This window comes from Agelaius tricolor, unplaced genomic scaffold (genome assembly GCF_023055355.1).
Source record: "Agelaius tricolor isolate 1412-34295 unplaced genomic scaffold, bAgeTri1.0.p SCAF_16, whole genome shotgun sequence".
NCBI classification, from domain to species: Eukaryota; Metazoa; Chordata; class Aves; order Passeriformes; family Icteridae; genus Agelaius; species Agelaius tricolor.
In genome coordinates this window covers 17,423,775-17,538,036 of record NW_027269276.1, presented here as the reverse complement: position 1 = coordinate 17,538,036, position 114,262 = coordinate 17,423,775, and the positions used below count along the sequence as shown (strand labels likewise).

At 48.1% G+C, this 114,262-nt stretch overlaps 2 protein-coding genes across 3 annotated transcripts; one reads left to right on the top strand and one right to left on the bottom strand.

Moving 5' to 3' along the window:
- Positions 1-30,610: 30,610 nt before the first annotated feature.
- On the top strand, positions 30,611-47,858 carry REC114 (REC114 meiotic recombination protein). The gene is made up of 6 exons (XM_071441900.1): positions 30,611-30,781; positions 31,259-31,348; positions 42,567-42,650; positions 45,542-45,706; positions 46,372-46,440; positions 47,651-47,858. The coding sequence occupies exons 1-6, from the start codon at positions 30,611-30,613 to the stop codon at positions 47,810-47,812; spliced, it is 741 nt and encodes a 246-aa protein (XP_071298001.1). The 3' UTR covers positions 47,813-47,858.
- An 18-nt stretch (positions 47,859-47,876) lies between these two features.
- On the bottom strand, positions 47,877-92,968 carry NPTN (neuroplastin). 2 transcript variants are annotated; one of them, XM_071441896.1, is made up of 9 exons: positions 92,504-92,968; positions 72,878-73,225; positions 67,855-68,023; positions 65,352-65,446; positions 58,543-58,676; positions 57,418-57,691; positions 49,691-49,712; positions 49,295-49,368; positions 47,877-48,952 (listed from the first exon to the last, which is right to left on the bottom strand). In XM_071441896.1, exons 1-8 carry the CDS (start codon positions 92,589-92,591, stop codon positions 49,308-49,310), a joined length of 1,191 nt encoding a protein of 396 aa, XP_071297997.1. In that variant the 5' UTR covers positions 92,592-92,968; the 3' UTR covers positions 47,877-48,952; positions 49,295-49,307. The 2 variants fall into 2 exon arrangements, with proteins under 2 accessions (XP_071297997.1, XP_071297996.1); XM_071441895.1 differs by having other exon boundaries at positions 49,691-49,700; positions 92,504-92,738.
- Positions 92,969-114,262: the final 21,294 nt, after the last annotated feature.

Sequence of the window (114,262 nt, the reverse complement as noted above, 5' to 3'; positions counted from 1 at the left end):
GATTGACACGATGGAGTTCTCGTAGATTCTCTGTCACAGGAAATTTTAAGCAGAAGATTAGATTTTTTTTTATAAAAGGTCTGCCTTAGCTCAATCCCAGATGCTAGATTGGAAGCTGCAATCAATTTGGGTTCGTCCCAACTCATGTCACAAAGGAAGCCAGAGTAAATGTTAATAATGTTCTTTTCTATATTAAATCCTGGAAAACAGAGAGGCAAATGAACAGGAATAGTGACTAGAATGCTCACACCCTCTTCTGAGTCACTTGGGAATATGCTCTACTGTTTACATGCAGCACCAATCCCTAAGGATCCCTCTGGCACTACTGTGGGGCTCCATCCCTTTCTTTGTCTCCCCATCTTAGGGCCTTCCCTTGCCCTCTCTGGCTGCTCAGTTTCCTCAAGAAATGGATTTGCCAAAGCCTTTTGAAACTTCCAATGGACAGTATAAATAAGATATTGCTATTTCATTTCTTGATGACTCTTCAAAGATGCCTAAGAGGTTTGGAAACTCTCAGGACTCCTTGTGACCCTTCCCAAGTGGAACCAAGTAGATCCTTTTTATCCAAGCTCCTGTCCTGTGGAGCTCTGTGTGCTCAGAATTCAGGATTCTGGGTTTGGTTGCAGTGATCTATTTGAGCACTCTTTGAGTCTGCTTCAAAGGAAGATTCCCAATGAATTCTTGGGGATTGTGCCTTTGCTTTTTGCAAGAATCTTGCTGGGAGCATGGCAGTCTGATGGGATGGTGAATCCAAACTGAAACCCACAAATAGTAAATTCTCTTGGTTCAAAATGTTTGTTTTCCTGGAGAAATTGAAAGCAAAATAATGAGATTTCCCAGCCTGGGTAATTATATTGCATGAATTTCCAAGTGCAGTGAAGTCAGCTTCAGCCTTCATGTTTTATTAATGCCTCGTAGCTCAGTAAAATGAGTAATAAACTGGCACTTTGGAGAACTGATGGAGCCATTCCCAAGGCTGGATGACAAGTAACCATTCATTTACTGAGTTCCCTCCAGCAGTTTTGCAGGATACACACAAAGAACATCAAGGAGCCACAGAAATAACTACTCTGCACCAAAGGTGCTGCTTCGAGTAGGAGCACAAACTCACTTCAGCACCTTGTGAGGTTTCTGTGTAGGGAAACTGAGGCAGAATGGTTACCTTGGCCAGATGACCACAATGAAATCAATGCTGGACTCAGGATTAAAAACCTGCAACAGTCTTGCTGTCACTTTCAAATCATTCCTCACCATTCTGTAGCAAAAATCCCAATTAATTGGAGGGGGTCTTTCCTCATAAATCTACTCTTTTATTCTAATTCCCCTTTATAAAGGGATCAAGGAGAGAGGATCTGAAATAGGAGAAAACAGACAAAAGTGCTCTTAGATCTGTGTTTTCCTCCAGTGAGAACAGGAAATTCTCAGATATTATCGCTCCCATGTGTACTCCTGGGACAATTTTCCTCTCTACTAAAAATTAAACCAGGGAAACCATATGCCCTGCTTAAATTTTCTGAGCAAGGCTCATTTGTAGTGTGTCAAGCTTCCAGCCTTTGTGACTGTTCACTGAAGCAAGTTTTATTGCTACAGGAGGTGAAATAAGGAAGATGCTCACTAGAGAGAATCTAAAAGATTTCACCAAGGCCTCTTAGCAAAGCAGTGCTAGGAACTATAATGCAGGATTTCCTAATTCCTTGTGCCACAATCAGCCCACTGGAACAAACCATTCCCCTCCACTTGTGCTTGTTCAATGCTGCCTCTTAAACCCAGAATCCAGCTGTTGCCACTGAGCTGAAAGCAGCTTTTGTGAAGCATTTCCCTAAATGCATTCCAAGGCAGGTTTGGTTGCACTAAAGCTGATGAGCCAGCTGCCACTGGAAGAGTCACTTCAATCCCCACAGGTGACAGCCACGTCCTGAGGAGGTGGCCCTGGGCAGCAGGGAAAGCCCAGGCTGCAGTTTCATCACCTGACAGTCTGTTTTTCTGGGCTGGGTAAGGAAAGGGCAAGCTCCATTTCCTACTGAAAGCAAGATGAGTAGAGTACTGAGTTCTTTTAGGCATTTAAGGTCTGCAAAACCTTCTGATGAGCTGCCCCTTGTTCTCCAAGGAGCTCTGCTCTCCTCCATGGTCCCTCTCATGTGAGCTGGCAGCAGGTTATCATCTCCTCTCACAGGCACCATTTGCTAGGCTAAGGGAGTCTGTCCTTCCTCCTCTTTTCTTGTAAAGCTGTCATTTCCCCCCACCCCACAGTGCCCTCCCAGCCCCTTGCTGCACCACTTGTACCTGAAGAGCTGAGCCTGGTCCTGCAGGGGAGCTCCCACTGCATTATTCAGAGGAGCTCCTGCACCTTCCACTCCTGTGCTGCCCATTCCATGCCCTGGCCAGCAGGTCTTCAGGAACTGGGAGTCTTCTTAAGGCAAATGCAGCAAGTGGGAGTAACAAAAAAAAGAGACAAGGTTTGTAGTCAGAAAAGGAGAAGGCCCTGCTGTTCCAAGGTTGTTGTGCATTTCAGATCAGGCAGAGTCAGCCAAGGGCTCTGAGCCTCCAGCAGAGCTCTGTGCCCCATCCACCAGTGTGCCCCAAGAGCCTGAGGTGAGGAGATGGGGATCCTCAGGAGAACTGACCCACACTGCAGTCCATGGGAACTGTTATGTTAGACAGTCCCTATCCTCCTGCCCTTGGCAGAGGTCACTCTGGAATGCTGGAGGTGAGAGTGTGCTTCCCAGAAGGAGTGGCAGCACATGCATGCCATGGATTTATGCTTGCAATTCAATAGGTCTGCCTGCTTGAATCCAACCCTAATTGTAGTGTGTCTCACTGATGATTTAGAGCATTTGATTTACTGATCTGATTTTACTCTTCCTGCAATTTCACCTCTTTGAGCAGATCTTGCCAGCAGGTTTTCATTACCAAATAGGTGGGTTTTTAAAATAGCACAATTGCAAGTCATAATCATAAATATCAATCTTCATAACTCATCTAAGCACTCCATGTTCTTGTAATGTCGTGTGTCAGGATTCTGCTGCAGAGATAAAGCCCCATCCATGCAGCTGCCAGCCTCTCATTCCTTTATTGATTCTGCCCTAGTTGCTGTAATTGAGTTTTTATACTTGCCTTGCTCTTCAGTGTATAAATGCCCATCAGAGACAGGAAAAGAGCCAGCCCAGGGAGTTCCAGGGCTCAGCTCCTCTCAGCAGAAGAGGGTGCTGTGCAGTTCTGATTCAAATGGATACTTCAGCAGCTGAGGCAGTTAAGCTGAGGATTGCCTGTCCAGGTATCAAACCATGTTACTCACACGTCAGCAGATGAGTAGGAAAAAGTTTATATCCCTTATTTTCCACTGGATGGGATGAATGAGAGAATAATCTGCAATTTTCCAGCACTGACTCATCTGTTCTGAGTTGTCTGTGTTAAAGCAAGCCTTAAAGGGAACTTTTTGTTTAGTTTATAATCCAGGACACTGTTCTGAAATGTTTGCATGTTTAAAATCCAGATCCACCACTCAACCCTTATTTATAGGTGTGTTTGCAGGTGTGAGTTTAAGGACTGTGTCCTCAGCAGCCAGGCAGCCAAGGAGCCTCTCTGCTACTGCCACTTTTACTGCATGGAACAGTGAGCTAAAGGCAGAGCTGGGCAAGGACTTTACTCTTCTTTAAAGTCTCAAGAGTGCAGCACAACGATTGCTCTGACACTCTTAGGAAGCACTATGCACACAGATATGGACTGCACTGAACTATCCAGCTTGGAACTGGAAACCATTTCTGGGGCTGAGCAGCAACAACGAGGTGTGAAATGTGAGATGCCCGGGAAGAAGCCGAACATTTTTGGCCTTTTTGTGCTTCCACCACTAGAGAGCAGGAGAAGGTTCTCCAGGGTGAACATGGAGCATGAGAGAACAGCCTGCATCCAGAGTGACAGGTGGGAGTTCTCACAGCAGTACACCACCCTGTGCTCCACTGGGACAAGCGAATTCTTGATTTTTTCTAGCCTAGATGCCACCCAAGGAGCAGAATATTCACCATTAGGGGCTGCACTCTGCCAAAATGTACCTAGAATGAAGGACACTGCATTCATGTGCTTTGTGGTCTGTGATAATTGTCCTGTAGGCATTTTTGCAACCTGAGGAGAGACATCTCTCTGAACCATGAAAATTAGTTCTGTGTTTTCAGCTTTTCAGTTTTTTCCTGATGTTTTAGAAAATACAGGGTGAAACTACAGCTGAAACTACAACTTTACCAGCTGGCAGATGCTGAAATTGCTCTTCACTCCCCAGTTCTGCTCTCCCTTCCCTTTTCTTTGCACTCAGGAAACTTTCACTAACATTTCTATTTCCCAGTCCAGAAATGGAAGAGTTTTTTGTTTTGCTTCCTTAGCTGCCTGCCAGCTTAGAAAACTCCCTCAGTTTTTAAAGCCCTGCTGAGAGGCAGAGGCAGTAAAAGCAGCAGAGTGTGGGAGGTGGCTGGGGAAATGCAGCTCCCCTCTTTGTGCCACACAGAATAGCAAGGTGAGGTGGAGATGCCAGGAAGGGGCTCCTTGCCAGGAAAGCTGTTGGGATGTTTAGAGAAAGAAGGGCTTGGAGCCCTGCAGAGCACTGTGTCTTGGGCTCTGCCTGGGCACTATCACATGGTGCCTTCAGGGGAGGCTCAGGACTCTGCTTTCAGCTGGGACTGCTGGAAAGCAGCACAGAGCATCTGCCTTCATCTCATCACAGGACAAAGGACAAGCAGTGAAGACACAATGAAGGCAGATCCCAAATGGATGCAGAGTGCATTTCCCAATCCACATCCTGTGCAGGGTCTGTGGAAGCTTGTTCTGCCTGCCTGCAAAGCCTCCTGGAAGGGGATGCTGCCAAGCTGGCTCTTAAAGGAAGTGCTGCCTGGGCCTGGAGGCCATGATTGGATGTTTGCATCCAGCAGCCCTGTCAAAGCCACTGGCACAGGAGTGACACTCATCCATTCAGGCAGAATTCCTGGCATTTTACACTCCAAGGAGCTTGTTCTGCTCAGTGTTTTTAGAGCACATGCACAGGAAGGACAGGGGGACAAAGGCAGGCAGGTACCAAGTGGAGTTTCTCAGCTACTCTAAAGTCCATTCCAATTCCCTTCTGCTTTGTTCCTTCACAAAAGTAGCTTTTTCCACTGAAGTCATTTTCCCCACAGGATGGATCAGCAGCTCGTGCTGAAACCCAAGCCGGCACTTTTCTCCAGGGTGATAACCAGCTAAGGTTCCACTTTCCATATTGCCTGACCTAGTTAGGACACAGGCACAGCCTGCAGAGCTGCAGAACCCGAGGTGGCAGGCAGGGGAGCACAGCCTCCCTTCCTGCTGTGGGGAACAAGGAGCATTTGCTTGCACACTTCAGCTGCAAACCTCCTTAAGTGGACTGCTGCAATCAAGGAACAAATTATCTCCATTATGGTAATGTGGTTCAGACAAAAATCCTCTTACAAGTCCTCACTAAGCAGCCACAGTTTCTCAGGTTTAGAATGGACAGGCAAAACCCTCTGATCTGACCTCAGCTTGGTTTACAAATTTGTTTTAGATTCTTTTTCAGGTTAACTAAAGGAAATGCTTGGTATGAATTAAATATAGAAAATTACAAAGGAAATGAAGATCTGAGATGGCTTTGAGAAAGGGACATGTGGAGGAGGAATCTGTCTCTAAACCTCATTAGTTGCCCATGTTTTAGAGTTAAAAGGGTTCAGAGCTAGTACAAAAGGTTATGTCATCTGTCTCCAACTTCCTTGGGGGAAACTCTTCCAGAACATACCTGGCTTGATGCTTAGAAAGTTCTTCTCCAACTTTTCAGCCTAAATTTACTTGTGGTGCACTCATGGCCATGTACTCCTGCCCCAGTGTGTGTTAACTCACACACAGACCCATGGAATGCTTTGGGTTGGGAGGGACTTTAAAGCCACCTCCTGTCATGGGCAGGGACACCTTCCACTGTCCCAGGCTGCTCCAAGCCCTGTCCAGCCTGGCCTTGGGCATTCCCAGGGATGCAGGGGCAGCCAGGGCTGCTCTGGGCACCCTGTGCCAGGGCCCCAGGCTCACCACACCACAAGCTCAGTGTCTTGGCAAACCTGCTGGGGGTTTTCACAGGATGCCAGTGTCCCTGTCACTGACAAAGATGTTCAACAGCACCAGCCCCAGTCTGAGCCCTGAGGACACCACTGGTCCCCTGGACACTGAGCCACTGCCCACAGCCCCTGGGGTGTGACCATCCAGCCAATTCCTTACCCAGCCTGAGGCCCACCCATGACATCCATGTCTCCCAGCTCAGACACTGGGATCATGCAGGCCAGTGTCTGATGCTTTGCACAAGCCCAGGCAGATGATTCAGCTGTCCTTCCCTCACCCCTCAACACCATAATCCTGTCACAGAAGGTCACCACATTTGTCAGGCAGGATTTGCCCCTAGTGAAGCCATGCTGGCTGTCACCAATCACCTCCTTACTTTGCATCTGCTGTAGTGCAGATCTGCTCCATCTTGCTGCCTCCTGAGGTGAGACTGCCTGGCCTGTGGCTCCCCTTATTTCCCTGTTTAAAAATACATGTATTACATTACTGCAATTCCCTTGCTGCCAGCCTTGTCTTTAGCAGATTGAGTGGGATTTAGTCCTGCTGCAATTCTAATAACTTAGTGAGGGGTTACCACTCTGTTCTGCTTTTGTTTGTTCTGTTGTGATGGGCTTCATTAGAGTGATTGAGAGAATCTAAACCCAGCTAAACCCAGCCCCTGCAGCTTAGGCACTGCATAAAAACAGTCTCCAAGCTGCTGTTTGAGAGGGCTGATGTTCTAGATGAAGGGTCAGGGAGCAAAGAGAGGCCAAGGCTGGGAAGGTGCTTCAGTCCTGCTCCCACAGTCAGTCAGTGGTGGAGGCAGGTGCAGGGCAGGGTGCCCTGAGCACCAAGGCAGCTCAATGTACCCGCACTGAGGCTCGGCTGTGACACTCACGTTCCATTTCCACAGCTTCCCCTGTCACTGCCTCTGTGAGAGATCACACCTAGAGCAGCTCCACTCTGAACAGATCAGGTCCCAGAGCGCAGCCTGGAGCGGGTGTGGCTGCATTTGAGAAGAACCCTGCTGTGCCCAGCTCGGGTGTGCCTGCACACACACAGGGTGCAAGTGCTGCTGCTCAGGTTGCCAGGGCAGCTCAGAGCACGCACTCCACACAGGGGCCTGGGTGTGAGGGCAAAGGTTGCTGCAGAAAACAGCAACCAGAGCTCCTGTCTTGTGTTCTCAGCTCTGGCTGTGACTCATTACCTGAACTCTGTTTAACTGCTGTGCCCCAGGGGACCCCTACCTGCACCTCTCTCCACTCTGACAAATAAGCCCACCATTCTTCTGGTGCTCTGAATTTAAGGGCAATCGCTTCCCCACATCCTATGTACTATATGTAACCCTGGGCAACACCTGGAGCCTGAGGAGAAACTGGCACTAAGTATTCACTTAAATATATCAGTAAAAGGGAAGAGAAAGCTAAGGAATTCTGAGGGAGAATCTGCAGTGACACTGCATTAAGGAAGAAGGAAACAGTAAAATTTCTTCTTTGCCACTGTGCTGAAATTGCATCTATAAAATGGTGTTCTGTCATGGGCTCCTTATTGACTGAGTTTGTAGGCAGTTCAGAAAAAAATGACACAAGTGATGAAGGAGCTGAAAAGACTGACTTGTGAAGAAATGTTAAACTAACACAATTCAATATGTAGAGCTTGGCTCAGCAGTGACTGGGGGTCCTGAAAACCACCTGCAAATAGCTGAAGGGTTTGAATACAGGAAGGGCAATCCAGTTTGTTACAGAGTGCTGTCATGAGAAGGGAAAGGAAAGGGAGCAAAGGCAGCAAGGCTAAAGGCAGGAGTCTCCTGGCAGTGATGTATTGATGCTCCATCAACCGTGCAACTGAGCAGAGAGACATGGCCAAGGCTTGTGGAAATAAAAATCCACAAATGCTGGAACAGCTCTGATACCCAGAACTGCAACACTGGAAGGGAAAATGCCCTGAAGCCAGTGTAGAAGTCAAGCTCCTGGAGAAGTGTTTTGAGCCCTGAGTTGTGAAGAGGCACCAAGGGAAAGGAAGCAGCAGCCCCTGTGAACCCAGGCAGTGTCACCTAACAGAGGTGTTGGCATCAGCAGAGGCCTGTGCACACCTGGAGGGACAGCAGCCCTGGGGACAGAGCTCGTGGGGACACTGAGGACAAGGATCTCCTCAGAGGACACTTGAATGGCTCCCACTGTGCTGAGTTTCCATGAGCCTGGCCCTGAATGCAGCTGAGGGGCAGAGTCAAAACAGAGGGAGGCAACTTCTCTACAAGTGCAGCTTTCAGCCTCACCCCTCAGTTTTCTTTTGCACACATGTGTTCAGTCTCAGAGCAAACTGAAACTGGTCCAACACTTGCTAATTGCCTGGTATCCCACAGAGCTCTCACAAAAGCAGGGACTAATCAGAGACCCAAGCAGGGGAGGGTGTGTGTGAAGCACGGCTACACCTGTTCAGTTCCTGCAGGCAGCCTTCCTCACTCTGCTAGAAAGCACAGTGTTGCCATAATGCAGGAGAGAATTTCACCTTGTACCTGTAAAATAGGAAGCATTACAAACCCTGACTTCCTCACAATATTATGAATTTGATAACCTATTTGCAAAAGAACCCAGGACTCCCTGGATGAAAGAGCAAAGGGCTGATGCTTGTTCAGGTTCCCTGGACATTAGCAGCTCTGCAGACAATCAGCATTATGTTATGGACAAAGGGTAAAAAACTTCCCCTTTCTGCACATTATCCTGTGCCATTAAGTGAAACCTCCCAAACCAAGAACCATCAGCCCAGTTATTCCCAAATCCAGCGATTTATTCTTAGGTAGTAAAGGTCTATATCCAGTCATGCTGTCCAACCTGTAGACACCCCAGAAGGAACAATGGCCCAAGGGTCAGGGACAACTTTTTCCCCAGAATCTCCTCAGACAGTTCTTTCCATCTGATTTGCAAGCTGCTGGAAGATCAGCTCAGAGTATCTTTGGAAATTACCAAGTATTGAGTGCACACCTTGGAGAAAAAACAACACAGATAAAATCAGGATATCACTTTCAGCTAAAACGTTGGGATTGTGCTTGAAAGAAATCAAATGCTTTCAAATTACCGAGCTTATCTCTCTGCCTTGTGTTTTTCCTGTGCCTTGAAGGCGTCGGTGCTCAAAGCTTCTCCCTTTCCCCGGACAATGGGGGCTGCAAAGGAGCCTTTTCAGTGTGTCAGGTCAATAGTCCAAAGACTGAGAAGGATTTGTGCTATAGATAGTAACAGCATCAAAGAGGCCATTACATCTTCGGCACCAGTAATCCCCATTTAAAAAACTCCATTATCTGACTGGTTCTTCATTTGCTTGTCACGTAATCCTTGCTGTTGTGGTAACTCAGGAACAGAGTGCTGGGAGCTTAACAGAGACAATGATGGAATTGCCTGTCCCTGGATTTAGTCAGGATGGTTATGGGCAAGACAGAAAGAAATCAGGGACTAATGGAGAGTTCAAAGATGATAACTGAGCCAGGAATACAGTCTGGGAAGGTGCTGCTGCAATTCTGAAATACTTATCAGACTTTCTTGGGAACTGACCTTTTTTCTGATTTCCATGAATCATTCAAGATCAAATCCCTGACTATTTTTTAGAAAACCATTCAGTGTAAGTCATAAATAGTGAACAGGTCTGTTCTCTGAATTGCTGAATTGAGATTGCTGAATTTCTACAAAAATCAATGCCTGCTCCTGGGATGATGGAAAATGGGTTCTTTTATTAACCAGAACAGCAATTATTTGTTAATATTTATATCCTCTTCTAGAAAATTAGATGTCTTGGGAGAACAAAAAGATGCAGCACCTCTCTGCTCCTGGGCTGCCAGCTGTAGTTCAGTTCAAACTGGTACAAAACTCAATGTCCTGACCTCCACAGGAGTGTTTGGCTTCTTCTGGAGGACATGGGCTGCAACTCAGGCAGCTGCCTTCTCTCTGATCACTGAACTGAAGGCAGAAGTGGGACTCATTTCCCATCAAAACCAAAAAGGAAGCCCAATAGGTTTGTAAAGCCATGATGGCTTAGCTGAGGTAGAATCCCTTGCTTTCCAAGACACTTCTGAGTAACCAAACATGAGTCACAAAGAAGAGGCTGGGAATCAGAGTGATCATCCCTCTGATCTGGAGGAGTCCATCAGGTGTAAGAAAGACCAAACTGCCAAGTGCATCCAGATCCCAAATGCAACCTCTCCTCAGCAGAGCCCTCAGCAGCCCAGGAAAAACCAGGTTTCTGCAGGATTAGGGAGAGATTATCACAAAGCCATCTTCCTAAGAACCTGCTAAAATAGGGAGCACAAAGAAGAACAGTAATGGCACTAAACACTGCCAGATCATCTTTAACTCTCAGAAATCTGCTGCAAAGTGTGTTTTAAAACAGCTTTTGTAGAGACAATCCCTCAGGCAGCCCCAAGGCACAGGACCCATGACTAAACAGTACCAAATGAGAAAATGTGGCTGCTCCCTTAACAAGCAACCTCTGTGGTGCTTCTCCTGTGTGGGACTGAAAGGGCTCAGCACTCAGCTGCAGCACCCCATGGAAATTTGGGGGAACAGCCTAATTAATATTTAGCCTTGAACTGCAGCAAAGTATCCTGTGGAGCAGAAGCCAAGCTCCCATGTCTAAAGGGATAGCTCAGGAGCTGTCCATGGAAGAGCTGGTGAATTATGAAGATGCTAAAAGTGGTAAGGAAATAAGGCAGCTATTGGGCTGACTCGAAATTAAAGAGTTAGGAATTAAGGAAGAAAAGATATCCCCACATCAAGCTGCTGTATGTGTGAAGGAGGGTAGGAAAAATGGTTCCTTTAGAAAAGGCTCCCAATCTTTGGTCAGTAAATCAGATGTGCTGGGGATGGATGCAAATTCTCCAGTGCTGTTTAATGAATGGCAGCTGGCACACATCAAGGGCTGAAGAGATATGATAATGATAGCTGGAATCTCCTGCCTGGAGCTGAGGGAGGGGGCAGCCCCGTCCTTCACTGCCTCCACTGTCACCACAGCAAAGGTGTGACATCTCTTTCTGCCTGCAGTGTTTGGGCACAGAGCAGCCTCAACAAGGGTGATTTATTGCTGTGTGCTCTTCATTTACACAGTGCTGGGAATTTGCAGGAAACAGCAGTTAAAGAAATAGGAATATAAACCTGGATTTCAAATTGGCTTGGTGTGACACTTCAGCAAACAAGAGAAGTGCTTTCCCATAAATTGCTTGTGATGGTCAGGCTGTGACTGGCTTTAGGAGATTCATGGCACTGCAATGAAGGGAGAGCAGCCCAGCACTGCCAGTGCCAGGCAGGCTGCAGGAGGAGACAGGGAAGGGAGCCCTCATCTTTGAATACCAGATCTCTCTTCAAGCTCTGGAGTGGGGATCCTGGCTCCTGCAGCCAGTTCTGCCTGAGCTCTGCTGTCTCCATGTTTGCTCCTGAGTTCTCTCACTTTGCTGGACTGCAGTGGTCACCAGCCCTGTCCTGCTTTCCCAGCTGAACTGCTGTGCCCCACTGGGGAGGATGCTGCCCCTGCCTGTGCCTGGGCTCCCTCAGCTGCTGCCCTGCCCTTCCCTGTGTTACAGCCCTGCTCCTTCAGCAATTCCACCTCTTCCTGAGGACAAGGGGTGTGTGCCTGACAGGAGTGGGGTGGAAGAAGCAATTCTTGCATGATCACCTTCTCTTCTGTAGTTCTCTCCTTTTGCATACATTCCCCATGGAATTCACTGTCAGTAACAAAATGAAACTGTGGGCTCAGGACTAACTGGGCTGGGGGATACCTAAGAAGTGTTTCATGAATTTGGGACAGGGTTCTAAAAAGCCACTGGAGAATGGCAATGGCAACCAGAGCCTCAAGAACAAAGCCAGCTCACACTGCTGCACCTGCAGAGAGCCAGAACCAATGCCTGCACCTGATGACTGCCCTGAGAGCACGAAATGACTCCAGGTCTGCTCCCAGAATTAAACTGCCTTGCCTATTGAGAACTGAATGAGCCACGGAAAGCAAACTTTCCCCCCTTTTTAGAGCAGCATATGCAAGGATAGGACAAGGTTTTCTGCTTGAATCATTTGATAAATATGCAAAATTCTGGAATTCTTCAGGGCTGTTAAATATTTATCATTATGAAAACCATCCATTTTCAGTGGGAGCGTAATTTGAAAAGAAGGCACAAGCTTTTAGGTAGGTGAGTAATCTGAAGGATGCATGCCTCAGTTTCCCAGATTAAGCTTTTCACAACATAAGCACAAACTACTTCCAATGGGATGTGCCCCTGTCTAAAGATATTAAAGCATGAGTGCATGCACTGAAGTATGCTTCAATTCCATAGATGGATTTGCCTTCATGTCCTATTCAATTTAAAGTAATGAAATTATAAAATCTCAGTACAACAGAATGAAGAAAATGCTGCTCATGCTGCAGAGCTCACAGCAAATTGTACTCATGTCTCACTCAAGCATGTGAATTGCAATGATGCTCATTTCCCAGCAGTCTGCCTCCTAGGGAACTTAATAGACTTCTTGCCCTTCTTCAAGAAGAGGATTTTAATATCCCAAACTTGCAAATAGGGTTATATGCAATTCCATGACTCCCCCAAGGTTACACCATGTCGGTTCCCAATCCAAGCACAGACAGTTCCCAAGCAAAGTAAATTTCAAGTGTAGGGAAGATGTCCAGGAACAGCCCTGCCTTAAAGCCAGAGCAGATCTGTCTGTGAGGATGATTTGTCACACACTCAGGGCCCCTTTGCTTGCCTTGCTCCTAAGTTCATCCAGAGGAAGCGAAGGTCTGTGGATTCAGGATTCCTGCACTGAACTCTGGGCACTTCCAGCTTCTAGAACTGTTGGACAACAGAGCCTGGATCAAACTGGTTCAAACAGCCTCACACCCCATGGAAACACAGAAACACAGAGCCCCCTAGAGCAGGACACTGCCTGCAGCTCTGGAGCAGGGATCACACCCATGGGACTGTGGCCCTTGGAGCACTCAGCTCATCAGAGCAGTTAGGAATAATCGACATTCCTGGCAGTTCATTAACTCAGAGCATCTCTGCTCCTCAGCACTGCTGTGCCTCCCTGCCAGCCCGGGATCCTTGTGTCCCCTCCCGCAGGAACCGGGCCAGGGGCTGACACGAAGGAGCCTCTCAGCTCACTCAGCCAACAGCCATTAAACACAGCTGGCCAAGGCTTGTGCCTGCATTGCTACAGGGTTTGAGAGGTAGATGGATGGATGAGACCAGTGAATAAGTGGGACAGTGGGAATGCTTCAAAAATAGCATCTCCTCCCACTAATAGATGCTGTGCTCTGTACCTGAAGGGGAAACAGCCTGTTTGCTGAGCCTTTCTTCTTCCTGTTGTTGTTGCTACTACACAGAGCTCTGAAAATAGATCAGTAAACAGCTCTGGGGGAAAAGGTATAATTGATGATGTCTTGGACAGAGGACCCTGTTGATCATCAGACTGGGATAAAAAGGCATTTTCTACACCATGTGTTTTCACTTCTTTTCCCTCCACCGAAGTGACACTTTGGAGGTTCTTTTGAGTTTGTCTGAGGTATATATTAGCCATAAAGTATGTGAGATAGTACCACCCAGCCCTGACAATATTCTGCATGCCTCCCTGGCCTGAGTCTGATATACATTTCTTCTTGTGCTCCTTTACTAGCAAATTCTGATTTCTCTAACTTGGTCTTTTAGCTCAAGCTGAACTTAGCATTGGTGGTCCAGTGTTTTATCTTGTCAAAACCAAGATGGGGATATGGAAGCAGAACTCTCAAAGAGTCTAAAGTGTGATGTTCATTAAACAGCAAACACATGAAAGACACAAAACCTTTTAAATAATGTCTGCCTAACAATTCACTCAATGTTTTTCCACATCTACAAAGTTGTCTTTCACCAAACAAAATAACAACACGAATCTGTGATGTTTACCTTGTACTCTCAATTTGGAAGGTGCTGCATTCAAGAAGGACCAAATGCTTTCCAAATAAAAAGAAAGAAAAAGTTGGGATTTAACTGTGTTGTTGGAGGAACTGTGTTTAAACTGCCACAGCTGACAAGCTCAGCCAGAGAGGCAAACTCAAAATACATCAGATTTCTCCAAGTGTGCTGCTGCTTACATGGGAGAAATGATCCAGGCGTCCTCTCCAGATGGCCCCAGGCAATTGGAATTCCTTATGCCACCACAGCATGTGGATCAATGAATTCTTCAAAATCTGATTTAATGCAAGATATTTTGGAGTATCTGCAGTGATGGGATGGATCCCTGGCTGTTTGCTCAGTGAGAGCAGAGCTAAGCCCATGAAGGCGAAGCTGAGCACGCTTTGGAAAAGAAGCTTCACACAAATGGCCCTCACCACTGCTGAAAAAAGGACCCCATCCAATTCCAGATTCCACAATGACATTAATACAGCAAAAGCACTGATTAATTAAGCTGTAAAGCTTCCACCTCCAGACCTCAGAGGCAGAAGGAATGATATAACCAATTAATATACAAAAGCAGAAATAAATAGAACAGGCAGCTGCCCGGAATCCCATTAAATTCTAAAATAAGCACAGCACTGAAAATAACATTTAATTTTATGAACTTCTTACTTGGAAAAAAACTTACTTGATCAGTTAAGATCTATGCAAGTAAAAGGATGATTCTAGGATTTCACACTAACAACAACAAAAATAATAACATAATTTAGTTGATTTATGCATTTACAGGGTTTAATTAGTGGCTACTGAATAATTAGTGACCTGGAGGTTATATCCAGCACTTATGTATTTGAAATTTTAAGAAGTACTTGAAATTCAAAACCCTTCCAGCCTAATTCTTGACTACTGGAGGACAGGAAACTTTCTGAACTAGTTCCTTTCCAATGGCTCTATACCCTGAGTTTTTTAATGGGCATTAACAGTTAATCATTTTTAATTCTTAATCTTAGTCTCATTCTTCTGCTAACAATGAGACTTCTACTAGCACCCAGTATCCTAATGGATATTCTCCTAAGGTGCTTGATGCTCCTAGAAAGCTGCAGCAGGGACTCAGGGTGCTGATCAATAAATTCCCTACCACATACCTGAAACTTCTTATGGAGAGAAAATGTACAGGATCTCTTGATCCTTCACAGAATCCTCTTTATGTTCTGGTGAGGTGTCCAATCTGTGCATGAGATGGCACAAATAATCCATTTGTTTTTCTTGCTTGAGACTTGTGCTCTGTCAAGCACCTTTTGGATCATGACCATGAGAAGCTGCTTCCAAGGGAATGACATGGAGATTCCAAGGGAATAAAGCAGGCAGCAGAAGGGTCCTGCAGTAACACAATCCTGCTGTAGGGCCCTGTGCTGCTGTCCCTGCTTCTCCCATGGCACCAGGACAGTGTCCCATGGCATCCCTGCTGTCCCTGCCTTCCCCAAGGACACCCTGCTCCCTCCACCACAATGGCCCTGCCAGAACAAAAAGAGAGAAGCCTTTGTGAGTCATGGGCAGAGCTTTCCAACAGCTGCTGCAGGGGCATTTCAGAACTTCACAGACAGGTAACAATTCCTCTGCCTGGTTTTTAATTGCTGCAAATCTTTCCACTGCCTGCAGTGAGCTGAATGCAGCAGCAGCAAGGTGAGTGCTGCCGAGGGGAGCTGTGTCAGTGCAGCATTAACGCACACTTAAATCTTCGGGAATTCACTGGGAATGCTACATCCATTACCTTGCACCAAAATACCTTTCAGAGTGCTGGGAGCACCGTGAGTAATACCTGTCACTGGTTCTTCCATCCTCTCAGCAGGGGAAAGCATGTGCAGGTCAGCTGGAGCCAGCTCCACCTCCCAGCCTTGGTGTCAGATGTCAGGATGTTGAGCACCTCGCTCTGAGGCAGGAGGAGCCCAGACCTGTCAAGGTCCTTGGCTCCTTTCCAGAGGGTAACAGAGATGAATGCGTTGCTCATCAGTGATTTGTCTGAGCAGGGCCGGGTGCCTGCAGTCAGGTCTAAGTCATTGACTCATCTCTCTCCACAGTCAATGCAGGCACAGCTGCACTGCTACTGAGAACACAGAGACTGAGGAGACTCGGGGAGGCTGCAGAGTTTCTATTTTCCTTCAATAAATAACTCTTCCGATTGTTTTTACTATGAAATGAACAAGTTTGCAGATGCTTCTCTGCAGCTTTTAATTACCAACACCTGAGCTGGTTTAGTGCAGCCTTGGGCTGGGTGTTCAGAACACAATGGGAGAGTGTTTGACATCTCTGTAATGGTTTTTTCTGGGAATGGATGTGCCACTCACAAGGAAATCCTATTCAATAACCTTCTTGTGTCAGCACAGTCAGAATTAATCACGTCCTCCATTACACACGGGAGAAGTTGCCATATCCCACAGGAATATGCTGCAGCCTGGGTAGAAATCCTCTCCCTGAGTTACTGATTGTTTTGACAAGTAGGGTCAAAGTGTGTCCCTCAATTACCCCGGGTTCTGAGCAGCTGCAGTGCTGGGGAGCTGAGGTGTGTGTGTATATTTATATATCAGCAGGTCTGTACTTCAGCAGCACTGAGGTGCCTCACAGTCCTTGTTTCTGCACATCTGGAGCACACACAGCAGCTCCACAAAAAGCCTGAGACCAAACACACCAGCATTCTGCTGACTTCCTCACCTTGCTACTGCTGCAGAGGAGTATTACAGGAAAAAACTCCTCCAGTCAGTTCCAATTGCTGGCTAATGCACTGGTCTGACAGCCTTCCCAACAGAAAGCTAAGTGGAAATCATTTTAAACTCAATGAATGCATGTTTTCAGAGGCAGGGTATGGACTACTGAGATCCTGACAGCGCTTCAAAGCAAGGAAAGGATGTTGCAAATTGACTGAGTGGAATCAAAGTAGCCCCTTGCCTACAGTTTAATAAAAACCAGCACTTAAACTGCAAACATTTGTACAAGAAATACATGAGCTCAACACCTGCAGGTGCTTGTGCTTTCCTGGGAATGCACAGGATACTGTTCAGCAAAGCTTCAGCACTGGCTTCTTGTAGAACTGGAATATGGGGCAGAAATGACACTTCCCTGTTCTCAAAATACAGCAAGAGCAGGAAATCAGATTTCCAAGCAAATCTGTCATGGTGGAGTTGTCAAAACTGATCGGAGGAAAAGGAACCAAAATTCCCTGGATCCAGCATTTAATAATGGTAAGAAAGCAAACTGAAATGTCCACTGCACCCACAGAGAAACACACAGACAAAGTAATTCAAATTAACTTCCTGAGGATCCACAGATAGGAAAGCTTTGCCAGTTCCTTGTGGGAATGAAACAAAGGTTTGCAAAGTCATAAATAACAATTTATCTGTCAGCACAATAGGGTGTGATTTAATACAGCAATATTCAAAGTCAAACATCCAGAAAGAAAATACAGAAATATCTGAAGATTAGGGCATTGTACCCTGACAGTGGCCTTGGAAAGAACTGCCTGTGTGAGGTTGTGGGGCTTCTGTGACCATGGACTACAAGCAGCTGGGGAGTGAGGAATAAGTGTGAAGATCTGGGGAAAAGATGTCTTAATTAAGAAAAAAGAAAAACCTCTGTAAAATGTTAGCAAAAACCTCATTCCTTCCACGTAGAGCTCAGGCTTCAGCAGTGTACTCCAGGCCACAGCACCTGGGTGTGCTCACACTGCAACTGGTGCCTGCCAGGCTGGACTCCGCCCACGCAGGTCAAAGGTGCCCTTCACTGTACTCCCCTCTCTGAGCTCAGAACTGACCTGTTCAGGCTGCTGAGAGCCAGCTCTGCCCTAGTTAAACCTAGCTGCTTGCTTTCCTTGCTTTCCCACTTGGAAAAAGCAAAGTGCCTCTTGCCAAGCCCCTGTTCCCAGTGCTGCTAACAACCAGTGGACATATCCCTGCCTGGTGTGCCACGCTTGTGGCTAACAATGTGTCAGTTCAAGTTACAAGTGCTCCCAGGAAAGAGCCTAAAAATAGAGGCCTTCCAGGTGGCTCAGCAGACGGGTCATTGCTAGGCATGGCACAACAAGTTAGCGTTTTCAGACTGTGCTTTTCCAGTAAAAATACCCCAGCACAGCCTGGCAGGAGTCAGTGCCAGCCTCACACAAGAGGGCCTGGCTCAGGTGCCTGGCTGCAAGCAAGCACTGGGGCCCTTCTCTGTGGAAGGGGCTAACAGCGGGCCTGTTAGCTAAAGGAGCAAGAAGAAGCTGAGAAGTAAGAAGAAACTGATAAGGAGCTCTTTCTAAAGCTGTAACTAAGGAGACTGAGAAAAGATAGATGAAACATTTTTAGAAAGTTAATTAAATTACTATAATTTCTCACTAATAGTATTATGTTGGTTTATTGTAGCCAATAGTAAAAATAGAAGAAAAATAAACAATTAGAAAGTGTATAAAAATCAACCATATTCAATAATAAAGTGTTGCCAACTGAGACTGCTTGTAGTCTCTGCTTTGTGTCGTGACCGCCTCGACAGCGACACTTCCCTTTCCTGCATGTCCTCCAGGAGGCTCCAGTGGGTTTGGCACGTGTGTACTGGAGAGAGGAGTGGCTCTGCCATGACCTGTCCCTCCCCTCAGCTCACTGCTGGGAGGCTGTTAGATCTCCTAGCACCTTGGCTAGGTAACAGCAATGTCCACCACACAACATGGACAAGGATTCCATCACCCTTCTCCAGCAGCCAGCAGCAAGAACCATTGCTACCAGAGCTAACTCACAGCAGCTTTGAGGCACTGCAGTTTCTCCCTTGAATTCCTGTTACACTCACATCTTTCTGCTTCAAGCCCAGCAGCTGCCACCTGCATGAAAGCTGCAGGAGCAGCTGTCCTGGACACCCTGAGGAGGGGGCAGTGGCCACTCCTGGGAGTCTTTGGCAGGAAAATCCTATGAAAACATTTCCCTGCTAAAGCCTCAAACCTTCAGCAGCCTTTGGCTCCAGGGCTCTCTGGTTCCAAGGGGTATCCTCTCCACCTGCAATGGCCCCTCACAGCTTCCTTCCCTGGCATTTCTCCAATTACTTTTCAGATCCACATAAACATTTGGCATCCACAACACCCAATGGCAGAGACCAGCGGATGAATTGTTTGTTTCTGTAGAGTCAGGTGTGTGCTCTGTATTTTTATGCATTTTTCTTATAAATAATAAAACCTTTTAAAGCACAGAATACATTTTTGTTTTACAAGAAATTCTCAATGCCTGACAGAGAAACTGCTCCATTTATCCTGCTCTGCAGGCCATCAGCCAGGGCCTCCCTGGATCCATGACTTCATTCAAGAACTTTGACATCACCTCCAAATCAGGCTGCATGTTCCCAACAGAGTCCTGAATCCTCAGGAACCTGCATCCTGAGCTGTGCTCTTCCTTAGTGCAGCCCTTTTTTCCTGTTGTATGAATAAAAGCACTGATCAACAACAGCATCTTAGTACAGAGAGAAGACTTCCAACTAAACTGCTCCTCTGAGGGCATCCACGAAATATCTCAATACAATTGTAAAAATGAATTGTGCCCTGTCACTGTGCAAAAGGAAGAAAAATGAATATTGAACAGCCACAGATCCAAGCAGACATAGCTCCTGTCTGTCTCCCAGCCAAATTTATAATTACTTTTGCTATTTTATCAACTTTCAAGCAATGCACTTCAATGGAGGAAGGTAACAAGAACAATTTTGAAGTTAACATGAGTGTAATGGAATTTGTAAACCCTCATATAAGAAAAGTCATCAGCTGGAACCTGAGCACCCTGGCTTGTTCCCTTTAATCAGCAATGACTTGCCAGTGTCTTCTGGATCTTCACAGCTTTAGGGAGTGGTTTGAAGTGCTTAGAGCAGCATTTTATCTTCTTTCTATTTAACCCATTTTTGGACATTTCTTTCTGGAATGTTCTTCTCACCCTTGCAATAATGTATCCATACACTTCATTAACAGTAAGAATCATGACCACTATGGCACAAGACCCAGATTAAATTCTGAAGCTATAACATTTGCTGAGGTCTTCAGTTTTTAGTGTCACATCATTGACAGATATTCTCTCCCTTGTTGTAAATAAAAGTTGCATTTCTAGCCCTCAGACTCACAAAGTGGAGTTTGGAAAATGTTATGCACACACCAGGAGTGTCTAAGCTTGTGCCATCCAAAGAGGGGATGAAGTAACTCATGCACTAATGCTGATATGAAAATTGTCCATCAGTGCATGTGAAATGCAAGGTGCTCTTAGGGGAGCAAGGGAGCTGCCTCCTGGTGCCCATTCCAGAGGAACTTGGGGAAGGCTGGGGCTTTGCATCATCTCAGTGCCACTTCACAACTCCCAGTTATCCTGCAGTGCTCCTGAAGGGAAGAGCACAGGACTCTGCTCAGGGATCAGCAGCTGCAGAGGTCATGGCAATAGGCTGAACCCTTTAACACTCACCTGTCAGTTCTCCATTAGTATTTCCTTCAGAGACCTTGGTCAGGAGGAAATATGATTCATTTCCATGTCTATGAGCATATGACCACACTCAGATACTGACATGCAAACATTGCTTTGCATGTGTTTCAATGAGAGAAAGCTCACATCATCTGTTACACACTTTTCCCAAGCATTGTTTCTGACCCTCTGATTCTGAAGGTCATTTCCACAAATTTACAACCATTTAAAGACAAAATTCCGAGTTCAAAACATGTGACAAAGTGACCCTGCTGGTTGTCCCCTGGCATATTTCAGGTAGCTGAGGATTTACCCAGTTTTATCTGCTTTCATTCTGCCAACAGGGAGCAATTTGGAAATCCTTCTTCACGGAAATAATAACTAAGTTCAGAACGGAGTATTTGAAAATTGAGTGGCACTTCATGGTATACATTAAATACTGACGAGTGGTGCTTGAGCTTAAGCGGTTTGGCAAATCTAGAAAAGGTCACTGAGCAATTAAATAACCCTCAGAAGTTGTTTCAGGACATGTGTTCTTGCTTCTGGAAGGCTCATTATGAAAGCAGGTAGGAGACAGAGGATCAAGGTGTGCACGCTGCTGGAATGGATAATGTGTGTGCTGTGTGCAGAATTCACTTCCCCAGCTGCTGGGTATGATATGCTGAGAGTTGCTTTTAGTTTGAGTTGTCTGGATATTTTATAAGAATGAAGAAAGGGATTTTATTCATTCCTTTAAAAAGCATGAATAAAATAGCTTCCCTCCCTCCCCCCCAACTGTAGTATTAATAAAGATGGTGCCTGGGTTTTGTGCCTGATTTGATTTCCTGCATATTATAAATGGCTAATACAACATACATTTCTCTATGGTTTCTATCACTCAAAGAAGCAACTAGAAAAATGGGATTTTGACTAAGAAAATGTTAATGAAGTTGATGAACAGCCATAGAGGTGCAGAGTAAAGATTTGTTTAGAGTCCAGCACATTCCTGATGCTCCTCACATGGACTCCTGAGTCCTGTTTCCTCTGGGCAGGAGGGAGAGCACCACACCCCGTGGGTGTGCCAGGCTGCATTCTGCCAGCCCTGCTTTTATCTCCCCAGTTCTCATTTAAATTCACCCCAGAGCTGCACTAACCCTTTCCTGCCAGCCAAGCTTGCTCTCCATAGCACCAGGAAGTGCCTGGGAAACCTCTCTCAGAATCCCCCACCTCCCTGGACACCCTGAGGAGGGGGCAGTGGCCACTCCTGGGAGTCTTTGGCAGGAAAATCCTATGAAAACACTTCCCTGCTAAAGCCTCAAACCTTCAGCAGCCTTTGGCTCCAGGGCTCTCTGGTTCCAAGGGGTATCCTCTCCACCTGTAATGGCCCCTCACAGCTTCCTTCCCTGGCATTTCTCCAATTACTTTTCAGATCCACATAAACATTTGGCATCCACAACACCCAATGGCAAAGAGACCAGCGGATGAATTGTTTGTTTCTGTAGAGTCAGGTGTGTGCTCTGTATTTTTATGCATTTTTCTTAAAAATAATAAAACCTTTTAAAGCACAGAATACATTTTTGTTTTACAAGAAATTCTCAGATTAATGCATCCTACTTTACTTTATAAAACTTTAAGAAACCTTGCATAACTTACTGGAGGAGAACAGCCACAGATGGCTTTGAATGGAATGGGAATTTAAAAAATGGGATTTAAAAGTTCATTGCTTCTTAATAAGAACAGTGCTGGACTTCACTTACAAACATGAGTCTGCTGTGCACAGTCCAACAATACCTTTAAAACTTTCCAAGTGCCTCTGTTACTATCTCTGTTACTCTGCTGTGGTATAATGGCTACACTAGTGAGATGTCTACAAAAGACAGCACTCACCCTGATAAAGGCAGGGACACCTCACTCAGCACCTTCCTCGTGGCACTGAAGTGTCCTTGAGACACTTTGGGCTTTGATGGCAGAAGCACAAATCCTGGAGACAACTGGTTCCCAGACAAACAGGCAATTGCAGCATTCCAGCAAACTGCTTTCTGCCTTGAAGGGAATTTAATCCAGCAGCCTGGGTGATCCCTTATTTCTACAGGGAGCATGAAATCCCTGCTGAGGGATGGGCAGGATCACACCAAAGTCATCTCTTGGGGGAAGAACTAAATGCCAGCATGGTAGGCAGTTTAGGTGATCTGCAGGTTCTCTGCAGCAGTGGCTGTCAATGCCAGAGTCACACCACCCAGCACAGGAGGCAGACTGGGGCACTGGGAATGGTGGCACAGGAAATATAAAACCATTCCCTTCCAGTCCTTTACCCTCAACTCAAAATCTTCTCCATCAGCCTCTTAAAGCACTAATAATTACTTGACATCAGCACTGCTGGGATTAAGACATTTTTACATCTACCTTTCTAATTAATGCAGTGAAGCCATGAAAATGCTTTTTTTTTTGGAAAGGGGCTGTGTTTTGAAAACAGTTTTGCAGCATGGCAAGAAAAAGCAGCTTGAGAATGATCTCCAACCTTGCACTGCAACCCCAAGCCTCATTTCTGTTCAGGTAGCAGAAATGCCTCTCAGAACTTATATTTTTCTTGATTAATGTGAGAGCTTATGTCAAATGGCATCTGAGTTTCCCACTGACATCAGGCTGTTGTTAAACGTTAGCAAACACTCTATCTCTGGAAAGCTGAGATAGGAAAACAAAATCTCTTCCATCACAAATGACATTCCAGCTATCACACTTGATATTTTGCTGAGAATAACAACTAAGATTGGATTTATTTGCATCCTTGTCCATCCAGGTTTTGTGTAACAACCACAAATAAGACTCACAACAGTGAGGCTCTCACTCTTCCTTCTCTCAAACAGTATCAGAAGGAATCAGCTGAAACTGGCAAAATTAGGCTGTGAAGTTGCTGGATGATGAGAATCATGCCCAGGTTCTGCACAGAATGACAAGAGACATCTCTCAATTTTCATGCAGAAAAGAAATTAGACTGAACTGAGCAGCTGCCTTCTGTCTCAAAATTAACAAAAACATGGAGCACAGAGAAGCTATTCCATGCTTATGAAATGCTGGTATTATCTTGGCTCTATAAAAGGACAGGAAAACAAAGCCAGCTCACGTCCAAGAGGTACAAAAGCAGTCTCAGAGATAAACTGGGTTACAAAACTGTATCCTGGAGACATGTCCAAAGTTTAATCATGCTTGCCCATTTGGCAAATGTCCCCTGTGAAGTCAGGGACAATGGAGGAGAGCAGGAGGATGGGATATTCATAGCTGAAGTTGTTCCAACTTCACAGATTAATTTCTTATGATGTACAGGAAGAGAGCACCCCAAACCAGGGAGATGCCCTGTGCCTGTGCTGACTGAGAGAGGATAAAGTCGAGGCACATCCCCTTGCCTTGGGTGTCTGTGAGTCAGACAAACATTGCAGGGCTGCTGAGGGCAGTCACCAGTGAGACTCCATCAGGGTGGGCTGAAGGGAACCTGACCCCCAGTGCTGACAGGAAAAATGATCAATCTCTCTCATTTTAATTAACAAAAGCAGACCAGTGTACATTACAGCACAGCATCATTTCTACACTGCACCATATGCAATCCAATAGCAAGGCAGGAGCCTTTGAGTGACAGAGGAAAATCAGGCCTTTACTTGTGTTTTAGGCTATGAAAGCAAACAAGGAAAATCCATGTTTGGATCAATACTGTTCTCCACATTCCCTCTGTATAGCAGAGGTGTCTTTGAGTCCTGGCAAAATAGAAATATTGTACTTGAATATCTGTACAGAGGCTTTGCCCCAGAGGTCCTGGTTGTCCTTGATGGGCTGCAGCTGCCATGGCCTTCATTGGGCTGCAGCTGCCATGGCCTTCATTGGGCTGCAGCTGCCATGGCCTTCACTGGGCTGCAGCTGTGGCCAGTGGAGATAACTGGGATAAAAGGGGGTGGGCTGGCCAGGCAGGAAGAGCCTTGGAGGAGCCCTGAACTAAGAGAGAACAATGTGCAGAAGAAGGAGTCTGTGCTGTGAAGATCTGCAGCTGTAAGGATACACCGAGGAGGTATGGACTTTAGAAATCTGATAACAACAGAATGGGACTCTAGAAACAGAACAACAACACCTCTGTGTGAGACAGGAACATCTCCAGGATCTCATATTCCAGGATTTGGGAAGCTGCTCAGAGGTGAGATCCATTCCCTGGCACACAGCAGAACTTCCACACAAGGCACTGCTCCTGCTGCAGGAGATGAAGCCCCTGTTTGGTGTGTGGTAAATCCAAGTAACCACATTAACCTTAAGCTGAAGGAGAACATTTTGTTATATAAGCACATCCCTGCTCCTGTAATGCTATTCATATTAATACAAAACACAGGGGAGATTAAGCAAGTAAATTAAATTTATTAGCATTCTGCTGCTTGCTTCCTAACCAGTGTGGGGTTCAGGGGACTAAAGGCTCCTTCTCATGTGGCATAGACTCCAAGGCAGGTTTCAGTGTCACACTTCTTACTGGAAAGCACAGCAGCTGCTCAGGTGCATGTCAAAAGCTCATGTCACTAACATTAGACATTTTTTTCTCTATTTTAAAAGGCTGTATATAAGGAACAGAAGCTGAAAGATAATATTCTGTTTCATTTTATTCTATTCAGGCACAAAGAAGCACAGATGTATTACACTAGCTAGACATATTTAGAGTCCTCTCTTCACCTGCTCCACTAAATCCTTGGTTGAACACATGGTAATCCAGTAGTCTAGAAAGAGAATTCAGAATTAGGGTGGTGAGGAGGGAATATCCTTCTTTGAGAATGCACAGAAGTTCAAGACATTTTCTTCCTCTTTATGCACACATAACTCTCCCTGACATCAGCTCTGGGACTGAGGCTTAAAGAAAGAATCAAAGATGTATTTTCTTCTACAAGCTCACTGCAAGAACTGCTAAAATCAGTATAACACAACCTAAAGGGAAAAAAATTTGATTTTTTTTAGGAAAGAAACAAACTTTGACAGAGTTGTCCAAATCAGAATTCCCTTTACTGCTGTGTTTATATAGCAGTATGTAAAGGTTTACTTTAGGAAATGTTCAGAGTTAATCAGTGCAAGAGTTAAAAGCAGAGTTAATTCCAGCTCCTCTTCATATCCAAGACTGTCAGGAATTCAGTTTACAACAATCCCTTTAAGCTCAGACTCTCCCCCTGCTAGGGTCACTCTTCATCCAGTGCTTAAATGAAAAACAGAGTTGATTGTGATGGGAAGTGCTGGCAATGGCTTGGACTCTTTCTCCTGTAATCCTCATCAAATAAGGGGCACACAACAAATTGCTTATCTCCAATCTGCAATTCTCCCCTCCACCCAGCTGTAAATCTGAATTAATTAATAAACGCCCTCATGTTTTCAAGGTCATGGAAAATGAAAAGCACTCAGCAAAATGGATGCACTGACAGTGAAGGGTGTTTGTGGGTGGGGTTTTTATGTAAATGAAAAATCTGTGAGGCAGCAGCTCCTTCATCTGTGCCCCAAGTGCTAAAGTTAGACAACTTACAAGAAAATAAAGGAAATGCAAATCAATTATGTTTTGAACAAATGTGACCTTCCCTGGGAAAAGTGCAGGGCTTTATGGAGCAGAGTCTCCAATCACACAAGGAGGTGACAGACCCCATGGAGTCAGGGTGACACGCTGGCTTTGCTGTGTCCCTGCTGACTGAGGGACCGAGGCCAGATCTGCTCTCTGTCCCCAGCACCTGCTCACCAAAGGCTGGCACAGGGCTGGTCCCTGCCTGCCACACAGGCCTCAGGAGATGAAAGCTTTTGTGGCACCTCTGGCCCCGAGCTGTTCCCAGCCTGTGGCTCTGTTTGAAAGAGCCCAGCACAGCCCATGGCTGTGAGAACCACGATGCACAGACCCACAGGGCTCCTGTGTCCGTGTGCCCCCCACAGGCACTGCTCTGGGAATGCCACAGCTGCCCAAAGCTCAAACACCTTCACAGCTTATGTCATTTGGGGAGTAAGGTCAAAGAAGCACAGAATGGTTTGGGCTGAAGGGATCTTAAAGATGATCCAGTGAAGGTGTCACTGAGGAATGTGATATTTGACAAGTTAGGAATGCCACCCCTCAGATAAACAGCACCAAGATGGGAACTGATGGGATCAATCTTTGGAGACACACAACTGAGTAACTTCTGAAAATAGAAAGGATAATGGAAGACACAGCTCATGGTGCTTGAAGGGTGGATTCTCAAGCCAATCTTAATCCTGATATGGCCACAGGAAAGAGTCTGTGAAGTGTAACTGCAAATTAGTGGGGACCAGCACATCAGGCTGAAGCTGCTGGAGCCAGTCCAGAGGAGGCCACAGAGATGTTCCAAGGGCTGGAGCCCCTCTGCTCTGGAGCCAGCCTGGGAGAGCTGGGGGTGCTCACCTGGACAGGAGAAGGCTCAGGGAGACCTCAGAGCCCTGCCAGGGCCTGAAGGAGGCTTTAAAAATAGAGCAGGACTTTTTGCACAGGCAGGTAGTGCCAGGACAGGAGGCAATGGTTTGCAACTGCCAGAGGCAGGCTTAGATGGGAAAGGAGGAATGAATTTTTTTCCAGAGCGGCTGCGGCTGCCTCTGGATCCCCTGAAGTGCCCAAGGCCACGTTGGACACTGGGGCTTGGGGCACCCTGGGATGGTGGCAGGTGTCCCTGCCCATGGCAGGGGTGGCACTGGATGGGCTTGAAGGACCCTTCCAACCCAACCCATTCTGAGATTCTGTGGGTGCCAAACACAATCCATCAGACTTTACTTCTCCCTTGCACTGATACTTGCAGTACACAACATCAGAAACACATGGATGTGGTCTCAGATTTTCACTTGAAAATGTAAAGCTTATTGCAAAGGGGTAGATTTTATCAAGGAAAAAAATGGAACAGCATAAAAGTGATGAGTAAAATTCAGTGTCTGCAGTTCCCACAGGTGAGTGTGTGAACACCTGACAGTCCCCAGGTCAGCAGAGGCCGTGGTACCACAGCCCAGAACAACACCTTCCAATTTCTGAGAAGGAACCTCAGAGCTCCTCTGCCCCCAGGCTGAATCAGGCTGACAGGACTGCAGGAGGTGTTCTGGGGAGAGCAGGGCACAGAAGTGCTGTGCAGTAAACAGAGATGCTGGGATTTCATCAGCACTGAGAGACCTGGGCAGGGAGGCTGCTGCCCACAGACCACATTCCAAGGAAAGGAGGAACTGTGTGAAACATTAATTAATGCAATGAACCTGGGGAAATACCACAGCTACTAACAAAGCAACTAAAGCACAAGAGAACACGAATTATTACAGCAATCAAAGCAATAAATCAAATACTCTGAACAGAACCTTTTCACTGGCCTTTGATTTATGCCACTGTGAGGAATCCCATTCCTGCCTTGAACACGGCTGGGCAGAAGCAGATGGGAAGTGGTCAGTACCACAGGGAAACTGCAGGATTGCTAAAAAGCACCTTTTGTTGCTCATTTCCATCCATTCCATGCACCTGGCACCCTCGATGGTGTTGATACATGATTTGTCCAATCTGTGGGAGCTCCTCCAGTGCATCCCCAGCACCTGTGGCAAATCTGTGCTCACACTTGACAATAAAGTCACAGTGATGTGATTTTATTGCTGCTGTTATCACCACCATTATTATTAAAAATCAATAATGTAGATTGTTCAGCCAAACACCCAGGAGCAGAATCGACTGCTGTACATCTAACAATTATCAGCACATTATCAAATCCATATGGTGCAAGGAGGGATCTGTGTCCCTGCACTGAGCTCTGCTTTTGGCAGTTTCTCTAATTTATTAACAGGAGCAGATACTTCTGCAGTGAGAAAATGAACTTGCACCACTGCAGCCTGTGAAGGCTGAGGCAAACCTGAAGCACACAACAGTGACAAACCCTTGGCATCCAGATGGGATTTGCCATCTCATCTCTTATAAAACACCTTTTAACCTGTCAGTCTCCTGACAGCTTTTACTTGTCTCTTTCTTCTACATTTTATTCCATAATTTTTTAAAAACTGGCAGCTTCTGTAGCCTCTTACCAAAAAAAAAAAAAAAAAAAGAAAGAAAACCACATTTTAACCATTTTCCTCTGTGTCTACTCTCTGATTCCAGAGCTAATCATGCAGTTCCCCAAGGAAATTAGAATCTGCAAAGGCTTGTGTATTGGTCTCAACACAATGCTCATTTGACTTTATATATATATATATATATATATTTATATGTAAAATCACACATTCATGTCCAAAAATGTCCTAGCAGAGGCTAATAAAGCAAAAATCTATGAGGAGATTGAAGTATCTGATGCTCTTGGTTTCCATCTGCCTCTCTCACACTCACACTTTGACATTTTTGCTTTACTAAAGTATTAAGTTTTTGTTTTGTTCATGCAGAAGCCAAAAATCACTCTTGGAAAATAAGACACTGGAAATTGTTTTCCACAGAAAATAAATGCTGCAAACAGTTTCCTGCTGAAATAGGGGAAAATATTTTACCTACATGTACTCATCATATTTTTCTCTGACAAAAATGTTCAGCTTCTCTAGATTCCAAAAAAGTCCCAAGTCTACTGGCAAATTCTGAACGTTTGACAAGCACAATTTGAGAAAGCCTCGTGGGGAAGCAGTGATTAGAGAAGGCAACTGGCAGCTGGGAAGCCCACGCTGTATTCCCTGTTTCATTACCCATGCCTCTGGATGACCTTGTCAAGTCATTTAATGCCTTTCTGCCTGCCTTTCCCTATCTGCAAAATGCTTAGATAAACACCTCCCTTTTGGAAAGTCTGTAAAATTGTTTGTTTTGGAAATAGTTCCTTGGATGCTAAACTGGCTCTCGGGTGCAGCAGCAGATGAAAAACACAAGGGGCCACAGGACATAAATGTCAATCTAATATTTTCTAATTAAACCATCTAGATTAAACCATGCAGATTAAACCATCACAGTTTAATAGGTTAACCTCATCCCTGAAGGTTGTATTTCAGATGAGACAGTAGTTATTTAATTTTATTTATATCAGCCAACACAACATCATCAATGCAAAGCATACCACTAAAGAAAAGCAGAAAAAAAATACCATAAACTTATTTTTTTCTGCTTAATTTGATTATTTACCCAAGTTTCATCTTGGTCAGGTGTATTGTGTTGCAGTGGGCAATGCACAGAACAGGTTTGGTACTGGGATGGCACCCTCAGGGCAGGGGATGGTTTAACTCATGGTGATGGGCATCCACCAGCCCATCTGGGCCAGTCCTGAATGGTGCCAGGCTCCTCTGGGTCCCCTCAATGACCTCGACCAGCTCATGCACATTTTTAATGCTAATGGGCCAAGGTATGTACTATAAATGGAATATCAAAGTGCAGTCATGTCACCATCACTCCTCGACCAAGGGAAGTGTAGCATTACATCATTGCAGAAGCATCTAATAGCTGAAAAGGGGAGGAGAGTGCAATTTTGATTTATTAATCCAGCTGTTTACTCAGACTGGCTAAAACCATCACACACACTGAAAACAGCTTTTTTGACAGACCTCAGTTCAGGTACCACAAAAAACCCTGCGGCAACTTTAGGAAGTGAACACCACCAAGAAACGGAAAGGGAATTGAGTGTAGGACAGTGTTTTTACAGGGACTTATCACTTTCTACCTGAGGAAGGATGCATGCTGACATCTTGGCCAGGTTCCACGGGCATGTCACAGGGGCAGGGACAGCCAGCGAGAGCTTCACATCCTCCTTCTCCTCCTTGCTGCGCAGCTCCGACCGCGCTCCCTCACGGCACAAAATGGCGGCCACGGCCTCCGACCTCCTCTCTCCCCTCAGCGCCGACGGCCGGACCCGCCACATCGGCACGGCCGGGGGCTGCTTGGGAGCAGGGAGAGGCTGTAGCCACGCTGCCCATGGAGGGGGAGAGGAAGAAGAGGAAAAGGAAGGAGAAGAAGAAGAAGAAGGAGAAGAGAGAGCCAGGAGCTGTGCGGGGTAACGCTGAGGCGAAAGAAGCGACCGCCCCTCACAAGGCCGGGTCGCCACAGAAGGTGCGGCGCGAGCCCCCGCGTGCCTCGCGCTGATTGGCGAACAATTCCCGCCGCTCGCCCTCTCCGTCTTCCTATTGGCTGCTGCTTCCCGCCCAGCTCCCGCGCACTGCCCGCCGCCGCCCCCCCTCAGAACCCTCAGAGCCCTCAGACCCCGGATCCCCTCAGCGCCCTCAGAGCCCTCAGCGCCCTCAGCGCGGGATGGCGGCAGCTGGCGGCCCTCGTGGCTCCCAGCCTGGGCTGGCATCGGCGCCGGGCACCGCCGGTGACAGCTCTCTCCTCGGTAGCGCCACAGTGTGGCCCTTGAAGCGCTACGGTCGCTTCCTCCCCCCGAAGGACGGTGACGATGAGGGACAGAACACCTCCTGGAAGGTGCCGGCGGCGCGGGGAGGGCGGTGGGACGGTGTGGGGTAACTGACTCTACTCGGAGGCAAACACGAATAAATGAGGTCTTTCAGGTGTCTTTTTGCGAGTCTAGAGCTAAAGCAGGAATCGGGAGAGATTTTATTTCATGAATTATTAATGACACATCAGAGTGTTAGTGGCCCACTTTTTTTTTTATTCCTTCATTCAGCAGTAACCTGTGATAATAAAATCTAGAGGTGAAGGTGGAAGAATCCAGAGGGTTGTCCCAAGTAGTTAAATCTGTATATGGAAGTAGAATTAGTGAAAAAATCATTTAATGTGCCTCCTGTCTGTGGGAGTGAAGGGCAAGTTGCATTAGTGAGATATGAATTAGACACCTGGCTTCTAACAGCAACCTTTGAGACCTTTTATTTGGCACTAGAAATGGGAATTGTAGATCCTGTGCTTGCAGAGCCAGATTTCCCTTTGTCTGTCTTTTTAAAGGTGTTTGAATCAAATGAAGAATCAGACCGTCTTGTCCTTACCATTGTGGAGTCTGGCCATTTCTTTATTTCCCAAGGGCGAACAGTGCTGGTAAGTTTGTCATGTATAAAGAACATTTCTCCTTCATGTTACCATCAGTATTAACTTGGTTTCTTTTCTCAGCTTCATCTTCTCTCCCACTGAGTAGGAACTGTCAGTTTAGTTTTGCTCATGGTAATTCTCATGTGCTACTTTCCCTTCACATTTATCAGAATAATACTAAATGCAGTATTTCCTGCTGAGGATCCACGTTTCTTCTGCTGTTCTAAAAATCTAAATTAAGAGGTAATGCTAAGTGTTGCTGATGTTGAAAGATATTTGGGGTTTTTTTCATGATTCTTCTGACTAAGAAAACAGGAAATTTTCTAAACACTGTTTAGAAATAGGTAAACCTATAATTTGCTAGATGGTCCAGCTGACTGCTTGCCAATGACCTGCTAGTATTTTGGTTTGACAGTCTGGTTTATCAAAGGGTTTGGTATTTTCTATGCTGGATGATGAGATTTAACATACAACCTAAGATCCTTGGAGACAAAATCCAAACTTGAGTCAACTGGTTTTCCTGTAACCTGCACTTGCTTAAGCATAACCAGCTACTAAACTAAAGATTTCACAATGACACCAAAAGGAAAATGCTGGCTAGAAAAGTGGGTTTGGTGCTCTGACACAAGAAGACCTTGCTGGAAGGTGGAATTAAGTGAGTTCAGTGCACATCACCAGTACTCAGTGGTGATAACGAGGAGGAGCTGGCTGATAAATGTGCTAGAAAGGTATTACAGACCACTGGAAGATGCTGCAGTGTAAAGATAGCAAAGCTTTTTTAACAGAATGTATAAGAGACTGTTGCAGCTTTAAATATGTATAAGCTTATAAATTAGGTTTTACTGTGCCTCTTAAAGGGTCATAAACTTAGAGAAATTTAAGTCAAGGGGAGAACCATGGATAGCCTTGAATTTTTTGGCCTGTGTGTTGGGAACATTGAATAGTTAATGCATGAGCTAACAGAGAGCTGCTGCTGGGGATGGCCCTCAGCTCATTTAGTGAGGACAAGGTAAAAAGGGACTGTGCAAAGTATTTTAGCAGTTGTGTTGAATAAGAAAAAAGAAAGAGGTTTTGAAAATGTGGATGGAAATGAGAGTGGCTGCCATCCCTTAGCACATTCTGCTTGGAATGGCTCTGTGCAGGATGCTCCTGTTCCTGTCAGTGACCAGTAGCTGACATTCCTCTGGAAGTCCTTGAGATAACCATATAAAAGCTAACAGAACTTCTGATACTAACCCAAGTGCAGAAAAGGCACAACCCAGAGCTGCAGCCCTTCAAAGACTTGGCTGGCAAAGGCTGAGTCTGGCAAGTAACAGGGCAGATAAAAGTGTGCTGTGGGGAAGGATGAGGGATCAGAAAAGCTGCTAAAAACTTGGCTGAGAAAAGCACTTTTCTTGCAGCTCTTGTGTTCAATGGCCACTGAAGCTTTCAGGCAGCTGCTTTGCTTGAAATGCCAGATGAGGAATTTCTGGGGTGTATCAGGACTGTTCCAGCTTCTGTGAGACACTGAGATACTGTGGGAGCTATCACATAGTGCAGGAGAGCTGGAACAGACATGCTTGGTAGATGTAACCAAAATATAGTACTGAGAGTTCAAAAGGAAAGAAAAAGAAGTTGGTTTGGTTTATTTCAAACATTAATTTTGGCAACCTCAAAGTTGACAGACTAACATTTAGAATTTGTTAAAGAGAAGTTACATAAAGTTGGTTTTACAGCCTGGGGATTGCTTTGGGTGCAGCTCTTTGAGCAGGAGCATTTGGGCTGGTGGCACAGGTGTGTTCTGTGCCTGCAGGACTGAACTGGTGGCACTGGTCCATACTGGGACTGCTGTGGGTTTCTGAGATTGGAGCAGCTGCAGTCCTCCCACTGGTCCTGTTGAACCTACCTGAGGGGCTGAAACCCCACAAATCCCCCCTGTGCTGGTTGTCACAGGATCCCAGCCTGGTGGGGACCTTACAGCCATCCAGTGCCACGGGCAGGGACACTGCACTGTCCCCAGAGCCTGTTCTTGAGCACTCCCAGGGAGGGGCCCTTCTGCAAACTCCTTCCTGAATGCCACATCACACCAAACCACCTTGCAGTGCTGCTCAGGCTGTATTTTTCTGCAGAAATCATCAGAAATGCTTAATCCCAGTGGCTGCACCTCCCTCCAGTGCAGCTGTCAGTGCTGTCACAAACCTGTCACAATATTTAAGCAGGCTTTGCACCACCAAGTACAGCCCGTGCCTGGAAGCTGTCACACTCCAGATGCACTCACTGGGGGTCCCAGGGGATCATGCCCAGCTCCTGCTCCCCAGGGAATGCAGCAGCTTTGCTGGAATGCTGCAGCTGCTGGCAGGATTTCACTCGGGCTCTCACTTCCTCTTGCTGGCCTGGGCTGTGGCCCTTGGATTGCCAAGGTGTCCTCCCACACCCGTGTGCTGCCTTCCATTGAAATTCCCTCTGACAGAACTGCACCCTTGAACTGTTGCTGCCTTGGCTTTTGATCCATCTCCTCATCCCTGCTTTGCAGCCCTTTGGATGTGCTCCAGGCTCCTGGTTTGAGGGAACTGGGTGACAATTATTGTAGCTTTGTACCTCTGCACAGGAACAACATCTGGGTCACAGGGACACCTTTCCTTCTCAACGTGCACAACTTTCCATTTTTGTAACATTTTCATTGATGAATAATAAAAGGATTTTTTTTTTCTGTTTCTCACCTATGAACAACATTTGCACAAAACTGAGAGTTGTGAAGAATTTCTGTTTTGCTGATAGCTGGATCAGTATCCATAGTAGGAACAATATTCAAGTGTTTCTGACTGCTATCAAAATATTCTGTCTGTGATGGGTGTACTTACATATTCTCTTAGTCCTTTTCATTTTATTGAAGTAGGGAAGTTAAGAAACCTTTTCCTTAGGGCCCACTGGCTCTTTCATGATCCGTTTCTAAGAACAATATTTATAAAATAGCAATAAAATACTCACATATCCTAACAACTGTTGGTTTTAATAAATACAGAAACAACTGTTTTCCTTTTGAAATACCATCTATTCCTTGTGCAATGGAATGAAGAGGAGGTAAATGGAACTTCAGAGCATGGAACATAAAAATCTCTGATGTGTAATGCAAATTAAAGAGTGTTTTGATTTGTTTTGTTTTGTTTTATTCTTTTTTAAACCAAATTCTTCATTTGGAATTAAATTTCAGAATGTATTTTTAGGAGCTGTTTTTGCTGCAGTGTTGTCTAACAGAATGCATATTTGATGGTAGAAAAACCTCATTCTTGTCTACTGTAGTCAATGGAATTTTACAGGAATATCTCAGCAGCATCTCTGGTAATTTCTGGCCATGCTCAAGATACATCATGTTCCATTTACCACAACTCTTATTTTCTTTCCCCTCTTTATCAACACATCATGGAAATTACATTTTGGTGTTTTATTCAGTGCAATTATTTCTGGTGCTAGAATTCATAACATCCTACAAATGAAACAAATTGAAATTGTGAAGAGGACTTACTTAATAGGATAAAATTAATCCAGAATAATTGATTTGTGACCTGATCTTTTGAAGTGTAGACTGAATGTCCTTAGTGCCCTCCTGGTCCCCTCATGACTTCCAATAAGCTACCAGTGCTGAGGGTACAGTACAATTCTAACTCATTAATTAGGCAGGCATTCAGCAGCATCCTCATGTTCCTGATGCTCTCTTTGCAGGGCCTGAAACTCAGGCACCAAATTTTGCAGATGAGATTCACAGCAGTTCCCTGGGCAGAGCTGGTCCCTGTGCAGTAAATGAGGGCTCCTGGCAGGGAGCTGGGCACTGAACAGGTTGCTGATGTTGCTCTGTGGTAGAGCCCTGCAAAGCCACAGAAGATTGTTCTTTTATTAAAGTTTTGTTGGATTATTTAGTACCAATATTGCAGCTCAAAAATCTCAATTTCAGGTTATTTCAACGTGTGCTGTTGATGTGATTGTTTTGGACAAGCTGAGAGTATCCTTCTGCATCAGCTTTCCCATTTCTTCTCCATGTCAAGGGCTCCTGCTCTTTCCTTTTCTCTTGCCCCAATTCTCCTAAACCTAAGCTCTTAGAATTTTTAGTTTTTGAGATGAGTGATGTCTATTCATGAACCATATTCACCCTAGAGTTTAATGTGTGCTATCAGTCTGGGAAGTACATATTTTCCACTAATAATGAAAGAATACATCACTGGGACACCCTGAAGAGCTTCAGCCAGCTCATCCCTGAGCATCCAGGTCCCCTCTCTGTGTCACTGGGAAAAAACCCCCAGAACAGCTCAGGGTGTCCCTGAGGCAGCAGGGTTTGTGCTGGGTGAGGGCTGTGCCCATGGAGCCCTGCTCCTGCAGGCAGTGTTGGCACTTGGCCAGAGCCACTCTGTGCCTTGTCCCCTCAGGGGTGGCTCTGTGTGTCCTGCATTCCCTCCCTCTGCAGCCTCCCTGCCCCGGGGCACTCTTATTGTTAGCTTGGAGGTAATATATATATTTTTTTTTAATTTATTTATATTTATATATAAATATATAATTATGTATTTATATATTTATATTTATCTATATATATGATTAGGGTTTAAGAAGAAAAAAGGGGTTTTTTGTATGGTTTTTAGCTTATATACTTTTAATAAAGCGTGATCTTAAGTTATTAATTATATTACAAGAATTTATTATATTATATATATTATATTATATTATATTATATTACATTATATTATATTACATTCCATTATATTATATATATTATATTATAGTATACTATATTATATTATATATTACTATATAATTTATAATATATAATATATTAATATTTATATTATATAATATATTGATATAATAATATATATTATTATATTATTATATATTATGTATATTATAATATATTATTATATTATATTATATATTGCTATATAATTTATTATATATATTAATATTAATATATTATAATATATTAATATTATAATATATATTATATTATATTATTATTAATATTATATAAATTAGAATATATTATATTTATTGGTGCAAAGCAATTAGCATTAATATAACTAAATTTTTAAATGAAATTTTAATAAAAATGTATATACATTTATTTATATACGTAATTTAACTTACAAAAATTTTCATGTGTTTTTAAATCTATTTTTATGCTGACAGTTCTGGTTTTTTCTTTGCTCTAAATACACATAAAAATCATTAATTATTATTTCTTCTATTAACTTAGCTTTGCTTACAAACTAGCTGCACAGTGCACATAGAGCACTCTGCTTCATGACTTCAGCCTTTTGTGTTCTCTGGCCCAGCCAGGCAGGCCTCAGAGCAAGAGGGGAGGCTCTAGGAGATGGAGGCTCCACAAAGGATCATGCAAAGCTTAACATCCTTTTATTCCTCTCTCCTGTCTCTCTGCCTTGCTTGGGAGGCTTGGAAACGTTTGCAGGGCCAACTTTGTGCTTCCCTCACTCTATGGGTTGTCTTGTTTGGGGATTTTTTAGGGCTTTTTTGGTTCATGTTGGCTCTTCTGATCTGAATTTTCAAGACAGCTCATGCTGCAGAAATGAAGCCTGATGTGTTTGGCCTTACTTAGATATTGGAAATAGATACAAAAATCTTTATTTCCAGGTGTGTTACCATTTCTACTTCCAGGCGTTCAGTAATGAAGACTGGAGTGAAATTATGTTAGAAGTTTAATTGTCACAACTTTATCCTACAGTCATTAATGAAGAATTTTTAAAAAGAAAACTTTCTAATTTTTAAATAGAAAACTGCTTATTCTAGTAACATGACTGATGTATCAAGCTTGCTATATTTGGCCTTACTTAGATATTGGAAATAGATACAAAAATTTCTACTTCCAGGCCTTCAGTAATGAAGACTGGAGTGAAATTATGTTAGAAGTTTAATTGTCACAACTTTATTCTACGGTCATTAATGAAGAATTTTTAATTTTTAAATAGAAAATTGCTCATTCTAGGAAAAAAAACTGTAAAATGGCTGATGTATCAAGGTTGATATATTTGGCCATACTGAGATATTGGAAATAGATACAAAAATTTCCATTTCCAGCTGTGTTACAGTAATGAAGTAATGAAGACTGGAGTGAAATTATGTTAGAAGTTTAATTTTCACAACTTTATTCTACAGTCATTCATGAAGAATTTTTAAATAGAAAACTTTCTAATTTTTTAAATAGAAAACTTCTTATTCTAGGATAAAACTGTAAAATGGCTGATGTATCAATCCTGATATATTTGGCCTTACTTAGATATTGGAAACAGCTACAAAAATTTCCATTTCCAGGTGTGTTACAAGGGAGTAATGAAGACTGGAGTGAAAATATATTAGAAGTTTAATTGTCACAACTTTATCCTACAGTCATTAATGAAGAATTTTTAATTTTTAAATAGAAAATTGCTCATTCTAGGAAAAAACTGTAAAATGGCTGATGTATCAATCCTGATATATTTGGCCTTACTGAGATATTGGAAATAAATACAAAAATTTCTACCTCCAGGTGTTTAGTAATGAAGACTGGAGTGAAATTATGTTAGGACTTTAATTTTCTCAACTTTATCCTACAGTCATTAATGAAGAATTTTTAATTTTAAAATATAGAAAACTGCTTATTTTAGGATAAAACTGTAAAATGGCTGATGTATCAATCCTGATATATTTGGCCTTACTTAGATATTGGAAATAAATACAAAAATTTCCATTTCCAGCTGTGTTACAAGGGAGTAATGAAGACTGGAGTGAAATTATGTTAGAAGTTTAATTGTCACAACTTTATTCTACAGTCATTAATGAAGAATTTTTAAATAGAAAACTTTCTAATTTTTTAAATAGAAAACTTCTTATTCTAGGATAAAACTGTAAAATGGCTGATGTATCAATCCTGATATATTTGGCCTTACTTAGATATTGGAAATAGATACAAAAATTTCTACTTCCAGATGTTTAGGAATGAAGACTGGAGTGCAATTATGTTAGAAGTTTAATTGTCACAACTTTATTCTACGGTCATTAATGAAGAATTTTTAATTTTTAAATAGAAAATTGCTCATTCTAGGAAAAAAAACTGTAAAATGGCTGATGTATCAAGGTTGATATATTTGGCCATACTGAGATATTGGAAATAGATACAAAAATTTCCATTTCCAGGTGTTTAGTAATGAAGACTGGAGTGAAATTATGTTAGGAGTTTAATTTTCCCAACTTTATTCTGCAGTCATTAATGAAGAATTTTTAATTTTTAAATAGAAAAATGCTCATTCTAGGAAAAAGCTGTAAAATGGCTGATGTATCCATCCTGATATATTTGGCCTTACTTAGATATTGGAAACAGCTACAAAAATTTCCATTTCCAGGTGTGTTACAAGGGAGTAATGAAGACTGGAGTGAAAATATATTAGAAGTTTAATTGTCACAACTTTATTCTACAGTCATTAATGAAGAATTTTTAATTTTTAAATAGAAAATTGCTCATTCTAGGAAAAAACTGTAAAATGGCTGATGTATCAATCCTGATATATTTGGCCTTACTGAGATATTGGAAATAAATACAAAAATTTCTACCTCCAGGTGTTTAGTAATGAAGACTGGAGTGAAATTATGTTAGGACTTTAATTTTCTCAACTTTATTCTACAGTCATTAATGAAGAATTTTTAATTTTAAAATATAGAAAACTGCTTATTTTAGGATAAAACTGTAAAATGGCTGATGTATCCATCCTGATATATTTGGCCTTACTTAGATATTGGAAATAGATACCAAAATTTCCATTTCCAGCTGTTTTACAAGGGAGTAATGAAGACTGGAGTGAAATTATGTTAGGAGTTTAATTTTCTCAACTTTATCCTACAGTCATTAATGAAGAATTTTTAATTTTTAAATAGAAGACTGCTTATTTTAGGAAAAAATTATTCAAAATACATAACCATTTTATACCTAATTAAAACAAAATACTATAACATAAACTAATAAACATCTAAACGTAAACAAAAATACCATTTTACAATTTAATCCCAACTTTAACCAAAAAAAACCCCAAACCCCATGAAGCAGCAATCCTGTGTGAAGAACACCTATCAGTGTTGAGACCTCCCTAAAGAAACAGAGATAACCAACAACAAAAAACTAGAAAAAAATCCCTCAAAAATCCCTGGAGACAAGTAAAATAGTTAAATCAAAACTAAAAAGTGAATTAGAGAACAGGGAAGCAATGGGGTCAGCAGCTGCAAGTGCCCATTCCCAGCTGAGTCCGGGATCCACAGCACAGGGGTACAACCCCTGCATTCTTTGAGCTGGGAAACTGGAGAACAAACTGGTGCATTTGCATTTCATGGGCCTGCCCACCCTGCAGAACGTGTCTCTCTAGACCATTCTGGGGTTTAGTTTGGATTTTTTAAATACTGGTTGTGGTTTAAGGGCAGACTAGATCATGTTTGTGAGTCAGAGAAAGCTTTTCCTCCTAAGCTGTTGTTTACAGAGAGGTTTGCTTGGGAACATCTGGCTCGTGCATGAGTGTGTCCAAAGAAGTGATGCAAGCCAGCATAGCTGAACTGCTACACAAATAACATTTCTTAGCTACAGAGTCATTTTCTGTTCAGATAGGGTTGCAGTCTAACAAAACTTAGATAATCTATTCCTGTGTTGTTTAGCACCACAGGGTTTCTAAATGCTACAATAAAAAATATTCAGAAATCACACACAATACCTTCCAGCACAGCTCACAGCCCTCATTACACAGCAGGTTTCTGAATGCTGCAGTGTGAAGTCAGAACAAAAGTATTTCCCAGTCAGTGCAGGACTCCATGGCTGTGAGGCTGGATCAGCATTTCTGGCTCTTGCCTCGTGGCAGCTGTGGTCACATCGTGCCTGCTTCCAAACCATTTAGGAAACATCTTGCTTTGTTTTCCCCTTCAGCTTAATTCCACTCAGTCCTCCCTCTGAGAAACTTGGATTTTGGTCACAGATGTAGGGAAGAATTTTCCTTTGCCCCACTTTTGTCACAAATACACACAAATACATACAAAAGGGGATGTGCCTGACTGAACACTGATGACCAAACTGAATGAAGTGCTGCCGTTTCCCTCTTCACATGGTGAGCATTTGGGCTCTCGTGTCCCTGGCCCGTTCCAGGCTGCGTTTTGGGGATATTCTGGTTAATCTGACACTGCCCTCTGGCTTTGCCCTGCCTGGCTGGCTCAAGGGAACCGGCACCGGCCGCTCCGTTCCCTGCTCTGGCAGCCTGGTGGCAGCACCAATGCAGAACGAGCGCTGCTGCTTTCTGTGCCATCGCCCACACCCGGAGCGTGTCGAGGGTCAGTCCATCCCCTGTGGGAAGGCTCAGTGGGCTGCAAGCCCCAATTTCTGCCTTGCAGCTCCCAGGCCCTGCCCCACGCACAGACCCTCCTGCCTTGGAGAGGCGAGGGGCACATTCCTTGTGTTCTTCTTCCCTTTTGTTGCTCTGATTCATTCACCTGACTCCACGTGCAGTGCCTGGAGTGCCCCAGGCCAGGCTCGGAGCAGCCTGGGACAGTGGAACGTGTCCCTGCCCGTGGCAGGGGGTGCCACTGGATGGGCTTTAAGGGGCTTCTCAACCCAAACCAGGCTGTGATTCTGGGAACACAGGGACAATGATTTTAAAAAGAAAGTGGTTAAACTGAAATTTCAGTTAAATCAAATTTGGGTAATCAGGAGTACATAAATAAAAATTCCAAATGCTGGTTTTTCCCACTTGTTTTACCTCATAAAAGAACCTGGGAAACGTCAATAAAATAGTTGGTAGGGAAATTAAACAGTGACTGCCTTCTATAATTTCTTTGAAAACAGTTATTATTTTAAGGAGACAACATTTGTTCAACCTTCATCACCAGTGAGAGGAAAAACACTGTAAAACCAGACTGAATATGGGAATAGCTATATTTAAATAAACAGTTGGTGTGTCTCCAAAACAGAAACTACTTGAAATGAACAGAACAAGCACAAGTGGCCACAAGTTAAAGTGGCCTAGTGAGGGAATGGTTTGGCATTGCTTCAGTGACAGCATCTGGGGCTTGGTTCAGCCTCTCCCCATTGCTCAGCAGGTGATCTCTCCCTGTTGTTGTGACCTTTGGGCCTTTCCTGCTTAGCACACCCTGCCTTAGGGCACTCTGAGTGTGTTCAGTGCAGACACCCCACAAGGGACTGGCCCTGTTTGCAGCACACAGGGCAGTGCTGCTCTCCCTGTGAGCCCAGCTCTTCTGGGAATGGTGCTTCCCTGCTGGCTGCCATTCTGGAGTCTGTCACAGCAGCTTCTGCCATCCAGTCTGCCTTTGCTGCAACTCTTCACAGTTTTTGAGAGATTCCTCTGGGAAGTGCAGCTAGAGATCTGCATGCAGCTGCTGCATGAGACTCTAGAGCCAGTGGCAGCCCAGGAAAGCAGCAGTCACTGAGGTGATTCCTGTTCCAAAATAGAAAGGCAGATGGTTTTGCAGCCTGGACCCACCTACCATGGATGATGACTGTGGCAAACACCCCTGGCCCTTCAGGATGGACCTGACTTGTGGGGCTTGGCCCTTAGGACCCCTGAAAGCAGCCTGGGCTCGAGCCCTTGGTCATTGAAAGTATTGTGAGTTTGGATAGAATGGGTGCCTGATTTCCTAACACTGATTAATTGGTTGGGGTTTTCCCCAGTGATGGCTCAGAGTGCCCTGGGGGACACAGTCAGTTGCCTTGTTTTTCACTTTCCTGAGGTGTTTGTACAGGAGCTGAGCAGCCTGTCGAGTTTGAAGAGACTGCCAGTGATGCAAGTGGAGTATAAAACATCTTTATCCAATTAAGGAAGCTGCTGCTGGGTTCCCTGAGTGCCCCCTGGAGCCGAGGCCTCGCCGGGGCTGGGATACAGCGGGGCTGTGCCATTCCCCGGCCTCGCCTGCCCTCTGCTGCCCTCCCGGGCAACTTCAGCGCTCAGAGCTGCACTCGCAGCTGCTTTAGTCTGCTTTTCAGGGGCTTCCATAGCACGCACAAATGTAAATGTACACAGGGATGGGAATCACAACAGACTTCGACAGCGTTGTTACTGGATTTAATCCCTGGAGTGGTGAAACTTCACACTGCAGCTGTTTGACAGCTCCAGAAACTGCATAGCTGCAGTGACTGATCTTCATTAGGGCTTTAATTACATCACACAACTTAAACATGTGCTCCTGAGTGCTGCTGTTTGCTGGGCCACTGCTTTGTGCTTTATTTCAGGAAGGCTTTTCCCTGATCGATTCCCACAAGTGGCTGAAGATAGTGAGGAGAGCAGAGTGCCTGCTGCTCCAGGCACAGGCCAAGGTGAGCTGAGCTGCTTGCAACATTCCTAGCATGTAACACACATATGAAGAAAATCTCTCCCTTTTAGCTAAATTAAACTAGGAGGTGTAAATTATCTATGCAAATTAGAATTTTTTTTTTACTCTAGATACTAAACAAGAATGGATTAAATATTGGTATCTTTTGTAACTGCTAATACTCAGTTTTTAGACTGAGCTCTTAGACAGTTTTTATACTGAGTTTTTAGACTGCTCTCTGAGAGTTAGCTGCTAAAACAGCCAGACTGGTTTCATTTCCCACTCTATCTGCCACAGCTAACAAAAAGATAAAGCAAATCTCTTCCAAGATTCCTCTGAGTCAGGCTGCACTTCAGCAAACAAACTCTATCCAAGCAAGAACTGAGCCATTTTGTGGCTCCTGGCACAGCAGCAGGGTGGTGGTGAAGGTATTTGGTACTCAAGGAAACAAAATGGACGTGGGTTTCTGGTCAGCCACTCAGCTCTCCTGATGAAAAGTGGTTGATTTGCTTTTAAGTAATCAAATAGCACTTTCTTCTTACCAATTTAAGTAAAAATCTCAGTGTTTTTAGATCTTAGATGAACTCTGATACTCTGTAAGTATCTTAGTGTTTTAAATTCATGGGTTATGCCTGAAAGCAAAACACCTCTGCACTCTGCTTTCTATCAGCTTGTTAGAAAACCTGGCAAAGCTGAAGGCAGCTGGGGCAGGAATCAGTTGTGATGAACCTGCAGGCTGTTCCTTCCCAGTTACCAGAGCAGTGCCCCAGTGCAGCATCAAGGGATTCTGCTGCTCCTCACCAGCAAGACAAAACCAACATCCCACTCAGTGCCAGCTCCAGCAGAGCTCTGAGGGGCACTTCAGGAAAGGAGAATTTTAACAGCCTGAAATTAATTTGGTGCATCTCAGTGTTTATTTACCATAAATTCACACCACTACAACTGCAGTGGTTTTACCACACAGTTTCTCTACTTTATATCCTAACAGTGGATGCAGCTTCTGGGGTCATCTTTATGATAAATTTCTGGTTTATCTTGTACTCCTTGTTTTTTTTAAGTCATTAATATTGCATTTACAGTGGAACTTGCTCATCATTTCAAATATGGCTTCAGTAGGACACTGTGGCTCTTAGTCAGCACAAAGAGTTTCAAAACTATGAACAGGAACAAGATTAATCTTCTTAATAATTTTGCAAGAAATCATTTCCCTTCCTATTGTTCTCCTTGAGCTCAGCCCCCCAGCCCAGCATGGAAGAGGTACAAATGTAATGATTCCATGGCATCAGGGGTCTTTAATACTTGAGCCTTTGTGTGGTTCACGTGTGACTGCCCAGTGCTCAGTTTATGCTCTAAACCTTGTCATATCACAGATCCCTTTCCACTAAGGAACAGTGTTTAATTTTCCAAGTCCACTGTTGTTTATGAACTGCAAACTAAAGTATTTAACAGTCCTGGTGAGAAACCCAAGGGAGTCCAAATAGCTCAGCCCCAAAATTAATTTGGGGACCTAAACAAGCAGGTGCTCTTTGAAAGTGTCCTAAGGAAACTCCAGCCAAGTTCCTTTTGTGAAATCACTGAAATCAGAACTCACCTGTGTGGCACTGCACAGCTCAGTGCCTGGCTCTGGGAGGCTGCCCCAGTTCCTTAATTAATGAGGGCAAATCCAGCTGGGCACTGGCAAGGAGTGCCACACTTCACATTAGTTGGACATTTTTCCCTTTAGAAAACACTGAGCCAGGCTTCTGTGCTTACCCTGCCCTAAAAATCTTTTTCTGGGATTCAAACATCTTCAAGCAGCAGGCATGTAAACACAGGGGCTGTCAGCAAGAGCTGGCTCATCTCTGAGACAGGAGCTTTAAAGTGAGAGGTGTCCTCGTGCTCCAGCAGTGTGGGATTTAAATGGGCATTGAAAACGGGGCTGACACTGGAACCTCAGGAAGATGAAGACCTAAATAAGCCAGGCTGGGCCAAGGAGAATTTGCTGCTTTTCTAGTGCTTAAGTTTTTTTTTAAATTGAAATTTCAATATCAAACAGAAAGTTCTATTAATTCACTCTCTAAACACTGAATATGCACCTCCCTTACATCAGCTCCAGGTGCTTAGGCCAAGCTTATCACACACCATAGATTCCATCCCCATTTCAGGGCACTTTGCTGAACCTGGGACGCTTATTTAAAATACCAATTATGGTACAGCCCAACAACCTACTCTGGGGGGTCAGAGCTCTCTGGGAGTTTTCAGTAATTTTTAGTATCATTTCCCTCTTTGAAGTGATGCATTTTAATTTCCTGCACTCCTATTCAACGTGCTGGTTTCTGTTCAAGGAACATTTAGGTGAGAGCCAAAGTGAATGTGTTGGTTTAGCTCCACACAGGAGCAGGCAGACCAGGGAGGGTTGACTGTGCTGCATCAGGAACCATCAATCCTAACTGGTCTATGCCATTCCCAGAATGTCTAGTCCAGATCCAGAGTTAACTTCTGCTTACTCTTGTGTCAGTTTTTTGTCACAAGCAACTGTGCAGAGCTGGCACACCCTTACAGGACAGGACACTACCTGCAGCAACAATAACACTCAATTTTACTGCCATGTGTAAAAGCTGAGTCCTGCCAATGCTTGTCCACTTGGCTAAACCTTGAATTAGGGACAGGTGGCCTTGCATCACTTACCCTTTCCTTGCATATTTTCATCTGATTTTCAAATCAGCAATCACAGTCTTCTGGTTAAGCTGCTGGGAAAAACTGAAAATACAGCAGGAAACCATGTTTGTTTGGTTTTAAATTGGCACAGTTACCCACAAATCTGTTGCCTCCTTGTCGTCTCCAGCAAGCACGGATTTAATGGGAGCCGTTGGAGGCGGTTCCAGGCTGATTTGCTCTCCCTGTGGTTGTGAGCAGAGCGAGTGCCGCATGTTCCGCGTGCAGTTCGGGGGCAGCTGCAGGGAGGAGGCGCGGGAGCGCTGCTGCAGCTGCGTGCACAAACTCAGCCAGTTCCTCCCGGTGCAGGGGGCTGAGGAGCAGAGCCCCAGCCAGGACAGCCAGGACATGGACACTGAGCACGCAGTAAGTGAGCACACACACACCCTGAGCACTCACCTCTGCCTGGCAGAGCTGGGTGTGGGCAGTTTCTCACAGCTGGGAGACACTGGCTGCATCGAATGGGAGTTGGGAAACTGGACAGGGCAAAAAATCATCAGAGCCACAAAGTGACCCTGGCTCCTGGCTCCTTTCTGTGTGCTCCTGCTCTGCAGTGGTAGTAGCTGCTACAACTGCTTCTTTACAATATGATCCTAATCTCAGGAGGAACAGAATGTTTCCCCTCTCCAAGATAAACTCCTGAGGTAACTGGAAAAGGCAGAGACAGACAGCATTTCCAGGGTGATTATTCCAAAATCTCTGCTCTCTTGGGTATTTGGATCCATGGAAAAGAAGCGATGTGCTCTTGTGAGCATCCATCCAAAACATTCTTTGAAGTTACTCCTAGGAAGTTGTTTGTGACTTCAGTTTAGCCATGAGCTAACAGGCCTGTAGTTAAACTGTCATGTCTTTCATTTTTAAAGAGTGGAGCAGATGTGCATGCAGGTTCCATAAAAAGATGTCTTTTTACTGCAGAAGGTAGCCGAGCACATTCCCTTCCCATCAGTGCTAAAAATGGAACTGCTTCCCCCCCTGCACATACCCACACTCTGCTTGGTAACAAGCCCTTATTTGCATTTGGTATTTTCTAGCCAGATGAGCCTCTCCCAGACTCCTGCACAAGCCTTGGAGAAAGAAGATCTGTAGCACAGCTTGCACAGGTAAAAAACAAACATCTCCTGTTTAGAGTCTGTAACTGAGCCTGAGAATGAGCTGTCTCAGATTCCATCTGGGAAATGCCTTCCCTGAGCATTGGGATGCCATCATCTACACCAGCAAAACGCTGGATCTGTGTAACGATCCAGAGCCAGGGAACCAGCAGCAAAACAAGGTGTTGGGTGGTGTAATCACCCCATCTGAATAGCAACAAATGACACACTGAGAACAAAGAAATACCCAGAGGCAACATCCAAATGAATGGCTCTGGCACTGGTTTGACTCTGCAGAAATGATTCGTGCAGATCAGAGCTGAAGCCTGAAAATATCAATCAAGGAATCACAGAATATCCCATCTAACCCTGCTCTCTGGCAATGGGAACCCACTCTCCTTTGTCCCAAGTCCCTCTCCAGCTCTCTGGGAGCCCCTTTAGGCACTGACAGGGGATCTGAGGTTCCCCTGGACCCTTCTCAACCCTGGCCCACATGAAAGCATCCCCATATTCCATGGACAGCTGCACTGAGCAGTTCTGGGTAAACACCTGCAAGTCAACTGTTGCTCACTTACTGGAATTCAGGCCAGTGCAGAAGCAAGTGAGCAGAAAACTCTCCTCTTTTCTGGGTTTGTGCAGTTCCTTCTCTGTGTCTTCCTCACCCTTCTTTCGTAGTCACTGGCTGAGCACAGAATTCCAGAGTGGGATGGACTGGAAGGGACCTCAGAGGTCACCTCATTCCAACCCCAGTGCCACGATGCCCAGAGTTCTCCCACCCCCACGGGGAAAAGCTGGGAGAGGGGATTAAACAGGGATGAAAAGGAAGTTTTAAAATAAAAGCTCCATACTCTACTTCTAAAAAACATTTGGCTAAATGAAAAGCTTGCAAGTGCACACTTGGTTATCCCCACACATCCATGTGGCAGCACGTACAGCTCATGTACACTGATTACAGAATGGATACCCAGCAGGAAGCCACAGGAGCCAGGAGATTGGCATTTCCAGGGTCCATTTCCACTGAAGTAATTGCAGTGTAAAAGCCACACTGCAATCACACCCGGACATCAGGGAAAAGCTCACACACACAAATCCCAGCTGACTGAGAGCACTCCAAGGGCACCAAACGCAGGCAGCTCCATGTTCCTGCAGCACCCAGGAGGGCTGGGCTGGGCTGTGTCCTCGTGCCCCAGCTCAGGGCCCCCTCCCCACCTTCCATTGGCAGTGGGTGCTGCAGCAGAGGCCGGAGCTGCCCCCGGCGCTGCGGCAGCCGGCCTGGAGCGCCCGGGAGCTGGGAACCTTCATCCGCCTCTGCCTCATGGACCAGCACTTCCCTGCCTTCGTGGAGGACGTGGAGAAGGAGCTGCACAGGCTGGCCAAGGAATGAGGCACGCCTGGACCCCAGGGTGCACGCAGCTCTGCTGATTAAAGGTTGAAAAACAAGGCCCACAGCGGTTTTTGTCGGTGTTTTATTTTTAAAAACAGGTGAATCCACTTTTTATACATCATTGCACTTCAACAAATACACAGAACACGAGTTCATGCAGCTACAGTTACGCACATCATGAGAACCCTGGTAGGTCTATTTCTACAATCTTTAAATCATGAGAAATTACAGTGTCAAACTAAAGAGGAATAACTAGTTGCATAGAATATCACCATGCTGTAACATTTCATCATTTAAACAAAAAAAAAAAAAAAAAAAAGAAAATTATAAAAGTTTGCCTGAATTGAATGTACAAGAATATGTCGAACACATCAGTGCAAAAGGATTTGAGAATTTACATGAGTTAACAAAAAAAAAAAAAAAAAAATCACTTAAAAAGCAATCATATATATATATTTATAAACTGAAGGTTTGTTTTTGTTTCCAACTGCATCCCACCACCACCAGCAGCCCCTGGCACCACCCAGCCCCGACGCCCAACAGGACACCCCGTGCTCCATGGTTAAAGCCCTTAAGGAAATTCCAATGTCCCTGCTGCAAGCACCGGCCCGGCATCACTCCCTCCTTCCAGCCATACAGTAAGGAATGAATATCAGCAGCTTCAAAATGAACCACAACGACTTCTGGTTTCCCCTCCCCCAAATATAAATATATACTGTATATATCTTTAAGTTTTGCTGTACTTTACAAAAGAAGTCTCACTAGATGGCAGCGGTGCGGTTTGAGCGGTGCCGAATTTAACAGCTACAGGAAGTAAAAAACAGCGCATGCGTGAACCCGCCTGGCTACTGCTCGTGTAAAGAGAGGAAAGGAGGAAAAAAAAGCAACATTCACAGCACATCAAGCCCAAAAGAGTTTACACCTTCTACACGGAAGCATTATTAAAATTCATCTGGCTAGGTCATCCTTGCAGGAGAGGCTAAATAAGGCATGCGTTAGACAGTCATATTGTTGCTCACTTGGAAAGGAAAGAAAAAAAAAAAAAAAGAAATCAGACAGAACTGGAGTTCTAGAACCAAGAGTTCCAACCCTTAAATTTAGCAGGTCATATTGCCATCAGTCTCTCAGAAACTTAAAGCTCTAAAAAAGAAACGAGAAAGAGGTGCTAGTCAATGGTGAACAGCGCGAGCCGCCGCAGCCTGCAACCCCCGCGCTCCCACCGGGGCTCCCGACAGCCCCAGCTCCGCCTTTTAGGGAGGAATCAATCAGGAGGGCTCGGCAGCTCTGCCCAGATTTTAGCAAGCAGGTCCTTAAACCCCCCGCCTGCCTGAGGAAATCAATGTTTGGTCCCCCCCCGTGGTCCCTGAGGCGCAGCAGGAATGTTTCATGGTTAATGCAGGGAACGCTTTGCTGCTGCCCCCCAGCACTCCAGGCAGGAGGGCTGGGCCTGCCCGCTCCCAGCCGGGTGCAGGCAATACTTACATGATGAGCGTTTTTAATTTGTGTTTCTCTGACGTAAGTTTTTGTCTTTGTGATTGTTTGTAGAATTGGTTTTCCTGCAGAAAGGGATGGGAGAGAAATGCATCAAAAATCAGTCACAGGTACAGGGAAAATGGACGTTTTTTGTACTTCATTAGGCAGCGTTTCAGTCTTCTTCCCTTCAACTGGCTGAAGACAACACAGTTTTAGCCTTTGTATTTTAGCCTAGTATTTGTTTTCTAGCAAGATGTTGCTTTTCTTTCCTCTGGTGCTAAGAAACGCACCAGACGGTCCAACACCATCTGTAATGTCACATGCAATATCAACCCTATGATTTATCACCTCCCACAACCCCCCAGATTATCCCAAAGAGTATTTTTTTCCCAAAAACACACTTACATTGGCCCAGCTGGTTCATCATCTGCAGCAAGCATCCCGAGGCAGCCAGGGAGAGACAAGGGAAGGAAAGAAAAACAGAGTCAGTGTTTGTAGGGGGTCACAAGGAGCAGCAAACTGATCTATCTACAGCATCAAAGGCCATTCCAGTCGGGAGTGCAAGGATCATGGAGTTACTGCTCTGGATTCGGGTTTAATGGCAGGTATGTTGCTTCAATGGGTTTAGTTAACACTTGGAATGCTGGTCATGAAGGACTGCAACTGTAGCGGACAGATTGGTGCAACATGATCAAGGCTCATCTTGTCCCCAAGTTCCAGTGGTTCAATCTCATAAAAAATAGATGGAGACAAACCAACGGTTCAGTTGTAAAATCCTGCTGGATGTTTGCTTGCATTGACTTTTTTTTAATATGTATTTTAATTTTTAAGCCATTTTTCCACTGCTGATGGGTAACTCCTGGTATATACCCCAGAGGGTACATACCCCACACTCATTTTCCCCCATGGATGAAACAACCTCTACATTCCCCATTTTTCTCCAAGTTTAATTAGAAGGGACCAGGTTAGGAACGCTCAATTCCAGCCCCAGCCATGGTCCTTGGGCAGCAGCATCCAGTGTCCCCAGGAGGAGTCAGGGTGCTGGGACACCTCTGGACACACTTCAGCTGCAGAGCACTGACAGCATCGTCCTGCCCACGGCCCTTGGCAAAACTCATTTAGGAGCTGGCGGGGGATAGGGAATCTGCCAATGAGGAATGTTTCATATTAACTCTCAGGACCAATTGGGCTTTGTTTTGGAATTCTCAAACACCATTTTCACCCACACTGTAGTACAGAAGAAAAAAATGCATTTACACAACAGTACAAGAGTCAATCCAGGAGCCTAATGCTCCCACAGATGGATTTTGGGGGGACCAATTCAGGCCCTGCTGGTTTTGGCACTTGACAGTTGCCATTCCCAGCTCGTGCCGGAGGGATTTTTCAGGGAAGTCTTTGAGAAACTCTCAGCAGGATTCCACAAGGGTGCTTAGTGCACATGAAGCAGTTATGGAAATTACAGTCTTACAGTGTAGGCATCCGCATGAGCACACGCCAGGAGTAATGTCAGGGAGAGGGGACATTACTCCACCTGGGCCCTCGAGGCAACGGAGAGGCAAAGCCACCGCTAGCACAGACAGTGACCAGAACAGAAAATACTTCAAAAATAAAGAACTAACCACAAACCAAGAGCTTTACAGCCAAAGTAACAGACTAGCGACACACTGGTGTCCACAGAATTCCAGTACCAGCAACAGTAACTATCGGACACGGTACAGAGAACTGGGACTAGGAAGGACAGCCAGACATCAATGTGCTGTTGTATATACAGTGAGATATACAGAGACACATCAGGTACTCAAACACAAAGCACAGCAGAGGAATCTATGGCTTCCTTCCACAAACATCTCTGGGAACCGAGGATCCGAGAGCAGCCGAGCTCCGCGCTCCGGGCGGGACAGGGAGCCCTGGCCCCGAGGCCAGCGCTGCCTCCGAGACCCAGCTGGGCTCCAACAAGCACCATCCACTGCTTTGGGAGTTTGTTTGGCTGGACTTCAGCAATAGCAAACTGCACCCTGGACACTCGCTACAAAATAACCATTTTCCCTTCTCTGCTCAAAGATTTAAATGCCTGTTTCAGATCAGCAAGTTTGTGTTGTCAAAAATAAAAAAAATAAATTAAAAAAAAAATTTTAAAAAGCAGCTTCAAATTGATAAAGGCTGCCATCAGTGATTCCTCAGGAAGATCCCACAAAAAAGCCTACTGGGAATACTCTATTTGGTGGATCCCCACGACTCCTCCCTGTCCCATCTCTAAGCTAAACCACAGCTAAAAAGACCAAGGGAAATTCCCAGTCAGTTGTTAAGTGCTGGCAAAGCATCCCCAGTACAGTACAGACACAGACCGAACCCTCAGCGAAACCAGGGGCAACAGAACAACAGAAAAACCAGTACAAAATCAGACTAAAGAAAAGGTTCAAAACAGCAAACTGAAATCCAAATTAGTTGTGAACGTGAATGAGGAAGTTTTCAAGAGTGTTAACGTTATGACTTGTGCGTTGTATAGACTGAAGCGGAGGTTAAACAAACTCCAAAGCATGCAGAGCTCTCACTTACCACCATTTTTTAAGGGTATGATGCAATTGAAGGGGGGAAAAAAAAAAAAGAAGTCATAGTAACCGACAAGATCAATTATCACCCAAAGCTTTAATGCCACAGCCCTGCTCTAGGACAGGCAGCAGCACCTATGGCACAGAAAGGGCCCCCAGCACTGGGAGCAGCCACTGAGCCCCTCCTGCAGCACCTGCCCTGCACTGGGCACCTCCAAAACCCCCCTGCTCAGAGCACAGCCATAACCCCACAGCCAGGCCTTTCCTCAGGGCATGGAATGACCTGCTTCATGGGCTCCCAAAACTGCACATTCTGAGCCAAAATGGGAGAAGTGCTGCTTGCCTTTAACACAGGTAATCAATCCCTGCAGGCAAAAATATCTGGGAATTAAAATTGGAAGATGATGACAAGTAGATCTCCCTTAGCTCCTCCACTTGGATGGGAATGTGTTTTGTGCCCCCCCTCCCATTTTCAGCCTTAATTTACAGGCATTTTGTATGTCACTCAGTTTCTTTCACCGCCTTTGGAAAGCTACAGGGTTTATTTTTAGTATCAAATTAATCCTGGGTAGCATCTTGTGACTGGTGGAAGTTAAAAATGAAACACTAGCGGGTTCTTCCAGCACTAAGATTCCAATTTTTGCTTCTGAAGGGATTCTACATCTCAGCTCATGCTTTAAAACCTGGAAAGAATCAATCCCAGCCTGGTTTGGGTTGGAAGGGACCTTAAAGCCACCCCCTGCCATGGGCAGGGACACCTTCCACTGTCCCTGGGAGCTCCAAGCCCTGTCCAGCCTGGCCTTGGGCACTGCCAGGGATGCAGGGGCAGCTCAATGCTCTGAAGGAGCAGCCAGAGCCTGTGACAGCAGCTCAGGGTCCTGTGTCCATTCCCACTGGGATACAGCAATGCTGCTGGGAACAGCTGCTGGCTATGGCCTCACTGTGTACCTGCCTCATCCTGACAGATTTAAAGTGTGGGAGAGAAAGATGTGCATAAAAGGGAAAAAAAAAACCACCAAAAGCACTGGTTACAAAAGGTAAATGGTTGCAGTTAAACAGTTTGTTTCTTTCAATTACTTACAGTAATAGCAGGAACAGGGAAAGTCAAGAAAAAAGCAAAAGAGGGTTAGAAAGAATGTGGGGATTTGGATGGAGCTTCTGCAGAGCCAGGAGAGGAAACACATTAATGGGAAGTCTTTGGATTAGGCTGAGGAATGAGAGGGGAGAAGGAAAAGGGACATGTTATAACCCAGTCACCCCAGGGCTATGGATTTCCAAGTACAAACCACTCCCATTCCTATGGGGAATGGAGCCAAGGGGTTTTTACCTTCTACTTACCCCAGCAAACACCCTTTAACCAGGGGCTGTGCTGATTTTAGACTACTGGGTGCAACAACAGCAGCCAGCCCCCTGCTTTAGGAACCTCTGCTAGGCTACACTCAGGTGGTGCTGGCTGAGCCATGGAACCAAGCAGCTCAGGCTGTACTACAGAGAACAGAGCCATTCCCTGCTCTCCCTGCCCAGGGCAGCACCCTGGCATTCCCTGCTGGCACCTCCTCCCCTGGGCATGCAGCCACGTGCCAGGGCATGCCAGCTCATGCAGCTCTCACCCCAAAGCCACAGGAGCTGCCTGTGGCCAGCCCCCTCTGGGTGTGCCAGCCCCTCTGGGTGTGCCAGCCCCCCCAGGTGTGCCAGCCCCTCTGGGTGTGCCAGCCCCCCCAGGTGTGCCAGCCCCCTCTGGGTGTGCCAGCCCCTCTGGGTGTGCCAGCCCCCCTGGGTGTGCCAGCCCCTCTGGGTGTGCCAGCCCCTGCCTGCTCTCTGGGAATGGGGAGCGAGCTGGACGCTGCCTTGCCAGGTGTAAGGCAGGTCAGAACTCAGGTTCTGAGAGGATGCAGGAATTCAATCTGAGAGGATGCAGGAACTGAAGCGCCATCTACCCTCCCTTCCTCCTTCCAGCACGGGATTTGGGTGTGCTGGGAGAACATCCACAGGCTCTGCAGCAAACCCTGCTCCAGGCACCCCCTGATGCCACTGTTTTGGTGGGAACAGGCATTTCGTGGGTGCTATATTCCTTTTCCTGCTCTCCAACAGCAGGAAAAAGAATCAACTCCCAAATCAGAGTCCTGAGAAGGAGGAAACATCAGCAAAGGAGCTCCTGAGCAGCCCTGGCCCGAGGCACACCAAGCAGCTCACGGACACACAAAGCCAGGTCCATGCAAAACTGAGGCCTGCAGTCAGGAAATGCCAAAGTTAAAGGAGTGTCCCAGCACCTCCAACAGAGGGAACATCTTTACACTGAACTGCTCCAAGTGTAGCCAGGAGCCCATCACCCTCCCCAGCCTCCCATGGGCACGCTGAGCCAGGGCATTTGAAGCCTGTAGAACATGGAGATCTGAGGGAAACATTCAATTGTTTCTTTGGGCTGGCCAGGCAGAATTTCCAGGTGCTGGGGGAAAAGTTCCAGAGGCCTGAGGATCCTCTCACCCAGAGAACGTTTCTGTCCCACCAGTCACGTGCCCCAGGAGTAACTGGGCACTTGTGCCCAGCACCAGACTGGTCTCACCTGAGCAGCTGACCCAGCACACCCCAAACATTGTCATTTGTGCAGGTTTAACTGAGCCAGCCCTGAAGTATCACCTGGGCACAGCACAAGGTGAGAGCTCATGGTGGGCACCTGCAGCTCCCAGCAGAATGCAAAACCAGCAGCTCATCCTGCACTGCCCCAGTCAGGAGCCAAGGTGTGCTCCAGCAGTTCATTAACAGCTCCTTCTGCTCCAAAAGCCTTTGGTTTTCCTCAACACAGGAAGTGGCCTCCTTTAGCAGCACTGGTTTTCTCCAAATTTTAAAAACAATCCTTAGAAGTGGTCTGAGTAAGCCACGTTTCCAGTTCTCTGTGCACTCCTCTCAGCAGACCAGACAGTGGCCAGGACATCAGAGGATTCCTGAGGGACAGGGGCAGACACCCTGAGGTGGATGTGTGGTACCTGCAGAGTGGGGACACCACAGGTGCAACACCTGCACCCAGCCCTCAGGATCTTTACAGGGATCTGCAGCCAGAGCCACCCCCCAGCACGATGTGCAACAGATCCACAGGGGCCACCCATCCTCACCCCTGCTGTGGGACACAGGCTGACACACACCTGGGGGCTCCAGAAGGGCATTCCAGAGTTATTCCACCCTGGGAAGAGGGGGTGATGGTGCTGATGATGAAGCAATCCCAGTGTGTAAATTTGGAGAGGCCCAAGGAGAACATTCCCATCCCAGCAGGAGGGGCAGCAGCAGCACCGCACGTGGAGCCCTGCCATGAGCACATCCCTGAAGCTGAGCACGACACCAGGGCTGGAGAAGCCAGCAGAGACCCTGGCTGGTGCCAGCTGCTGTGGGTAAGGAGTGCTGTGTGTTTGGCCTCAGCCTGCTGGCTCAGCCACAGCTCCCTGCCCTTCCCTCCCCAGCTCCCTGCAGCAGCGGAGGCGGAGCTGTGATTTTGGAAGGGGGAGCTGAAATCCCAAACTCCGAGCGCGCCGCTGCATTCCAGCATTAACTTTGGCATTTCGTAACCATGTCTTGAAAAGAAGAAAATTCAGGATAACCCCAGTCAAACACCCCCACGTGGCAATCAGGAGGCTCCTGACGATTTCCCACGTGTGCATTTAGACGTGCCCTGCTCCCAGGGCGTTCCCCACCACAGCAGCACAGAAAGCTTCGGTGCCAGTATGGAAAATGCACAACTATCCAAGGAATGTGGGACTCAGGGTGGCATGGTGCCAGTTGTGTCCATCAGCCAGGCAAACCTCATCCCCAGCTACGGCCTGTCATACTCAGCATGGATTTCTCCTCCAGGAAAGGGGACAGGGAGAACATCTGACCCCCACAGAGGTGTGTCATGTCACTCCCCAGGGCTCTGCCTTCACAACAGCAGCCCCAGTGAGCACTGCAGTGACCTCAGCTCCTTGGCTCATCATCCTGGACAGCTCCAGGGGGATGATGAGCCTGGATCCCTTGGGTACCTGGGGAGTGGCCACACCAGCCAGGAAAACTCCTGCCTTGGAAAGAGGCAGTGAACTCTTCACCTCCAGTGTGATCTGCTAACACCACAGCCAATTCCTGTTGGATTCAGTCCATTTGGGGCTGTTTGCAGGGAACATTTGTGCATCAAATTCCCAGGACCTTGTTTTGGTCCTTGTGAAACTCCATCCAATGAAAATTCTGAATGTGGGGAACTGCAATCACTGATGTGGAGGAGGAGGAAAATGAAAATTATCTGTTCCAAGTTTTCCAGGCTGGTGGAGGTCCCTGAGGCCACGTTGAGAGCAGGACAAGCCCTGGAGCCACTGGAAGCTGTTAGTGATGCACAGAACATGCACTACGGTTCAACTGGGAGCTCCACTCTGAGAACAGCCCCCACACATGCTCTGTAAGCAGTTAGTAAGTGCTACTCAAGGCTTACAACCAAAGCTGGTTCCCTCTAGGGATGCACTACCTCAGCCAGTTCTGATCCAAGCCTCGGCCCTGCTCCTGTTATTCCATTTGCTGTGTTCCACGAGCTCCTCTCCTCGCTGTAGATCCCGTGGGAGGCCCGTGAGGGTGGCTGTGCCCACCCCACACACACATCACTGTCCCACACCTCTATTTTCATGCCCTGTGAGGGCCCCCTGCAGCCACACAGCCCTGGGAAACAGCTCTCAGTGGGAAGGGCTTGGCCAGCCCAGGATGGTGCTGAGGATCACTCCAGCACGCTGCCCTCCACCTGCCCCATGCTTGGATCCATCGTGTTCCTGCAGCACCACGACATTCCTGCTGCTTCTCCCAAGGAGTCCTCGCAGAGGTTTTCTTGCTACAATCTGGAGTAAGCTGCTAGCAGCACATTAAAGGCTGTTTCTCAGCATGGATCTTGCAAATATTCAGCCTCACACTGCTCCTTTCCCCAGCTGTGCACAGGGCAAGGTGTGCAGGAGTTCATAGATGAAAGTTACTACTAGTTGTATGTACCAAACACAGATGAATTAATTAATTATTGCTACCATCAAACCTGATAATAAGCCCTATTTTTATAAAATCTAATCGGTGGCTACAATAGATACAGGTTCCAGAGCATTCCTTAACTACAGATTCAGCTACACAGCAGAGTAAGAGCCCTCCCCCCATCTCTGATCCCTGCACACATTTTAGTTCTGAAGCACCTTTGCAGCCCCAATCCCTTGAAGTGCAATGATTCCTTGGTTTGAGTGCAATGTCCCCTGACAGCCCCTGCCCAGTGTCCATCCACAGGGAGGAGGGAATGCCACCAGGGCTGAGGGTGCTGCCAGCTCTGCCCCTGTGCTGCTCCTTGGGGCGGACACACAGAGAGATGGGAGCGCTCCACCCCTCAACAAACAGAGACATCCACAACCCCCCTGAGACCCCCTGAGATCCAGCCCTGGGCCTTGCACCCTTGTGGGCTTCATGTCCGGAGAGGGAGGAGAGGAGAAAGGCAGGAGCGTGGAGCGGGGCAGGCTGTGCTGCTGGTCCTTCCTGCAGAGCGGCTCCTCCAGCAGCAGCAGCAGCGGGGCCGGGCGGGTCAGCGGCGGCGCGGGGCGCACTTACCGTCGGGAACTTCGTCCGGCCGCTTCCGCTTCTCGTAGATGACGATGATGACCACCAGGATGACGATCTCTGCCAGGATGCCCAGGAAGGGCCACAGCGGGGCCAGGTGGCTGCGCACGCGCAGGATGGTGGTGACCGACACGGAGCCCACCTGGTTGGTGGCGTTGCACTGGTACTCGCCGGGGTCCTCGTTGATCTGCAGGTTTGTGATGCTCAGCTCGGTGTAGTTCTCTTTGTTGGAAATGAAGAACCTGCCCGAGGAGTTGTTGATGTCCTGGCAAAGGGACAGGGGTGGGAAAGAGCAACGGCTTTAAGGCCTTTGTGGCAGGGGAACAGGAGATTGGAGGGAGGAGCCCAGGCCTGGTGTTTGTGTCTCCAAACACCACAGAGGGAACTCTGCCCTCAGGGGTCTGATCACTGCCAGCACTCAGCCACTCCTGAAAACCTCCAGCTCACACTCAGCAGGGAACACTCATCCCACCCTGCTATTTGCTTCACATTCTGGCTCCATCCATCCAATCCATGCAGCAACAGGAAACAGCTGGGCTGGAGGGGCTGGAAATTCCCAGCTCCTCTTTGCTATTCCCACTGCTGGTCACATTTTCCTGCTCACTACATCACTGGCTACACGGAACAAACAGATCACCCAAGCTCTAACAGGGATCATTGCCACCTCCTCATAATAAGTCTTATGAGCTCAACCAGTAAAACTTGGAGGAATTTATAACCCAATGTGGTTTTAAATCACATTTCTAAGTCAGTCTTGCAGTTTGTAGCAAATTCCAGAAAATGGCTTTCAGGGTAAGTCCTTAACTTTGCTCAGCAGTGCAGTGAGCAGTTTTTTTCACATACCAATAATAAAAGTATCAATTTTTTATTTATATATATTTAAATATATTTACATTTTTATATATTTGTATTGATATTGATATATAAAAATCAGTTTTATATTTGCCCATCCATCCTCACTGCTGTCAAAAATACCCACCTTGACTCACACTTTGGAGGGACTGCACTTGGAGAAGTCACAAAGCTCCTTCAGCAGCCCATCCCCAACCCCAGGGGATGCTCTCCTCCCTCTCAGGGGGTCTGGGCAGGGTGAGACACCCTGAGCCCATTCCTTACCTCAAACACCCCATTGACCTTCTTGCGCCACACCCACTCAGGGTGGGGGAAGCCCACGGACTTGCAGTACATCAGGGCCTCCTGGCCCTCGTTTTTGTTCTCACTCCTCTTGTGCCCAGTGATGTCAGGAGTGGCTACGAGACAACAGAGCAGCTTGTAAGTGCAAACAGGCTCCTTTCACTCACCTGCACACAAATCCCTCCTGCTCCCTGCAAGCTGGGCTTTGCCACCCCGAGGGGATGTTATGGATGCACTCTGTATGTGTGTGTGTCCCTGGGAGCAGCCCTGACCCTGTGCTCTGTGTGTGTCCCTGGGAGCAGCCCTGACCCTGTGCTCTGTGTGTGTCCCTCAGCACAGCCCTGACCCTGTGCTCTCTGTGTGTGTCCCTCACCCTAACCCTGTGCTCTGTGTGTGTCCCTCACCCTAACCCTGTGCTCTGTGTGTGTCCCTGGGAGCAGCCCTAACCCTGTGCTCTGTGTGTGTCCCTGGGAGCAGCCCTAACCCTGTGCTCTGTGTGTGTCCCTGGGAGCAGCCCTAACCCTGTGCTCTGTGTGTGTCCCTGGGAGCAGCCCTAACCCTGTGCTCTGTGTGTCCCTCACCCTAACCCTGTGCTCTGTGTGTGTCCCTCACCCTAACCCTGTGCTCTGTGTGTGTCCCTGGGAGCAGCCCTAACCCTGTGCTCTGTGTGTGTCCCTGGGAGCAGCCCTAACCCTGTGCTCTGTGTGTGTCCCTGGGAGCAGCCCTAACCCTGTGCTCTGTGTGTCCCTCACCCTAACCCTGTGCTCTGTGTGTGTCCCTGGGAGCAGCCCTAACCCTGTGCTCTGTGTGTGTCCCTCAGCACAGCCCTAACCCTGTGCTCTGTGTGTGTGTGTCCCTCACCCTAACCCTGTGCTCTGTGTGTGTCCCTCACCCTAACCCTGTGCTCTGTGTGTGTCCCTCAACCCTAACCCTGTGCTCTGTGTGTGTCCCTCACCCTAACCCTGTGCTCTGTGTGTCCCTCGGAGCAGCCCTAAGCCCCCCCGAGCTTAGGCTGGCTCAGGGCAGTGCCTGGGCTGACCCCTGGCCCAGCAGATGGCCCCAGGCTGCAGGGCCCCCACCTTTAAAGCTGCAGCTCCTAATTACAGCACACGTGGCTGGATGTGTGATGGCAGCTCTGAGCTGTTAATCCAGCCCAGGCCAGCCTGGCTGCTCCAGGAAACTGGAATTTCCTACAGGAGACTCCCCTGCTCCACCAGCAGATTCCCTGCAGGTGCACCCAGAGCCAGCAATTCCAGCTGCAGGCTGAGATCATGAGGGGAATTTGCTCAAAGGGAACAAAAGCTCTCGTGCCAGCAGACAGCAGCTGAGCCTGCTCATCCCAAAATTGCAGCAGCAATCTTTGGGAAAATGCCTGGCAAACTGTCCTGCTTCCTCCTGTGCTGTGTCAAAGGGGTTTGGGTGCAGGGAGCATCCCGTGCCTCAGATCCTTTTTGGACAGTAACAGCATCATCCAAATGAGATTGAGAACCACAGAAAACCCATGGCTGTAGGAAAGCCTGGGGTTCAGCTCCTGCTGGTGTGTGTTCACCTGCACAGGCACACAGGAGAGGGCCCAGGCATCCTCCAAGTGCCCATGGGAATTCCAGCAGCATTTCCAACCCAGCATTTCCAACCCAGCATTTCTGGACATTGGAGGAGTCCTTACCAGAGGATGAAGCCCAGCCAGATGCCAACTCCTTAATTCCAAGATGATGCCAAAACCACTACACCATGATATGTAAGAACAGGCCAAGAATAAACCCAAGGGGTTTATTTAAGAAAACTGACACCCAATATGTGTCATATTTTATGGAAAATCCTTTCATTAGGATTTTTCCTCCTGAGAAGCTGAGAGGCCTCAGAAATGAAATGTAAACAATGGTTATCTGCTGCTGTGGAATGCAACAGGTGCATCTGGGATTGGTCTCATGTGGCTGGTTTTAATTAATGGCCAATCAAAGGTCCAGCTGGATTGGGATTCTGGTCAGTCACAAGATTTTATTATCATTCCTTTTCTTTTCCTTGCTAGCCTTCTGTTGAAATACTTTCTCCTATTCTTTCAGTAGAGTTTTAAGATATCATTTTCTTTTTCTATAATATATATCATAAAATAATAAATCAGCCTTCTGAAACATGGAGTCAAGATTCTCATCTCTTCCCTTGTCCTGGGACCCCTGAGAACACCACCACCCAAAATGCAACTTTCCACATCAGACATAAAAATACCCTGAGAGACATAAAAGCTGACCTGCACAAAGGCATCAGATCCAAACAACCCCCTGCTCTTGTACAGAAAGGAGCTGCCAGGAGCTTCCCCACCTGCCAGGGGCAGGAACACCTGGAGCAAATGGAGTTCCTGAGCTGAATTCATGTCCTCAGGCAGGAAATCAATCAGCCCTGGGGCTGGCAGTGCTGTGCTGCTGCCAGCCCCTGTCCCCAGCCTGGGAGAGGAAAATGTCATTTATCCCAAATAATGAGGGCTCCAGAGGGGACTGGCATCTGGGCACCTACTGAAAGATGCCACCACTTCCCTGCTGGGCTTGGGACCTTCCTAAAGCAGGAGCTGGGTGAGCCCCCTCTGGCTTTTGCTTCCTGGAGGATGCCAAGGAGGGATCTCCTCCAGCCTAGGGACACGGGAGCCCGGCGGTGACAAGGACACAATCCCAGAGCTGGCACTGCTGGAATGCCACCAGGGGCTGCAAGCTGGGAACATTCCCATGAGGAAGAGCAGCAGTGGCACTCAGCAGCTCGAAGCTGCTGGCTTCCAGTGCCACCCTGAGCAGGGCTGAGCCTGGAAAAGGGGACAGGGACAGCACTCCCAGCTGGCCCAGTTTGTGTCAGGCTGCTGGCAGGGAGGGAAGGGACAGGAAAGGACAGGGAACACTTTCTGGGACACCTCCACTGCTGCTCAGGGTGACACAGTGACATTGCAGGAAGGAGAGGCCAGCTCCCAGGGTGATCCCAGGGAGATCCCAGCAGAGCAGCAGTGCCCAGAATGCCTCTGCTGGGCCAGGGCTATTCCTGGAGCACCCTGGGGGCTCTGTGCACTGCTGGGGTTTCAGGGCTCAGAGACACCACCCCAGCATTTTCTGTCCCAAACAATGCAGGAATCTGTGTCCTGCTGGCACCAGAACCTTACAGCCCCAGCTTCAGCAGGGTTTTCCTGGGAAGCTTTTTCAAGCCAGGACTGCTCCTTGCACCATCCTGTTCTATTGTCAACAAAAGCCCAGGGCTGATTCCTTAGGTTTTCATTTTTCTCTTCTGTGTTGGTGTGCAGCTTTAGCTTTATATTAAGTGTTACTGGGATCTTTTCACAGGGTGGTGGAGACAAAACAATCCTGTTCTAGCTGGAGACTCAAGGACTGGAGACTCTTCAAACTTATGCCCAAAGCATAAACAATGTGAGAAGAGGAGGGTGGGAAAGCAAGCAAGGAGGATGAAACTTCATCACTTGAAGCTGTTAATTGGACAGTTAACTCCTATATGCAAATGGACTAAAACTTATAAAAATGTGAGATCTCATGACCGAGCCCTGTTTTGATTCCATCTTGGAGCCATCTGGGCACTGCCAGGGTGTGGCCTTTGAGGGCACTTCAGTAAATCCCCACTTTATTCCCCTTAACTCCATCCAGCCTCTGCTCCAGCTCCTTAGGGCATCAGGGTGAGGCAGGTTTTGTTGGGAAGGATTTGGATTTCAGCTCCCTCTCTGTCTGTCACTGCTGATCACTGGCACCAGCAAAATGCCCCTGGCAAAGGGAGGTTTGGATTCCTGCATGTGAAACAGGAAAAATCCTCAAGGTGGGCTGGAAACACCTCACAAAGAGCAAAAGGAAGCAGAGTTAATTTAAATTAACTGCTACCAAAAAAAGGGAAAATAAATAGACATTCAGGCATGCTTGACATGAGAGGAATTCTAAGCAGCATCATTTTGATAGTTTTATAAACCTAAACACAGGAGGAAAGGGGTTTGTGGCAGAGTGACCATGAGGCTCCCAACAGCACAAAATTCAGTGTGCAGCAGCTTTCTGAAGGGTTTGGGGGTCACACAGCCAGGAAAATTCATCTCCCCATGTACAGGAGGCATTCAGCCCTTCCAAGCTCTTTACCACTGAAAAGGAGAGGGAAATTTAAATGTGTGACACCTCCAAACCATGGCCCAGTTACCTTCAAGTTTCTCATTAATAGACAAAATTAAAGCAAGGGCAAAGCACCTAAAAATATTCCTGCACTGCAAACTGGGATGTCTGAGGGGTGACCTGAACAGGAAAGTTTCTTTTTCTGGTTATGATTCCAACCCCTGTCTCCCTCTGGAGCTTGAAGGCACCAGGAGCAGGGGGAATGTGAGAGGATTTTCATGGGCTCAAGGAGTGTCCAATTTAATTTATTCCTGGTAGAGAAGAGCCAGGCTGCAGCAGAGGTTTGCTCAACAGCCAGGAATTGAGGCCCAGGCTCTTCCCCAGGAGTAAATGGGGAGGAGGGAACAGGAAGGTGCAAAGGGAGCAGGAGGAATCCCTTGATGAGGCAAGGGCAGAAAGGCCTGGCAGGAAAGGGAATTCAAAAGGTCCTTCCAGCAGCTGTTTCCTCTCCCCTGCTCCCAAGATCCTGAGGAGCAGGGGCACTGCAGAGTTCTCCAGGCCTGCAGTTCATTGCTTGGGGTTCTTTTCATCCTCAGGCCCCCAGAGCTCCACACCAGCACTGCAGGGATGCCCCAGGTGGAAATGCAGCAACCAAGGATCCCCTTCCAGGGAGCAGGAGGGGTGCCCTGGCCAGGCCTGGCAGCTCCAGCACCACCACCCCCATCAAAATCACCACCCCCAGCCTGCTCCAGTGCCAAGGAAAAGGGACATGGGATCCCTGCTCCAAGGGGCCCTTTCCCTAAACCCAGCATTTGCTGATTCCCTAAATCCAGCATTTCCCTAAACCCAGCATTTCCCAGATTCCCTAAATCCAGTTTCCCCAAACCCAGCATTTGCTGGATTCCCTAAATCCAGCATTTCCCTAAATCCAGCGTTTCCCTAAATCCAGCGTTTGGCATTTCCCTAAACCCAGCATTTGCTGGATTCCCTAAATCCAGCATTTCCCTAAATCCAGCATTTCCCTAAATCCAGCATTTGCTGGATTCCCTAAATCCAGCATTTCCCTAAATCCAGCATTTGCTGGATTCCCTAAATCCAGCATTTCCCTAAATCCAGCATTTCCCCAAACCCAGCATTTGCTCAGCCTCAGGTTTGCAGCTCAGAGCTGCCCCATAACTCTGGGGAGCTGAGCAGGAACAAAGCCCCCCCAGAAGTCCAGCAGAGCTGCCTGAGGGAAGCCAGCTTGGAATGAATTCCCAGTAAAGGCACCAAACACTGCCTGGATTCCCAACCGTCCTCACTTCTCTGCCCTAAGGATTTTTTTTTTTTTGGTGAAAAAATCCCAGAATGGTTTGGGTGAAGGGACCTAGAGCCCATCCAGTGGCACCCGTGCCATGTGCAGGGACACTTCCCACTGTGCCAGGCTGCTCCAGGGCATTGCAGGGCCAGGGAGGGGGGGACAGCAGGCACAGCACACCAGGGGAGCTGGCCCTGCATGCCCTGGCTGCTCTGCCACAGGCTCTGGGGAAGCTGCTCACAAGCTGTCAGAAAATCCCTATTTTTGGAGCACGAGCACTTTGGCATTCAGCAGCCTCCTTCCCCTGTGCATCAGCAGTGAGAGCTGCACCCTAATTACAATCAGCATAATTACAATTAAATCTGAGTGTAATTGCTCGAGCACCAAGAGGAGCCATGCAGGTGAATATGAGGTGACAGGTGTGCATGGGCACCCAGGTGGTGTCACTGTCCTCACACCTGCTCCAAGAGCAATCCCCATGTACTGTCCCAGCTTCCCAGGAGGAGCATTGAGGTGTAAATTACCTGTGGGAAGCGAGTAGGATCAGTTCTCCTCTCACTTCAATCCCAGAAATTGACTTTTCCTCCCCCAGAGTGAGCTCCCAGCTCCCTGCCAAGCTCTGCTGGTGGCCCTGCCTGGCAGAGCAGCAGCCAAGCCCCGTGGCAAACATCCCCAAGGGCCTTGCAGAGGCCATCAGAGCTGGCAGAGCTCCTGCTCCACTCCTAAAGCTGCATTTCCCCTCTCCAGGAGTGGTTTTGTCACCTAAAGCAGCCCAGAGGAGCCAGCAGGAGCTTTACATTTTAATTAGGGTAGCATCAGGAGATTCAGCAATTAGAGCAAAAGGGCAGGATGGGATAAAAAATCCCCATTTAAAGGAAAAGAAGGAAAATGGAACCCCTCCAGCTGTGTGCCCTGAACACCCAGCCAAGCTCCTCAGAGGCACAGGGTGGTGAATTCCCTTTCCCACAGACTGATGGATGCCCCCAGCTGGATCCCAGGGCCTGCCAAATCCCACACAAATTCCCAACCTCAGCCTCCTGCAGCCCTGTGGGAATTCCCTGGGAATTCCCTGACACCAGCACTGCTCTGTGGCTCCCCTACAGCCACACCTGTGGCAAACCTTGCCCATTTTGCAGCTTTTATTCCTAATTTCAGGCTCCTGGAGGTGCCCAAGACCCAGAGGTGTTTCAGTGCCCACAAACCCATGGCTGCTCCCATCTCTGAGCTCTTTCCCTGCATGTGTGCCAGCCTTTCTCTGGAAATCAGAGCTTTTATCTGTGATAATACATTATTATTATTTCTGATCATGAACCCAGGCATGGTGAGGGGGCTTTTCCTGTGTTCCTGTGGGGCTGCTGAGGGAGGCAGGGAGTGCCAGCTGCAGGGCAGGGGAGGGGACAAGGGGACAGTGCCAGTACCTCTGACCTCGATGGTGGCGTTGGCCACGGGAGAGCCGGAGAACACGAACACACACAGGTACTCCCCTGACTCCTCTGCTCGGGCCTTCAGGATCCTGCAGGACAGCAACAGCACCCAATTAACACCCCTTAATTGCACCTCCTAATTGCTGGTGCAAGCAGGGCACGCCCACCCTCCCCAGCACATGCTGAAGCAGTTTCCTCCCCCAAAAGACTCCTTTTTTATTTATTTGTTTTTATTAATTATTCCCTTTCAAATTATTCCTTTTTATTAATTCTTTTATTTGTTATCCTTCCTTTGTTTATTAATTCTTTTTTCATCGAGGAAAAGAGCCCCTGCAGAAGAACACAAACCCTGCAATAAAATCATTTAATGACACATGGAAACTGCTGAGACACGTGGAAAAAGCTGCTCACTTCAGGCTGAGTGCTGACAGCATTTACACACCCAATCTCAAGCTAGAAAGGGAATTAATTTCAGATAAGGAACTGTGCAATGGCAGAGCAGTTCAGGAGCACACTCTGAGCACCTGCAGGCCGTGCCCAGGGTGAGCAGAGGAAGGACAAGGTGGAGTTCTGTGACTCTCCCTGGGCTCTGGTTGCCATCAATCATTCAGGAGCTGCAAACTGACACAGCTCAAGGGCTCACAGCAGCTCCCCAAGCTGGATGAAGGGTTGGGAGAGGTTAACCCCACTGCCAGTGCTGGAACAGGCAGGATTTTAAACTGAAACAGTTTAATCTCTAAATTCTGGAGTTTTCTGGATGATAAAAGTAGCCAGCTTTGAACTCCAAGCACCAAAAACATCTGACAGCAAAATAAAGTGACTGAGAAAACAAGAACCTGAGAGCTTAAGGGAAATGAACAGAATACAAAAGATGAACCCATATAAAATATAAATAAATGAGGGAGGGAAACACCCTCTGTTAACCACAGCTATGCTGCTGCTGCTTTTTACTGAGAAAACTTGGAATTCCTGGATTTAAAATGTAACCAAAGCAAAAACCAAAGGGCAGAGAGAGCCTGAACTCCAACATCAGCAAAGCAGCCCAGGAGTGCTCAGGAATTCAGGATCTGCTCTGCAAATGGAAACCTGGGATTTCTCCAGCTGTCCCTGGGATTGATTGCTGGGAGTCCCCCCATTCCCTGGGGACAAGGGGACTGTGGTGCTCTCCCACTCCACTCCCTCCTTCCCCAGCAGTTAAAACTGAAGCCAAGCCTAAATCCTTCTTTACAGAGGAATTTGGAAGGAAAAATCCAGCCTGGCTTGAACAGCCTCAGCCTGGCCCTTCCTGGGCAATATTTGCAATTCCCAGGAACCCCGAGCACCACTCCAAGCCAGTGGCTGCTCCCTAGGGAAGCAGAATCCCCAAAGCTCAGGCCCAGGGCTGAACACTGCACTGAGGAGGGTCAGGAAGGAATTGTGGAAGGAAATGAAACTCAGTTTTTAGTTGCAAAATTAATAAGGTAATTCAAAATGAGCTAAAGGGGAAAATGAAAGGACAAATCATTAATCAGGATCAAACCAACTTCCAAAATGCTGTGGATGAGAGGCTGCTTTGCTATGGCCATGGAAACCTGAACATCCCCTAATCAGCATAATTACAATTAAATATCCCCTAATGTACCCTAATCCTGTGTCAGTGAAGCAGGGGGAAACGGGCCCCTCTAGAGACAGAAAACAGTTGAGACCAAGTTGTCAGCAGGGGTTAAAATGTCTCTAAAGAGCTCTTCAGCTTGGCTTAACATGGAACTGGAAGGTGGATTTGCTGTCCATCAAGGGGGAAAAGGGATGGAAAGGAAGAAAAGGGCAAGAAAATCACAGAGGGAACAGACTCTGAGGGCATCACTGAGGGAGCAGCACGGGATCCCACCAGCTCCAGCCAAGGGCTGGGACCATCCCACAACAACCAAATCGTGACCAAACAACCCCAGCAACACCTCAGGAACACCATCCCTGCCCATTCCCATTTCCCATTCCCACTGGGATTTTGGGTTCCAGGATGATGTGCAATGACACACCAATCCATGAGCCCTGGAGAAGAGCTCTGAACTGCCTGAGTTCGACTGAGCCACCACTGTGGGACCACCAGGAGTGTCCTGCTCCCCTGGCTCAGCCCAGGCCACCCACACCTCAGGAACACCTCAGGAACACCATCCCTGCCCATTCCCATTTTCCATTCCAGCTGGGATTCTGGGCTCTGGGAGGATGTGCACCAACAGACCCATCCATGAACCCTGGAGAAGAGCTCTGAACTGACAGAGTTTTCTGTGGGATGACCAGGAGTGCCCTGCTCCCCTGGCTCAGCCCAGGCCACCCAGACCTCAGGAACACCATCCCCAGCCCATTCCCATTTCTCATTCCAGCTGGGATTTTGGTCTCCAGGAGGATGTGCAGCAACAGAGCCACCCACGAGCCCTGGAGAAGAGCTCTGAACCGGCTGAGCCACCACTGTGGGGCCACCAGGAGCGTCCCTGTCCCCAGCCCCCAGCCCAGCACTCACCTGTACTCGGTGGTGTTGGAGGCTTTCCTGGTGCCCGGGATCTCCTCTCCGTTCTTCACCCAGTAGCTGGCGGCCAGGGGGCTGGGGCTGCTGGTCAGGTTGCACTGCAGCGTGACGGCCACGCCGGCCACGTGCAGCACCACGTCCTCGCTGGCGTTGATCCGCGGCTCTGCAAGGCAGGGACAGCGCTCAGAGCCAGCCCTGGGGACGGTGCCAGCTACTCTACGTGGCACAGGGGGCAGGGGGGAGGGCACCACACGGGGGATGGCACTGCGGGACACACGGAGGAAGCACAACCAAACCAAAGAGCTCGGAGCTGGCGCGGCGGCGCCCGGGGCCGCGCTGCTGGGGAGAGACAGGAGGGGTTAATGGCTTATTGGGAACCCCCACGCTGCAGGTGACACCAGGGACCCCTGACACACTCTGTGCCTCCCACACCAACTCCTGGGGCTCCACGGGAGGCCTCAGTTACTCTTCCAGAAGCTTCTTGCCGGCTGGCACTTGGTTCTTATCACTCTTCCACCTTATCACTCCCTGAAAGGTGCCTGTGCTGACGTTGGGATCTCTCTCCAGGCAGCACTGTCAGAACCAGAGGACACAGTCTCAAGCTGCACCAAGGGAAATTTAGGTTGGATACCAAGAAAAAGTTTTATTACAGAAAGGGTGATGAAGTTCTGGAATGTTCTGCCCAGTCACCATCCCTGGGTGTGTTTAACAAAGCCTGGGTGTGGCACCGGGTGTTGAGGCTGGGCTGGACTCGATGGTCTTGAAGGTCTCTTCCAACCTGGTTATTCTGTCAATTCTTCTCCTTGAGGTATCAAACAAACCCATTTTTTATATAAACAGCACTCAAATTTAGGCTTCTCAGTAATATTCTGCATATTCCCTGCCCAAAGGCTGCTGTGGCCCCAGGTGCAGCCAGGAGATTCCACAGGGCACGACTTCCCTGGTGTGTGCAAGTGGGGAAGGCAGGAGGCTGAGGGAGAACAGCTGAGAGCAGCACCCAGAACCTGACAGTGCAATGCAAGGATACACAGCAGGCCAACATCAGAGCTGCAACTGGTTTGTGTCTGAAGTAACCTTGAGCACAAACATTTCTAAAGAACAAAAACAGCCCCAGTGCATGAGCAGAGCCCAGGAGTTCTGCTGGCTGCTTTGGGGCTGTTCGTCTCCACAGCCTCACCTGGCAACACCAAATTCCCATTCTTTAGGGCAAAGCCTTTCAGAAGTGCTAACATCATGAGGGCACTGTGCTGCTGTTTGGGAACCACGCTGCCTTCAGCCCCTGCAGGTGCTGCTGCTCTCCAGCACACACAGCTGCCTCATTCTCAGCCACACAAATTGCATCCCAAACCTGGCAAAAAGACCTTTCTGCTGCAGCCTCTGTGCCTCACCTCGGGTCTGAAGCATTCTGTGAAAAACCACCTCACTCAGGATGGCAGGGTTTAAAAATGTCACAATTCTTGCTGTTAGTCTTCAATTAAAAAATGTTTTTAGGGTCAGCCTGGCCTGCAGGCCACCCCAGAGGCTCTGTGTGTGGAAATGCTGCTGTGTGCCCGGCCTGGGATGAATTCCTGGCTGATTCCAGAGGTGCAGCTCCAGCTGCTCCTTCCTCCCTCCCCTCTGGCTGCAGGAGGCTGAGGAAGCAGCAGACATCTCCCTGATTTCTGCAAGTCATCCAAGGAGTTTGGATTCTGGAAACTCTGCCATGCCTTGTGGCAACAGTTTGGGATATAAATTTATGATCCATGGAGCCTCTGGAATGCAGGTTATGAAACACAAGGAGAGAACAGAAAATCCCAATTTTGTGTCAGAACCATCCCAGCTTTCCACACAGGGAAGGAACATCCTGTATCCCGTGGCACATCCTTAGATTACTGCCCAGGGAGGAAAAATATCCATCCTTTCATAAGCTGCAGCATTCCAGTCCTGGATATCCTTCTTGGAAATCCAGCTCTGTAAATCATTCTTTAACTGCAGAAACACTGCAGTTGCTGATTGTGTGATTAAATTTTCACTCTGTTTCTGCCTCATTTCTCCCACACTGGGTAATTTTATCCTTTCAAGGATTGTTTGGGCCTAAAATTGTTGTGTTATTCTCATATCATGCACCATTCCTGGCCCGCCCTGTGTGCTTTTCCACCCCCAAAAAGCTCATCTGCATTCCCACAAAAACACTGACAGAGCTCTGGGAATATTTTTGGAGTGTGTCTGAAATAGTAACTCAGTGACTGACCTGCAACCTTTTCAGTTTTAGTTGAGCAGAACTGAAGGCAGCTGTAAGTCTCATTTCCAGCTTCACCTGCATTTATGGTACTTTGGTTTGGTTATTAAAAAAGCAAATTGATGGATCAGTCTCCTGATTTAGTTGCAGGAGACAAACTGCAACTGGAATACTGGGACAGCAGCAGCAAAGGAGGGTGCTCACCTAGAAAATCACTTTTTACACATCACTTCAAGTGCCCATTTTATGTAAGCTCAGCTTTTACAGTTAAAACCCAAGCAAAGCAACTAAAAAAAAAAAAAACAACCCAGCAAGTGAAATTCTGGTTCCAAATCCGGAAGGAGGTGGAAGGCAGATGGTGGCTCTGGGTGCCAGATTTTCAGAAGCAAGCTGCTCTCTGCAGAGGCCAGGACAGAGCCTGTGCTCTGTGGGGCTTTGGTGTCACAGCAGGGCAGCAGCCACCACCAGCAGCTGCAAACTCCAGCTCCACTGAGCCACACAATTCCCATTTCCAACACAAACTGAATGGAGCAGCTGAGGCCATGTGGGCAGGCTCAGGGAAGGGGCTCCACTTCCAGGGACACCTTGGGAACCTCATCCCTGTTCTCCTCCTCTTCCTCCTGCAGGCACTGATGTCCACGGGCTCCTCCTCCCAGCAGGAGCAGCTCAGCTGTCCCAGCACCCAGGGGAAGGCACTCAGGGGTTTGTTCCTTATTTCCCTGCACAGCAGAGCCCCAGAGCAGCGTGATCCCACACAAGGCACTCAGGAGGCAGCTCCCACCCAGCAGCAGCAGCTGGGACAAACTGGGAGGGCAGGAGAGGCTGAAGTGCAGTCCCTGCAGCAGCTCAGGGGGCTGAGGGAGGGGAGCCCCTGCCCACAGGGACACAGCTGTGCTCCCAAAGGCTGGCTCTGCACACCAGCATGATTGTGCTCCCCAGAGCTGCTCTGGAGTGCGGCATTCCTGTTCTCTGAACCATGATCCCTTCTCCCTGGGTTCTTCTCCTGGGAAGCTGAAAGGCAGAGAGAGGCCTCAGGGAAAAGGAAAACAATTCTTATCTCACTTGCTGCTCCTGTGCTGTGCTCATGTGGAATGTGGTTGGAGATTGCTCACCCACAGGTGATTGTTTCACTGCATTCTGCTGGGAGTTGTTTGCACTCTTGGGCCAATCAGGGCCAAGCTGTGTCAGGGCTCTGGAAAGAGTCAGGAGTTTTCATTATTATCCTTTTAGCCTTCTCTAAGTATCCTTTCTGTATTCTTTAGTGTAGTATAGTATTCTTTAATATAATACAGTATAATAAAGTAATAAATGAGCCTTGTGATCAGATGGAGTCCTCCTCATCACTCCTTCCTTCACTGGAGGCTCTGTATTTACAGCACTGGAGGAGCCCTGGCTCTGTCCCAGGGCACGGGGCTCTCTCCAGCACACAGCACTCCCTAGCAGACACATTCCAGGATCATCCCCAGGATGGCAGAGCTGCTGCTGCTGCTGCTGCTGGAGGCCATGCAAGCATTCCAGCCCTTTGGGAGCCCAAAGGACACAGGAGGGGCGAGGGGTGGGCTGAGGCTGAGCAGCTCCAGCTCAGGGACCCGGTGTCACTGCAGTCACTCCACGGCACCGGGTCACAGCCATTCCTCCACGTGCACCAAGGCTCTTTCCATTTCCAGAGGGAAGGTCTCTGATCCAGCAGTGCCCATGGCAGCACCAGGCTTTGGGGACAGCTCTGGGGGGGGATTTTTCAAGGTACCCAAATAAAAAAATCAAGATACAAAGAGAGTTTTGTACCCAGTAGGGCATTAAAGGGTTATTTGTGCACAAAGCACAGGAGCAAGACCACACTTTTGCTCTGCTCTTCTGTCAGCTGAGGGCACTGAGAAACCACCCAAAACAAGTTCTCCTGCACCTGCACACTGCAGATTTAATTCCCTCCACCTCAAACTCAGCAGCCATTTCCTCAGGCAAATGCAAGTTTTACATCTGGCCCAAAATTCTTCTCTACAGAATCTGACCGTATGAACTCCCAAATCCACCTGGGGTGGAAAGCAGAGTGAAGGCAGGAAAGCCTTGCCACAAGCAAGAACAAAAAGCAATTCTGGGCCAAGCACAGCCTCTGCTCCCAGAGCTCTGCTGCTGCCAGGAGCTGCACCCTGGATGGAGTCACCGAGCTCAAGGCTGGGCTCAGCACTGGGCAGGATGTTCCCCCTGCTCCCACAGGCTGGATTAGGAATGGCTGCACCTCCTCAGTGCTGCTGCATCAGAGAACTCCTTAGGAGCATGCTGCTGGCCAGGAAGGAAAAGAAACACCACGACTTCATGGAAAAATCCAAACACCATAGGTCACGTGGAACTGAAAGGGAAGGATTTATCCAGAAGCAGATATGTAACCAAAACCAGGTGAGGAGGCATTCCCAGAAATTCCAAGAGAACAAAAGAAATCAAAGTAAAACGGTTAGAGTCAGGAAAAGAACATGGAAATCAAAGAGAAAGGCACTGGTGGAGAAGCCAGGGAGGCTGGAAATCTCCTACAAAACTAAAGGGAGGAGGGAACAAACACAAATCCGACAGCGGGCTGGTTTCACACGGAAGCTCTAGCACACATCCCGAGGGTTTCCCAAGTGCTTTGTCCTACGGAGAAGAGACACGGGTGGCACACAGGGTCAGCACTACAGGCCAGGAGAAGGAGGAGCAGCCCGCGCGCCGGGAGGACAGGACAGGGTGTGGCAGAGGGTGGGGACACGGGGGCGGGGTCACCAGACTGCCTCTAGACACTACAGTGCCACTACTGGGGGCCGGACTCACTCTGCAGGACGCTTATAGTAGCCTGGGCTCGAATCCACGTAATGGAGGGATTTTGCCTCAAGTCATTCCTCCTGGGATCGTTGCTGGCCCTGCACTCGTAAGTCCCAGAGTCTTCCAAGGTAAGGCGGGTTACTCTCAGCACACTCACCCCATTGGCCCCGTAGGCAGTGTTAATGGTGACACGGCGCTTCCGAGCGCCATCCCACAGCTGTTTGAAAGCCTCTGCCCGGTTGACTTCCGCATACCACCACTGGATCTCTGGAGTGGGGTTCCCAACCACATCACAGTACAGTTCAAAGGCGTCCCCCGTGAGCTTAGTTTCTGACATGGGCGACTTGACAAACCCGGCTGCAGGGAGGGGCAGCAGAAACGCAGTGACAGAGCGGCAGAAAACAACGGAGCTCGCACACAACACAGCAGCGGGGCAGAAAACACAGTTAGAGACATGGCATCGGCAGTGACACGGCTTGGGGACACCCAGGGCAGCTTGGGGACACCCACGGCACCGGCAGTGACATGGCTTGGGGACATCCATGGCATTGGCAATGACACACCCAGGGCATCACCAGTGACACAGCTTGGGGACACCCAGGGCATTGGCAGTGACACACCCAGGGCACCAGCAGTGACACACCCAGGGCATTGGCAGTGACACGGCTGGGGGACACCCACAGCACCAGCAGTGACACACCCACAGCACTGGCAGTGGCACAGCTTGGGGACACCCACAGTGGCTTGGGGACACCCATGGCACCATTAGTGACACACCCACAGCACTGGCAGTGACACGGCTTGGAGACACCCAGGGCAGCAGTAGTGACACAGCTTGGGGACATCCATGGCGCTGGCAGTGACACGGCTTGAGGACACCCACAGCATTGGCAGTGACATGGCTTTGGGACACCCAGGGCATCCGAAGTGACACAGCTTGGGGATACCCATGGCACCAGCAGTGACACACCCATGGCACTGGCAGTGACCAGCTTAGGGACACCCATGGTGGCTTGGGGACACCCATGACATCAGCACTGACACAGCTTGGGGACACCCATGGAATGGCAGTGACACGGCTTGGGGACACGCAGGGTACTGGCAGTGACACAGCTTGGGGACGGACACCCACAGTACTGGCAGTGGCCAAGGCTGCAGGGCAGGAGTTCCCGATGTCCCTGCTCCTCCCTTCCCTGGCAGCTGCCCCTGGCACCCTCCCTGAGGGATTCCCAGGCCTTTTCCAGCCCTGGGCAGCTCAGGATGTGCCAGGGTGAAGTGTCCCTGCTCAGGGATCTGCTCCCTGAGGAGGTTTCTTTACCTGACCCACCCACAGGGTAAAATCCCAAACCCGTGCCAGCTGTGAGCTCTGCTCTGACCTCCTCTCCCATCTATTTAGGACTTGCAGGGCAGGGAATTCCCCAGGATACAAGTGACCCATTTTCCTGACCAGCCCAGCTCTGGGAAAAAGGGAATTTCAGTGGAATGAACACTCACAGGCCAAAAGGTCATTCTAGGAACCCACAAAGGGCCCTCAGCAGTCCCCTGGTGTGGAGAGGGCTGACATCCATGCTCAGGCCACAGTCTAGGATATTCTGGATATCCTAAATCCTCCGTACTTACCCGCCTCAGAGCCCCGCTGGGAGCACACACACACACACACACACATTAAACTGTCCTTCAATCCTATTGCCAAAGATGTTTAGGAGAATAGCAGGGCCTCAACACCAGGCCCTGCCCCCAGGCCCCTCCTAAAACTGCAGGATTAGGACACAGCTGGCCAGACAGATTATGCAGCAAAACCCATCCTGGTGCTGTGCTGGGGCAGGGGACATCAGCAGCGTGGGGAGGGACAGTGTCACACCAGGAAAACTCAGAGCCTGTCATCCCTGGCCTCGGATTGCGCCATCCCTGGCCTGGCATTCCTGGCTTGTTTTAGGATGAGAGGCAAATCAATGAGGCTTGGAAATGGAAATGGGGACTTGGAGCACTCTTAAACAGCATTTAATGAGTGACCAGTGACCACAGCCACAGGCCCCTAATGGCCACAGCCCCCTGTGACCAACAGCCACAGGCCCCTAATGGGCACAGCCAAAACCCCCTAATGGCCACAGCCTTTAATGACCAACAACCACAAACCCCAATAATGAACAGCCACAACCCCCAGTGACCAGCACTCCCTGACCCCAATAACCAGCACTCCCTGACCCCAATAACCAGCACTCCCTGACCCCAATGACCAGCACTCCCTGGGATGCCAAACAGCCTCCATACATAAATTAACAAATATTTAAATTACCAGGGGCAGTTCAGGGTTAATATTTTGCATTTCCAGCCACCCACAAACAGCAGCAGTGAGCGAGGTGATGCCACCAGAGGGCCACTGCTCATGGTGACACCCAGCCAGGAGCTGCACGAGGAGCTGGAGTCTGCCAGCACCAAGCAGGAATGCTTAGAAAACCCCAAAAAAGGGGGAAAAAGGTGATTATTCCCAAAGCTGCAGCACAGGGCAGTGGGAAGGGGAGTGCTGCTGCCTTTGGGCCCTGCCAGTGGATTCCAGGGCTGTCCCAGCACAGAATGGGTGACACTGGGCAGGTCCTGGTGACGTGGGAGCTGCCAGAGCCCGGCCTTGCCTTTCTTGGGCCTGTCCCACAGCTCAGCTCCTGCTCCAGGGACAGCAGCACAACAAAACCCCAAACCCAGACAGAGCCACGAGCACAGGGCTGCCCCAAGGGACTGAGCTCGGCTTAACCCCAGAGATCTGGGACTGAGCTCAGTTCAACCCCAGAGATCTGGGACTGAGCTCGGCTTAACCCCAGAGATCTGGGACTGAGCTCGGCTTAACCCCAGAGATCTGGGACTGAGCTCGGCTTAAACCTAAAGATTTTGGACTACTCTACTTAACCCCAAAAGATTTGGGACTCTGCTCTGCTTAACCCCAAAGATTTGGAACTCTGCTCTGCTTAACCCCAGAGATCTGGGACTGAGCTCGGTTTAACCCCAGAGATTTGGGACTGCCCTCAGCTTAACCCCAGAGATCTGGGACTGAGCTCGGTTTAAACCTTAAGATTTTGTACTACTCTGCTTAACCCCAAAGATTTGGGACTCTCTACTCTGCTTAACCCCAAAGATTTGGGACTCTCTACTCTGCTTAACCCCAAAGATTTGGGACTCTCTACTCTGCTTAACCCCAAAGATTTGGGACTCTCTACTCTGCTTAACCCCAAAGATTTGGGACTCTCTACTCTGCTTAACCCCAAAGATTTGGGACTCTCTACTCTGCTTAACCCCAAAGATTTGGGACTGTTCCTAGTTTAAACCTAAAGATTTGGGATTGTGCTCTGTTTAACCCCAAAGATTTGGGACTGTTCCTAGTTTAAACCTAAAGATTTGGTACTCTGATCAGTTTAACCCCAAAGATTTGGGACTGTGCTCTGTTTAACCCCAAAGATTTGGGACTGTGCTCTGTTTAACCCCAAAGATTTGGGACTAACCCAAAACCCCTTCTGGAAGTGGTTTATTCATTCAGGATTTGATCTCATGCCCCAATTGTGTGGATGCAGATGAGGAGAGATTCGTGCCCTAAAACCAGGGAAACGTTTCAGTCTCCACACAGAGCTCCAGGGGCTCCCCTCATTTCCAAACTCTGCCTTAAAATTTGTGTTGGGGAAAGAAAATTAAATCCCCAAATGAAAAAAACCAGGATTTTCAGAGCTCAGGAATTCTTGTAAAACCTACCAGGGTGAGAATACACAAGGCAGTTGCCCCTGAACTGCAGAAATTGTTGTTTAATAATTAAAATATCCTTTTGGAACTCAAATTTCATTGAGGTGCAAAAGAATTAAGGAGAATGGCCCTGGAAGAGCAAAGCAGGGAGAATTTTCATCTCCCCAAGTTAAGTCTGGTGTAAAAAAGGGGTTTAAAAAATAAAAGTGCTTTGCCTTAAAAGCCAAGATGAGGAGAGATGTTAAGCCAGGCTCAAAGACATCAAAAACCAGGTTTAGCACATACAAAGAATGGACAAATTAGGATCAAAAATGGAGGAAAAATAAAAGATTTCCAAGGAAGTTTCCAATCCCAACCAACACAACTGTAACCAAGGAACTCCAAAAAGCAGGATAATGCTCCCACCCCATCCTGGGGCTGCTGCTCAAGGTGAACTAAATCAATTAAATCAATTAAATCCCACTTAAATCACAGCACAAACACAGTTCCAAGCTCAGAGCTGAGAGTCTACAAGGCTAAAATGCAAAAATAAAACCGATTTTCAGTCTGGAGCCACAATAAATAAAGTGTAACTGCTGTGGGACTGAATGATTTCAAGCCTGGCTGTCTTTACAGCAAAAAACCCACCTGGAAAACCTCCCAGCACATAAAAAATTTGTATTTCACAGCTCTCAGGCATTCAGGAGAGTTCTGGAGGTTTTATTTCCCTCAATTATGCAGCCTGATTTTTTAAATTCTTCAAATAAATTACCAAAATTGCAAGTGGGAAAGGCAAGAACTGCTCAGCTCTGCTGTGCCCTCACCTGAGCTGATTTCTGCTTTATTCCCACATGGACAACTTGATGGGAATATCCCAGAAAATCCAGGCAGGAGCTGCCCCCCTCAGCTGGGCTGTCTTAATGAGGTGCCCTGGCTAATTAGCACCTTCTCCTTCTCTTAATTAAGTGCCAGAGAGTTCTGAGGGTGGGGAAATCTCACTTTGGCAGAGTGTTGCTGGAAAAAAACACCCTGATGAGTGATTTGTTCCTTGCCAGTGCTCACATCCACTGGAAATCATGGAAATGAGTTAAACACACAAAAAGTGACAGCTGGAAGAGGTGAAACTCTCTGATATTCAGGGACAGGCACAGGGATCAGTTCCATAAATCAGGAATTGAGGCTGGAGAGGATTCCTGAACAGGGACAGGACACAGGGATCAGTTCCATAAGTCAGGAATTTAGGCTGGAAAGGATTCCTGAACAGGGACAGGACACAGGGATCAGTTCCATAAGTCAGGAATTTAGGCTGGAAAGGATTCCTGAACAGGGACAGGACACAGGGATCAGTTCCATAAGTCAGGAATTTAGGCTGGAAAGGATTCCTGAATGGGAAAAGGACACAGGGATCAGTTCCATAAATCAGGAATTGAGGCTGGAAAGGATTCCTGAATGGGAAAAGGACACAGGGATCAGTTCCATAAATCAGGAACTCAGACTGGAAAGGATTCCTGAACAGGGATCAGTTCTACAAATGAGGAATTTAGGCTGGAAAAGGACACAGGGATCAGTTCCATAAATCAGGAATTCAGGCTGGAAAGAATTCCTGAACAGGGAAAGGACAAGGGATCAGTTCCTGGGGATAAATTAGGAATTTAGGCTGGAGAGGATTCCTGAACAGGGAAAAGGACACAGGGATCAGTTCCATAAATCAGGGATTTAGGTTGGAAAGGATTCCTGAATGGACACAGGACCCAGGCCTGGGGATAAATTCCAGGACAGCACTGCAGCATTCCAGGAAAGCCTGTCCACACCCATTTTCCATAGGATCGATGCTCTCCCACTCTGTTCTCACCAGGAAGCACAAAATGAGATAATTGGCATTAATCCCATTAATTTTTGCCAGCTCCAGAGCAGCTTTAAGCCAAGCTTGAGGCACCCAGGTGAGCCCAGAGCTATCCCTGGATTTAATTCCTGGATTTAATTCCTGGATTTAATTCCTGCCTTCTCATCTTGCAGCCTCCCAGAGCTGGGAGAGAGGAGAACCCAGCCCAGAGAGCATCATCTAAAATGCAGGAGCTGTGCCAGGGCACGGGGCTCCTTCCACAGGCAGGGAAACCTGAGGATTCATCCCACAGGGCTGGGATTAAACATTCCCTGCATCCAGCCCAGCATCCCTCATTTCCCTGAGCAGGAGATTTGTGGGCAAATCCCAAAAAACTCATCCTGAGGGGAATGGTTTGGGTGTGGCCATGCTGGGAATGTGCCCGAGGGGGAATGGACACGGGATAAATCAGGAATTTAGGCTGGAAAGGATTCCTGAGCAGGGATGAGTTCTAGAAATCAGAAACTTAGGCTGGAAAGGACACAGGGATCTCAGGTCCTGGGGATAAATCAGGAATTTAGGATGGAAAAGATTCCTGAATAGAGACAGGACACAGGGATCAATTAAATCAGGAATTTAGGATGGAAAGGATTCCTGAACGGGGAAAGGACACAGGGATCAGTTCCTGGGGATAAATCAGGAATTTAGGATGGAAAGGATTCCTGAAGAGGGAAAGGACACAGGGATCAATTCCTGAGGATAAATCAGGAATTTAGGCTGGAAAAGATTCCTGAATAGAGACAGGACACAGGAATCAATTAAATAAATCAGGACTTTAGGATGGAGAGGATTCCTGAACAGGGAAAGGACACAGGGATCAGTTCTTGGAGATAAATCAGGAATTTAGGATGGAAAGGATTCCTGAACATGGACAGGACACAGAGATCAATTAAATAATCAGGAATTTAGGCTGGGAAGGATTCCAGAACAGGGATCAGTTCTATAAATCAGGAATTTAGGCTGGAAAGGATTCCTGAACAAGGATCAGTTCTATAAATCAGGAATTTAGGATGGAAAGGATTCCTGAACAGGGATCAGTTCCATAAATCAGGAATTTAGGATGGAAAGGATTCCTGAACAGGGATCAGTTCCATAAATCAGGAATTTAGGCTGGGAAGGATTGTGGAAGGTCCTCTGGCCCCACAAACCTCTCAGATCATCCTGAGACCCTCCCACCCTACCCCCTACCAGACACTTTTATCCAAGTTTCCCTGGAATAAAAAGAAAGGGATGCTTCTCTTCACACTTTGGAAACACAACTGGGATTTTATGGCCACTTTTATGGTGCAAAACCTGATCTGAGCAGCCCCAATTCCCTGAGGAAACCCATCCAAGCACAGCCCATGGGAACCTCCCTGGGAGGAAAAGCCCCACAGCCAAGCTTGCCCCAGCTCCAGGGAATTCCCTTGCCCCAAATCCCCTCCTGGCTGGGCTCAGGACACAATTCCAGGGATTCAGGGTGACAATCCATCCACCTGAAGGGTGCAGGTGAGAATTGAGACAAGGCTGGGATATCCCATGGGAAAAACAACCAGGACAGGGTTTATAACCTGTGGTTCCATCACCAGTGTCACCTGCTGGAGAACAGGAATGGAGATTTTTTTTTTCCCAGATTTAGGAAGAACAAAGCTCTGGCACTTCCCTGGTCCCACAGGGAAGAACAAACAGGACAGGGTTTATTTTATAAACTGTGGCTCCATAACCACAGTCACCCTCTGGAGAGCAGGAATTGAGATTTTCCCAAATTTTTGGCCAGGAAGAACAAAGCCCTGGCAGTTTCCTGATTCCATAAACATCCCATGGGAATAACAACCAGGACAGGGTTTATAACCTGTGGTTCCATAACCAGTGTCACCTGCTGGAGAACAGGAATGGAGATTTTCCCCAATTTTTGGCCAGGAAGAACAAAGCCCTGGCAGTTCCCTGGTTCCATAAATATCCCATGGGAATAACAACCAGGATGGGGTTTCTAACCTGTGGTTCCATGACCAGTGTCACCTGCTGGCTGCAGTCACCTTCTGGAGAACAGGAATGGAGATTTTTTTTCCCAGATTTAGGAAGAACAAAGCTCTGGCACTTCCCTGGTCTCACAGGGAAGAACAACCAGGACAGGGTTTATAAACTGTGGCTCCATAACCACAGTCACCTTCTGCAAGAGCAGGAATGGAGATTTCTCCCAAATTTAGGAAGAACAAAGCTCTGGCACTTCCCTGGTCTCACAGGGAAGAACAACCAGGACAGGGTTTATAAACTGTGGCTCCATAACCACAGTCACCTTCTGCAAGAGCAGGAATTGAGATTTTCCCCAGTTTTTGGCCAGGAAGAACAAAGCCCTGGCAGTTCCCTGGTTCCATAAACATCCCATGGGAATAACAACCAGGACAGGGTTTATAAACTATGGTTCCATAACCAGTGTCACCTTCTGGAGAGCAGGAATGGAGATTTTTCCTGGTTTTTAGCTGGGAAGAGCAGAGCCCTGGCAGTTCCCTGGTTCCATAAGGCAGCCCAGCCATGAGGGAGCTCAGACAGACCCCTGGGACAGCTGGGATGTCACTTGTGTCCCCCCAGGGCAGCTCTGGGTCCCTCCACAGCTCCTGCTCCACCAGTGCAAGCCCCAGCTCCAATTTCCAGCTCCTTCCCTCCCCAGCTCTGCTGCTGAAACCCATCTGCTCCCAAGCCTTCAGTGTGAACTACACAATTCCAGGGCTCTGCACCTCGGGAATTTAAAGGGATGCAGTTTATGGAAGTGTTTCTGTCTGTTTGAGCCATGCTGAGTGCAAAACCATTTTGATCTCACTGCAGACTTGATATCAAATATTCACTTTAACAGGAAGCATGGAAAATATCTGATTTACCTAAAACCCTTGTATCAGCACTCTGGAATAAATCAGAGATGGATAAAGATGGAGCAGAGCCAGCTCTGACCAACCTGTGAAGCCAGGTCCACAGCAAGTCCAGTGCCTCAAAAAGCACTTTTTTCCCATATTTCAATGGAAATATTAAGGAATATCAGTGCAGAAGTGCTGGAGTGCCCACAGGAGACACCAATTGTGTTTCCTACCTCCACTTCCCTCACGTGCCAGGAAAATGCCAAGAACTTCCCCAGGCAATGCCACAATTTACAAAACCCCTCTGAAACCATGGCTGGCAAAGCATTCCAGGATCCCTGTGATGCCATGGAAATGCAGCTTGGAAGCTGGGCTGAGTCCCTCCCAAGGAGATTTCCTTCCACAGCAATCTGTGCCTCCTCTCCCACAGGTTTTCCCAAGGGTTAAAGCCCCTCATGCTCAGCCAAGGCAGGAATTGTTCTCTGCTCTCCCCAGCCCTGCTCCTCCCTGGCAGGGGAGAATCCCCCAGGCCAGCAGCTCTGCTCTCATCCCTTCTGAAGGGAATACAGGAATTTTAGTGCTGCAGCTGAGGCATGGACAAGAATCCCTCCAAAGCAGGAAGGCTCCCAAAAAAAAAATCCATGTTAACAACTAAAAACCATTCCCTGGAAAGCAGTGGGAAGGGATTCAGCTGCAGCACAGGAAGCACAGTCTGAGCAGGCAGCAATTTCAATTTGTCTGCAGCAGCTGAAGAGCTCACGAAATTTTAAAACAGCATTAAATTTCTGTGTCAAAGCCACTGAAAACACCTCAAAGGTTGGTAATAAAAACGATTTTGTGTCAGATTAACAGTGTAAAATCCTCAGCCTGGTGCTCTAATGGCGTGGTGCAAGGGTTTTAAATAACCAAAGGTTTTCAGAGCTCCCTCCCCTTCTCCCCTGACCTTTCCTGATCCAACAAATGTGTTTGACAAGAGACTGATCCCATTTCTCTCCAGCAAAGCTGCTTTCCCCCCCTTTTATTCAGGAGCAGGAGCTGCTCCACATCCTCATGAGGGAGGGAAAGGACATTTCCATGTGGCGACCTTTCACAAGAAATGCCCTTTGCTGAATTGGGGATTATGTAACAGAGGCTGAGGAGAAGCTGCTCAGCCACAAAAATAATTCCTCAGTGAGCAGAGGGAATGGCAGCAGCACAGGGGACAGATAACACTGCCAGCACGTTCTGCAGCCTAAACCAGAGGTTCAGCTGCCTGATGTGGGGAATCCTGGCCCTGCTGCTGGGCATGGGCTGGGGATGCTTTAATCACCCAGGCTGAGGCAGTCCAGAGTGGGAAGGAATGGCTGCCCCTGCTCAGAGCACCAGGAGAACGCTGGAACTCCAGGCACAGGAAGGGGAAAGCAGGAAGGAGATGGATTAAAAAGCAGCAGAGATGGCACACTTTGTGCAGCAGATTTCCTCTGCTCTGCACATTGAGCTCCTGCTTAGAAATTGTATTTTTAGGGGTATTTTTCCCCAAGCAGTTTTTGAGCTCTTCAGCTTCAGCTGCTGCAGACAAATTGAAATTGCTGCCTGCTCAGACTGTGCTTCCTGTGCTGCAGCTGAATCCCTTCCCACTGCTTTCCAGGGAATGGGTTTTAGTTGTTAACATGGATTTTTTGGGAGCCTTCCTGCTTTGGAGGGATTCTTGTCCATGCCTCAGCTGCAGCACTGAAATTCCTGTATTCCCTTCAGAAGGGATGAGAGCAGAGCTGCTGGCCTGGGGGATTCTCCCCTGCCAGGGAGGAGCAGGGCTGGGGAGAGCAGAGAACAATTCCTGCCTTGGCTGAGCATGAGGGGCTTTAACCCTTGGGAAAACCTGTGGGAGAGGAGGCACAGATTGCTGTGGAAGGAAATCTCCTTGGGAGGGACTCAGCCCAGCTTCCAAGCTGCATTTCCATGGCATCACAGGGATCCTGGAATGCTTTGCCAGCCATGGTTTCAGAGGGGTTTTGTAAATTGTGGCATTACCTGGGCAAGTTCTTGGCATTTTTCTGAAGTGGCAGGTAGGAAACACAATTTCCCATTTCTCCCCAAAGCTTTGGGAGCTGGGATGAGGATGGGTTCCTGCAGAGCCCAGCTCCTCCCTCTCCCTGAGGAGGTTTGATCTCCACAGCCCTACTGACACTGCTGAGATTATGGGGCCAGAAATAACCTGTGCAGGGCAGCTCCTCCAGCACCCCATTCCTGAGCTGGAATTCCACTCCAGCACGGATTAGTGCATCCTAATCCCAGCAGGAACCACCTCCCTGGCCTGGGCACTCACAGCTCACATAATTTCTGTGCTGAAAGGCAAAAAAACCCACCCCAAAATGCCAATTTGTGGTGATGTTTTTGAGCTTGAGGGGGAGCCCCCACAGCTCTTCCCAGAGCAGCTCCCAGAGCTTTCCCAACAAAAGCAAAATCCAATTAAAAGCCAAGCAGATTTGGGCTCTTCAAAGAGCCAGCAGGAAAAAAAATAACACTGAGAGAAGCTTCCTTTGCTCAGTGTAAATTAAATAAATGAATATCACCACCATGGTACCAACAATAATTGTGTTTAATCACACTGCAGGGATTTTGTGGTGTCTGAGAGGAACAGAAATGGTGACCTAAACAAAATCTCATTTCAGCCACGTCCCCTAGGCTGAGTGAAAAGGTACCTGAGTAAAAAGGTTCTACTTGTGTTTTATATCCAAGGGTCTGGTTTATACCCCAGAATTCTGCTTTGTACCCCAAAATTCTGCTCTCTACCCAGGAATTCTGCTTTATATCCCAGAATTCTGCTTTATATCCCAGAGTTCTGCTCTCTACCCAGGAATTCTGCTTTATATCCCAGAATTCTGCTTTCTACCCAGGAATTCTGCTTTATATCCCAGAATTCTGCTTTCTACCCAGGAATTCTGCTTTATATCCCAGAATTCTGCTTTCTACCCAGGAATTCTGCTTTATATCCCAGAATTCTGCTTTCTACCCAGGAATTCTGCTTTATATCCCAAAATTCTGCTCTCTACCCAGGAATTCTGCTTTATATCCCAGAATTCTGCTTTATATCCCAGAATTCTGCTTTATATCCCAGAATTCTGCTCTCTGCCCAGGAATTCTACTCTCAACCCCAGAATCCTGCTCTGCACCCCAGAATCCTGCTCTGCACCCCACATTTCTGCTCTCCACCCCAGAACTCTGCATTATTCCCAGATTTCTAAGAGCTGTCCCCTCACAGGGTCCCTCGTGCTCCCCAGCCAGAGGCCACGTTCAGCTGTGCAGCAATTTCACAGCAGCTTTAAAAGATTTCTTTTTTCTCCAAATACCTGAATAAAGCCCAGCAAAAGCACTGGAGGATTTATCCCACAGATAAACTGATCCAAGTGTGACAGGAATGGCACAGCACAGGGGGATTTTCTGCCATTCCCCAGGAATTTGCTGCTGAGGCTTTTCCTGAACTAAAGGTGCTTTTTCCACTTTTCCATTTCCATCCAAGCAAATCCAGGTTTCCACAAAGCACCCAAAAATCCTGATTTAGCAGCTCCCCTATCTCTGAGATGTTTCACTTGGCAAAAGGACCACGACAGGGTCGTGTTTGGGAAATTTTTGGGAATTCTAAACCCATTTTTTGTCAGGGCCCAAAGCAGGAGAGCACCAGGGCAGTGCCCTCCTATGGTTTTGGCTCCATTCTCCCACTAATTCCCTTCCTGCAAACCAAACTCCACTTTTTTTTTTCCTTTTTTAGCTTTTTTTATTTTTTTTTTTCTTTACTCCATATGGCTCAAGATTGGGGTCACCAATCACTACTAAAAATAGGAGCTTTGGGAGCCTGAGACCCCAAAGAGGCAGCTCAGAGCCTGGGGTGAGAACAGCTTTAATTTGTTGCATTTTGATCTGACAGGGTTTTCAGCACTTTGCTGCAGGTTTTGAACTGCTCAGCAAAGTGCTGAAAAGCCTGTCAGATAAAAAATGCAACCAATTCAAGCTGAAGGAAACCATCAATACAATATTTCAGCCCCTTATCAGCTTCAGCACCCTCAAAACTGGGGAGAAATGGGAATTGTCCTGGCTCTGTTTAGGTTTTGGAAGCAAAAAAGCCAATTATGGTGGGGGAAAAAAATCTAATCACAAATATCTTATTAAAAGAAATTAAAATACTGAATTACCCTCGTGCCTGACAGGGAGCAGAAAAGCTCTCCCAGCACCCAGGGGTTACAGCATCACTCCCAACCCTGCTGCATAAAGAATGGGCAGGAATGGGATAAAACTGAAATATTCCTAAAAAGACAAAATTAGAGGTGACTGTGATCCTACAGCATTATAGGATGGCTGCCATAGAAAATAATTAAGTTTCTAGGGAACAAATAATTAAGTTTCTAGGGAACAAATGCACCAAATATCCCATTTCTTACAGCAAAATGAAGCCCAAAGAGTGGCACACTGACTGTATTTCACTCAGAGCTCTCCAAGCACAACTCCCAAGTCCCAATTCCACCTGTATTTGGAATTTCCGTACCCAGCCCTGACGTGTGCCTGGGGCACACTGGGATTTTACCTTTATAAAGGGATTTTTTTTACCTTTATTGGACCTTAAATAAACCCCACCTGTTTGTGAGCACACCTCAGAAAAGAACAGACGTGGATTTCTTTGCTTCCCAGCAGGAAAATGCAGCAGAGCAGGCAGGGCCCAGCTTCCCAATTCCCATAAAACCAAGGAGGAGCCATCAGGAGATCACAAAGTGCAGGGTCACAACCCTGAGATGTTTGGGTGCTCTGGGATTTGGGAATCACTTCCCAAAGATTTGTTTCCCAATCCCCTGAAGTGCTCAGCTCCCTGTTTCTGTGGCAGTAGGAGAGGAGGGAGCTGCAAGAGCTCCTCTGGCCAAATCAAATCCAAATGAGCTCTCCAATAATGAACTTCCAGTTTATTCCCTGGAATCCTGAAGTGATTCCAGATCCTGAAGTGGAAACCCAACTGCCCATCTTCAGCTAAAACTGACAAACATTCTTATTCTGCTCAATCCAGCAGGCTGGAGTGATCAATATTTACAGCTATCCCATTTATTCCTGGGATGCTCCAAGGCTGGAGCCAGGCTGGGAGAGCTGGGGCTGCTCACCTGGACAAGAGAAGGATCCAGGGAACCCTCAGAGCCCCTGCCAGGGCCTGAAGGGGCTCCAGGAGAGCTGGAGAGGGACTGGGGACAAGGGGTGGAGGGACAGGACACAGGGAGTGGCTAAAAAGTGAAACAGGGCAGGTTTAGGTTAAATACTGGGGAAAAAATTCTCCCCTGTGAGGGTGGTGAGGCTGTGGGATGGAACTCCTGCAATCTCCTGATGGCTCTTCCTTGGTTTTATGGGAGTTGGGAAGCTGGGCCCTGCCTGCTCTGCTGCATTTTCCTGCAGGGAAACAAAGCAATGCAAGGCTGTTCTTTTCTGAGGTGTGATCACAAACAGGTGGGGTTTATTTAAGGAAGTGTCCCAGGCCAGGAGCAGCCTGGGCTAGTGGAAGGTGTCCCTGCCCATGGATGAGTTTTCCCAACCCAAACCATCCTGGGAAATGTGAATGAGCTGCTTGCAAGCATGAAATTCCCTGGGAAGGCTGCTCTAGGTGAGCTCTGTGCATCAGGAGCCCTGAAGGGTCACACAGAGGCTTTGCTGCTGCTTGGAGACACGGCCACGCCTCAGGTTGGGCTCCTGCACATTCTGGGCTGCCTCAGGCTGTGGGGCTGGGCTTCATATTATGGGATGGTGAGCTCTGTGCACAGGGAGACAAAACAATTCCTGCTCCAGCTGGGGACCACGGACAAAGGATCCAAATCTCAGGCCCAAGGGCAGAAACTACATCCCTCATCCTGGGGATCCCAGGGGGAGCTGCACTCCCTGATCCCAGGGGGAGCTGCACTCCCTGATCCTGCCCTGATCTCATGGGGAGCTGCAATCCCTGATCCTGCCCTGATCCCAGGGGGAGCTGCACTCCCTGATCCTGCCCTGATCTCATGGGGAGCTGCAATCCCTGATCCTGCCCTGATCCCAGGGGGAGCTGCACTCCCTGACCCTGCCCTGATCCCAGGGAGAACTGCAATCCCTGATCCTGCCCTGATCCCATGGGGAGCTGCACTCCCTGATCCTGCCCTGATCTCATGGGGAGCTGCACTCCCTGATCCTGCCCTGATCCCAGGGGGAGCTGCACTCCCTGACCCTGCCCTGGACCAGGACCCCACAGAGCTGCAATCTTTGACTGAAGACAGAAAACAAAAAGGATGGGACTTCATGGCCTGGAGCTGTAATTGACAATTAACTCCAATATGCAAATGGACCAAAACTCATAAAAGTGAGAGACCTCATGACCAGCTGTCCATTTTTGTGACCATTTTGGGTGCAGCCCTGGCTGGGCTCTTGGCTGCCCAAGGTGGATCCATTGAGGCCTCCTAATAAGTCCCTGCTTTATTCCTGAGCTCAGTCTAGTCCCTGTTCTAGCTCAGCCTTCTCAAAGCATCATTTTTGGTCAGACCAGACCAAAACCAAGCTGCAAACCTTTATTTTAGGCATTTTCTCATCCTTTGACCATCCAGCAGAGCTCCCTAACATCCCATGACCCACACAGATTTCACCAGGCCAGCAGACAGAGCAGCTGAGCCGCGATTCAGAGCTGCTTTTGAACCCCTCCAAGCAGCTCCAAACGACAGCAATTCAAACCCCATTTGCAGCCTGAACCCGAGGCAGGCTCTGCTGAAGCACCACAAAGCTTTTCCCAACAAACCACGGTGGGGAGGGGGGGGGAAAAAAAGAAATAAATCACCCCCGGAGTGCTCAGCTTGGCTGGTGCACGCTCAGGTTTAAAATTGCTCGAGCATCTGTTTAGTGCAAACTCCTGCTGTCCGCCCTCACGGAATTCTTGCAGGCTGCTGGGAGCTCTGTGCACGGCCAGGAGCCTTCCCCGGGCACTCCCACCCATGCCCTCAGCATTCCCAACATCTGCTCTGACACTTTTCCCAAGTTCCTGCAATTCCATGTGCTCCCAGCTGCTTTTCCAGCTGAAGTTTTGGGGTTTTAAATGCATTTTTTCCAAGCTCTGATGTTCCCTTTCCTCTTGTTTTCCTATTCTGTCAACACAAATGCTGCAAATGTTTTTTTTTTAATATAAATTTTATATTTCCAAACCAGTGGAAGAGCCCCAAGACCCCTGTGACTACCCCCAAAATGTAATGAGCTACACCAGTCACTGCTGTGGATTTTAAAACACAGAATGCAAAACTATAGGAATTAGAGCAAAAAAACCAACCTTTTTTTCTTGTTTATTCAAACCAGAACAGGACATTTTGATCTATTTTGCCTTTAGAAAAATGTCTCACAGTGCAAATCTCCAACACCAAAAGCAGCACCAGGCATCAAACAAATGTTTAACCTGGAGTGAGAATAACTTGCCATGAAAATAAAACCACAGATAATTATAATTATTTGAATGATTGGGTATTGGAGTTGATAGAGCTTTGTCATGTTTTAACAGCCAAGCTCCATCCTCCAGGTTTACAGAAGTCAGGATTTGTATTTTAGAATTAACTTGGGGAAAAAAAAAAAAAAATCACTGTATTTATTCCCAAATATTCCTGTTTTGAGGAGTTTGAACACACAAAGCCCATCCTCAAACATCCAAAGGATCAGACTGTGGAATCCCACACCAGCCAACCAAATCCCAACCTTCAGAAAGAAGAATTCTAATGGGAAACTTTGAAAAAATGGCAAAAAGGGCTTGGGGTAAGGTAGACCCAAGCTGTGAGAGCTCCCTGTGCTTTACTGCACCTCCTGCTTTAAACAAAACCAAACTTTAAAGGAGCTGGAATTGTCCTGATTAGAGAAAAATACCCCAAAAAATAAAACCTCACTACTGGAGCCACGTGCAGCACGTGTGCGAATTTCAGGAGCTGCAATAACAACCAAAATGAAAATAAAATAATGAAATAAAATCCATGGTGGGCCCGAGGGTGACAAAGCCACCCTGGGCTGGGGACATGAAGCAGCAGAAATAGGGGAGATCCTGCCTGGAGGAGGAGGAGGAGGAGGAGAGAACTTTGAACGTTCTCCTCACTGCTCAGCCCACACTCAGGCTCCAAAAATGCTCACATTTATCTGGGCACCAGGAAAAGGCACAGTAGAGCTCAGGTGGGGAGGAATGAATGAGGTTCAGTGGGCACAAACAAGGATAAAAGCAAAGTTTTTCACTGGCTTCTTCAAGAAGAAATTCATTTTCAGAATGCAGGATTAGCTTAGCTAATTTTCCTGATTTTATGGTCATTTTTATGCTGGTTTCTGCCAACAGAAAATCCATATTCTGGTTTCAGCCAGCTGGTTCCTTCTCCATCCATGCAGAGGAGGAACTGCACAAGCACCACCTGAATTTATTTGGTTTTATTTTCTCTCATGCTCAGCTTAGAACAACCCAAGCAATTTTAGGGTGAAGAATTCTCTGCCCTATAGGGCAGAATTTGCCAGTTTGCTCCCACTCCAACTCCTGTGTTGGTGAGCTAAAAATCCACTGCAGATTTCCCAGATCGGGGCAGCCCAAGCAGCAATTGCAGACAATAAAATAACCTTGAAATCCCAGCCACTCTGGGGTGGAATTATCATTGCACTGAAGCCTTTGGTTTTCCAGCTGCTGGTTTGGAAATAAAGATATTTTCAAGGTAAAACAATGATGGAAAAGTCATGTTTTCCTCCCCTCCATGCTTGGAAGCATTAAAGTGAATTTTCCAACTTAGAAAGTGCAGGTTAAACACAAATCTTCCTGACTGGCTTTTTCCAGCTCTTCCTCCTCATCCTTCCCCATCTCTCCCCCAGTTCCATCAGAACTCTGCTCTGGATGTAAGCCATGAGCAGAAACTGATCATTTTCCCAGCAAAATAGTCAGGAAAAGTTCAATTCCTGCCACATTTTCCTTAAGATGTTAAAGGTGTTGATGCAAAAGTTTTCAAAATAAAGCCACCCGAAAAATAAACCCCTCAAAATAAAAACCTCTCAAAATAAAACCTTTTAAAATAAAACCTTCATCCCAGTTTTAGCAAGATTAAATCCATAGGTCAGCCTGACTCCAAATATTCTGGGTTGCATTAAAATCTGGAAAAACCACTGGGAATTCAGCAGTGATCTCCTGTCAGAGGTTGGAAAAAAAGCTTTTTTTTTTTTTTTTTCCCCACCAAAACTCAGCATTCCCGTGGGGATTTTCTGCTCTAGGTGAGTTCCAACAGGTCCGTGGTCATTCCTTCAGCACCCTGACTTGGACTATTCACCTTTCATCACTCCGATGGCTCCACATCAATAAAAGATAACAAATTCCTGCCCTTTGGGATCCTCCCCCGCCCCTTCACAGCACACACCCATAGGTGAGAAGCTGTTTCCAGAGGAGATCTGAAGGAATAAGCACAATTCAGGAAATGGCTGGACCTGGTCTCCACCCACAGAGGAATTGTTCTGTTTCAGGAAGCTCCCCACGGGCCATTATTTGCTGAAAAAAGCCCAGGGCCTTTTCACATTAAAACTGGAGGAGCAATAAACCTTAAGTCACAAAGATCTCAACCTTTCGCTTGGCTTGGGGCGCTCCACCCCTTCCCAAGCAGATTTTCACTCACCTGTGTGAGCTCCCACAGCATTACAGAAACTCTGCGTGTCCCTCACCACTTCATTAAAAATAACAATTAATCAGCTTCCAGGATACACCAGCGGGCTGCAATCTCCCTCACACCAGGATCACTTTGGTGGGGACAAAGCCCCTTTCCAGCTCTCACCAAAATTCTCTTTATCACTGCCCTCCAGACTCCCAAACGCCAAATGCTTGCCCTGTCCCGGCAGCCACGCGGGATTGTCACCCCAGCTGCTGGCACCTGACACCTTCCCTGCACGAACACACGACCCATTTCCATTTAACCCCTTCCCTCCCAAGGCTGGAATTTCTCTGGGAACTCAGCAGTGCCACGGGGAGCACAGAACCACATTTAATCCACAACTCAGCCCCATTCCCGGATCCCTAAATCCCACCCAGCTCCAGCAGGGTGTTCCCAGACTGCCTCACTCTGCAGAGAGCCTCCAGTTTTCATTCACAGCGCCAATGCCAAACTCTGCTTAACAGACACAGAGCTCCCTGCTGCCTTCACGCTGCAAAATCTGCACGTGCTCAGGGAATAACTCTCACCTGGGACCTTTAGGACGGCATTTTTCCCATCTGGATATCACTGTCAAACACCCTGAGAGCCCTAATGCTGGCCTGGTGGAAGGGGGTGGAATGGGATGGGCTCTAAGGTCCCTTCCAACCCAAACCAGGCTGCGAGGTTCCACACTCCTGTGATTCCAGGATTCCCCTGGAGCAAAGAGCCAAGGCGAAATTCCCTTTAACAGCCGGGAAACCCTAGGACTGAACATTATCTGCAGAGCAGAAAGGAAGGAGCGAGAAAGGAGGATGAAATGATGAAACCAGGGTGGGATTGCTGTGTTGGAGAGGCAGCCCTTGCTCGTGGGCAGCTTTTCCCAGCGGATCCTCTCGCAGGCCGAGCTCCCTGCCCTTGCCGGCTCTCCAGGCGCGGGCAGCGCTGCCCATGATGCTGCAGCAGGAGCACACAGCGCTGCCCGGCCTGGCAGCAGCACACGGGCATTTTCCTCGGCGCTGCGGGATTTCCTTGGAGCAGGAGGCTCGGCTGGAGCAGCCTCTTGGCCCCGCTCCGCTCTGCCACTAATTGTCATGCACTTGGCTGCGAACTCGCCGGGGAGGAGGCAGCCGCGCTGGATTTAGCTCACGCTAGCCTACAAGGAACGGAGAAGGCTTGGGGTGTGGTGGGTTGGTTGTTGCTTCTTTTTTTTTTTTTTTTTCCCCTAATTCCTTCTTTTACTCTCCTATCAGAAGGACCTCTCCAGTTGCTAAGGAACTACGGGCTTTATTGCATTATAAATGATTTAAGGCGGCCCGGCAGATGCAGGTTCAGTAGGCGGGAGGAGATGAGGAGATGTTCCATTTTACCGGCGGCACCAGGCGCCTCGGGAGGAGCCGGGGGGGGCCGAGCCTGTACCCCCCCCCCCCCTTTTCTCCTCCTTCCCCCTTCCCCTGAGGGGCCCCAAATCACCAGGGATTCCCCCCAAAGCCGGGGTCGCCCCCCACCCGCGGGGTTACCCACAGCGCACCCGCCGCCATAGCAACGCGCCCCCCCCGCTCCCCCCGCCGCCGCCGCCCTCCCTCACCGTTCTGCGCCGCGGCGGGTCCCGGCAGCAGCGCGGCCGTCGCCAGCAGGAGCGAGAAGGCGGCGGGGAGCGGCCCGGAGCGCGGCATCTTCCTGAGGCAGGGGCAGGAGGAAGAGGAGGAGGAGGAAGGCGAGGAGGCTGAGGCGGCGGCGGGAGCGGCGGCGGCTCCGTCCGTCCTTCTCCGCCGACCTCCTACCGCAGCGCAGCGCCCGCTCTCGCGAGATCCGCCGGGGGCGGGGGGCGACGCCGCCGGGGAGGGGAGGGGACGGGACGGGCGAGGCGGGGGGGCGGTGTCAGCGCCCGCTTTCCCCGCCCCTCGCCGCCATGTTGGCCCCGTTCGGCCCGTTCCGTTCAGCGCCGCCGCTTCCCCTGTCCCGGGTCTTCTCCTCCTTGCTGAGCTCCCGAGCTGGCAGACGGACAGGGACGCCCAGGCGGCGGGGAGCTGCCCCTTGCTCTTTCTGCCGTTCCCTCAGGGGCGCCATGGCAGAGGCTGCCTGAGGCAGCCATTCCTCGGGCACAATGGCGGAGCCCGCCTGAGGGAACCGTCCCTTCAGGGGCCCGATGGCGGAGCCCGCCTGAGGGAAGCGTCCCTTCAGATTTACCATGGTGGAGCTCACCTGAGGCAGCTTCCCGTGAGGAGCGTTGAGAGTGGAATGGCGTAGCGCCTTGTCAGGGATCTGTCCCCTAAGAGACACCATGGTAGAGCCCACCTAAGGGATCTGTCCCCTCAGGGGCACTGAGGGTGCCGATGGTGCAACCCCTCATCAGGGATCTGTTACCTCACGGACACCATGGTGGAGTTCATGGACTCTGTCCCCTCAGGGGTACTGAGGCTGCCGTGGTGGAGCCCTTCCTCAGCAATTCATCTCCTCAGGGACGCCATGGTGGAGCTCTGAGAGATCTGTTCACATGGAGGCACTGAGGATGTGATGGCAGAGACCCTTCTGAGGGCACCTTCCCCTCAGGGCAGCATGGTGGAGCCCCTACTCTGGGGCACCATGGAAGAACCTGCCTGAGGAATCCATTCCCTCAGGGGCACTGAGAGCACAGTAGCATGGCACTGTGCCACCTGAGGGATCCATCCCTGTGGGCACCATGTTGAAGGCATGACATCCTCAGGGGCACTGAGGGCAGGATGGTGGAGCCCTCCTCAAGAATCAATCCCGGCAAGCGCATGGCAGAGCCCACTTGAGGGATCCATCCCCTCAGCGCCGCCATGGCCGAGCCTGCCTGAGGGATCCATCCCCTCAGAGACACCATGGCCGAGCCTGCCTGAGGGATCCATCCCCTCAGAGACACCATGGCCGAGCCCGCCTGAGGGATCCATCCCCTCAGAGACACCATGGCCGAGCCCTCCTCAGGAATCAATCCCTGCAAGCGCATGGCAGAGCCCACTTGAGGGATCCATCCCCTCAGAGACACCATGGCCGAGCCTGCCTGAGGGATCCATCCCCTCAGAGACACCATGGCCGAGCCTGCCTGAGGGATCCACCCCCTCAGAGACACCATGGCCGAACCTGCCTGAGGGATCCACCCCCTCAGAGACACCATGGCCGAACCTGCCTGAGGGATCCACCCCCTCAGAAACACCATGGCCGAACCTGCCTGAGGGATCCATCCCCTCAGAGACACCATGGCCGAACCTGCCTGAGGGATCCATCCCCTCAGAGACACCATGGCCGAGCCTGCCTGAGGGATCCATCCCCTCAGGGCTGCCACGGCCAAGCCTGCCTGAGGCAGCCTCCCCTCAGGGCCGCCATGGCCAAGCCCCTTTGTCTGGGATGTGAGAAGCACCACACTCCTCCTCACTTCTGTTCATTGCTTTAAAACACTGTTCAGTTCAAGGCAAGAGCTGGTACTTGGCTCTGTTCATACTCACTTTAGGAGTTTCTGTGCCTTTCTGCAGGGGCCACAGTGTGTCAGAGGAACCCAATTCGACCCCAAATTGTTCAGCTTAAGGTCCATGCACCCACAAAACACCAAGATCAATTTAAACACCATTCTATCCATCTGTGCTTCCACACGAAAGATTTTTCAAGGAGTGTGTCATTTTTGCTCAAGTAGGAAACTGAGGCCACGTGAAGCAAAGGTGTTTGCTCCATGTTAGCAGTGCAGTTGTGGGCAAAGAGCACAGAAACTCACTCATGGATGACTGGACAAGCCAGGCATGCTGGAAATGGGCTGTTGGTGAGCTTTGGGTGGCTTTTCCCTATTTTCCCTTCATAAATCACAGATGCCAGGTCAGATTTGCTGCTTGCTTTTGCTTTGTTCTGTGCCTGTGAGCCCAGCTGATGGTGGGGAGATATGAGGATTGTAGGAGATCGTGGGACAGACCAGCAGAGAAGGAGGCTGGGGGAAAAACCAGCAGAAAATCCTCCAGATCAGATTTTCAGCTTTCTGCAGAGCCCTGCGTCACCAGCGTGCCCAAAGTGGGGTGGGCTGGGAAATAATGGGTGGTGACATCCCAACCTGCCCTGGTTTCTTGACTTTGTGTCCCTCCTCCTACACCCTGCCCAGGTCAGTCTGAGCTGATCATCAGCAAACCGACTCCACCACGTCCTTTTACTGCTGCTGTGACTCACTGCAAGCAAGGATCAGGCACACCTTTTCCATGAGAACCTGCTGAAATCCCTCCCTGGGCACTTCAGGCCTTGGCTGAGGATGGCAGGGGCGAGGTCACACGTGAGGAGCAGCAGTTTTTTGGCCATGTGCTGGTGCTCTCCACGTCATCCTGGCTGGCCCTGGCTCCCCAGGGATGCCAGGTTTGATGTGCCTCAGAGATTCCACTGCGCTGGAGAATTTCCACGGTGCATTTCCATGACTCACTGTTGGTGCCAGCTGATTCATCTGTGACACTACTCTGCTTTTTCTCACCGTGGCGTGGAAACATCCTCTTTTTTTCCCCCTCTGTGTGGAACAATCCTGACAGCAGCCCTTGCAAACCAGACAAAAAGGGGAACAGAGACCCAGAAATCCAGTTTTACCCAGCGCTGCCCCTCGCACTGCTCTTTGCACTCTGTTTTCCCAGGATTTCGCTGTAACTCTGCTCCTTGCAGACACCCACTCTCTATTAGGCCTTACCTCCAGTGCCTGTTTTCCAAGTTTGGAAGGAGTGAGCGCTGGGAGCAGGCTCTGGATCTGCTCAGCAATCCTTGCTCCGTAACCATGGCAGCTCAGGGTGACTCACGCTGCCACAGGCCCAAGCTCAACTTAGCAGGAGGAATTTTTTCCCCCCCCTCTGTCACCAGCTCGGGAGTTTCTCTCTACAGTTGCATAACTCAGCTGTCACTTGTGTTCCTCTGGTTCTGCTCTGCTGTCACCTGGAGCATCCCTGGAAGGTCTCCATTGGAGGTTTTTCCCCAGGCAGGGAATGAAGGTTCTGCACAGAGCTGAGCTATGGATTTGGGATCATACAGCACAAGAAAACCAGAGCAGAAAGTTCCCATGGCCAGGAGATGTCCTCATGGGTCTGATCCTGAGTCTCTGGGAGCACAGAGTTCCAAGAAATCCCTAAAATTTATAACAAAGTACTCAGGTATGCAGCCATATCAACTATGGCAGAAAAACCCCTCTTGTTGTCCCATGGATGAGGGAATCCCCTCCCAGCTGGAGTTCTGCAGGAAAAGGGGATTTGCCAGCCCTAGATCCACCACGGTGGCTCGGTAGTGAGGAAAACCCTGGGATTCCAGCAGATGGAGCCTGAGCAGGGTGATGTGTTTGCCTGGTGTGGGGATGGTGATTCCTGACCTCAGGAATGCCAGAGAAAACTCAGTTTTCTGCAAAGTTTCCCAATCCCTGCACTTTCCCTTCAAACAAGACCCATATTTTCACCTGGGGAGGTGGAATTTGGAGCTTGTCTTCTTGCAGCTGTGAGTGTTGAGAGATCCCTGTTATTTCCATGTGTTTAGTGATGTGTTTTGGCACTTGGAAGCTTTCACAGGATGGGTTGGGGTGGAAAGGATTTCAAGGATCATCTCATTCCACCCCCTGGACCCTTGCACTGTCCCAGGCTGCTCCAAGCCCTGCTAAGCCTGGCCTGGGACACTTCCAGGGATGCAGGGGCAGCCACAGCTGCTCTGGGAATTCCATCCCAGAGCCTCCCTACCCTCACAGGGAAGAATTTCTTTGCTTTGCCTCACATGGACTCACCTTCTTTTGAATGTATTGTGGGCCAGGGCAGAGCACGAAACAGAGTCCAGCACAAAACTCTTCTTTTGCAGCTGCTCTCATGGCTGAGAAACCCTGGATAACATCAGATAATGCTCCCACGGGGCCGCTTGCCAGGAAAACAGCGATCCCAAAAGGTAACTGCGACCTGATTAATGGCTATTCATCTCCCCAGAGGCACAATGGCAGCTGGAGAACGACATTAACCCCGTGAGATAACATCGGGGTGAGGCTCCACAGAGGCCTCATTCACACCCTGCTGCACAGGTGAGCCCTTCAGTTCTCATCCTGAACAGACAGGAAAAAATTAAAGTGAACAAAACCCGCGTGCTCTGAGAAATGAGAGAAGGGAGAGCTTGTAAAATCACACAGTGAAGTGTTCTGAGGGAAAAGAGTTAAAGGCAAAGCTGCTAAAAAAAAAAAAACAAAAAAACCCAAAAACAAACAAAAAAACCCCAAAACCAAAAAAACAAATGAGAGGAATGGCACAAACAAACAAATTAACCAACTCCAGGTAGTCATTAAAAATCTAGATGTTCTTTTTGCCTCAGCAGGAAGCTGAGTTTCCACTTCCCAATCCCGTGGGTTATTCCCAGCCAGCTCCCGTGCTCACAGCCTCCTGCTCCACAGAGGCCTCATTCACAGGTGAGCCCCTCAGTTCTCATCCTGAACAGACAGGAAAAAATTAAAGTGAACAAAACCCGCGTGCTCTGAGAAATGAGAGAAGGGAGAGCTTGTAAAATCACACAGTGACGTGTTCTGAGGGAAAAGAGTCAAAGGCAAAGCTGCTAAAAAAAAAACCCAAAAAACAAAAAAAAACCAAACAAACAAACAAAAAAACACAAAAAAACCCACCAAACCAAAACAGAAAAACACATGAGAGGAATGGCACAAACAAACAAATTAACCAACTCAAGGTAGCCATTAAAAATCTAGATGTTCTTTTTGCCTCAGCAGGAAGCTGAGTTTCCACATCCCAATTCCCCAGCCAGCTCCCGTGCTCACAGCCTCCTGCTCCACAGAGGCCTCATTCACAGGTGAGCCCCTCAGTTCTCATCCTGAACAGACAGGAAAAAATTAAATTGAACAAAACCTGCGTGCTCTGAGAAATGAGAGAAGGGAGAGCTTGTAAAATCACACAGTGACGTGTTCTGAGGGAAAAGAGTCAAAGCTGCTCCAAAAAAAAAAAAAAACCAAAAAACCAAAACAAAACAAATGAGAGGAATGACACAAACAAACAAATTAACCAACTCAAGGTAGTCATAAAAAAATCTAGATGTTCTTTTTTAGATGTTCTTTTTGCCTCAGCAGGAAGCTGAGTTTCCACTTCCCAATCCCGTGGGTTATTCCCTGCCAGCTCCCGTGCTCACAGCTCCTGTGGGCAGTGGTCAGACTGGAGTCTGCTTTCCTCCGTGCTTTCCTCCCAGCAGAAATGGCTTTCCGTGCAAAACAAACAATGGGTGATTTGGGGCAGGCTGGTTTGGAATGCACCACGGAGTCCGGGGAGGAATCTCAGCAGGGCTGAGATCAGCTGTTAGGACAGAAAGCTGGAGCTTGCCCGACTTTATTTTCTGCAGAGAAGGAGCAAGAGGGACACAAATCAAACTGCTTTCCCTCCTCCCTCCTCTGACCCAGCCCAAAATGATTTGTCTCCATCGCAAATTCTTCACCCAGCTCAGCCACACTGTAATGTTTTTCTCCACCCAGTTTTTTAGGGAATGGGGTCCAATAACTCAGCTGTTCCCTGACCTCATTGTTACCCTGAGGGAAGGGATAACTTTTGCTGAGAGCAGCTCCTCCCAGCCGCGGGCAGCTTTGCTACACCCCAGCTTGCTCCTGGGTGCCAGCGAGAGTCTCCAGGAAGGCACGGGATGGGAGGGAAACTTGGAACATCTGGAGGAATTTTCAGGATGTGGCTGATCCGGCAGGTGGCACCCCTGGATTAGCACAGGGCTGGCTCCAGCCAGGCTGGGCACTACCTGCAGCTGGGCTCCTCTCCAAAAACAGCAGGGATTTGGGCTCTTGTGGCGGCTGCAGGGACAGCCCCGTGTCCTGGGGGATTCCCCACGGGACACTCAGGCTGCTCTCGTGGAGTTTGAGTGGCCTGGGTGTGACTTTGGGCATGGGGCGCCCTTGTGGGGCAGAGGGAAGGGAAGGGAAGGGAAGGGAAGGGAAGGGAAGGGAAGGGAAGGGAAGGGAAGGGAAGGGAAGGGAAGGGAAGGGAAGGGAAGGGAAGGGAAGGGAAGGGAAGGGACAGTGCCGTGGCTGGCAAGGAAGGAGAGCAGCCAGGAGTCCCCACATGCTGCACAAGACAGCTCCCTGGGAGCTGTGCTGTAATGGCCATCACTGAGCACCAGGATTCCCTCCTGGCTCCTGTCCCACCACGGTGTCTGTCCCCAAGGGGTCACTGTGGGGTGCCCAGGGCTGGTTTGGGGACAGGGGACAGCTCCGTGTCCCAGCCATCGATGGGATCCGTGCAGTAATGGCAGCTGAGCGGCCCCAGCCGCCGCAGGGTGCAGGCAGCCAGGCAGAAAGGCCGATAATCCATCAGCCTAAAGAGCAGTGATTAACATGAAATGAAGACAATGAGCTGCGATCAGTGTGGCAGTGACAGAGGGGACAGCCAGGAGGTCACTGCCGAGCTGGCAGCAGCAGCACCGCGCTGCTTCTCACATCTCTTGTGGGGGATATTTATTTTCCCCAGTCTCTGCAGCTCGTCCTTCAGCAGCTAAATCCAAATGAGCGCTATCAGCTGGCCTTGGAAATGATAAATATCATTTTCCCAGCCCTGTATGAGCCAGGGGTGGTGCTGACCCTAATGGCTCGCTCTGATCAGCGTTCTCTGCTGCCCTGAGGCACATTCACTTCAGCCTGTGATGCAATAAAAGTGATTTAATGAAACCTGAGGCTCCCTCCTCCCTCGGGAGGGTGACACCCAAAATAAACCCCAGCCATGAGAAAGAGCAGGGCCCAGCCAGGGGGGCACTGATGGATTTTAATGGCCTGGAGCAGCTTTACCTGGGACCCCCACCCACCACCCACCCTCTCCTGTTGCTCCGTGTAAGCCCAGCCCTGGGGAGCTGCTCTTGGTTTGAGCTGGAATGAGCTGAATCCGGCCTAATTTGGGCTTCCAGCCCAGGAAAGGGCCTTTTTCATCATGTTGGGATCTGCAAGGACACAGGTGGAGTGCAAACTGTCCCAAGATAGAGGTGTGATGCACAACCCACACCCTAAAACCTTCTCCCACTGGCTGGGGGTTACCAAAACCCAAAGTCACCTAGGCCAGCCCAAAATCATTGTTAGAACCCCCCAAAAGTGGAGTCAGAGTTAGGGTTAGGGTTAGGTGCCACATTTTGGGGTGTCCTGTGCAGGGCCAGCAGCTGGGATTGCTGATCCTTCCAACTCAGGGTATTCCACAGTTCTGTGCCCCACTGAGGGCTGGAAATGGGTGAAATTGGGAGAATTGGGGATTTTAGTGTGCACTGGGGACAATGTTTGGCCTTCAGGCTCCTGAGAAACAAGCTGAGGAAATTGCAATGCAGAGGATTGGGAAGAGCTGGATGCACTCAGTAAAAGAAAAGCAATTTAGGAAGAGATTTTTTTTTTATCAACAGGAGAAAATGAACACGAGTGAGTGACCAGACTGGGCTGAATATCCCAACTCTTTCACCTCCTAAAGCTCAGAGCAGTGACAGGAGGGGAGCTTTAATTGATGGCAAACATTACAGCTGGTGCTGAATTCTCCAGCCTGGGCAGGAGAGACTTTTATAGCAGGGAACACAGGAGCATTGTGAAAGATGACTGTGATTCTTTGGGCATTTCTAGGTTAGATTGCAGCAAAATTGCAGCAAAAAAAAAAAAAAAAGCAATTTTGCTTTAATCAACTCTCTAACAAAGCCCCAACATAGTGAAGAGCAGAAGCATCAGAAGATAGGAAATTGTCAGCCTTGCTGGAGCTGAAAGATAAGATTGTACTCCCTCCAGCTACAATAAGAGAAGATAAATTATCCTTGGGGGCAATTCAGAGAGAAAATAATGTACAATTAAAGTTGTTTGAATTACACTTTTAGGGAAGCACAAGTGCAGGAATGAAATAGCCTCAGTGGAAAGGCTGAAACCTTCCCATGTGCTTTTACAAGGCAGAACTAGAAGAAAAAGTAATCAATTTTGGGGAAAAAATTATTGTCTTGGTTTGAACAGACAGGTGTCTGCAAAGGAAGGGAGCAGCCTCCCTTGAAATGGAAAATGTAAACCCCTTCCCTCTGAATTACTGTAATTTTGAAATTAAGGGGCTCTCAGGCAAAGATAAAGGAGCAGGAATAACAGTTCTTTATTAGAGAAAAAATAAAAATGAAATAAAAATGCAGTGATACAAACCAACCCTGCCAGAGTGAGAGCAGGCCCTGTCCCCCTGTGTGTCAGGGTGGTGGCACAGCCCCATCCCATGGGGGCTCACCCTCCTGCAGTGCCAGCTGTGGTTCTGCTGGAGCAGGGATCCTGCACAAGGGGGGAGTTTTCCTCTGCAGCTCCAGGGCTGCTGCAGATGGGCCTGGGCTCCCTCTGGCAATGCAGGGCAGCAGAAGCTGCTCCTCTGGGAATGCACTGGGCAAAGGCTGCTGGGGTGTCCCAAAGCTCAGATTGGATCCAGGTAGGAATGCTTGGCTCCTCCCCTGGGCAGAGCATCTCCCCATGGGATGATGGCACTGGCCATGAACAGGAGATAATTAATAATTAATGGCCCATGAACAGAAGAGATCTCTGGAGGGAGGATGGGTCATGGAAGAGATAAAGAAAACTGCCCAATGAACAGAGGATAAGTGCCCCAGCTGTAACAGATGGAAATGGAGTGCACAGCCCCATTTCCAACCTAAGGCATGGTGACAGGAGCTGGGTGCCCGTTTGGCCCTAAGAGGGTCCCTGAGGTGCACATTTCCCACTGCTCCTCTGGCAATGCAGGGCAGCAGAAGCTGCTCCTCTGGGAATGCAGTGGGCAAAGGCTGCTGGGGTGTCCCAAAGCTCAGATTGGATCCAGGTAGGAATGCTTGGCTCCTCCCCTGGGCAGGGCATCTCCCCATGGGATGATGGAATTTTATCAGCCATGCAGGGACACTCACTGGCCATGAACAGGAGATAATTAATAATTAATGGCCCATGAACAGAAGAGATCTCCTGGAGGGAGGGTTGGTTGTGGAAGAGATTAAAAAAAACTGCCCAAAGAAGAGAAGAGAACTGTCCCACCTCTAACAGATGGTGATAGAATACAAACCCCAGTCACATCTTTCAACATAAGACTATTGCAATGCTGTGGGGCTACATTAGACTATGATAAATTGGGTAAGGAAATGCTAAAGGAGAGCAAAGGATTGTCTGTGAAAGGGACCCTGGAGGGAGAGGCTGGGCCTGGGGGGAAGAAAAGCAGCTCTGGGCTCAACAGGAGCGAGAGGCAGGGCTGGGAAAGGCTGGGGAGTGGCAGCAGGGCTGGAAATCTCATCCCTGAGGGTTGTGAGAGGCTGGACAGTGGCAGCAGGGCTGGAAATCTCATCCCTGAGGGTTGTGAGAGGCTGGACAGTGGCAGCAGGGCTGGAAATCTCATCCCCGAGGGTTGTGAGAGGCTGGACAGTGGGGCAGGGCTGTAAATCTCATCCCTGAAGGTTGTGAGAGGCTGGACAGTGGCAGCAGGGCTGGAAATCTCATCCCTGAGGGTGATGAGAGGCTGAACAGTGGAGCAGGGCTGGAAATCTCATCCCTGAGGGTTGTGAGAGGCTGGAGAGTGGTGGCAGGGCTGGAAATCTCATCCCTGCAGGCTGTGAGAGGCTGGACAGTGGTGGCAGGGCTGGAAATCTCATCCCTGCAGGCTGTGAGAGGCTGGAGAGTGGAGCAGGGCTGGAAATCTCATCCCTGAGGGTTGTGAGAGGCTGGACAGTGGCGGCAGGGCTGGAAATCTCATCCCTGAGGGTTGTGAGAGGCTGGAGAGTGGTGGCAGGGCTGGAAATCTCATCCCTGAGGGTTGTGAGAGGCTGGACAGTGGCGGCAGGGCTGGAAATCTCATCCCTGCAGGCTGTGAGAGGCTGGAGAGTGGTGGCAGGGCTGGAAATCTCATCCCTGGAGCAGCTTTGCCTCTCCAAAGCTGTGGTGGGTGTGGAGTTGGGGCTATGCAGGAGCAGCTTCACCCTCTGTCCCCATCCAGGGCTCCAGCACTCGCTGCTGCTCCCTGATGAAGAAAACAAAGTTCACTTTTTAGAATTTTTAAAAGTTTATTAAGGGATAAAAGGGATAAAATGCAGCACTGGGGTGCATGACTGTTTTCCAAAAGCAAACAGTTAACTTAAATGATGTTCTCTATTTATTGTTAAATTACAGGAGGTACATGCATATTCATAAGAATTTTTACATATCCAAACATTTCTTTGAGTTTGGATGTTTTGATTGGTTTTAACCTTTGACTTGTCCTCATGCCAACATAAACCAATATATTTTATTTCTTCTTGTGGTTCCATCCTGATGTATTTTCACTCCCTGATAATGAGGGTCAATAAATTCTTCTCTTTTTTTGATGTAGTGGTTTCTGTTTCAGTTATCTTGTCTTTCAGATAAGATAGTCCCCAAATGTGGGAAATCACCTAATTATTTTACAGCATTACATCAAAAAGCATTTTAACATTTTACAGCCTTTATTATGTTACCATCTAAAATATTATATATTAAACTACTATTTATAAAAGCTATTCAGTGCATACATAAACTGACAGATTATACTCTATCAAAAGCAGTAATTACAAACGGTACTATATCAGGATTTTTGTGATCAATAATAACTTGCAAAAGCTAATAGATAAATGCAAAAGCTAATACTGATATTTGTTATTTACAATACAGGGATCATGGAATGACTTCCAAACTTTAGGCAAACCCTGCTGGTGTTGGGTGCAGAGGTTATTCCAGGCCTTTGCTGACACCTGCCCTTCTCTGGGCTCTGTTTGAGCAAACAAGCAGAGTGTAAAGGTTAAAAAAGGCTCTGTGTTTCCATGGAGAGCTGCCCTGCTTGGAAAATGCAAGATGTGCCTGGGGTGTGTGTTCTATCACCATCTGTTACAGGTGGGGCAGTTCTCCTCTGTTCATTGGGCAGTTTCCTTTAGCTCTTCCACAACCAACCCTCCCTCCAGGAGATCTCTTCTGTTCATGGGCCATTAATTATTAATTATCTCCTGTTCATGGCCAGTGAGTGTCCCTGCATGGCTGATAAAATTCCATCATCCCATGGGGAGATGCTCCGCCCAGGGGAGGAGCCAAGCATTCCTACCTGGATCCAAGCTGAGCTTTGGGACACCCCAGCAGCCTTTGCCCACTGCATTCCCAGAGGAGCAGCTTCTGCTGCCCTGCATTGCCAGAGGAGCAGTGGGAAATGTGCACCACAGGGACCCTCTTAGGGCCAAACGGGCACCCAGCTCCTGTCACCATGCCTTAGGTTGGAAATGGGGCTGTGCACTCCATTTCCATCTGTTACAGCTGGGGCACTTATCCTCTGTTCATTGGGCAGTTTCCTTTATCTCTTCCACAACCAACCCTCCCTCCAGGAGATCTCTTCTGTTCATGGGCCATTAATTATTAATTATCTCCTGTTCATGGCCAGTGCCATCATCCCACGGGGAGATGCCCTGCCCAGGGGAGGAGCCAAGCATTCCTACCTGGATCCAAGCTGAGGTTTGGGACACCCCAGCAGCCTTTGCCCAGTGCATTCCCAGAGGAGCAGCTTCTGCTGCCCTGCATTGCCAGAGGGAGCCCAGGCCCATCTGCAGCAGCCCTGGAGCTGCAGAGGAAAACTCCCCCCTTGTGCAGGATCCCTGCTCCAGCAGAGCCACAGCTGGCACTGCAGGAGGGCTGAGCCCCCATGGGATGGGGCTGTGCCACCATCCTGACACACAGGGGGACAGGGCCTGCTCTGACTCTGGCAGGGTTGTTTTGTATCACTGCATTTTTATTTTATTTTTATTTTTTCTCTAGTAAAGAACTGTTATTCCTGCTCCTTTATCTTTGCCTGAGAGCCCCTTAATTTCAAAATTACAGTAATTCAGAGGGAAGGGGTTTACATTTTCCATTTCAAGGGAAGCTGCTCCCTTCCTTTGCAGACACCTGTCTGTTCAAACCAAGACAAAAGGTTAAGCAGGCTCTGTGTTTCCATGGAGAGCTGCCCTGCTCTCCCTGTTTTCCCGAGGGCACCAAGGCCCATCCCCAGGTGGGTCCCTGCCCTGGAGCAGCCAGCTGATAGCAGTGGGTGTGAAAAACACTCTCTGTGAACATTTAAAAAGTTACAGGCTGATGTAATTAAAGGTATTTAAGGGGTGGGTATCCCTGAAGATAACAGGTGCTCTTTGCTGATGCCATAATAACTTTTGCTCTATGGTCCTTGTCTCCTACTCTCCTTTATTAAACTTTTTACATTTTCATAGGAGAGTGAATGTGTTTTTCCCATTCTTCCTTCCATGCTGGCTGCTGCCTCAGAGGAAGGAGGAATGAGAAGGAGGAGGAGGATGCTGAGGTGGAGAAGCCGCTTTGGGAAGGGCTTTTCTTGGAAAAAACCTCCATTCTGTGTGCCACGGGATGGGCTCCAAAAATAAGCGAGCCTGGCAATGTGGTGTGCTCACAGTCAGCTGCTCCACGAGCAGCAGCACGGGGTTATTCCATCCCAGGCTCCCTCCCCATGGGATCAGCCCTTTCCCAGCGCTGGTGTAACTGGGACAGCCACAGGGCTGGCTGGGCTGGAGCAGCACTGCCTGCTGGGAACCCTCAGCTTGCAGCGTGTTTCACACTGCAGGGTTTGGTAGGGCAGGCACACCCGGCTTTGCTGGGAAACGGGGCTGGACAGGGAGAGGGGCGGTGTCCCACAGAGGGACACTCACAGGAGCCCGGGCTTTGGGGTGTGTCCGTGTGTCTGTGTGTCCATATATCCATGTGTCTGTCTGTGTGTCCATGTGGCCGTTTGTGCAGCTGGCAGCAGGATGTGCCTCTGGGGCAGTGTGGGACAGGGCAGGGCAGTGTATCCGTATGTCCATGTGTCCGTATGTCCATGTGTCCATATATCCATGTGTCCATGTGTCTGTGTGTCCATGTGTCCGTATATCCATGTGTTCATGTGTCTATGTGTCCATATATCCATGTGTCCGTGTGTTTATGTGGCCGTCTGTCTGTGTGCAGCCTGGCAGCAGGATGTGCCTCTGGGGCAGTGTGGGACAGGGCAGGGCAGTGTGTCCATATGTCCATGTGTCCGTGTGTCCATGTGTCCGTATATCCACGTGTTTGTGTGTCCATGTGTCCGTGTGTCCATGTGTCCGTGTGTCCATGTGTCCATATATCCACGTGTCCGTGTGCAGCCTGGCAGCAGGATGTGCCTCTGGGGCACTGGCATGCAGGATAGGACAGTGTGTCTGTGTGTCTGCATGTCCATGTGTCTGTGCACAGCAGGATGTGCCTCTGGGGCACTGAGATGCAGGACAGGGCAGGGCTGCGTGTCCACGTGTCTGTGTCCGTGTGTCTGTGCGCAGCCTGGCAGCAGGATGTGCTTCTGGGGCAGTGGGGTGCAGGGTAGGGCAGTGTGTCCATCTGTCTGTGTGTCTGTTTGTCCATGTGCAGCAGGATGTGTGTTTGGGGCAGTGGGGTGCAGTGTGGGATAGGGCAGTGTGTCTGTATGTCCATGTGTCTGTATGTCTGTGTGTCCGTGCACAGCAGGATGTACCTCTGGTGCACTGGGATGCAGGGCAGTGTGTCTGTGTGTCCATGTGTCCATGTGTCCGTGCACAGCAGGACGTGCCTCTGGTGCACTGGGATGCGGGGCAGTGTGTCCGTGTGTCCCTGTGTCCATGTGTCTGTGCACAGCAGGATGTGCCTCTCCTGCACTGGGATGCAGGGCAGTGTGTCCGTGTGTCCCTGTGTCCATGTGTCCGTGCACAGCAGGATGTGCCTCTCCTGCACTGGGATGCAGGGCAGTGTGTCTGTGTGTCCCTGTGTCCATGTGTCCGTGCACAGCAGGACGTGCCTCTGGTGCACTGGGATGCGGGGCAGTGTGTCCGTGTGTCCCTGTGTCCATGTGTCCGTGCACAGCAGGATGTGCCTCTCCTGCACTGGGATGCAGGGCAGTGTGTCTGTGTGTCCCTGTGTCCATGTGTCCGTGCACAGCAGGACGTGCCTCTGGTGCACTGGGATGCGGGGCAGTGTGTCTGTGTGTCCCTGTGTCCATGTGTCCGTGCACAGCAGGACGTGCCTCTGGTGCACTGGGATGCAGGGCAGTGTCCCTGTGTGTCCCTGTGTGTCCCTGTGTGTCTGTGTGTCCCTGTGTCCATGTGTCCGTGCACAGCAGGACGTGCCTCTGGTGCACTGGGATGCAGGGCAGTGTGTCCGTGTGTCCCTGTGTCCATGTGTCCGTGCACAGCAGGACGTGCCTCTGGTGCACTGGGATGCGGGGCAGTGTGTCTGTGTGTCCCTGTGTCCATGTGTCCATGCACAGCAGGACGTGCCTCTGGTGCACTGGGATGCAGGGCAGTGTCCCTGTGTGTCCCTGTGTGTCCCTGTGTGTCTGTGTGTCCCTGTGTCCATGTGTCCGTGCACAGCAGGACGTGCCTCTGGTGCACTGGGATGCAGGGCAGTGTGTCTGTGTGTCCCTGTGTCCATGTGTCCGTGCACAGCAGGATGTGCCTCTGGTGCACTGGGATGCGGGGCAGTGTGTCTGTGTGTCCCTGTGTCCATGTGTCCGTGCACAGCAGGACGTGCCTCTGGAATCCCTCACGGCACACGGGGCGCTCTGCCAGGCGCTGTGTGATGCTGGTGGCACGTCCCGGGTCCCAGGCAGGAGCCAGGAGCAGATCTCTGGAGGATCCTTAACCCCATCCTGCCCGGGCAGAGCCATCTCCCGCTGTCCTGAGTGCTCCCAGCCCTGGCCAGCCTGGCCTGGGCACTGCCAGGGCAGCCACAGCTGCTTCAGGCAGCCCTGCTTTAGGATTTGGCCTATTTCAGGTAACTTTAGGGTAAATAAAAGTGTAGGGTGAAGCCTCCAGGTCTGTCAGCTCTTTGGTGTGCCCAGAGACCTCACCCTGTACCAGGTGGCACTGGCTGTCCCCCGCTGGTGACAGCTCTCTTGAACTTCCACATGGCTGGGGTGTGGTGTCCCCACTGCCCTGGGGACATGGTGACCCCATGGGCACTGCCAGGTGTTTGTCCTGCCTGGCTGCCCCTGCTCTGCTGCCCCCAAAGGAGTTTGTTTGTTGTAGCACCGTGGGGTTTGTAGTTCATTGAAGAAAAGACCTCAAAGAAACCTTTTAGAGATAACAGCTCTTTTTTCCCAAACCCTGAAGGGATGAAAGCCATGCTGGAAGCAATCTTTGCTGGGCCAAAGAAAAGCCTGGTGGCTTTTCTCTGATAACAAAATACCTGGCTGATATTTACAGATAGCTGGGCTGCTCTGAGCTGAATTCATTCCCTGGGAGATCAAAATGCTGCACGTGCTTTGGGACTGGAGCAGGAACCTCTGGCTCCTTCCTTCCTGCTGTTCTCAGAATTTCAGGTGGAATTTTTGCCAGGAATTTTGCCAGGTGGATGCTCCTGCTGCCTTCCAGCCTGGCTCCAGGGACTGAAGGGGGATGACAGAGCACCAAAGGGTGATGCCTTTAGGGGAGAAGATCTCATATTTCCTCAGTCTGGGGGTGAAAATCTGTGGGAAATGGATTTGTAGAGAATTCTCAGGGCCTGACAGAAGTCTCACATATCTGTATGCACACCCTGAGATAAGAAATGCTGACTGAGAAATGCCATGGAATAGGACAGACATTGTGGAGAGAGAAATGGAACCAGAAACAAGTTTCAAAGTTGCAAATAAAACCAGATACTTTGGAGAAATAGAACTATGAAAGATGCATTTTAGATTATTGGCTTTAAAGCATTTCCAGCATGGTGTGACAAAAGCTGATAGGCCAAAAAATGCTTCTAATGTAATTAGGAAATAGTTGGCTTCTGATTGTGATAGTGTGAATTATGACATCTGTATTGTCCCACCATTCTCATGAGACTGAAAATGGATAAAAGTTTTTAAAACACCTCTCAGCTGCCCCATCTCTGGGTCAGAAAAGGGTTAAAAACCTGACTAAAATCCACTTTTTTGCCTTCTTCCTGCTGTCCTTGCTGGATGTGGGGTGCAGGTGGCAGCAGAGCTGGGGGGAGGACGTGGGGAGGAAGCAGGAGGAGAGCAGAAGGGAAAAGCCTCATTTTCCATGCCTGGGGGAGGGAAGGGCTCTGGAGCACAGCTGGCTCCTCATCCCTTCACTCCTCCCAGAACAGAGGAGCTTTTCATCCTGGAAAAGCCTTTGAGAAAGGGCACAGCCCTCCCCGAGGAGCAGGGAACAGCCAGGGCTGACATTGCTGAGAGAGAGATGGAACCAAAAATCAGAAACAAGCTGGGAAAGATGGCCTTGCAAAAAGAGCCAATATTTCAGAGAATTCAAACTGGAAAGATGCATTGGAGCAGGACCACGTGGGGAAAAAATAGAGGGGATTGGTGTTAAATATAGGTAGAAATATAGGTGATTTGTGTCAAATACAGGTAAAAATACAGATAAAATACAGGTAAAAATATTGGTGATTGGTGTCAAAATATAGGTAAAAATATAGGTAAATATAGATAAAAATATAGGTAATAATAAGGGTGATTGTGTTAAATAGAGGTAAAAATTTATGTAAAATTATATGTGATTGGTGTTAAATATAGGTTAAAATATAAGTAGAAATGTAGGTGATTGGTGTTAAATATAGGTAATAATATCGGTAAAAATATAGGTAAAAATAGAAGTGATTTGTGTTAAATATAGGTAAAAATGTAGGTAAAAATAGAGGTGATTGTGTTAAATATAGGTAAAATATAGGTAAAAAGATAGGTGATAGGTGTTAAATATAGCTAAAAATATAGGTAAAATATAGGTGATTTGTGTTAAATATAGGTAAAATATAGGCAAAAATAGAGGTGATTGGTGTTAAATACAGGTAAAAATACAGGTAAAAATATAGATAAAATCCAGGTAAAAATAGAGGTGATTGGTGTGAGGAGTATTAGCAGCATTGTGTAGAAAGCTAATAGGCTGAGAACCATGTATAAGGTATTTTAACCAGGAAATAGGCTGGCTTCTGATAGAATGACATTGAGCTTTACACATTTTTATGTCTCACCATTCAATGGGATTGAGAATGGAATAAAATCTTTTAAAAGTTGCCCCATCTGTAAAAGCTGGGAATAATCTGACAGCACCACATGGGCTGGAAGGTCCTTCCCAACCCAAACCCTCCTGGGATTCCTTGATTTCAGAGGTTTTTGGGGATGGAAGGGGGGATTTACCCCTGCACTGGGGAGAAATGATGCCTCAGGTTTAGCTTTTCTAGTTTTCAGATTTAGCATGTGGCTCTGGGCTTCATATTATGGGATGGTGAGCTCTCTGCACAGAGCAGGGAGACAAAACAATTCCTGCTCCAGCTGGGCACCTGTGGCATTCACATTCTCTGAAAAAATTCCTTTGCCCAAGTTTTTTCTCCTGAAAAGCTGAAAGGCAGAGAGAGGCCTCAAAGAAAAGGAAAACAATTCTTATCTCATTTACTTCTCCTGTGCTGTGCTCATGTGGAATGTGGTTGGAGATTGCTCACCCACAGGTGATTGTTTCACTGCATTCTGCTGGGAGTTGTTTGCACTCTTGGGCCAATCAGGGTCAAGCTGTGTCAGGGCTCTGGAAAGAGTCACAAGTTTTTGTTTTTATCTTTTTAGCATTCTGTATGTATCTATAGTATAATATAATATAATATAAAATAAAATTAATATAAATATAATATAAATATAATATAAATATAATATAAATATAATATAAATATCCTTCTGAGAACATGGAGTCAGATGCATCATTCCTGCCTTCATCAGGGCATCCCAGCAAATACCACAGGGACCAAGGACAAATGATCCAAATTTTGGGCCCAAGAGCACAAACACCGGTGGAATGAAGAGAGAAAAACAAGGATGGGACTTCATAACCTAAACCTGGAATTGGACAATTAACTCCAATATGCAAATGGAGCAGAATTTATAAAGGTGAGAGACCCCATGACCAGCTGTCCATTTTTGTGACCATCATTTTGGGTCCAGCTTGGGTGTGGCCCTGGCTGGGCTCTTGTGCTGCCCAAGGTGAATCCATTGAGGAGATCCTTTTAATAAATCCCTTTATTTATATATATATATAATTATTATTATTATATCCTCAATAGATATAATTAAAGGGATTCTTTATTTTTTTACTCAGTCTAGTCTCAGTTCTAGCTCAGCCTTGCCAAGGCATCACTGGGTCAGTCCTGAGCCTTCTGGGTGCTGGGAGGAAATTTGGGAATGATCCTCCTGAGCCCCACACTTTTGATTCCCAGATCCCAACTGCTGGAAAGCAGAGCTGTGCAGCATTTCCATGGTGATAATGGGAATTTTCACCAGCAGAAACAGCCCTGATCCCCTGAGCCGACCCTGGGTGTGTCCCAGCACCTCCCTCCTGCTCCTGACTGAATCCTGGCCTTATTTTTTGCAAGAATTATTTTGCAAGAATTAACCTTGCAAATCCCAGCCCTGTGCTTCACCTTTCTGTGGGGTTTGGGGTCATTTTTAATGCACATTTCTTCTCCCCACACACCTGGGCTACTGCAGGGTTTGAGGAAGGAAAATAAGCCATAAATAATCATTTGGGATGGAGACATCCCTGACTGAAACTCCCCCCTGGAAGCCTTTGCATTGTTAATTAAGAGCAGCATGGATTTTAATTCTGAGTGTGTTTTGGTGTTAAAACCTGCCTTTGTTTCCAACCTGCTTTGTTTTTCCTGTTTGTTTTTTTTTTTTAATTTTTTGGTGTTTCTGTTTAACCCTCAGAAATCTCCAGGTGCCTCCAAACACCACCAGGAGCAGAGCAGCTGAGAAATCAAAGCAGTGGTGCTGCTTTTATCACCTGGACTGCTGGGAGAAGGGACAAAATCAGGACTCTGGGAAGGTGGGGAGCCCTGCCCTGGACACTGCTGGCAGTAGATATCTTTTTGGGGGGAATTGATGTCTTTTTTGGGGGGAATTGATGTCTTTTTTGAGGGGAATTGATGTCTTTTTTGCGGGGAATTGATGTCTTTTTGGAGGGGGATTAATGTATTTTTTTGGGGGGGGGATTTATGTCGTTTTTGGAGATTTATGTCTTTTATGGGGGGAATTTATTACTTTTTGGGGGGGGGGATTTATGTCTTTTTTGGTCTTTTTGGTGGATTGCACCTGTGGTTTTGGGGTGCTGAGGTTTGATGCTGGAGTTGTTGTGCCAGGCTGATCCCCAGCAGCGTGGGCAGCGGGGCAGGGAGGGAATTCTGCCCTGCTCAGGTGAGACCCCACCTCCAACATCAGCATCAGGACCTGGAGCTGCTGGAGAGAGCCCAGAGGAGGCCCTGGAGCTGCTCCCAGGCTGGAGCCAGGCTGGGGGTGCTCACCTGGACAGGAGAAGGCTCCAGGGAGATTTTGGGGCTCCTGGCAGGGCCTGAAGGGGCTCCAGGAGAGCTGGAGAGGGACAGGGGACAAGGCATGGAGGGACAGGACACAGGGAATGGCTGCCACTGCCAGAGAGCAGGGATGGATGGGAGATTGGGAAGGTGAGGTGACCCTGGGATGGAATTCCCTGTGTTCCATCCCTCTGTTTTAAACACTTTTATTCCATTTTCAATCTCATAAAAAAGGTAAAATACTACAGATGTTATGGTTCACACCATCACAATCAAAACCCAACTATTTCCTAATTACAAAACATTATAAATATTTCTTAACCAATCAACTTTTTACCACACCATACTATAAATACCTTAAAACCAATCATCTAAAACAACCCCTCATAAATCCTACTACATCTTTCATAATTCCATTTCTCTAAAGCATCTAATCTTATCTATAAAACTATCCTTTAAAACTTTTTTTCTCTCTCAACAATCTCCATCCTATTCCATAACATTTCTAAATCAACATTTCTTATCTCAAAGTTTACATATGTGCAAAATCCTCCCTTGCCTGCCAGGGATAAAAAAAAACCAACCAAACAAACATGGAATGGTTTAAATATAGCAGGTCTGGGGTTATTTTAACTCTCACCTTTCCATTTTCAGCTCTCCAGCTCTGGGTGTTGCAGCTTTCCCCTGTAATCAAAAGGGTGAGGAGCTTCCTGTGCTCTGCAGCCAAGAAAGGCCCAAACCACCCTCATTTTGGGGGTCCCCTTCCAGTGCCAGGGCTCCCAAAATTTTGGGGTTTCCCCTGCATAGTGGTTTTGGTTCTCTAATTTGAGATTTTATTCGATTTGAGAAATCAAAAAAAGATTTTTTGATGTTTAAAATTTAGGATCAAATTTGAAAAGTTGAGATTTTTCTAATTTGATATTTGAAAGTTTTGAGAAAAAAATTGAGATTTTTTTTTTTTGAGATTTTTACCCTCAAATTAACCTCTAATTTGATGTTAATTTAGGTTCATTCCCTAAATTCCTCCTGTGTCAAACCCTGTGTCCCCAGCAGCGCTTTCTGCCCGGCACGGAGCGGGGAAATCATTAACCAGGATTTTCCTGGGAAGCAGCCTGGGCTCTACCTGGCAAATTCCAGCTGCCCTCTGTCCTCCCCACAGGAGATGGCTCAGCCCTCCTGCCTGGTTCCATGCAGCTCATCCTGAATCTGAGATCCCCAAAATCCTGAATTTTACATCTCCAAAATCCCAAATTTGAGATCTCAAAAAGCCCTGGTTCCGTGCACCACATCTTGACTTTGAGTTCTCCAAAGTCCAGGTTCCCTGCATCTCATCCTGAATTTCAGATCTCCAGAATACCTGGTTCTGTGCACCTCATCCCAAACCTGAGCTCTCCAAAATCCTGAATCTGAGATCTCCAAAATCCCTGGTTCCATGTATCTCATCCCAAACCTGAGATCTCCAAAATCCCAAATCTGAGATCTCCAAAATCCTGACTTTGAGATCTCCAAAATCTCTGGTTCCTTGTATCTCATCCCGAATCTGAGATCACCAAAATCCCCATTCCATGCACCTCATCATGAATCTGGGATCTCTAAAATCCCGAATTTGAAATCTCCAAAATCCCTGGTTCTGTGCACGTCATCCTGACTTTGAGATCTCAAAATCCCAGGCACCCCAATCCCCAGCTCACTGCTCCCCAGTCTCCCTGCTCAGCGCTCCCCAATCCCTCTCTCCAAGCTCCCCAATGCTTGGCTCTAAGCTCCCCATTCCCCTGGCTCCCCAATCCCCATTCCTGGCTCCCCAATCCCCTGGCTCCCTGTCCCCATTCCCGGCTCCCCAATCCCCTGGCTCCGTGTCCGATTCCCGGCTCCCCAATCCCCTGGCTCCGTGTCCCCATTCCCGTGGCTCCGTGTCCCTCTCCCGGCTCCCCAATCCCCATTCCTGGCGCCCCAATCCCCTGGCTCCGTGTCCCATTCTCGGCTCCCCAGTTCCCTGGCTCCGTGTCCCCATTCCCGGCTCCCCAATGCCCGGGCTCCGTGTCCCGCTCCAAACTCCCAAATCCCCAT

Bases quoted from the DNA above. Each gene is read 5' to 3' on its own strand.
- NPTN (XM_071441896.1), bottom strand. From the start codon at position 92,591: ATGCCGCGCTCCGGGCCGCTCCCCGCCGCCTTCTCGCTCCTGCTGGCG. The intron at 68,024-72,877 runs GTGAGTCCGGCC...CCTGCCTTGCAG, and splicing joins TACTATAAGCGTCCTGCAGA to AGCCGCGGATCAACGCCAGC. The intron at 58,677-65,351 runs GTACTGGCACTG...GTTGTCTCGTAG, and splicing joins CGCCACCATCGAGGTCAGAG to CCACTCCTGACATCACTGGG.
- REC114 (XM_071441900.1), top strand. From the start codon at position 30,611: ATGGCGGCAGCTGGCGGCCCTCGTGGCTCCCAGCCTGGGCTGGCATCG. The intron at 42,651-45,541 runs GTGAGCTGAGCT...GGTTGTGAGCAG, and splicing joins TGCTCCAGGCACAGGCCAAG to AGCGAGTGCCGCATGTTCCG. The intron at 45,707-46,371 runs GTAAGTGAGCAC...GGTATTTTCTAG, and splicing joins ACATGGACACTGAGCACGCA to CCAGATGAGCCTCTCCCAGA.